General features: G+C 33.0%; 5 protein-coding genes across 6 annotated transcripts; 3 read left to right on the top strand and 2 right to left on the bottom strand.

The window, feature by feature from the left end:
* Window positions 1-9,303: 9,303 nt before the first annotated feature.
* Window positions 9,304-41,123, bottom strand: LOC143051609 (uncharacterized). The gene is made up of 17 exons (XM_076224505.1): window positions 41,078-41,123; window positions 38,773-38,837; window positions 37,312-37,388; window positions 33,021-33,092; window positions 31,748-31,847; window positions 30,349-30,452; window positions 28,509-28,580; window positions 27,172-27,355; window positions 26,522-26,607; window positions 20,846-20,917; window positions 19,127-19,223; window positions 16,093-16,187; window positions 15,481-15,552; window positions 13,451-13,628; window positions 11,372-11,445; window positions 10,146-10,217; window positions 9,304-9,402 (listed from the first exon to the last, which is right to left on the bottom strand). The coding sequence occupies exons 1-17, from the start codon at window positions 41,080-41,082 to the stop codon at window positions 9,319-9,321; spliced, it is 1,509 nt and encodes a 502-aa protein (XP_076080620.1). The 5' UTR covers window positions 41,083-41,123; the 3' UTR covers window positions 9,304-9,318.
* Window positions 41,124-45,124: 4,001 nt separating this feature from the next.
* Window positions 45,125-106,338, top strand: LOC143051585 (histone-lysine N-methyltransferase PRDM9-like). The gene is made up of 11 exons (XM_076224469.1): window positions 45,125-45,222; window positions 55,652-55,700; window positions 69,883-70,057; window positions 74,350-74,466; window positions 76,024-76,137; window positions 78,833-78,903; window positions 97,776-97,893; window positions 101,539-101,612; window positions 102,530-102,724; window positions 103,709-103,979; window positions 104,745-106,338. Exons 2-11 carry the CDS (start codon window positions 55,686-55,688, stop codon window positions 106,253-106,255), a joined length of 2,661 nt encoding a protein of 886 aa, XP_076080584.1. The 5' UTR covers window positions 45,125-45,222; window positions 55,652-55,685; the 3' UTR covers window positions 106,256-106,338.
* On the top strand, window positions 60,300-63,658 carry LOC143051582 (uncharacterized). Its single transcript, XM_076224465.1, has 2 exons — window positions 60,300-60,989; window positions 61,451-63,658. The coding sequence occupies exons 1-2, from the start codon at window positions 60,418-60,420 to the stop codon at window positions 62,652-62,654; spliced, it is 1,776 nt and encodes a 591-aa protein (XP_076080580.1). The 5' UTR covers window positions 60,300-60,417; the 3' UTR covers window positions 62,655-63,658.
* LOC143051583 (uncharacterized) lies at window positions 64,424-66,658 on the bottom strand. The gene is made up of 2 exons (XM_076224466.1): window positions 66,172-66,658; window positions 64,424-65,527 (listed from the first exon to the last, which is right to left on the bottom strand). Exons 1-2 carry the CDS (start codon window positions 66,570-66,572, stop codon window positions 64,468-64,470), a joined length of 1,461 nt encoding a protein of 486 aa, XP_076080581.1. The 5' UTR covers window positions 66,573-66,658; the 3' UTR covers window positions 64,424-64,467.
* On the top strand, window positions 81,065-92,817 carry LOC143051584 (uncharacterized). Of its 2 annotated transcripts, XM_076224468.1 has the most exons (8): window positions 81,065-81,750; window positions 83,242-83,330; window positions 84,404-84,585; window positions 84,995-87,678; window positions 88,126-88,162; window positions 88,395-89,697; window positions 90,619-90,784; window positions 91,379-92,817. In XM_076224468.1, exons 1-7 carry the CDS (start codon window positions 81,745-81,747, stop codon window positions 90,716-90,718), a joined length of 4,401 nt encoding a protein of 1,466 aa, XP_076080583.1. In that variant the 5' UTR covers window positions 81,065-81,744; the 3' UTR covers window positions 90,719-90,784; window positions 91,379-92,817. The 2 variants fall into 2 exon arrangements, with proteins under 2 accessions (XP_076080583.1, XP_076080582.1); XM_076224467.1 differs by lacking the exon at window positions 81,065-81,750 and having other exon boundaries at window positions 82,910-83,330.
* Window positions 106,339-106,720: the final 382 nt, after the last annotated feature.

The following is a 106,720-nucleotide window of genomic DNA, read 5'->3' as shown; positions in this document are numbered from 1 at the left end:
CAAAATATAGGAGTTTTACAAAATTGAAAATGTAATCTTTAAGCTATGTTTGGAAAGTAAAATGCTTCTGCTACATAAATATGAACTGTTTTTGACAATACAATGCACAAATATCGCGTACTAGCATCATAAAGTCATGCTAAATTACTGAAATCTTCAAAACTTTAGCATTTTGGTTAATTTTTAGATGGTTTCCGTCTAAAATGAAAGTGGCCGCATTCGTGTTCATTCACAATATTGAAATGTAAGTTGTATTTGATTATAATACAAAACATATATAAAGGTTGAGGATGAACACGGATGCGGCCACTTTCATTTTGGACAAAAACCATCTGAAAAGTGACTTTTTTGGCATATTTGATAGATTTTTCATATTTAAGCTTGAATCAGAGCGTTTTTAATGACTAAACCAGTTAAAATCTTTCACATTAACTAATCGAATCAATTCAAATAGACACTTACGTGTTTAAAAAGTGTCCAAAATCTTTTGTTAGATGAACCTGAAATTTGAGGCCAAAATCGGCCCTTACTGGACCGGACCTACTCCTTTCTATTGCTGCAAAACATGAGAAAAGTTGGGTCTGTCTTGGTTTTTTTTCATCCTGTTTCTATACAAAGAAAGTACATTGTATATTTATATCAATGTAAAGCTATACTTTATTTTTGACAGCTTAACCATGTCATAAGGAAGAAAATAACACTCATAATGCAAGATTTCGACTAGTAATATATATTATATTAAACTGAAAAAAATACTCTTCCATGTACATAGATTAAGGGAATATTTTTCAGAGTTAATTCCCCTAGTATCACTATTAAGATGAATCATATTGTTATAATGTGACATTGATATTGTAAGTATCTTTTATAACACAATTTGTCAACTCACTGTGTGGGTTTATGGTAAATTTATAATTTTTTGTGATTTTTTTTATTGGTTACTGCAAAGTGACTTAGTCAGATGTTTTGTAAAAATATAAGAAAAATTGTCATAGTATTATTTGAAAGCAGCATTTTCTGACATCTAAATAACTGGTCTCACATTTTTTGTTCATTGTTCAACACTATCATAGATGAATGCACACATACATTCATTTACTTACAGTATTTTTTATGGTAGCCATTTTGTTTACACAACATATTTATATATGTGCTGTGCATGTTTTTTATCATTATTTGTTTTATTGTCATATCATTTTATGTCGAAACTAATTAAAATTATCAAAAATTGTCTCAAACTTTTTTTAACTACAACTTCAACTGTTAATGAACATAAAGGGTGGGGGATGTGGGTGGCAGAGTGGTCTTAGAATTTCAACTACGGAATCACTAGCCTATTCGTCATGAGATTATGAGTTGGAGCTTGGCATATGCCAAGTATGTTTGTCACCAATCTTGATTGACTAGAATATTGTCAGTGTTCCTGCCACATAAAGGCATTAGTAGTATACCCCTGTTTAAAAGTCATTAATCGATTGAGAGAAAACAAATCTGTGTTACAAATTTAAACTGAGGAAAAAACATCAACTATAAGAGATTTACAAGGAAAGTGGTTCCCTCTGGGTACTCCTACTTTCTCAACCATTAAAAATTGACAGCTTTAATAAATTTTCATTTAAATTTTTTTTGTCAACAGAAATATGTTAAATGTACAATAACAGTTTATCAATGTTCACATTCTGTATTGATTATCTTCAAATACAAAAAAAAACAGACAAAAGAGTTATCTCCTCCTATGCATTCATCACTAGCAATGCAAATCCAGAGAGAGTTAACATGTGTCATACATGTAATAGGGTAAAGTTTATTCATTTGTCATCCATATTTTTAATTTGATATGCTTTCATTGTTGAAGTATTACATGCTAAATTTAATTTTATTCCTTTTAAAGTTACATTACTGAGTACACATATTTAAAAAGATCAGAGCGTTGCAACATACTAAGTTTGGTAACATTTATTTCAAAGATATTTAAAAAGGATAGAGTAATTTTTATCATTGAGAAGCTTAATAATAACTTTTAAAAATAGAATGTGATTAAAACATTCAACTGATTTTCACAGTTATCTCGCTGTAGTATTATTCAATATATTTAAAAAGGCTTTAATTATTACTTATGAATGCTTGAATAAAAAAAAATCATATTTCTAAAACTTTTTTATCTGCTATAAAATTCTACTTGTTATTGACACTTAAGGTGGTACCCAACACTTTCACTAAAATTAATTTGGGTTGTTTAATTTTCATAAAATTTTGACAAAGTATTTACTTTGACCCTTTAACAAAAATATAAAAATTTCAAATATTTTGAACCAACCATTTTATCAGAAAAATTACACTGGTTATATAGCAGTTTGACAAACACCAATTTTGATCATTGAGAAGCTTAATATTCCCTTTACAACACGACGTAATTAAAACGTTTAGCTGATTTTACAGAGTTATCTCCCTGTAGTGTTAGGTACCAGCTTAATAAAAAAAAATCATTTAAATTTTAAAAAGAATATTAGCTATTAAGAATGAATTATTTTCAGTCTTAATCAGGTCAAATTTATTATGTAATATCCTGTTATGTTTGATGTTTTGTGCATATTTGTTATTTATTTATTGTTATTTATTATGATATTATAGGTTACAAGAGTGCAATTATTTGTTTACATTTTACGGGCAAGTTTTTTACCACAAGATGGTAATATAATCCTATACGGCTTCTCATTGGATGATGCAGGATTGGAATTACCTTTAATCGAAAGCTTATCCAATTAGGTTTAAAAAATGCAGAAAAAATCATATTCACATTTTACAAAGAATAGAAAATATCTTCCACTTCTGCACGTTGGAACAATTAAAAATATGCCTTTTTCATGAAGCAAAAAAAAATAGACGATCTTTTTCAACTGCATTTTAAGTCAATTTCTGCTGCATGACCCATTATTTATTTTGGGTTGTAATACAACACTGGCATTTCTAGTAATAGGAACTGCTACCCGTTTTTTCCCTAGTTTGTGTAGTCTTTGAGAAAAAGATACGGAACACCAGTTGTACCCTATGGAAAATGCATTACGAATAATTGCGCTCTGGTAACCATAAATTATTATGTGCCTTGCTGTTTTGAAGGGATAAGGTGCATGGCTTCAAGCAGTTACAATGCTTTTCAGCTTGAATAATAAGGATACTTACAATTGTAGCATGTCCAGCTTCTTATTAGCAATTTATTAAATTTATATTGCCCAGCAACTTTACCAGCCCCTTAGTATATTCATTTTGATGTTTTTAAAATATGCTTTAAAAGACTTATTAAAAAATTACTTTTTTTGTGTTTTTGAATAATTATTCTGCATATAAAAATCCCAAGACATGTTATAGATATGTATTGAGATGGTTAGGAAATAACCATTTTACTTAAAAGAGTTTCGTCTTTAAAAAACATTCTGATCCCAAATTTGATGAAAAATTTTTATTGTGGTCAAGCAAATAGCAAAACAGTTATTCTAAAATCCAGATTCCCCCAATACCTTATAGTATTAAATTGGGTTGGGGGGAATGGATTGATAGCTTTGAATAACAAAAGAATAGTTATGGGGAAATCTGGATTCAAAACTTTTTTATTCATTTGCTTCACCACATCATTTTTTTTCAAATTTGGGATCAAATTTTCCTTTTAGGAAAATATATACCCCTTGAAGCTGAATACATGAAGTTGTTCACTTGGTGATTTTGATATTGACAGTTAACATTAAAAAGAGAGGTGAAAATAGACTCATCATAGATACCAGGATTAAAATTTAATATCTATGACAGACGCTCGTTTTATCTAGAAAAGACTCATCAGTGATGGTTGAAATGTTTAAAAAGGCAAAACCAACCACAAAGTTGAAAAGCATTGAGGACCGAAAATTGCTAAAAGTTTTGCCAAATACATCTAAGGTTATCATCCTGAGGTAGAAAAGCCTTAGTTTTTAAAAACTTCAAAGATACCAGAGGGAAATTTAATCTCATAAGTGACTAAAATGACAATACCATCATCCACGGCTGAAAAAGAATAAAAATCCAACACAGAAAAATAGTACAAAACACAACATGGAAAACTGAGAACAGTCAGAGCAATACAAATCGCTCCAAATAACTGGGGATGATCCCACGTCTTCTGGAAGGGTAAGCAGATTCTGAATAAGACTATTTACCGGATTTGTAATCACATAAGCAACACGACGGGTGCCACATGTGGAGCAGGATCTGCTTACCCTTCCGGAGCACCTGAGATCACCCCTAGTTTTTGGTGGGGTTCGTGTTGTTTATTCTTTAGTTTTCTATGTTGTGTCATGTGTACTATTGTTTTTCTGTTTGTCTTTTTCATTTTTAGCCATGGCGTTGTCAGTTTGTTTTAGATTTATGAGTTTGACTGTCCCTTTGGTATCTTTCGTCCCTCTTTTTTATACCTATACCAAACCTATTGCAACTAACATTTTCAATTACAAACACGTTTTGCAGGATATCAATATTGACGACTTTAAGTCTAAAACTCCCGATTGCACTTGTGTATATAATCCGGCTGGCCACGTTATTAACGCTGACCTCAACATTGTAGATAAAACGTCAAATATAGTGAGCCTTAATCCATCAATTGGAAATACAACTTTAAAAAATTTAGATGAATTTCAGTCGAGAATTATTCTAGGCAATGGGCTAAGCACGAGCAGGAAGACGTAGACACTCTCCTAATCGATTAAGGCGGTGAGGTCGTTGATACAAATATGAAAACTGAATGGGTCTATATATGCCTATGGTACGTCTATCTTTAAAGAACCAAATGTTGCAAACCGCTTATCCTACCTCCATGACAAATATGTTGTTGTCCCCGCAGATAAAGCCCCAAACAACATCGTTTTTGTGTGTAAAACTCATAACATTAACAGCTGAATAAACCAATAAGGTATTGACACTTTGAAACTAATTATATACCCTCACGACACTTACCAAAGAGGAAATCCAGGATAATCATAGGTCTGTTCTATGTTCCTTTGGAATTTCAACCAAAGATGAAGAACTGGATCTTCCATCACTGTATTGGATACCTAAACTACATAAGTGTCATTACAAACAATGGTATATTGCTGGGTCTTTCAAGTGCTCCACGAAACCTCTTTGTATATTATTAACATCTTTTTTTATCAGCAATCAGAGACGGGCTTTAAAGTTATTGTGAAACTGCTTATTCTAGAGGTGGCGTGAATCAGATGTGGATACTTACAATTTCCAAAGATCTTTTAGAGTGCATACAATCTAAATCTCTTTCATCTTGCAATAGAATAAAAACATTTGACTTCTATACACTTTACACAAGTATTCCACATTCCAATCTAAAAGACAAATTGAAAGAGTTGGTATTGCTTATTTTCATTAAAAAAGAATGGCCAACGTAGATACAAGTATCTTGTCTTAGGGAGGGACAAGGATAAAGGATAACTCTGATTCAAACAAAAAATTCTCTGAAACTGACAATATCAATATGCTTGATTTCTTGTTTGACAACATATTTGTAACGTTCGGAGGAGGTGTTTTTCAACAGAGCGTCGGCATTCCAATGGGAACCAATTGCGTCCCTCTTCTTGCCGACTTGTTTCTTTATTATTATATGGCTGACTTCATACATGCAACTCTTAGGAAGAAAGATAAGAAGTTCGCAAAATCCGTTAACTCTACTTTCCGCTATATAGATGACGTTCTACACTAAATAATTAGAAAAAAGTGACTATGTTACAAGCATCTATCCCATCGAACTAGAGATAAAGGATACAGCAGATACAGTTAAGTCGGTCTCATATATTGACTTACATCTATAAATTGACAATGAGGGTCGGTTGAAAACAAAGCTTTACGACAAAAGATATGATTTCAGCTTTCGAATTAACTTTCTATTTCTAAGTAGCAACATTCCAGCAGCACCTGCATACGGGGTATATATCTCCCAATTGATACGATATATGCATTTCCTGTCATGATTTTTCTCACAAGGAAGCTATTAAACCAAGAGTTCCAAAGTTGAAATCATCCATTCGTAAATTTTACAGACGTCATCACGAGTTGGTTGACCGTTATGGAATAACCGTTTCACAAATGATATCGGATATTCCTTACTATAATACCCTTCCCTTTCATGAATGTTACCTACCGAATTATACTATTTACCGGATTTGTTATATCATAAGCAACACGACGGATGCCACCTGAGGAGCTTGATCTGCTTATCCTCCTGAGATAACCCATAGTTTTTGGTTGGGTTCGTGTTGCTTATTCTTTAGTTTTCTATGTTGTGTCATGTGTTCTATTGTTTGAATGTCTGTTTACTTGTCCATTTTCATTTTTTTTGGCGTTGTCAGTTTATTTTCGATTTATGAGTTTGACCTCTGGTATTTGTCGTCCCTCTTTTATACATTTCTCCAGTTTTATGGTTCAGACATCAACAACTTCCCGAAATCTTCATGCGATTAAGTATAACATGGAGACGATATTTTTTCAAATTTTTCTTATTTTTCGTTGCTGTTAATATTTATTTTAAGTCTGGTTTCAATTTTTAAGACGTCCGGATCTTTTTTTACACCTGCATATAATTTGAGGATCATTGACAAAGCTTTATTTATGATTAAGAGCAGGGTTTCCCCTGGGTCAATTTTTTTTTTCGCCACCACTTTATATTTTTTTATCGCCAAGTAACATAATATATTTTTCGTTAAACATTTACCTTTTTTCTACCCCCTCCCTCCCTTAAATAAGATGATTTTGTCCCATTATGTCTATGATTATTCTCTCAAACTTATTTAAGAGTCTACATTTTAATGAATAAACACTAAACATTTACTTTAAAACATCAGATTTTTTTTAACTTATAAGGGGAAAATATTCATTGTTTTTTAAACAACTTTTCTAAATGAGGGGCTGTATACTTTTAATAATAAAGAAGTCCTTGAATATACCAAATTAATGTTTTTTATCATATAATACCAGTATAGTTCGTAGGAAAAGTTTCTTTAAAAGAAAAACACTGATATGCCCTTTTGTACTAAGAAGTGGTTTTTACAACAAAACAAAAGTTTTTATCGCATGAAATTGATCCCTCATTTCATGTGTAGTCATTAAATTAAAGAGTTACTCTCATTCGAGGGGTTGTTCCCAACCTTTTGGATATATTTCGTCATAACGACAGTTTTCTTTTCTTGACCAGCGTAAACAATGGTAAATGAAAAATTTGAGACGTAAAACTATGCTTGAAACACGTGTGTCACTCAAACGACTTTAAAGTAGTCTCCCTAATCAATTATCTTTTATTAAAGTCAAAGGATAATTAAAAAATTAAAAGTTTTTAATCCGAGATTTTTCTTGCTTTTGAACATTTTTCGCCACAACAATAGCTTTCTTTTCTAAACTGTCTTTAAAAGGAGAGGAGACGTACACACTTTGTTTCAAACACGTGCGTCGCAAAGTGGTAAATAATTTCTGTATGTGACATTTAGCGGAAGCCATTTAACCATATCATTTTGTCAACCATATCAATCAACACCTTTATTAATTAGTCCTTTGTTGTCGATAGCTTTAAAATGCAATCACAGCTGATTATTGATTTTCTGAGCTCAATGTGAATTCCGAGTATTGTCTGATCGGGTAAAGACCGAGAAACTCGAAAAAAGTAAATAAACAAGATGGAGGAAAATAAATCGTTATATATATATTTCTTTCCCTAAATTCTTTCGCAGATGTCGAATTTTTATAGCCACAATTATGATTTTTTCGCAAATTGCAAAAATGGCGACCGCCAGCGGAAACCCTGATTAAGAGATAAGTTGACAACTCGTCTCAATTTTGCCGATTCCGTACCTTCTACCCTCACCACATACCGTATTATAACCGAGAGATAGAATGAGAGTAGCGGATTCTACGGAGGATTGCCAATTAGATCGTCGACAAAGCTTTATTTATGATTAAGAGATAATGTCTCATTAAAATTTTGAAGATACAGTTCTCATTTTCCCTTCTAACTTATAATTGCACAGTTTTATTAGAGGTTTGCATTTTCACAAAGTATGAGAATCATAGCTTATATATCAATGTACTGATTCCCTGTCCTTTATCTGTTTGGCTCTGACAGAACAAATGTATCTGATATACCCATATGTTGGAAGGGAGAGGACCAGCCTAAGATATCAAAAAACATGTTTCTCCATGAACTTTGAAACTTGGAAATAACCTTCTTTCAGATCTAGGATATATTTTTGGAATTCGTATAATACTGACATGACTGACAAATGGACTTGTTCTTTGCATTTGTACAGCTAGCTACAATCACAGGCCAGTTTCTGTGAAATATTTTACCAACAATGATATTGGCCTTTCCTTGATTTTTTTTTACAGAATCATTGATAAAATCTTGATGTAAGAAAGATATTAAATGGTCACAAACTCTAAAATCAAATGATAGTACATGATTTAGAAGAATTTAAGAAATGGTCAACAAAAACAATGAAGTTAATTAAGCTTATCCAATATACCCTCGTTTTCCAATGAAAATCTAAATTTGCATATCCTTGACGGCCTCTATTACATGATATATGGGTAACAAACTAAAATTTAAGGAATACACCAAATAGCCATTTTCCTGACTTGGTATAAGACATTAAAACATGGTGGGTTGAACCTGGTTATGTTGCTAGCCGAACCTCTCGCTTTTATGGCAATGTTATATACAACATTTAAATGACAACACTGATTGATAAAACTACAATATGGAAGAACACACAGGACAGATAAATACACAAATGAACAATACCCTAGAACATTACGACAAGCTGATATTAATTAAATGTGCAGACAATGTAAACGTTTTTTCCAGTCAAGGTTATAAAAATGTACGCAGCAGTGGGAATCAACAATAGTTATAAAATTCAAGGCTGAAATAGTAAAATTAACTGAGTGAATGGGAATTGTATGTAAGGTCAAATAAAATAGTATGTTTGGTTCCAGTTTCATTTAAAAATGTTAGGGTAGGTACGTTTTTTACGGGTTTTTGTCTTAACATTGAGTCTCTGACTTCTACAGTGCTTAACAAAAATGACAAAAACATCTTCAGGGCAAAATTGAGAATGAAAATGGGGAATGTGTCAAAGCGACAACATCCCGATCACACAGCAGTAAACAGACGAAGGCGAGAAATAGACTGTTATCAAGACTAAAAAGTAGGGTAGGAAGGGTAAATGGAACCACACATATATTTTAATTTGCCTTACAGGAAAAAACTATAAAGAATTGAAACAAATTTAACCGAATTTAATGTAAAATATCTGCATTAATATTGCATCCTTCAGATTTGCAACACCCAGCTCGTGCATGTGGTCCTGCCTGCCAACATGTCTGTAATAAAATTACATATAAATAGCTTTTATTGAATTTTAAAAAGATGAAACTCTAGATCTATCATCAAACTCATATGAAAGCTAATGCTAAAATTCTGAAGCGAAATCGATTATAAACATGTGTCTTTCTATAAAATCTGTCTAAGTTGTAATGGTACACTATTGTTTCATGTTAGGGTGATGGTTGGTGCCTGTTCACTATAAATTGGTACACATTAACAAGTTCTCGTTCTGAATCTATGCATATCAATTTAAAGTCATAAGAAACGAGTGACCGGTACACATTAACAAGTTCTCGTTCTGAATCTATGCATATCAATTTAAAGTCATAAGAAACGAGTGACCGGTGAAAAATAATGTTATTTCAATTCTTGAACCAGTGCATACAAACATCATAAACTTAGTCTTCTGTGCACGATTTTATCATTTTTTGCGCATAAATTTCGTATAATCGTCAATTTTTTTTTCAATCGGTCAGTGTTGTGAAAAATGGCAGGTGATTAAAGTTCGTGTTTTGAAGCCGAAGTTTAACGATTGTCACCTGTTTGTCAATAATCAACAAAAAAAGCATGATATTGAGCACGTGTCACACTGAGGTCACGGTGCATACGGAAAATATGTCGGGAAATTGCTTCCTGGAAGAAAGCAATTAAAATAAAGTAAACTTGCTTTTTAGCAGATCTATTGTCAGCCCAGTAATATACAATAAACATCAGAGTAAGACAATGGCCTGTACGTTACCTTTTCGTTAGCACATTGCATTCGATATGCCACCAAACTATTAGAACCTGTAAATTCCTTTAGCTGACAAGTCTGCAAGGAAGATAAAATATCATCATATTTTATTTTTTATGTAACGCGGCTTCTGATTGGCTGACGTTGTTAAGTTTATCAGCCCATATGCATAATTTAGTTATGTGACCGTGACAACATTAACTTTTTTCATGGTTTTCGCCGGTTTAAATGGAGATTAGAATTAAATTATAAGAAATAACTATAATATATTATCTGTCTATGAAGAAATATCATTAAAAAATTGGTGCACACAGAATAACACGCGTAATCCTAATAAATAATCATTAAAATATAAAACTGTGCTGACCCCTGAGGTTTGGATTGACCTCTATATATTTTGCACAGAGTTTTTAAATTTTTGATTTTTCAATGAACAGTTTTGATTTGAGCTCGACTTGTGAATTTTAATATGTAGATTTACCTTAGCACGTGTGGTATACAGAGTTTTAAGTCGTATTCTAGATTTATATAGATTAGAACGTTGGGTTTTCCTCATTTGAATGGTTTTACACTAGTCATTTTATCAGCCCTTTGTAGCTTGCTGTTCTGTTTGAGCCAAAGATCCATGTTGAATACCGTACTTTGACCTATAATAGTTTACTTTTACATATTGCGATTTGGATGGAGAGTTGTCTCATTGGCATTCACAACTCTTATGTCTATATATTAGCAATACCAGTATGTTGTTTTTTGTTTTGTTTCTTTTTATTTTATTTCATACCAATCTTAGAAACCACCGACGTCTTAATTTCGTTTGAAATGTCATACAGATATTTAGTATTATAAAAAAATATTTTTTACCACCATCAAAGACTACCTTTGCAAGATTTTAAACACATTTGCGGAATTTTGGGGTTTTGATGCTCTTACTCTTAACTAATTTTGTGTTGATTCTATCGTCTTATTGAGTCTGGTGCAGATGATTGTCGTTTTGGTATAGTGATATAAAGCCTGAAATTTTTATGACTTTTCTATCGGTGAGAAAAAATGCTCAAAAACTTATAATCTTCCTTCTTGTATTAATGATAGGTCATATACAAACTTTATCATATTTTTCTTATTAAGCTGTCTGATTCTATTTTTTTTATCTACTGCTTTTCATAGTTAAAAGTGATTAGCCCTATTATATATTTTTTGATTTATTCTTTTATTCTTTCATATTAATGACTTACCTCACCTGGACTGCAGTTAACCAAAGTTTGACACTCACTCAATCGAATAACGAATTCGCAGGAATAGCATCTTACTAAAAAAGGAAACACCTTTTAAAATATCAACCAATATTTAAGGTCCATGTGGACCCTTTGGGTAAAATCGTTACATTTTCACCTAAAAAAAATACCTGTGTATCTGAAAAAGTTTTAAGGCATAGCATGCTCTAGATATATATAATTCAAATGCATTGTATGATTTAAAAACATTATTAATTAACTGGATTTTTTGCACTTTTTTTCGTCACAGCAGATGATAAAATTTACTAACAGTTGAGTTTTGCTTGATATCACGGGTGTCATTTTGTTTAACGAGAGATATGATCGTGAAAAAATATCCAATGGTGGTCAAGTATTGCGAGACGATCGTGAAAGCTCTGGTACCGGATCGTGAAAAATATTTAATCGAGAAGACATATGAAAAGTCAGTAAATATTCGAATTTAATCAATTACACACACAAATTTACAACAAAATAAAATTGTCTGTCCAAATGGTTCAACATTATGATCAGTATTTGAGTAAATCCAGTTTAAAAGTACAGATTGCTTCTCGACATTTCAATGACATAAAAAATGTAAACAAACATGTTTTTTCACGAATTTGAGTAAGATATAACTTCTTTTATCCGAATAAGGGCATTCTTTTCTAATGAATCAAATGTATCTCATAGTTATTTTGTACAAACATTATCTGAAACTTGGTAAAAACAAATAAATATTTAAACAAAATTGTCGCGATCTGATAAATTATTGCATATTTTCTTATATCTTATTACACAGTATTGTTGACGAAAGGAAGTTGAACCATTTTGACAGACATATTTTTTGTTCGGATTTGTTCCGTGTTTTGAAAATTAAGCGATTTTTCACAGATTCTGAACTAGAATTTATATCAAATATTTTTCACGATCCGGTACCAGAATTTTCACGATTGTCTCGCAATACTTGAACACCTTTAGATATTCTTTCACGATCATTTCTCTCGTTAAACCGAATGACACCCGTGGATATGGTCCACTCAGGTAGACAGTTTAAATCACCAATTATTGTCAGGTTTCTATTGTCCGTTTATTGTCCATGTCAATCAATACAGTTCACTTCAATTACTACCTGTGAGGAAGTTCTCAAACCTCTTTTCCAACTTTATTTTGGTACCTTCTGGAGAAATGAAAAAAAGTGTACTGCAAAATCCTGTTAAGTTTTTTTTTTCTAAAACATTAACAATATTTAAATTTTATTTATCTAGGGCATGCTATGCCTTAAAACTTTTCCAGATGCACAAGTTTGTCTGTACTCAGAGTAAATAATGAGGTGAAAATACAACCATTTTTGCCAAAGGGTCCACATGAACCTTAAACGTCACATTAAACTTTCGTTAGTAAATATATATTCATACAGTATAACAAAGAAAATTTGATATACTTTTTAATTGATAGCAATCATGTTAATAGTAAATACCTTGTTCCGCCATAATGTATGTCAACTTGTGAAGTTGCCTTTTAAACTAACCAAAATCATCTGGCTGTAGCTTATTGAAACTACGTAAGTTTCACAGTCACAATCACGGATTCGCTAATCGATAAAAAGTTTTCGCGGTCGACGATCGTTTGGTAACGGAATAGCCCTCGACTTATCAGAAATATTCTTATGTATTAAAATGGGTCTATTCTAATTGATATTTAATAGTGTGTCTTTCTATGTTGTGATGTTACCCTAATGTTTCAGATAAGGGAGAGGTCTGGTATTATTAAACTAGAATTTAAAATTGTTTACACCTTTCCTAAGTCAGGAATCTCATGTTTAGTAGTTGTCGTTTGTTTATGCAGTTCATAAGTGTTTCTTGTTTCTCGTTTTTATATAGATTAGACCGTTTTGAAAGGTTAAACACTAGTAATTTTTTGGGGTTTTTCATTGTGAGCCAATGCTTCGTGTTAAAGACCGTACTTTGACCGATAATGGTTTAGAAATTATGACTTGGATGGAGAGTTGTCTCATGAGCACTCGTACCACATCTTCCTATATCTATTTATATTACTTACCAGAAGATTGCACTTGTGTTGTTTTCTGTGCTGGGAGTGGTGTTTGCGTCAGGATACTTGTTGGTGAGTAAGTAAATAATTGCTGACTACGATGTTGGTTAAATATTTGACAATTTGTATTGCAGTATGCCCCAATGCAACAGCCGCTACATGGTGTTGAAGGTATACTACTACAAATCTTCAAAACACATAAAATACTGTAAATTCCTAATTATTCGTTGGATACCAATGTTTGTGGATTCTGTGGGTACAGAGGAACCACGAGATCAAATGATCAACTAATTACGAATTTTGTATTTTCACGAAATTGAATATCCACGAAACTGCAACTTTTTCTTTAACCACGAAAATTGGTACCCATGAAAAGTAATCCACATTAATGACATTACATGTATGTTTCATAAGAATACTTAATTTTGATTTTCCTACGACTATCTGACGCTCTCGGTGTCATAGAATGAAATTCAAAACAGTGTGGCTGTGGCCATTGATTGACACATTAAATTCATCCATTGACTGGGACAATTTAGGTGAACGTTTGTATGTAACGACCACTACTCACTATGTACTTTTTAAAGACACTTAACTTATGGGTTCCCAAAGGTTCTCAACACCTTAATAAAGTAATTCGAAAAATTAATCAGAAATAACACGATGTTTTGATTTATATCAATTATATAAATCAAAACATAAAGGTTATTCCTGATTATTTTTTCGAATTATTTTCTAATTAAGAAACCTTTGGTAACCCCACAGTTTTAATGTCTATCGTAGGTACGTCGTGAACAGTGGTCGTTATAGACAAACGTTCACGTAAATTGTCCCAGTCAATGGATGAATTTAATGTGTCAATCAATGGCCACAGCCACACTGTTTTGAATTTCATTCTATTTTAATTCTGTATCAAATACAAAAGCTATAATTGCACGTTCTATCCATACTTACGTAAAAATTCAATGTATCGAAAAACAAACGAAAATCTATTAAATACTCTCGATGTAAATGATTGAAGCATAAACATAAGAACGTCATGCTGTATTTGGTTGTAAAAGCGTTGATCGTGGGCATATTCTTTAAATGAAGTACATTTTTATATTTCTAACACTGTACTAGTCCTGCTACTGCGAGAGACATGCTTTAAAGTGGTCTTATATAACACCAATGTAGATTGAGTCTCTACTGATGGACGAATCATGTACTTTAATCTTCAGTATATATTAAAGTGATATGCACATGATGACTAAATGGCGATGCCGGTTTCTTTTTTTTATGATTTCATTTGTATAACATATGGAATATTTGAATATCAGTGCACTACTGATTCTTCTAATTCATAAAAAACATGAATGTGTCCATAGTACACGGATGCTCCACTTTCTATGTTTAGTGGACCCTAAAATGGGGTAAAAAAAACCTCTTATTTAGCATTTAAATTAGAAAGATCATACCATGGGGAACATGTATACCAAGTTTTAAGTTGATTGGACTTCAACTTCATCAAAAATTACCTTGACCAAAAACGTTAACCTGAAATTTGCACTGTCATTTTCAATGTTCAGTGAACCGTGACATTGAGGTAAAAAAAACTAATTTGGCATTATAATTAAGAAGATCATGCCATAGGGCACATGTGTACTGAGTTTCAAGTTGATTGGTCTTCAAATTCATCAAAAACTACCTTGACCAACAACGTTAACCTTAAATTTGCACTATCATTTCTATGTTCAGTGAACCGTGAAGTTGATTGGACTTCAAAATCATCAAAAACTGCCTTAGCCAAAAACTTTAACATGACGCGGGACGAACGGACAGAAGGACTGACGGACGGAAGGTCGGACGAACGGACGGAAGGTCGGACGAACGGACGCACAGACCAGAAAACATAATGCCTCTCTACCATGGTAGGTTGGGCATAAAATCTGGAAGACTCGTAATTTTTCAGAACAGACCTCGCAAGTAGATACAGAACATCACAATACACATCATACGACACTTGCAGATAAACCAACGATTAATATTTATCAACTTACATCTTTTCTGACACATCCCATATTCAGTGTTATTTGACCATTCAAATCGTGACTCTGTTCAATCATGCATATCTATAAATACATAATGTAATGAAGTAGACATTGAAGTCACTTCCTTTTTTTAAAGCAAATTAAAAGAAAATTGTTAAAAAAACATAGTTCTTGGAAAAAACATGTTGAATAGATTGTATGCATAAATCAAGACAAGCTATTAGATCTAAAACAATTTAGAAAGCTAAGAACATACTTATTACATTTAACGATGTTAGGTTTATGATATGGTACATCAGACGCGATTTACGTCTAATATAAACGCATGCATCAGTGACGCTTGAATCAAAAACGTTAAAAGACGAAAAATTGTACGGAGTTTACGCGTATTTAGCGAAACACTTCAAAGTTTTAATGGACCTTCTCAGGGTAACTATATTTTTAAAGACTTTAAGGAAATTTGAGTCAATTTAGGACCGTGCAACCTTTATATACTGAACTGTACGGTACTTAAAGATTTGTTCTGTTTTGGTTCGGTTAAAACACATTCACAACGCATTTTATTTGATATGACTGAACTAACACTTTGAAATAGTATTCAATGTATACGAATTTGAGTACCTGATCAGTTGTACATCTTGATACTTTCTTACAGTCTTCTGGTCTTTTAACTCCCTGGCATGTTGCACAAAAATGAGATTCGTCAGATAAAGACACTAAAATAATTAAATATTGTGAGAGAAAAAAGTTCCAGGCATGGACATATATACGTGGATATAAAATTGAGAATGGAAATAGGGAATGTGTCAAGGACACAACAACCCGACCATAGGACAGACAACAGCCGAAGGTCACCAATTGGTCTTCAATGCAGCGAGAAATTCCTGCCCCTGTAGGAGTCCTTCAGCTTGCCTCTAAACAAATATATACTAGTTTAGAGATAATGGACTTCATACTAAACTCCGAAATATACACAAGAAACTAAAATTAAAAATCATACAAGGCTAACAAAGACCAGAGGCTCCTGACTTGGAACAGGCGCAAAAATGCGTCGGGTTTAACATGTTTTTTGAAATCGCAACCCTCCCCGTATACCTCAGGTCAATACAGTCATAATAGGTAACAATAGAAACTAAACAAAATGACTAGCATACTTATGAGTGCGTTAAGTTTTTATTGTTTCCACTAATATATTAGGGTTAGTGCAAAAGGAAAGATTCAATCAATAAAGTAGAGTTGTTTCGGCAATTTAATCTTATTTTGGTACCATTAAAACGTTTAATCCCGCTGCAAAGTTTTGCACCTGCCTTTAGTCATGAATCTCATGTACAATAGTTGTCATCTGTTTATGTGGTTCATAAGAGTTTCTCGTTTCTCGTTTTTATATAGATTAGAGCGTTGGTTTTCCCGTTTTTATTTATTTACAAAATTATTAATTTTTGGGGCCCTTTATAGCTTGTTGTTTGGTGTAAGCCAAGACTCCGTGTTAAAGGCTGTATCTTGACCTATAATGGTTTACTTTTATAAATTGTGACTTGGATAGAGAGTTGTCTCATTGGAACTCATACCACATCTTCCTATATCTCGTGGTGTCACTCATATATAGGATGCCTCCATGTCTTATTTGAGATTTAAATTGTTGTATATAGTTTGCATATAAATAAAGACAACAGAAATATAGTGCTGTTCAAAAGTCATCAATCTATTGAGAGAAAAAAAAAGGTTTACAAACTAAAATCAAGTGAAGCACATTAGTATTAAGAGGAAAACAACGAAACAACAGAAACACTTAAGTGCAACGAAAACCCAAAAGGACAATGTAACACCCACAAAAACGAACTATAAGAAGTTAGGTCTTAATAATAACATTAACGGTAACATTTTTTCTGCACCAGATGCGCATTTCGACAATACATTTCTCTTCAACATCGTGGCCAAAAAATGTAAAATCCAAAGCTTATTTAAAAGATGAAGAGCTATAATCCAAAAGTTCCAAAAAGTATAGCCAAATCCGTGATAGGAATCAGAACTTTGCATGAGGGAGAAACATTCCTTAATTTATAATAATTTCTAATATTTTGTAACAGCAAATTTAATAACACAAAAAATCCGTATTTTCATGCCAGTACTGGAGTACTGGCTACTGGGCTGGTGATACACTCGGGGACTAACAGTCCACCAGCAGAGGCATCGACCCAATGGTAGTAATAACAATAACGGTACCATTAACTATTCACTATTCGTTACTATTCTTTACAATGAAGCCTTCAACAGTTGTTCGTAATGATATCATTTATATAAAATATTATGTCTATATATTCTGCCTTATCTCGATGTATAAATTGTCCTTCAAAACTTGTATAAATGACAAGTCTTGCAAGGACAGTTAATATACACGTGACACATTAAAATATACGACAACACAGTAAAGTAAACAATTAAATACCAAAAATACCAAACTTTCAGTAAGATTCAAAACAAAAAGTTCCGAAATGGCAAAATCAAATGCGCAAACACAATAAATAAATGGATAACAACTGTCATACTCCTGACTTTGTATAGGCAAGTTCCTACATAGAAATGGTGAATAGAACCTGGTTTCAAGCTAACTAAAACACTCACTTATATGACACTGCATAAAATTCCGTTATATTGAAAATTATTTGTGAACAAAACAATAGGTAAAAATATCAAAATTGGGGAACAACAGGGAACATTGCGTTATAATCTTAATCACTATAAAAGCAAACAAATATCTAACAAAGAAACACAAAACACATATAGACAAAGTTACACGAAAAATTTGTAATTGCCTGAAAAGAACTAAGAATTGGCAAGATTATTTTTTTTAATTTTTGAAACAACTTTTACACCCCGTATAACCCCGATACAAATGAATCAGGACGTTGACGCGTTCGAAGCGATAATCAGGACATCATTTGGTATGACAACAATTTCGAATGACTCTCTAGAACTTATTTGAGTATATATAAATATGTCAATGTGCATGTTAGTTTATTTATTCAATTATACAGTTGTTGTAAGTTTTAGATATTGCATAGAACGTTTGATAAAACTGCTAGATGCAAAACGCACAGACATGGTGCAATTTCATACGTTTTATGAGGTAAACAAATCGTTCAAGTTACACGAAAAATTTGTAATTGCCTGAAAAGGTCTGAAACATTAAATATTCAAACTAAGAATTGGCAAGATTATTTTTTTTAATTTTTTAGTTTTCTTGAATCTGAAATACATGGATATCATTGATAGAATTTTAATTGCAATCACAAAAGTGTGTATACACAAGAAAGGGCTTTTGTGCATTGCTGAAGGCCGTACAGTGACCAATAGTTGGTAACCTCTATGACACTTGGTATTTGGTAAAGAGTTGTCTTATTGACAATCATGCCACATCTTCTTACTTTATCACTGTAAAATATTAACAAGATTGGGATGGAATATTCAGATATTCAGAGCATTAAGCAAGATGGTATCTACAAAAAAAGATGTGGTATGATTTCCAATGAGATAACTCTTCAAACGAGATCCAATGACACAGAAATTAACAACTATAGGTAACCATATTGCTTTTTATAATGATCAAAGTGCATACTGCATAGTCAGCTACTAGTAATTGTATAAATTTTATTACCTGTATGGCCGCATCCATTCACATTACAAAAATCAGTTTTACAGCATTCATGGCAAATGACTGTGTTGAGTTGATTGGAATTACTTGAGTAGCACGACTGTAACATATAAATGAAAAATTGATGGATTTTCCCCCTTATTACCGACTTTTGTTTCCGGAGTTTATAATTTTTCTACAGGTTACTTTTTCTGTGGTTGGATATCCTGGTACTCGGTCAAGTAAAACCAAGATAAAGAAGTAAATCAAGCTTGCAATCGGATCAATTTCGGGGTGAATTTACTGTTATATGTTTTCTTTACACGACAAAATCATCGGAAAACAGTAAACGTTTCCTCCAAATTGCAACAATTATATTTTTGATATTAATTGTTTTGGTAGCTCTTACTTGAGCCAGTACTAAAATTTCCTACAACAGATTAAGTAACCTGTCGAAATTTAATAATATTTTCCGGAGACAAAAATCGGTTATATAAAAAATGTCTATTATCTGCCGCAATATTCTGTAAAGACACACAATACAATAATGGCATATTTATACAGTTATTCTATCAACCAGATTTTTTGGTGAGTTTCGTTTAAATATAGTCATTCTTTGTTTTCTATGTTGTGTTTTGTTTATCTGTTGTTCTTCTTTTTTGGTGTTATCAGTTTAGGGAGCTACCATTTGATTTTTATGGGGGGGCTAGGATGAAAAATTTTGTCCTGCATTTTTTTTAGCTGTAATCTCTGTCCTGCCTTTTTATTTTTCACTCTGTTCGGTCCTGCCTTTTTTTTTATAGTTTATCCTGACTTTTTTTTACCTAAATTTTCGTCCTGACTTTTACTATCTTTGGTCTCTATTTTACCCTTTCTTTTGATCGTGCATATTACAAGACCTACAGTTAATAATCAAAAAGAATGTGTCCAAAGTACACGGATACCCCACTCGCACTATCCTTTTCCATGTTCCATGGACCGTGAAAATGGGTAATAATCTAATTTGGCATTAAAATTAGAAAGATTATACTATAGAAAACATATGTACTAAGTTTCAAGTTGATTGGACTTCAATTTCATCAAAAACTACATTGACCAAAAACCTTAACCTGAAACTCCCACTTTCATTTTCTATGTTCAGTGAACCGTGAAATTGGGGTCAAAAGTCTAATTTAACTGTTTAATTAGAAAGATCATATTATAAGCAACAAGTGTACTAAGTTTCAAATTGATTGGATTTCAGCTTCATCAAAAACTACCTTGACCAAAAACTTTAACCTGAACGGACGCACAGACGAACGGACGGACAAACGAACGGAGGCATAGACCAGAAAACATAATGCCCCTCTTCTATTGAAGGTGGGGCATAAAAACAAACTAATGCCTGCTATCATGTTTAAACCCGTCACATTCTGTTGTATGTGTCTGTCCCAAGGCAGGAGCCTTTAATTTCACATTGTTGCTGTGTTACATATTTTTGTCCATTTTTGGTTTTTTTTTTATTTTGAACAACCGTTATTTTTCACGTTTGAATTATTTTACAGTTGTCATTTCGGGGCAGACAATTTATTGCTGACTATACGGCATGGTATTTGCTCACCGTTGAAGGCGTCCGGTGATCTATATTCTGTTTTATTTGATCTTTTAGAGAGAGTTATATCATTAGCAATTATGCCACATCTTCTTTTTTTATAGAATCATATAGAATGATATAACCTTCCGAGATTTAAAGAATTCACTTACTGTTTTCGGTGAACAATCACCAGAGAAAATAACATTACCATCAGATGTTACTGACTTTTTAATGTAGCATTGCTGAAATAAACAAAAGTTACTTTCCTTTAGCTGAATTGGAAAAAAACGTAGTATGGACCAGACAACTTCAGTCAACTTTATTATAAAACGTTAAGATGTTACTGACTTCTGGATGTAGCATTGCTGATATAGACAAAAGTTACTTTCCTTTAGCTGATTTGAAGAAAAAAAATCACGTTAGTTGTAAAAACAAGACAACTTCAATTGACCTCAATTTAAAAACGTTAGAGGACCAAATGTAAAGCAAAACCCTAGTTCAAGACAGACAATACCACTAACGAAAAGTCTAACAGCAGTTTGTAAAGCACATTTTTGAAAACTTAAGACTTTGTAAAATGATGCCCTTCCAGATCTGAAATGATATACTTATCTTGCACCACAAGTGTGATCTGTCATGGCAAGCAACTATTTGTCGAATTTGAGGAAAATACGACGTGATTTTCACTACAGCAAGTGGATCATGTTCATTGTCATAAATTTTATGCCATTCAACCAACTGATAGTTTTAGTTCAAACTTTCCCAGGGATAACTTCAACTTAACAACCCAAAACCAGTTGTTTTCTGTAATAAGCTATTCGTTAAAGAATCATGATAGAAGTTATGATGGTACCTAACACTACAGGGAGATAACTCTGTAATATCAGCTAAACGTTTTAATTACGTTGCGTTGTGAAGGCAATATAAAGCTTCTCAATGATGAAAATTAGTGTTTGTCAAACTGCTATATAGCCAGTGTTATTTTTCTGACAAAACGTTTGGTTCAAAAAATTTTAATTTTTTATATTTTTGTTAAAGTGTCAAAGTAAATACTAAGACAAAATTTTATGAAAATTAAACGAGCCAAATTAATTTTAGTGAAAGTGTTGGGTACCACCTTAAGCTCTGGAATATCAGCACGTAGGTATTGACACTTTATGGAGTAAATTGAATATGGAAAGGGGGAATATATCAAAGAGACAACAACCAAACTAAACAGCAGATAACAGCCACAGGCCAGAAATGTGTCTTCAACGCAGCAAGAAATTCCCGCAGCCATAGTATTGCCTCGGCTGGACCTTAAATAAAAATGTGTACTATAGTTTGGTTAAATGTACGTCCTACTATACTCCAAAAAAAATATATTGTTATGCGTTTACTTTTCTACATTGGTTAGAGGTATAGGGGGAGGATTGAGATCTCACAAACATGTTTAACATGTCCCAAGTCAGGAGCCTCTGGCCTTTGTTAGTCTTGTATTATTTTAATTTTAGTTTCTTGTGTACAATTTGGAAATTAGTATGGCGTTCATTATCACTGGACTAGTATATATTTGTTTAGGGGCCAGCTGAAGGAAGACTCCGGGTACGGGAATTTCACGCTACATTGAAGACCTGTTGGTGATCCTCTGCTGTTGTTTTTTATTTGGTCGGGTTGTTGTCTCTTTGACACATTCCCCATTTCCATTCTCAATTTTAACTGATATTACTACATAAACAATAATTCAAGAATTAGATCTTTTGTATGGAATGTGAACGTTAGACGAAAGAAACCAGAGGTACGCATGAGCTCATTAGTCACTAATAAACAAATAATACCATGGCAAAAAAACAAAATACGATACTTATATGACTAAGACAAACAACTCACATAAAACAAAACATGTGAAAACTCAAATAAGTCTGGGGAAGCGTATGCCTGTTACAAATTTGCTGTGATCGATTGATTGGTGTATAAAGCCACTTTAAACGCTGTTGCGTTATTTCGTGGCGGTTAAGTTTTTATTGATGGCGGCAGCAGGAGTGACTTGAGAGATGCAAAGAACTTTGGTTGGACAACTGACAATTCTAGTCATTTAAAGTCATAAGAAACCTCAAATCAAAAAAATAATGCATATGTTTAGTTTGGATAGTTTTCATTATAAAACTTATGTACATATAATGTTTTTGGAAAAAAAGCTTGAATTTATTCATATTTAGAAGAAGTTTACTTTATCTTAATTGTTTTCTTCCAGGAAGCAATTCCCCAGACATATTTTCCGTATGCAAAGTGACCTCAGTGTGACCCATCTCGTAAAAAATCCGGTGATCACAATACGCATGGATGTCCTTAAAATAAACTATTATCTGAATTTACATGTTAAACACGTGCTCAATATCATGCTTTTTTGTTGTTTTTTTTTATCGATTGTTTACAAACAGGTGACAATCTTTAAACGTCGGCTTCAAAACACGAACTTTAATTACCTGCCATATTTTCATAACAACACTTACATCCCAGCTCCTTTGTTCTAACAGGGGTGATCTGAGCCGGATCGTACCAACCAGATCACCCCAGTTTGAGTTTCTTTGTTGTGCATGCTTTCCTTTGTTCTGTATCATTTTGGCGGGAATGTCAAATCCACTATAAAACTTATAATCAATTATACGGAATAGACTATCTACCAAAATTCACGTAGAAAAAATCCAGTGGATATGCTGAGATTCGAACACAAAACCTATAGCATATCAAGCCAAGAAACATACCACTACACCAGGACGACTGGATATGAATTTACAGTAATTTAACATACTTAAAGGAAGCAAGATCTTTTTATAAGTGGGGAGAGTTGGCAGACCTTTATTCGTTGGGGTTTTAACCCTTTTCGTTAATAAGTGAGTTGTCAGACTGATTGTTCAATTTGATTTTACACTTTTTTTTAAAGTGGGCGATTCGGTAAACAAGAGTGGGGAGATTTTTTTATAAAGTGGCGATATAGTGTGGGGCGAGTTGACATTGTTTGATATCTACTCATCGGGTTCGGGGGTCATAAAGGGTATACATCATATAGTAATATATAAAGTATATTATAATGGTTGTGTGGCGTTCTAAACTAGATTTTATGAATTGTAAATGTTTTTTCATCTAATCTAAAAGAGCTGGGATGTAAAATAGTTATCCCACTCGGACTTGGTGTGTCAGTGTTAGATCACCCTCTGGCCTCCGGCCATCGGGGTGATCTTACACTGACACACCGCGTCCTTATGGGATAACTATTAATGACTGATTGAAAAAAAAATTGACGATTAAACGAAATTTACACGAAAAAAAATGATAAATACGTGCGCAGAAGACTAAGTTAATGATGTTTGTATGCATTGGTTCAAGAATTGGAAGAACATTATTTTTCACCGGTCACACGTTTCTTATGACTTTAAGATTAGAGTCAAATGCACCTGCCCTATGCGGGGTTCGAACTCTGTATTTATAAGCTAGGTTTTTCATGACAGTTAAAATAAATATGTATCTGATTGCTTTAAAGATGTACTTTGGTGAGGTTTTGGAACTTGTGTCCGATGTTCGGACTCCTTGGTGTATTTCCCGTCGATATAAGGAAAAATATAATAGCTCATAAAAGGTCCAAAATTAAGTGGATTCTTTATTTTTTTTTCTTTTGATTTGAAACCCAAATAACACCAATGCAAATACATTGTACAAGATACAAGTCCGAGTCAGCCTTTTCCCACCATATTTTAAAAACCAAATATCCTGTAAAGGAGCTCCATGAACTATCAATATTTTTAGCTTATTTTGATCCTTTAGAGACCGGTCAAATTTTTTAGGGGGTTGGGACCGGTGCAATTCATATTTCTTCCTTAACAAGACCTATGTCCTACCCTCTGAATATACTGAAAAAGTCTCTGCCCTATATGATATACTCTACAATAGTTAATGAACAATTTGTATAATCTTTTTTTTCTGTCTTTTGACTGTTTTGTTTTTCTTAATTTCTAGTCGAAATATTTTTTGTTAAATAATTTTCTTTATTTTTAAAGATGTATATTTTGTTTAATTCTACGTTTTGTACCTTTATTTAATGATTTGCATTTTGTTAATTTGTACCACACTGATGGCAGTATATCATATCACTTATTAAAAGCTTCAGCAATGTTCTCTTTGCATTTGTTTATTGTTGTTTGTTTTGTTTTTATTAATTTTATAGTGTTTTTTTTTTATTATTCATTTTTTATACATGTATATTTTTTTCTTAATGTCTAGACTTGAAATTGTATTTCCATTGTTGTTTCTTGTTAGTTCCTCGAATAATCTTGTTTAAATTGTTGTAATTAAATTTGTATAGCCTGTTTTCTACATTCATACATATGCTATAAAAATATTGCTGTCCTATCTGTGCTGAAAACTAAAAAAGTAGAAGTTCTATCAAAATTAAATAAAAAAGATATGTGTTCTACTGCGTTTTGCACCGGTACCAACTTCCCAATAAATATTGACAGGTCCATTGCATATGCCATTCCAGCTTATAGTATAAATTTAAATTCTTTGGTTATTTAATTTCACCTTAAATACATCCTTAAATACAATCCAAATGATATGTAAATTTTGTATGCAGGTTTCTCTCAAAGGAATTGTAAACGAAGCATGGTCATATGAAAAGATTCTGTATTTTTAATCAATCCTACCAAATATCTACAACGGCGTTTATCATTCCATTTCTCTTACATATTATTTATAAAGGTAAATAAAAAGCTTTTGGATGTCTCTTATCACTTATCTTACATTAAGGCATGTCCAATTATTCACCAATCGGAACACATTAATTCTCTGATCCCAAGAAGATGTTTACAATGATTTTTCTTTTCAATTTCGGTTGACCTACGATATTTGTCTATTCTTATTAAATATTTGTACCAATTAACAATTCATGTAACTTATCTTTTTCCTGTTATCAAAAATGAATACTTTTCTTAGTATATGTTTCTGTATAATTTTTGATTTCTTGTTCTATTCATGGTATACTGGCAACCTAGTGTATTTCTACCGAATTCACATTTTTTAACTGTGTCATAAAGCAGGAGTTTTAGCTAGCCATTAAACCTGGTTCAACCCCCATCTTTCTTAAACTTTCCTGTAGTTACGAATATGACAACTGTTATGAAACAGTTCGTAGACGAAACGAGTGTCTGGCGTTAATACAAAATTCTAATACTGGTTTCTATGATCATGATTTATGAGTTTTGAGTTTTGATGTTATATTTGTTATTCTCATCGGATTTTGTCTAATGCTTAGTCCGTTTCTGTGTATGTTACATTTTAATGTTGTGTCGTTGTTCTCCTCTTATATTTAATGCGTTTCCCTCAGTTTTAGTTTGTTACCCCAATTTTGTTTTTTTTTTGTCCATAGATTGACGAGTTTTGAACAGCGGTATACTACTGTTGCCTTTATTTGAACATCGGTATACTACTGTTGCCTTTATTCTATAACGAGTTTATTCTATGTTTGTTTCCGTTTAATTTAGTTGCACTACAGTGTTCCTGTTGTTCCTGAGTTTTTCCTCTTATAGATGATGTGTTTCCCTCGGCTTTAATTTGTAACCCGGGTTTGTTTTCTTTCAATCGATTTATGACCTTTGAACATCGATATACCACTGTTGTGTTTATTATACAGTAAAACCTGACTAAACCAAATCCTGCTTAAACCGAAAACCTGTATAAACCAAACATGTACTTAAACACCGTCATATCAAATTGTATGGATTGTGAGCCTGATAAAATCCAACATCGGCCAAAACCGAACAAAATCTTAAGTCCCGAAGAGGTTCGGTTTAGCCCGGGTTTACTGTACTTACCTCGTGTTCACCACAGTGTGTAAATTCTGTGCAGTCAGCTGGAGAGGATATATCCTTACATGAGAAACAGGATGTAATATTTTTACCTGAAAATTATAATCAATAATAAATGGTATGTACTCCAAATATTTTATTGCAAACCTTGGTGCCATTTCAGGAACACACTTGTTTATAGTTTGTTTCGTGAAGAAACTGGGAACAAATGCATTATAAGACTAATAAACATGTCCCTTGTTGTTTAGTAAACTGTCTTAAGACATTGAAACTTTCAAATTCAAAACGCAAGTGTTGCCGAGCGTTTTGAAAATATTTAAAATTTAACGATCGACAGTGGAATAATACCGTAGTGCACGATAATTGGTGGTGAAACCTGTTTCTCTAATGATTTTTTGATGATATACAGACAATTATTGTCCTTCTTTTAGAATGATCTATCAAATGATGTGGTCTTTCTATGTGGCGTTATCTGTCATGGTCACCTTTTTCATAACGTCACAATAGGAATTTCAGATAAAAACAAGAAAATTTGCTGTCGCCATTGAATATTGACTAATGATATAAAACGAACCATAAGTCTATTAAATAAAAATAATCACAAAATCAGCAAAAGGATAAATTAGTTAAGAATTAGAGAAACCTAAATTACGTACTATACGCCGGTTGTAAGTATGTAGGAGTCGTTTTCGGCATGACTGGTACCACATTCCATCCCTGTGTTGTACTCGGTGTTTGTAGTGAGCCAATACTAGAACTTCCTGATGAACATTTATAGTTACAGAAGGGACCAGTACAGCACTTGTTACAAATATTAGGGTTCTGTATAGATGCGCATTCCTAAAAACATACAAACAAAAAACGAGCGGGAATTTCAAATGACATAATTATATAATAATGAAATTAAACAATAGTTAATTGAAATCTTTTGATGATCAATCTTAAAACAACTTATTTTTGCGGATACTTCATTTCGAATTCTCATTGAGCCTTATCCACTGCAGCTATTTGTTTACGGGATTTCTCTAGTTACCGTCGTAAAAAACTAAATCCTCTTCAGTAGATTTACTGTATTTCATTCCATACCTGCAGGCAACATTCAATGGAAAAGAAATGTCATCTGTCTTTTTCAGTGTATTTCAACTGATTTAAATGTTATAAAGGTAACGTTGCTGTCATCAACAAAATAACATTTCAAAAGTAAGACTTAAAATGTGTCTGTACAGTTTTCTCCAAACTTTATGAAAAAAAAATATAGAAATACACCCTTTTAAACACACCAATCTTGGTGTCGGTAATACCTGTTTGTCACTTTTTAATACAAATTATATCATGCAGTTAAATCGTGTAGTCCCCCCCCCCCCCCATAAGGGTGACTAGGGGATATAAATATGGTCACTTCAAACCGCAGTAAAACGCTTGCCAAAGTGGGGGCGTCTGTTTGGCTAAGTTTGCAGCCACGTACGGTCAGACGTTAAATTCGATGCCTCGTGTAAAACGAGTGCCACGCTCATTGCACGTTAAAATAGTTATCAAAGGTACCAGGATTATAATTTAGTACGCCAGACGCGCGTTTCGTATTCATAAGACTCATCAGAGACGCTCATATCAAAATATTTATAAAGCCAAATAAGTACAAAGTTGAAGAGCATTGAGGATCCAAAATTCCAAAAAAGTTGTGCCAAATACGGCTAAGGTAATCTTTAAAACCATTGCAACAACTCTTTGACGGTGCATATGTGGCCTGGTGCAAGGCAAAAAAAAAATCCCTATTCACATCCTCATTTTCCAGTGGCAGTCCAAATTTCCCCGACCGTCATCCGGGATGGCCTCTTTTAAAAGACCTACAAATTGTATTTATTGTTAACTTGTTCTCGTTCTGAACATGCATAAAATATTTTCCATTGAACCTTACAACCAACCATCAATGAAAAAATCGCAAAGTTACACCTACAGATTTCTAATATTGTAAATTCAAAAAAAAACTACTCACTGATTCAGATTTACATCCAAATTGGAACACTTGTTTTCCGTTAAAATCTCTTTTTTCTACTACACTGCATTTCTGTGAAAATGATAACATCATATTGCTATTAATATTCATTCACGTAATGTTTACAAGTAAAAATACTTCAGGATGAATTGATGTTTTTCAAAAAAAAAATACACGCAAAGTAAAAAATCCGCATAAAATAACCTTCAATTGTCATTTTTTCCCTACATTACTAATTAAGAAACTTATTTTTAATTCAAAAGAACTATTTTGTTTACATGGTTATAACAAAAAAATAAAATCACAAAAATACTGAACTTAGAGGGAGGTCAATTGGGAAAGTCCATATAATCACATGGCAAAATCAAATAACAAAACGCATCAAAAACAAATGGACAAAAACTGTCATATTCCTGACTTGGTACAGGCATTTTCAAATGTAGAAAATGGTGGATTAAACCTGGTTCTATAGCGCTAACCCTCTCACTTTAATGACAGTCTCATCAATTTCCGATATTTTTACATTGATGTGTTAAATAAACAGACACAATAAATATAATAGTCAAAATATGGGTACATCAGTCATCATCGTTTAACAATTTTAAAAGGAACAATTTAACAGAACACAAAAACATCTACTATCTACGAACACATTTATTGAGTGTCTGACGTCAGATAATTTTATACGTCACATAAATTTGTCGTTCAATGTGCGTACAAACAATTTTAAAATTTTCATGGGAATGTTAGCATACAGCGTTAAAAAATCAAAAGTATGTAAGAATAAATTTAAGAAATAGACCGAGATTTAAACTAGTCGAAAAGTTATATCTAGAATTTATAAGAATCCAAAAATAGTTAATTCCACTACGCGATTGAATGATTTTGACGTTTGTGGTTCAACGTATATTGTAATTCATAATAGAAATATCATAATGACATATAATAGAACAATATCATACTGACGGGATCTTTTAAAGTACAGAGTCACGTTATAAGAACAAAAGAAATACAAAAAGTCGCAAATACAAAACAAACCACAAAAAAATGAACAAACACGTTATTCATTTTTAAAGCTAAATTATAAACTAGATAAAAACTTTGTTCGTCATTATACTTGGAATAGTCATAGGTCAGCACAGCCTTATTTTTACATTTTGCAGTTTAAAAAAAATGCTGTTAATACGTTTGTATCACTGACATACTTGTACCGATCAGTGTGAGTTCTTACCGTAGCCGAAATATGACATTTAATCTTTTACTTTTTACTTTTGGCACATACATTCATATTTTGACTATGCTTACAAATTGCAGAATAATGATGATATCCTGAACATTTCATCAACTCCTAAATTGATCTTTGGTGTCATTTATTGTCCCATTTGACCCGAAAGTAAACCTTTTCAACATGTAGTTAACACCTCTGTCCATAATGACAAAAACATTACTATAAATCGGTCGTTTCCTTTACCATTGGATTATAAATCCCCGAGGGTATTATCAGCTCAATAGTCAGCAATGTCATGATTTATAACAAACCTTTCTAAAACTGTCCGTTTATCAATTTTGAAATTGTAGAGAAAGTAATGTTTGAAATCTCTCAGACAACGTTCACCTTAGATTGATTCGGCTATATTTCAGCTTATTTATTGTTATAACTCAACTGTCGCGGTTCTTACACATCATGGGCTTTCTAATATTCAACTTTGAGTGTTCCTCATGAAGGCAAACTAGAAAAGCGCATCGGACGCATAAAATTTAAAACATATTTCCTTTTTTATTTTTACTGTTTGAGGGAATTATCTAACATGGACTGACACATGCCAGCGGTAGGATTTACCTGTCCTACTGCACATAAGCCAACTTTATGGCACAAATTATCAGCGGTAAACTTGCTGTCCCCACAACTTAAACATAGATGATTATAGTGGTCAGCGTTTATTCCTGCAATAAAAAAAGTTTTATCAAGATTCAAAATTCAAGGTTTTACACATAACCTTAGACACATACAGGTGAACAAGAGGACAATAGAATTACAAACATAAGATATTAAATAACTTATATTTATCAAAGGTACCAGCGTTATAATAGAATACGCCAGACTACTAAATATTGTGTCAAATATACAGCTAAGGTAATCTATGCTTGGGATAAGAAAATCCTTAGTTTTAAACAGGAAATTTATTCAAATGACCATATAATTGACACTCATGTCAACACCGAAGTGCTGCAGGCGTACAATATAATTACAAACATAAGATAATAAATAACTAATACTAGTATTCATCAAAGGCACAAGGCTTATAATTTAATACGCAAACGCGCGTTTCTTCTACATAAGACTCGTCACTGACACTTCAAAATAGTCAAATAGAAAGCCAAACAAGTAAAAAAATGTATAAAGTTAAACAGCATTCAGGACCCAAAATTCCAACGCGTTTTGCCAAATATTGCTAATCTTATCTATTTCTGGGGTAAGAAAATTCTGAGTTAATCGAAAAATTCATACGTTATAAAAATTACCATACTATTGATACTCATGTCAACATCGAAGTGCTGACAACTGGGCTGCGGTGATAACAGCAGTGGAATCGATCCAGTGATGTGCGTTCCTATCCCTTGTTTATTCTCAAGTCGAGATCGGAAACATGTATCTCATGATAAAGGACAGTATTACTCTTCAATTCTTAATCAGTTTTTGCTTACCCTGTTCATAACAAACTTTTGAAATTGCAAAAGTCGGAATCGTAAACTTGATCATATAGTACGGTACACAGTATTATTACTTGATTTATTTCACTTGTTGACTGGGCGGGGTTTAACTGGTTTGATTATCATATACTAGACCATCTAAAAGGTGTTTTGGGGTAAACTCACCAATGAAGTGTCCAGTGATTCTATCGTAAATTCTTTTGATGACACTGATAGGTGATTAGAAATCAATTATAATTATTACGACACTCATTCGTATCATGGACATCTTCAGATAGATTGTCCTTATTCAAATCAAAATGTAAGATCGATCAGTTAATATGAGTAAACGTGAAATTTTAGTCAGCTTGAACTTACTCTGTTCTGTACAACCTTTAGAATAACAAAAGTCTTAGTTGCAACATTGATTACACAATACGGTTAACAGTATTACACTTACATTTTAGTCAGTTTTTACATACCCTGTTTATTACAACCTTTGTAATTTTACTTACCATGTTGATTACAACCTTTGAAATTTTACTTACCCTGTTCATTACAACCTCTATAATTACAAAAGTCTGAATCACAACATTGATTACACGATACAGTATCACTTCTTCTACCCAGCGGTGTTGTGTGACATACCTATATCAATTAGAATTTACGACATAATTGAATATTCTAATGCAACATCGGTTGTAACGTTCATTTTGATTGGATAATGTCATCAATTTTTACGCATCACTAAAAACGTACTTTGTGACCATCAAATCACAAATTGATGCCGTTTGAGCCTTAAATACGATACAGTTATCTCCTAAATAACACATCCCATTATTGTGTGATTGTGCTATGATCATTTATCAATAATTGTGTTTCTGAAGTTTTGCTAATTATGTACTTTGTCTATAAAGTGTATGCCATTTTGTTTTTCTGTGTTTAGATAGTTGTTTGTTTACATAGTGATCATACCAAAATGTTGACTGTTGTATCCCTCTGTTAAACATTTTTACCGATGTGTTTGAGTTATTGATTTTGATATTTAAGAAAGGGATTTCCGTTTTTTAACTGCAAGACCTCCCATGGAAATGAAACCATATGTGCGGACAGAGAACGCATTTCTTGCTTCAAACCAACGATAAAAATTGACTTATCGAGTAATAAACTTAAAAAGTATAACCTCAGGACAAAAAAAATCTTTAAAAATCTTCTCTTCATTTTTTGAAACTTGTATATACCAATATATTGTGTCCAGTTTGAAACAAAGTTAGTTCTGCATAATTTATTGAAAGTGCCAATTTAACCAAGTCTAATAGTGGAAACAAGGGTGGTTTTACTTTTACTATTTAGACTTATTTTCGCAATTTTCACATCAGTTAATTACAGTTGCCACTCGATTGTCATATATGATATTTTTTTTTTTTACTACTGATCGAGTCTATCCATCTTGTTGATAGAACATATTGTTAAGGTTGTTCGCTACTCTATAAAAAAAACCCTGTTTTTTATTGATAGTATGTAAATAAGGGAGATAAAGAAGCGAGAGAGAAAATGAAGGATTCATTTGCTTGTTTTCGAGATATATAAGCCATTGAAAATTTGGCGGGAAAAAATTCACTCTTTTCATACATTTAAAATTGGTACCTTTTTTCATAAGGATTTTATAAGATTTCAAATAAGGTTTCTTAAACTTAAAAATAAAATTATAAAAAGAGATGTAGTGTTTTTTTTACGTCACTACATAGATAAAACCAGAGAATTCAGAATATCTTGCAAAAAATCAAAACCAATAGAAGTAAAATCCTTAAGATACGATACCTGTCTGTCTCTACATCCTTGGTTAAAATATGGAACTCCGTCATCAGCTATAATTTTCTCTATATAGCACTCCTAAAAAAAGACAAATCAGCCTAATTATCCGATAATCTCTCTATGCAATATTTATCAAAGATAATACATGTCATTGGTTGAATTTTCTTAGTTTGAGAATGATTTTAACCAGTCAAAATGTTTTGGTTTACGTTTATTCAAATACAAAATGTTGCTTCATTCTAAAATAGCATCTTGGTAGTGACGGCATACCTACGGTGAATATAATTCAATTCTAGATTTCCATATTTTTAAAAGAAGTAATTTATGAAAAAAACGTTCATGACGTCATAGTCATATGACACTTTGAAAATTATGTCTATGAGCTGATATATTAACACTTTCTGTTAATCAGAAGTCGTGTTACATCCAACATTAAACTTGACAGGACTCGTGATTTGACCTTGTTGCTCAGTCTTAAGTTTTCTATGTTTTATTTTATACATTGCTGTTTTTATTTTGCTGGGTTTCTTCCTATGGTGCTGTCAGTTTCATCGACTTGTGAGTTTGAATATCCCTTTGGTTACTGTCGCCTCTATTTAATAAAAGTGGTAGGTTATACACCAATAGATATCAGTTATTTTATGTGTTATATTAAATATAGGGGTCTGGATGGGGTCCTTCAATATCGTTTTTAATTTTCATGTTGTTTTTTCTCTATTCTCTATATGTTTTGCCCATTTTTAGTTCACCGGGACCCGAAGGGGCCATGTGAGCTTATGCCATCACTTGGTCCGTCGTCGTCCGTCGTCTGTAGTTGTCTGTCGTCGTAAATAAAGGCAACAATGGTATACCGTTGTTCGAAATTCATAAATCGATTGAGGAAAAAACAAATCCGGGTTACAAACCATAACCGAGGGAAACACATAAAATAAAAGAGGAGGCCCACGACACAACAGAAAAACAACGCTAGAATGTTACGCACACAGAAATGAACTATTCCTGGTATCTATGACGAGTTTATCTATAATATAACAATGGCTTGGTACAGAAGATTTTCAGAAAAAAAAAGATGGGTTAAACCTGTTTTTTGGGGCTAGCCAAACCTCAACCTTTTATAGCAATGTTATATATAACATTAAAATGACAACATTATATGACAGTATTACGATACAAATAAATGGAAGAACATATAGGACAGAGAAACACATAAATAATAGCTATCAAAAGGTACCAGGTTTATAACCTAATACGCCAGACGTGCGTTTCGTCTACACAAGTCTAACCAGTGACGCTCAGATCTTAAAAGTTCGAAACCAAAACAAGTACAAAGTTGAAGAGCATTATTGATCAAAAGTTTCAAAAAATTGTGCCTTATACGGCTAAGGTTTTTTGCCTTGGATAAGAACATCCTCATTATTTAGAATAATTCATACTTTTGGAAACAGTAAATTTATAAAAAAAAAATACTATATATTAGATATAAATGATATCACCGAAGTGGTGACTAACTTACTACAGAAAAAAAAAGAATAAATAAAACAACATAAACCAGCACATAAAAGTCACAGCCGAGTTAGCCGAAGAGATCGACAACGATGAAAATTACAATACTAATTAATATAAATTGTGGTAGTTATTAGATAATTAATTGTATTATCTAGATATGTTGGTGTTTCTTCTAAATTAAATCGTAAACCAAACATATCGTATAAATTTATTTGACCCAAACTTAAATCTAACAAATGAACTAGGTGATTAACTATATTTACCATAACTCACGAATACAACAGAAAAAATCAGATTTACAACTCCAACCGATAAGACATTTGACAAAAATCGATGAGAATAACAAATATACGTTCATTATCACTGAAGTAGTATATATTTGTTTAGGGGCCAGCTGAAGGACGCCTCCGGGTGCGGGAATGTCTCGCTACATTGAAGACCTGTTAGTGACCTTCTGCTGTTGTTTTTTCTATGGTCGGGTTGTTGTCTCTTTGACACATTCCCCATTTCCATTCTCAATTTTATAACATAAAAACTATAAAATACATGAATTTGGGATAGAAAAGTAGCATGACACGTTTTATAACAATGCGAAATCACACTCAGCAAAACAGTCACAATCGGGAATAATGTCACATTCGAATAAAAAGATCAGACGACGTAATGACACACCACAGTCTAACACATTGTAAAAATGTCCTAATTTAGTTTGGACAAAGACACCTTGTATGGATCAACCAATTCGTGGTGGTGTCCGTAAAATTTACGGTTTGTCATTTTTAATCTGTCCTCATAACTTTGTTGGAGCAGTTTCTGCGTTAGAAGCACACTCCTGTATATGAAGTCCGTATAGTGTGAACATGCAGGAGCATAACGTATCAACTGAGATATGTAAACACCATACGAAGGGGCAGAGGATGTGTTACTGCTGAGAAATGGGAAGTTGATAATTGGGAAGTTGAAATCATCCCGTTTATCACAGATCTTCGTGTGAAGTCGTCCATCTGTGTCAATATTGAGGAAAAGATCAAGGTATGAAGCAGTCCTTCTAGTATCAGTAGTATCCTTAATTTCAAGATCAATGGGATATATGAGATGCAAGTATTGGCTGAAATATGGGTTATTCAGTAATAGAACATCATCGATATATCGGAAAGTGAAATTAGAGAATGTCGCAAGGTGCTTTTTCTGTTTGTCTTTAAGAAGGGTTTGAATGAATTCTGCTTCATACGAGTACAAAAACAAATCGACTAGTAGGGGTGCACAATTAGTACCATTTAAATAACGGTTGTCTGTAGTATCAGTAAACGATTCCAAATATGTTCTCCTCTGAAACTTCTGGGTCAAATACCTTCAAACTTTTAGTAAATGTTCCTTAGGGTATTTAGCTTAATCATAAATTGAATCCGCAGTTTTGATCCATTGACAAACATAGTTGCCATGGCTAATAATAGAACATATGGTTAAATGAAGTTTTTCGCTTATATCTAAAAAACACTAAAGCTTTTAGAGCAAATCTGACATTGAGTAAGTTTGTTTAATTGATCAAGATCTATCAACCCTGACATTTTCATTTGAAAGGAAAAACCCATTGTTGGGTTGATGTCACTATAAATTGGTACTTTTAAGGGAATTTTGTGTAAACGATTTCAAAAATCTTCTCCTCTGAAACTACTGGGCCAAAAACCTACAAACTTAACTTAATGTCCCTTAGGGTATTCAGTTTATAAATGTATCTGAAGTTTTGTTCCAATTACAAACATGGTCGCCATGGCTAAAAATAGAACATAGGAGTCAAATACAGGTTTTGTCTTAAATCTCAAAAACTATATCTTTTAGGGCAAATCTGGAGTAAAATTGTTCAATTAGTCAAAATCTATCAGCCTTGAAATTTTCAGACGAATCGAACAATCCATTGTTGGGTTGCTGCCATTAAATTGGTAGTTTTAAGGAAATTTCGCAATGTTTTGTTATCATCTTGATTATCATTATAGATAGATATAAACTATAAACAGCAATAATGTTCAGCAAAGTAAGATCTACACACACGTTAATATGACCAAAATTGTCACTTGATCCCTTAAAAGGATTTATTGTCCTTTAAGGACAATTTTACACGAGTTTTTCTGTTTTTTCCTCAAATGAATCTAGTATAAATGTTGTATTTCATTTCCTTTTACGTTAAGAAACATAGACACTATGGCTAAAATGGAACATATAGGTAAAATGCACTTATTTGGTTTTGAAGAAAATATGACAGATACAATAAACATTTAAATGGAAATTTTAAGCCACTCATTAGTATATATTGAAAGGCAAAAATAAGCAAGATGTAAGATTTCAAGATGTAAGCAAAAAAATAACAGGTGTAATTAATATGAATGTATAACTTATGTATGGAAAAAATATAAAATAGATTGTTTATATAATAGAGTCCACCGTTTATCCCTGGACGTTGGATCATTGTAAACACAGGGCCCCTTGTGTATACTTCCCTGGGTTATACAAGGTAAATTATACTCAGGTGATTTTCAATAAATGTATTTCAAGTGTAAAAAAAAAATAAAAAAAAAAAAAAAAAAAAAAAACAGTCACTTTAAAGCCTCTTTTTCGCTATTCTTTATATGTTTTGCCCATTTTTTCTTTTCTTTATAATTAAGTTTTCCACAATTTTGTATTCGTTATCTTTTCACCTATTTTTTAAAAAAAAATGCCTTTATTCTGAACTTTTCCCCAGTATTGAATATTTTTCAAAAACCCTAACCAGACCTTCTTAATTGCGTGAACCTACCTCGTGTGTACCACAAGTTATCACTCTGGTACAAGAAGCTAAATTAGAGTTGTCCTGGCAATTAAAACAATATCTGTCTTGAAAAAACAAAGTGAGGCTAGTTTTACAAATTATTACATTAAGTTCACCTTAATAGTTACATACAAGAAGAAGGTATCGGTTGTATACAGGGATTTGATTGGTGAGGGTACCAGTTGTAGGGATGGGTGGTGTTTTTTTGTTACAAGGGTCAATTAAAATTAACATAAATTTAAATGAAAAATTAAATCATTAACGGTTAAAGGTACATTTTATTATAGATATGTCGGGACCTTTATAACCGACCATTTGGTATGTTTTTTTCTCATTGTTGGAGGATGCACGAAAGCCTATCATTGCTTATAAATTGCAAGGACTCTTCATATATTTGAGTTTTTTTTCTGCTTTTATATTTCTTGTACTTGAAAAAGGAATCAGTCATAACTACTTTATAATGCATAAATTTTCTTCTTTCTGGAAAACTGGACACAGATATATTAGTTCTACCTAGCTAACTGCCAAGTTTGAGAAGACTGCAAATGAGTGCTTTGAAGGAAATACGTATACCGTGTCTTCTGCCTATTCACATGTGTTTAAACTACATATCCCATCTCTTGCCACTTGCAAATAACAAGTGGTTTGGGTGACAAGGGTTAACAAAAACATAAGGTAAATCTATAATGAAATCATTTGTGGTAAAGTGTACATGTTATAAAGTGGTTATTATAGATATGTTATATCTATTTATAGTCAATCGTATGGTATGGGTTTTTCTCATTGGGGAAGGCCGTACGGTTGCCTATAATTGCTTACATCCACTTCATGTAAACTTTGGTAAACAGTTTCTATAACGACCTAATTACTTTTTGACCGCCTGTGTTTTAACTGTGAATGACATAAAGTTCAAAATGTTCTTATCAGGTATCACAGATCAAATTGTATTCGTTCATTGTGTTTTAATTTGCATTTTTTGATTGAGTTAAGCCTTCCAATTAATATTTTATAGTGTGTCTTTCTATGTTGTGATGTTATACTATTGTTTCAGAAAAGGGAGAAGGTTTGGTACCATTAAAACCGGTTTAATCCCGCTGCAAATATTTGCACCTGTCCTAAGTCTGGAATCTGATAAACAGTGGTTGTCGTCTGTTTATGTAGTTAATACGTGTTTCTCGTTTCTCGTTTTTATATAGATTAGACCGTTGGTTTTCCCGTTTGAATGGTTTTACACCAGTAATTTCTGGGTCCCTTTATATCTTGCTGTTCGATGTGAGCCAAGGATCCATGTTGAAGGCCGTACATTGACCTATAATGGTTTACTTTTATAAATTGTGACCTGGATGGAGGAGAGTTGTCTCATTGGCATTCGTACCACATCTTCCTATATATATATTGTACCATAATTAAGGTAATAATAGTTATACTGATTTCAACGGAATATCTCACCCGAATATGCATACGAAAAGAAAACAATGTTCATGAACAAAATCCGTGAGACTTCACTATTCTTCCTGCAAAAAATCAAGTATGATTTGAAAAAAAAAATTGGAAAGAAATGAGTAATGATTACCATTAAGTTTTTGTAAAAAAAAGTTCCTTGATTTAAACTTTGTAGTCTGTTGTTATTTATGTATTATTGTCATTTTGTTTATTTTCTTTTGTAACATCTTCTGACATCGGACTCGGACTCCTCTGCAACTGAATTTTAATGTGCGTATTGTTATGCGTTTACTTTTCTACATTGATTAGAGGGTTGAGTTCTCAAAAACATGTTTAAACCGTTGATTTTCCCGTTTGAATGGTTTTACACTAGTAATTTTAGGCCCCTTTATAGATTGTTGTTTGGTGTGAGCCAAGGCTCCGTGTTGAAGGCCGTACATTGACCTATAATGGTTTACTTTTATAAATTATTATTTGGATGGAGAGTTGTCTCATTGGTACACTCATACCACATCTTCCTATATCTATCAATCCCGCCGCATTTTTGCGCCTGTCACAAGCCAGGAGCCTCTGGCCTTTGTTAGTCTTGTATTATTTTTAATTCTAGTTTCTTGTGTATAATTTGGAGTTTAGTATGACGTCCAATATCCTGAACTAGTATATAATAGGGGCCAGCTGAAGGACTCCGGATGCGGGAATTTCTCGCTGCATTGAAGACCTATTGGTGACCTTCTGCTGTTGTCTGTTCTATGGTCGGGTTGTTGTCTCTTTGACACATTCCCCATTTCCATTCTCAATTTTATTGACATACAGATTGTGTCAAAGCTTTCATTTAAGGCGTACAGAGTGCCCGCCTTCCTTTTTTATAGGAAAAAATTGGTTGATCATATAGGCAATCACTGAGGCATGCCCTTTAGGCAGTCAGTGTGCTCCCTTGTGAAAATTTCTGAATCCGCCTTTGTTTCTCACAAGGCAAGTCGTGAGCAGATGTTCATAAGTTAATAAATTTGACCGCCGAGTGCCGGTTTGATTTTTGTGTTATGGCATTGGCGGGCCCAGGGGCAGGGTTCCGTTGGTTGGAATCCCCCCCCACACACACACACACTGACACTCTTAGAATCCACCTCTTTTTGTCCTGTTTTAGGAACCCCCTTTTTTAAAAATGGCTAGACCCGCCCCTGTATGGGTTGCTGTCTCATTGACGAGTATCAAATTCACCCGTTTTATTTGTGCAGAGACATATAATATACGTCTCTGATAGGTGCTATTGAAAAAAATAAGTAGTGACTGTAGAAACCTCGTAGGTCTCGCAATGAATAAAATAAATATACTCTGAACAAGGAATAAAATTTAAAATGTACTGTTTACCCTCTGTCGAATCAATGATAACCGTACGAATTTTAGTATTCATGCATGTATCCAATTCCTCGGAATGCATTGCAAATAATTTCTCTTAAAATAATACATACGCAATATGAAACACGCTTAGTATACTGAGAAGTAAAAAATATTTTTTGAGGAAAATAAATTTTTGCGCCTGTCCCAAGTCAGGAGCCTCTGGCCTTTGTTAGTCTTGTATTTTTTTGATTTTAGTTTCTTGTGTACAATTCGGAAATTAGTATGGCGTTCATTATCACTGAACTAGTATATATTTGTTTAGGGGCCAGCTAAAGGACGCCTCCGGGTGCGGGAATGTCTAGCTACATTGAAGACCTGTTAGTGACCTTCTGCTGTTGTTTTTTCTATGGTCGGGTTGTTGTCTCTTTGACACATTCCCCATTTCCATTCTCAATTTTATATATAAGTAAATCAGTAAAAAACAAGAATGTGTCCATAGTACACGGATGCCCCACTCGCACTATCATTTTCTATGTTCAGTGGACCGTGAAATTGGGTAAAAACTTTAATTTGGAATAAAAATTAGAAATATCATATCATAGGGAACATGTGTACTAAGTTTCAGGTTGATGTAACTTTAACTTCATCAAAAACTATCTTGACCAAAAACTTTAACCTGAATTTCGCACTATCATTTTCTATGTTCAGTGGACCATGAAATTGGGGTCAAAACTATAATTTGGCATTAAAATTAGAAAGATCATATCATGGGGAACATGTGTACTAAGTTTGGAGTTGATTGGACTTCAACTTCATCAAAAACTACCTTGACCAAAAACTTTAACCTGAAGCGAAAGGACGCACAGACGGACGAACGAACGGACGCACAGACCAGAAAACATAATGCCCCTCTACTATCGTAGGTGGGGCATAAAAAAACTTATTATTATTATTAATGTAAGTTAAGACCTACCACATTATGTACGTCTATTATGTATTCCAAGTTGATAAGAAAGGGTCATTTAGAACATTAGGTCATAAGCCACTATAGGAAATAAAAGTACAGTTTGAGTTTATGAGGGTCTGAATGAGAGGGTTTTCATGTCAGTAATCTTTATCTATTTTTATCATTTTCTTTATTATTTATCTATTTTTACCATGTTTCTTTAACTTTTATTAGTTTATTCTATTATTCTCTATTCTTTATATTTCAGCACCAAATTGTTCAATTTTGTTTATATTTTAGGTAATTTTCTCTTTTCTTCATATTTTCAACTTTTATTCCGGACTTTTTGCCTTGTGTTCTCTCTACTGTAAAACCTATCCGGACTCCACCACCGTGTATCATCGTACAGCGGATATAGGTACTAACCAAGCGGACGTGAGCGATTTTGATCTTACACCGTCACGAAAAATCTTCGTTTTGTTCACATAATATCAATGTGTACTTCAATCTAAACATAATTGCTGTTTTAAGAAATGATTTGTTCGTAGGTTGATTTGAGATGTCTCATTATTTTCCCAAAACAAGAGGGATTACTAAAAGCATGTGCAAATACTTGTAAAAGAAGTTGGCTCTCGTCTCATCCTATATAATTCTATATTCATGGCAACTCTCTTTCTGATAGAAGGTCAATGTGTGTGTGTGTAATAAGTATAGCTGTTTCAATAATTGGCATTGAAATCTTTCATACATATGTTATTATTCGATATTTTATCCCTAAAGAAGCGTTGTGTACGGTGTTAAGATGACCACATATATCCTTATGTACGGTGCATAGTTAAGTTGTTGTACACCGTACACAAAAAGTTTATTTTCATACTCGTTTATTACCCAAACAGGTTTCAAGGAATGAGTAATCACAGGTAGGTTTATGATTGGTAACTATTACTGTTGCCCTGTATTAGGTTTCTGTCATATAAAACATGTAAATGTCTCAACAACTGTTTCGAAATTGAAAGTGGGTGTTGACTTTCACAACTATTTGCGCATGAACAAGTTAATTGTTCTTATTTAAATATCAAAGTTGTTTTATGAATAAAAAAAATCGATGCAAAAATTATTTGGGAGCAGGAATTTCAAATGTTGAGAAATGTACATTGAATATTGATACAGCAAAACAAAGATTTTCGTTACCTTGTAAGGTAAAAATCGATCATGCCCGCTTGATTAGTACCTATATCCGGTGTACTGATGATACACGGTGTCCACACATCTTCTAACAAACGTCTGTACAATATATGAGGTTCTGAATGGTCTAGATTACTTTTGCTGCTAGTCGCAGGCTCAACAAAAATGTAGAAAAATGATTTAAAATGTTCCTATAAATACTAACATTTGATGAGGGGAGGAAGGACTTTTTTCGGGACGTGGACATCGGGTGTTTTTAAGCTCGGGATTTCGGGATCTGGGCTTTTTCTTGAACATCGGGATGTCGGGATTTTTTTTTTAATTTCGGGACCTCCGTGTTTCATGTTTTTAAGCCAGGGACTTCGGGATCAGCTAGGACCCCTCCGACCCCACTCTTTTGATAGTAAGAAGCTTCTGTCAAAATTGGTAAAAATCCAGGATGGTTTATGAACCTAATAAATCACAGTTTTAAAATCTTGAATTAAAAAACAACTGCAGACTGTATGTCATGATAACTGGGAAAAAACTTAATGTCAAAGAGACAACTCTCCACAAGAGACCAAAATGACACAGATATAATTAACAACTATAGGTTACCGTACGGCCTTCAACAATTAGCAAAGCCCATATCGCATAGTCACCTATAAAAGGCCCCGGAAAGACAATGTAAAACAATTCAAACGAGAAAACTAACGGCCTTATATATATATTTATATAAAAAAATGAACGAAAAACATATATGTAACACATAAACAAACGACAACCACTGAATTACAGGTCTATTTATAAATAATACTAGTATACAGACAGGAAATAATTGTTTAACAAGTTTACTTGTAGATACCAGCTTTTAATCATATCAACCAAGATTCTGTCTAAGTATGTTACAAATTTAGGATACGGTTCAACAAAGTTATATAAATTTTAAAACCACAGAGTGAATGTTATGTTATCTGACAGTAAAATTAAGTCCATTTAAGTAAAATATTTGAAACAGGATTTTTTATTTTTTTTTAATTTACTTCTTGATACTAGCTTTTGATCATGAAAAAGCTTTTGTCCAGTCTGGTAGAAATCCAGAGAGATTTAAGACAGTTATCAAAAATTTAAAAAAAAATTAACCACAGAGTACATATTTGTAAACGCCGCCGACGAGATGTTGGATCGTTATGTCTCGATTTTGCGACAAAAGTCGCAAGCTCGACAAAAATGTAGTAAAAGGAAATTGATAACCAAAACTAAGTTATTTTATTTGCTCTCTTTCTGGTACACATTAATATTGATGATCGACGTACTTTGAAAAAAACATGTGAATTTTCAGTAATTTCTTTATCCGAAACTTTATTACTTACTGACACTAGCTTACATCGTGGCAGAACAAAACTAAAATAATTTGCATTTACCGATTTATCATCAAAAGACATCATGCTACATGCTGATCCATTTCGCCGTTTCAGAATCTAATGCATCCTGGGTAATATTTTCAAAAGTGTACACCAAAACGTCGTGATTGATTAAAAATGGCATAAACAATGGAAATTCAACCAATGTTGTCACGTTATTTTAATTTTGGGGTACGAACAATGAAATTACCCATGATTCTTTAGATTTTGAAACGACCAAACTTGAAAGTCATAAACACTGAGCATTAACACCGAAATGGACTCTGCATGGTTGTCGTTTGTTTGAGTGTTTCACATTTGTTTTTCGTTCATTTTTGTATAAAAATTAAGTCGTTAGTTTTCTCTTTTGAATTGTTTTACATTGTCATTTCAGGACCTTTTCAGTATAGTATATATTGTTAGCAAAATTGGAAGTAGTGTATGGTCAATCAATTTCAATAGCAAATTGGCTATCACGGAATTATTGATAGACTGTCAAAGCTTTGTTGAAAGGAATATTCTCCCGAATGACAAACTGATACTAAGAACAATAGAAATGAAATCAAGGGACTACTGCCACCTAATCCACATGAAAAGAATGAACATTACCAATGCCTAGCTAGTGCGTGGAGTTAGGGGTATAATATCTCTGTGTAAGGTCAAGCCAGTGTCATTTAAAAAAAAACCTTAAAAGTAGTACGCCATACGAACATTATTAAACTAATCAAAATAATACTTCTATAACATCAAAGTCATGATTTCAGTTTATATAAATTTTCATCTTATAAGAAAACTTAGATACTTTATTCTTACACTAAAAGTACATGATAATTATACTATATCTTGGCAGTTTAAATTAACGTTAAGCCTAATTAAATAATGTAACTCAACATCCAAATTAGTCATGCTTAAGTTTTATATTGCATTGAAAAGCACCTGACTGTTTAAATTTATGAGTCTGCGAACATGTAATTTATTTAGTATATCTCTTGCCAATTTTAATAATACTACATTACTTTAAAAGTCCCTATAATTAATGCTTATATATAAATTCACGACTTGTTGTAAATACACTGGTTTTTTATGGTGGAGGATGCTGTTCTTTCATATTTTACAGAGGATTTATTGTGTGTTTTAATGTACATATACTGTTAACATTTATCGGGCTCATCCGAGTGCTCCTAAACAGGAGGGAATTACGAAAGAAGAAGAAGCTGACCGTATATATATGCGGTATGGACTTTGCTCATTAGATGCACGGTGACCTATAGTTATCAATGTATGTGTCATTTAGTCTCTTGTGGAGAGTCTCATTGGCAATCATACCACATCTTCATTTTTAAATCTATATAGTTGTTATCGTCATATCAGCTAAAATTAGAGCGGGTTTTAATGACATTCTTTTAGCAATATCGAAATGTTTCGCGGGAAATTGATTCCCGCTAATACTGGTTCCTTGTAATATAACTTATGTCTTAGCTGATTGTAATTAAAAATAAAGGTACCAGTATATCTACTGTCGTCTGCTGCTGATGAAGATAGCTGTTCAAATGTTTTGATCTAATCACTGCCAGTTTGCGACGAAAATAACAGTTGAGTATTAATGTATGACATCCAAAAAATTATGTTTTCTGTATCTAACAGGTTACAGGGGGAAAACAGATATAGATATAGATCAAACTCGGCAACTGCACATCCGGACATCGCATCATTTTTGTAACTTTTAAAATCATTAGCTTTGCACAATTTGATTTGTAGGGCCTTGGTTTACTATGGGAAGATCGTTTATTGTTGATAACTAAAGTATAATCTTTATTGGTCAAGTTGCTATATAGGTTAATAAAAACGGGTAAAACTTGTAATTAAGGCACCAACGGCAAGAGCCAGAGGTGACATAGACCCCCCACCCCCACGTTTTGTTGAAAAAAAATTGTTGATTATTTAGAGAATCATTGAATTATGACTGGAGCTGGAAAACATATGTAGTCCCAAGATATCTCTATGGTCTGGAAGTACAAATCTGCACAAAAGCTGATATATACGAGCTGGAAAAACTACAGAGGAAAATATTTAGACAATTCCTTAGTCTACCCGAAAGGACTGCATCCTCTGCACTATATATTCTCCTAGGAGCTGAACCAGTTGAAACTATATTAGACAGAAATATGCTTTCATTATTCCTCACAATCTCTTGGCTAGATAATGCCATAGAAAAGAAAATCCTACAATGGGAACTTGAAATCGGAAAAGACTTCACAGAATCCTTCACAAACAGAATAGAAAAAATTTTGAATAAATACAGTCTACCAAATCCAAAAGAAATTTTAGAAAACCCGCCATCAAAATACAAATGGAAAAACATGCTGAAAAAAGCCATAAATATATACTGGTCAAATATCTGGAAAGAGGAATGCTTGATAAAAACAACGATTAAGTACTTGACAATCCAAGAAAATCCTACTGAAAACCCACATAATATCTGGAAAGCTGCCAGAAACAATCAGAATGACATTCGAAAAGCAGAATTCAAAAGTAGATTAATAACTGGAACCTACATGCTACAAACAACTAAAGCAAAATTTAGCAAAAATCAAATTTCAGGAATATGTGAGCTATGTACCAGAGCTGAGGAGGACATTAAGCACTTTCTGCTGGACTGTGAGTCTCTGGAGAGTGTTCGACTTAAACAGATGAACAAACTTCTATCTTTAACCGAGCTGAAAGGGGGAGGTGATAAAGCTAATTATAAAGAGGAGGATGTGCTTCAAATTATAATGGACTGCTCGAAGCTATCAACAACTAGCCTATCCCACCTAAAAGCAAATGACCTGATAGAAATAGAAAAACAATCGCAAAATTTCTGTCACCAAATGCATAAGGAGCGCACAAAAATGCAAACACGATGATACATGAAGTAGAGTCTGAAGTGAAACTGCTGAACCACCCAAGTACTTCTCTTCAAGACCCTCAGCAAAGTGAATTTACATTTAAACAACAACGCTGTTATTATATCCAACTATATAAACTGCATATATACAAAAAGGAAAGATGGACCAAGCAGTATGCATGGAATGCCAAGCTAACTGCCTCCATCTACGACTAGATTAGTTGCTTACATCTAATTATATGCTAAGACCTTCGGCTTGGCAGGAGTTCACCTTTTACTCAAATTTTACGATATATGAAAGATTTTCTCTTTTTTTATTAGTTAATGATAATTTTTTATTTTTAATTGGTTACATTATCTCTTAAAAGCTATTACCATACTGCCATATATTTAATCCCATTCTTATTGTTTTGTTTGATCTACCGTACTTATTTTTACCTTTTACCCTTTGATTTTATCATTTTTCTTTCACATTTAAATCCTTTTTTTTTTAAATCTATAAACATATGATAGTAACGTCTCATAAAAAGGGATCAAAACTGTTTTAAAATCATAAACTCCAACCTAGGTAAAATCAATTCATAAATGATGTAAATAGCACATAATTTTAAACAATTGTTCTCAAAATTCACAGTTTTACCTGTATATAAGGTTTTTTAAACTTGAGCACCACACCACACTGTAAATATCTGTAAATATTTTAAAACCATATATCCCCAAGTGGGAGTGCTCCGATATATAACGGAGGAATCTACCTGAACAGAACAGAACAGAACAGCTGGCTACCACTTACAAAAGACAGTTGGTGAATCTCTCACCCCTTGTTTCATTAAAAAAATTTGGATCTTCTGCAGTACTGCATATAGTACTCACCGCCACCAGGGCCTGATCTAGATCTGGGCATGATCCTGAGTTTAGTTTGACAGCTGGTCCTTGAACTTTCTTGTTTCTATCTGAGACTACAATAACACAATTGATATGACTTTGTCTTTGTGTTAAAGTAGTCTCCGTTTCTACTTGGTACTGGTCAAGTTAATAGGTAATTTCACATTGAATATCTGGGGATTCTGTTACCGGTTTCTGTTTTGTTAGATTCCTGTATCCCGTGTGCACTATGTTCGTAAGCAATTCTCATTTTCTTGTAAATTCCTGTGTCACATGCTAAGACTTTATTTCCCATTTTCACAGCGCAATAATTTGACTTTCACGTTACACGCTTAACAAAAAAAATCTGCAATCCCTTGTCACGCTTAGACCACAATGAGACCCGCTATACCTTGGTTAAATACACCTTATCGCTATTTGTCCGCCATTACTGGACATCACACAGGTTCCTGGAAAATTTTGAAGTCATAATAAAAAATATCTGACGCCACAATGGAAAAGTGATTGTTGTATGACGTCAATAGTTCAAGTGCCTGAAGTGGCACCGATTCTCAGGTCAGCCGATCCCCCATATTTTTATTTGATCCCCCCCAGTCAGTCAGGGGTACTACTTGTACAAGTGTATTTTATTTACTTGAAGAAGTAAAAAAAAATATACACATATAAGTAAATTTGTAGGATACCTATACAAGTGAATTTTATTTACTTGTATAGGTAAAAAAAAAATTGGCTTAGTTATGTCCCTTAGGCATTCAGAATTTTTTACTTGTATAAGTAAAAAAATCATCCTTTCTTCTTTTCTTGAATTCTTAAGATTTCTTTGCTCTAATAGAATTTTAAATTGTGTACCCTTTACAGATGTCTTTACTAATCATTTAAGTATAATTTCATGGACAATGAAAATCCCATTTGTCTGTTATCTTCATAACACTGCTCATTTACAAGCCCCAAAGGAGCAATTTTTGAAGGCCTTGCGCAAATATACAAGATCTTTGCTCAATCAGTTTCTTTGATGAATTAATGAGATGAAACATTGAACTTTAATGAAAAAATTTGAGCAAACCTGGGAAAAATCATAAAAGGCTCAAAACTTGAGGATTTTTGTGGGATTGTAAGAAAAATTTACTTATACAAGTAAATTTTTTAGAAAATTAAGGGGAGATTATTCAAACATTATTTATTTACTTATATGTGTATATTTTTTTTTACTTCTTCAAGTAAATAAAATACACTTGTACAAGTAGTACCCCTAACTGCCAGTAAAAACATTTAAAAAAAAATTATCCCCCCTCTTTTAAACATGCCAATATTTTAACATGCAAAACACTTGTGTTATTTCACGAAAATATTGAAAATAAAATATTCTCAGTCAGTCAGTGGATTGTGGATTGAGTCCAAAAATATATTATAGAGTAATAGGGCTCTTCCATGAGGCCTCTTCCATGAATATAAGTAGGTAGGGCAAGCCAGGGCTTTAAGTAGTTTTTTCTGTCTTTTTTTCTTAATTTCTTATATCATGTATATTGTGCTATTAGAAAACTTGATCCTCATAAATTAACTCTAAAGAATAACCTTTTGAAACAATAACAACACAGTATGGTATTTGCTAAGATAAATCAATTATATGTCCCTCTCCTGAATGCTGTTTAAACTTAAGTTTTACGTAAGGCCTTACTGAAACCTCAATTGAGTCGCTAAATTTTATATGGATAGTTCATGCTTTCAACTTGAACAATTCAATTACTCATTGATTGTCAAATTTAATTCATAAATGTGTGATAGTTACCTTAAAATTGATTTATTAACCTAAAAAGTACAAATTTTGAGGGAGTGAGAGGTATAAAAGGACGAAAGGGCGCAAATGAAAAAATGAAATCAGCGCAAATGAAAGAATGAAAATTTCAAAAATCAGCACAAATATCATACACCCCTCTTGTCTATATTCTTTCATGATGCAGCATGATTTGTATTTTTGGACAAAAGTTTGCACAAATCGCTGCAGATTTCATTTTGATTTTTACTTAATTTTTTTCATACAATTCAGCTGATTAAAACAAAACTTGGCAGTAATGCTAAATTGTTAATTTAGTGATCAAAGTGAGTGAAATACATGTATAGCGACTGAATTATTTGGATTATGAAAAACCTATGCAGCTTCCTACATCACCAAAGTCTTGTTAGTGTATATCAAAGGTGTTAAATATATTTCGATTTGCCTTGTAATGATCTTCACTTTTTGTCTCTTGGGCCAGGATTTTTTAATTTGTTGGTTTACGGATCCGCCGACCCGATTTTGCCGATTCATAGAATAAAAATAAAATTGACTTTTCATGCTTTTTTATTCCCGCCGACCCAAACAAATACATTATCCCTGAAAAATAATTAAATGATTCTTTTTTTATGAAATGAAATGCATGAATCACTAACAAAATTGATTAACACTCTCTGTTGTGAAAAAATAAAACTTCCAGTTTACGTTTCTAAAAATAGACAAATCAATTATAACTGACCTTGAAATGTCGTTTACGCAAATAATTTTGCGGAACGAAATCTGTGTTTAAGGATGTTTGCTCCTCCATTTTTTGATTTTCTGCCAGATTTTCGGAATCCTCTGGTGTTATCCATGTATTGTCATTAAAAAAAAATTGCCCACTAACCCCTACTTTTCTTTTCATAATTTTATTACATAAAGCTTGAAAAGCCATATTTTAAAATTTTATAAAATTCTTGCTATTTTTTCACAGTTTTTGAAACAGATAAGGTGCCAATGTTAAATATATGAAAAGTCTAGAGAGATTTATTTCCCGCCAAATTTTCAATGGCTTATATCTCGGAAACAAGCACACGAACCCTCCATTTTTTTCTTCTTTTTTAGTTTCTTTATTTCTATACTATCAATTCATAACAGTCTTTTAAAAAGCTTGTTATTTTTTAACAGAGTAGCCAACATCCTTAAAACCCATTACACAATAAGTTCGTTTCCCTTATTTGTCATCAGTCTGTAAGATGCATAATCTCATAGAAATAGACTTGTCCAAATGTGGACAGGTGGAAAGCACCTTGGAAGTAAAAGTTCTGAATATCAACAAGTCATTTAGAATTTTCTTGTTTCATGGATAATAAAAAAAAAAAATATCGTCCATTTGGATAAAAAACGGGAATGCATGACACTAGATTATAAACCTGATATTCTCGTTTTTTCCGTGGACGAGTCTATTACGTTTTTGACACGTGTGTTGAAACTTATTTTCGTACGACGTTTTTTACATTTTTTTCTTTATCAGTTTTCGTTTTTGAAGATCATTACTCACCAAGTTTTCTGGAATTGATTAAGAGCTACGCGAATTTGTTTTTCTTGTTTGTGAAAAGACGATTTAATTTCGTCTTTGTCTGGGAACACCCCCCTTTTTTACGGCAAATCATTATACAATTATGAAGAGGTGAATATCCAAAATTGTCAACACGAGAAGGTTATTTCAATGAGGGCGCAGCCCGAAGTGAAATAACTTTCAAGGGTTGACAATTTTGGATATTCATCGATTCTAAGGGGCCACAATTGATTTATTATACCGAACTAACAGTGGAAAGGCCTTTCGAACACTTTCTATATGTTTTACATAACAAAGTCAAAGACAAGTTGACGTCAGATGAAAATACATTTGTGTTCTAGAATTTCTAGATTGTACAACAAAAGTAGAATCTTTTTTTAAAATATTGATGGCCCTGAAGAGGACCGTTACTCTATAAGAGCTATCATCAGCTGCTGTCACTCTATTCATGTCTAATGCCTTATTTCCTTTTTCTTCTTCGTCTCTCGGTGAGCTTCAACTGTAACGTGAACGCTGCCATTTTGTTTATTTACGTCTGTGACGTCATAATCATGGGAGATAACTCAAGTACAAATCAACAATCTCAAAAGGTTATTCGCCGGTGAATAGAATAATAGGGTTATTCACCGCTGGTGGAAATTTTTAGAGTTTTTCGTCCTTCCTTGCAATTGAATGAAAAACAACTGAATTATTCTATGTCACGTGACAACGTTTCACCCAATAGAATTGTTTAAAATATATGTAAGGTATAATAATAGACAATGTCATGCGATATTTATGACAGCTGAGCAAGAATATTTCATCGAACTAAAATTTGAAATGATGACAAAATAGCATAAAAAACATTTTGTTAGAATGGTGAAATGTATATTTATTTTGCATTTTTTTTTCTGTCTTGAAAGATATTTTTTTTTCTTTTTTTTCCCGACCGACCGACCCGACTTTTTCATGGGGAAAATCCGTAAACCAACAAATTAAAAAAACGTGGCCTTGAAGTATGTGAATACTTATTTCCATGTAAAATATATTTCTCCCCCCCCCTTTGAATTTATAAAAAAAATTGAACCCCCCTTTTCCACATACAGAAAAAACTTGATCCCCCTGTATTTTGACCAGCCCCCCACCTCCCAGATAAAAAATGACAAGTCCTAAAAGGAAATGTGAGCTTTTCTCGTCACTTGGCGTCCCTCGTCGTCGTCTGTCGTCGTTAACAATTCTTCAAACATCTTCTCCTCTGAAACTACTGAATGGATTTGGATGAAACTTAGAATGATTGTTCCTTAGATTATCCTGCACAAAGTTTGTGCTTCAATTTTTGATCCGTCAAAAAACATGGCCACCGTTACTTAAAATAGAACATAGGGGTCAAATGCAGTTTTTGGCTTATATCTCAAAAACTAAAGTATTTAACCCTTTCAACGTTATACACGGCATATGCTGCGATGACATACGCCGTCAGCCACTGCTATTCGCGGCATATGCCGCGATGACAACGGATTTTTCATAAGGACTCTTAAACCATTCGGTTTTCATTCGGGTCCTCTCTAATTTTTCCTTGTATGAATCGAGGATATGCAAGGTCTCATTTGTGCTTGAAATCCCGGCAATTTTTATTGTAAAATCATGCAGTAGAAGGAAAATTGAAGGAAAATATAAACAAATATTTTGACAAATGCAAATGGCGGAAATCGGAAACGAAGCTGTAAATATGGAAATATTTCAGCATTTCTATGGCGAAACTGATGACGAGGATTAGTTAAAAGGTTTCTTGTTATCTCAATGTGTTTATTACATTCAATTCGTGTGGGAAATATGATTTGATCGATTATTACGAGACGTAGAAAAAGAGGGGAAAACGGAGGTTGACTGAAAATTTGAGGACGGAGCCACTGATTTGTGCCATGATTACATAATACGTTGTGTATGGTGCAATACGCTACGGAATCGAGCAATTGGTGTCTTCTTTATTATATGGCAGATGAAAAAACAAAATAGATGAAGACGAAAAGTAGTTTTTATTCAAATTCAACACAAATGTAACAAATTACACCTTTTACCTGTTAATTACCTAAAAATGCAGGTAACCTGATAAAAATTTTACTGAATTAACTGCCTTACATTACAGTTCATACTCTCCTGAGCATTTTTCATGCAATAACTTTTTCTGTATCTCTTATAATAAAAAAGATACAGCAGTCCGAAAAGGAATATACTGTTCTAATGAATGGACACAAAAAAAATGCAGCAGCAGCAGCCATTTTTCTATTTTTTTGTGTAGCGTTGAAAGGGTTAAAGCAAATCTGACATGGGGTATCAATGTTCATTAGGTCAAGATCTATCAGCCCTGAAATTTTCAGATGAATCAAACAACCCATTGTTGGGTTGCTGCCACTTAATTGGTAATTTTAAGGAAATTTTGCAGTTTTTGGTCATTATCTTGAATTATTTTAGATAAAGATAAACTGTTAACAGCAAAAATGATCAGCAAAGTAAATTCTACAAATAAGTTAATATGACCAAAATTGTCAATTGACCCCTTAAGGGGTTATTGTCCTTTAATGACAATTTTTCACAATTTGTTCATCATATTTGCTAACTTTAAAATATCTTCTCCTCTAAAACTACTCAACCAAGTTCAACTAAACTTCATTTGAATGATCAGTAGGGTGTATAAAATAAAGTTTGTGTTTTATTTTCTATTTCGTCAAAAAACATGGCAGAAGGCATTGTTTACCAGGTGAGCGATTCAGGCTCTTGAGAGCCTCTTGTTATATTATGCATCATTTATGGGCCTTATGTTTTATGGTCTGTGCCTCTGTTTGTTCATTTGCCTGTTGGTTTGTTTGTCTGTCTGTCTCACGTCAGGTTTTTGGTCAAGGTAGTAACTAATTTTTGATGAAGTAAGTTCCATCAACTTGAAAATTAGTACACATGTTGTTCCCTATGATATGATCTTTTATTTTTAATGCCAAATTAGAGATTTTACCCCAATTTCACAGTCCCCTGAACATAGAAAATGATAGTGTGGATAGGGCATCCGTGTACAATGGACACATTCTTGTTTTGTGTATCGCTAAAAGGGGTAATGTAAAGAAGTACTTTAGTGAATGTCTTGTTTACCTGTTCCATTTCACATATTGTCTTACTTTTTCTTCTGTAGGACAGTGATCTGGAAGGTTTTTTTCACTATGGGCCCAGGGCCCCTAAAAAATAAATTCAATGGGCCATTTTAAAAAATAATGGGCCATGTTGTCAAAAGAGTGGGCCATTTGAATTGACTTCTGTAAAAAAAAGTATCAGTATATTTTTTGGCAAAGAGGTGTTGATACTTACCTTTATGATTTTAAATAAAATCATGGATATTGTTCCTGTGATTTTGTAATTTCAATTTCAATGAATATACAATAACTTCTTCCAACACTAACAATATTTTAGTCAACCTTTATTTACTACAATGTTTAAACTGGTACTGATGCCCTTGTTCATGTTCATGTTTTTTTTGTAAATTAAATTTGGGTCTTCGTCGATACCATACTTATTCCAGACGTTCCGTATCAGAGGACATTTCAGGCATTTCCTCTGCATTTCTTGTATTATTATAACTTCATTACAGTGACAAGAATAACAGTATAGAGTACCATTAATTCATAGAACAAAACAATAAATCGCTGAAGTCAAGTTTGCAAAATGTCAAAACGAGCCAAAGAACAAAAAATGACAAGGACAGTGAAGCGTCTTTTATGGAGACAAAAACTATATTCATAAAAAGTCTTTGGGGTTCTTCAATCGAAATAATAGCAAACTAAACTAAATGAGATTATTATTAGAGTTAAATCTCGTCTGTACTAGCCAAATTTCACAAATTTAAAGTTGTTTATAAATAAAAATTGTCATGAATGATGGTTAATTACCTTTTTCGGGTTATCAGTTAGACCGCATGGTTCTATTATTACAATAGGAATTTAAGGAAAACACTGAGACGTTAAATCGCATGGTTCTATTATGATAGGGAAACATCCGTGACGTCCCAAAAAGATATAGGTGCTCCTATTACTGGAGGAACATTACACAGTTGTGTACACACACATGGCGGCAGGGAACACGATCGGAAATTCATTTGACAATATCTAAACGTTTTGAAACGATGTGAAAAATATCATGCGCCACATGGGCGCTTACATTTGTCACTGTATGCGCCATTTCTTGTCAATATGCGCTATAGGCGCAGGGCGCACGTCCTTCCCAATCACTGGTAGGATAGCAAGTGTTTCAACAATGTTAAAAAAAAATCACAAATTTAAAATTGCTGGAAAATATAACATCTTAATGTAAGGCCCCTTTCATTGGAAAACCACAATATTTAGACCGGCTCATAAAAATTTTACTTTTGAATAATTGTGATAAATCTGATACATCAGATGAGTATTCTATTGCTTTAACCCTTTCCTCCATGGATTTTTTTTTGTAATATACTTGATTCGCATAGGATTTTTTTCAGTTAAAAACAACATCAGTTTTAAAGTGTTAATACATTGTGAAAACCAATATTTCATCAATGAAATTTAAGTCAGATAATTTTCATGAATATCCTTTTCATATTGGATACAATTTTTTTAAGTCTGATGCAGACATTTTGTAGTCAAAGCATTTCAACTGAGGTACAACACTGGCGTCAAAAAGCGTCATTATGGAGTAAAGGGGGTGGCGTCAAAAGGCGTCATTATGGAGGAAAGGGTTAAATACATAATATATTATATACTGAGACATTGAACATGTTGAAGAAGTACAAATGTTATGTTTTTTAATTTTTTAATGTTGATAGTTGAAAATTTTCAATTTTAATATAAAAATTTAACATGCAAATTTGACTATTTATAAATAAAGTGTTGTTTAAACTATATTCTGTATATTTTGTCTTTATTTCATATCAAAGATTTATTGAGGAAAGAGGAGAAAACTTGTGAATTATGAAGAAAAACTTTGTGAGTACCAGTATTTAACATGTTTAAAAAAAACCATATGTGAAATATGTAAATTTGCAATCAATTTATAAACAAACCACTTTACATCTTCATGCTTTTAGACATGTTAGGTATGTTTGAGTAGCCAGACCATAATCATTTAAGTATCCATACTTTGATCAACTGTTAGGTTAGAAAATTAACTATCATGACTATAGCATGTAGCGTCCATGCAGTTTATAGGTAAACTACAGACTGAAGTACATGTATTTATGAAAAAAATGATACCTATTAATACATGTATAACAATTTTAAAATCTCATATCTCCTTATCATAAAAATTATTAATTTACACAATAGATATAGGAAGATGTGGTGTGAGTGCCAATGAGACAACTCTCCATCCAAATAACAATTTTTAAAAGTAAACCATTATAGGTCAATGTACGGCCTTCAACACGGAGCCTTGGCTCACACCGAACAGCAAGCTATAAAGGGCCCCAAAATTACTAATGTAAAACCATTCAAACGGGAAAGCTAACAGTCTAATATATATAAAAAAACGAGAAAGTTAAAAAAAGAAAAAAGAAACACATGCCAATTCCCTGAGGCCAACCTTAAAAATATGTTTGTTTGCAGTTTTCCGACTGTACCTTCAGACTGAAGGGTCGGTAGGTAGGAAAAATATTTTATTTTATCAGCCAAAATACAGTTTAAACAAGCAGTTACACTAAACCAAGTTTCTTGTGAAGAAAAAAACCCATTTTAAAACAACAAACACTGGACATGCTGAAAACCAACATCAAATGAACAGGCATTTTCTGATAAAAAACTTTTTAACCAAAACTGAAACTTAACCCTTTCATGCCGAATGTATCCTTTTGGCACACCGGCGCGCATGCCGAATGTATCCTTTTGGCACCCCCGTGTAGATGCCGAATGTATCCTTAAGGATACATAGATTTCTATTTTTAGACGGTCACAGTGCAAACAGTAAAAATAACGTTTAAACATGTTTCTTGGCCCCGTTGCTCCATGGATGATATGATAAACACCAAATGCATTCGATATTATAGTATCGGGCGTAAAAACACTGTTAAAATATGTTTTTTCAAAGATTGTTGAGAAAAAAAAACCTCGTGAAAAACAAAATGGCGGAATCATAAACAATCGTGGTCAGGAGTTTCATTTCGAGTTGAAACATTGAGAAAACTTAACCTGCGGTCATGAAAGTCGTTTAACTTGAACAAAAGTAGTGATTGTACGTATATTTTGGAGTTGTGAGAAGGATATTTGTAAAACAACCTGAAATCGAGACTTTGATTGTCGCCATCAGGTGCACGATTGTAAATAATTATTTCTCGTTGCCGTTTGACAGTCAACCTTTCATTACCGATTGAGTCAAAGTCTTTTATCATCGTTTTAGACACTCTCAGGAGTCTGTAGTGCTACGGGTTTTATTTCTTTTCATTGAAAGGCTGTACTGCAGTATGTAGGTCGACAAAACGAAGTCCATTTTCATTTAAAATAGAACCGGATATTGACAAAATTGACAGCTGATTCTATAAATAGTGCGGTTCATAAAAACATGTGTTGTTACATCTCATAGCTTTATTATTTTACATAAAAGTGGTTTCGAAAGATGAGACAATATTCTGCAATCTTATTCATATTTTAATCGAGTGTAAATTATTTTCCATGATGTATCTCGTCTTGTGACAGAGGTTTTTAAAAGTCTTGTTAAGCATACAAAAATTTTAAAAGTTGTTTTGAAAAACAAATAATGTTGACAGAGAGTAAACAAATCCTGAAAGATGCCAAGATGATTATTTTTATGTAACAAATTGTTTTCTTTCTCATTTAAAAAAAAAAAACATTGTCAAAGAAGGGAAGTGAAAAAAATTATATTTGTTTTAGAAGGGAAGGGAAAATTATTTTTTTCAGAATTGCTGAAGGGAAGTGATTTTTTCCCCCAAAGTGAAATAACATATTTAAAGGTGTTGTCTGTTGCTTCTGATTGATCTTGAGATGGCATCATTTAGGCCAACTAAAATTAATTAGTAGATTTTCATCCAAATTTTTGAAAAAAATGGGGCGGGTGGGAGGATTTTATTTTTTGAATTTTATTTCATATGAAACCTTCTGGTCACGTGTTATTCATATATGCAAGTGTAATAATAAGCTTATATCATGTAAATACATCCATAAGGTGTCTTGTACATGTATAAGACAATAACAATCAAAACCAAGGAGTAACCAAAGACTCATAAAACCAAAAGACATTTACATCAACAGTTACAAATAATAAGTAGGAAACAACATGAACTCCACTAAAAACCAGGAGTAAAATCAGGTGCTCCAGGAGGGTAAGCATTTCCTGTACCGTATACGGCACCCGTCATGTTATTTCTTTGTTCAGTTCGGTAATGATGGAAGGTTATTATGACTGAGGAAGAATATCACTGAGATATGATTTCTGACACACTTTTGTCATAATGGCCAATCAGCTCATGATGGCGACCATAAAATTTCTTGAGTGATGACCTTAATTTGATTGATTCATAGCCCTGTCTTAGCATATTATGAGAAAGCAGTATTCCTCGTTCAACAAAATCAATGTACTTTGCGCTTTTTCAAATTCGTAAATATATATCTCTAATTGGCAATCACTTTTATTCATGTTATTGCCGCTTTAGAAACCTATTTTATAGTAAACAGCAGAAATGTGGAGAAATGCTCTCTTCAGTTGGATTACCTACATCAAATGTATTTTGCTTTCTAAGCAATGTTTTGTAGTCCTAATAAAATGAAGCAAATGCAACACGAGTACGATAAGTACAGAATAAAATGAAAACTCACAGTGTTGAAATATTAGGGTTGGTCCTTAGTATGCAAGATGCAAATATAATTACAATGTAAAACATAAAGTTGTTTAATGACTCTATCGTAGGTATTGTGACAGAGGATGTTTGCTGTTTTTCTACAAAAAACGAAAGGCATGGCTAAATCTAAATCTAAGAGCTTGCTATAAATTAATAAATTAAAAATGTGTATGTTTGTCGATTTTCTGAACTCAATATACGGTCACCAATCTAAAAAGTTCATGCTTGTGTCAATTTCTTTATTCCAGTCAAATCTTACGCTTTTGGGTTTCATTCACAGTCCAAATTTCTTGACACAAAGTCATTGTATAAATAAAATAAATCCAAGGTGTTTTATTTTTATTCACAAACATTTGCGTCATTTGTGACATACGGCGATTTGCGTTCTTGGACACAGCGTATTACTCGTAACCCGAATATTTCATGCCCTTCTCGTAATCAATCTCTATTCTCGGTAAATGATGTTGTCATCATAGATCAGAATATATCGACTTAATGATTTCAGTAAGAATACTCTGAGAAATCACCCTGAGAAATACGAAAACCGTATTTTGAAACAGGAAGTTTTACATGAAGCGAAATTATCAACAGAAATGAACAAAATCCGGAAATCATAATTTTTTCAAAAATAAAAAAAATCGGGGCGGAAAGATTTCAGAGGGGCGGGCGGGGATGAAAATCTATCAATTAATTTTAATTGGCCTTATTATTGTAAAATAATACTGTTCCTGTATGTTTCTGAAAACAATATAGGGGTTCAATTTTTTGTTTTGGAAATTATGAGGAAGAACTCCCCCCTCATGTTGCACACTAACACAAAAGATGAATGACCAGTGCGGCAGTGCCTAAAGTTTATTACAATTTGTAATGCCAATATAAGCAACCATTTTTAACACTAGGAAACATCTTTTTTGTGTTCAAAAAGGGACTTCAAATGGTATATAAATTGCTTCTTCTCTCAGATGCCAAGTCATATACATGTAGTAGTAAGGAGTAAGAGAAAAAACTGATCACATTGGAAATGGGATAATGGGACCACATTAGGGTCTTGTAGCTGTCACCTTGTAAGTCAGCTTCTTAAATTAACACTGTTTATGGACTAGTACACATAATCAGGTATCTTCATACCACATTAATATATAGGCTTATATGTAAGTAACACTTGCTGCTGGATGTAAAAGATTAATAGACTGGTAACAATGGTTATAGTATATTTACAACCTCACTCAAGTAATTTTTATTCACTTTTTGACAAACCATTCCATTAAATAATCCAACAATATAAACAGAAAATAAAAAAAATAGTTTCCATTGTCCTCACTCAATTTTAAAATCAAAATTTATGATATGAATCCTCCTATTCAATGAGTATGCAGCATTATAAACAAATTTCTTAGCTTCCAAATGTTATTACAAACTATATCATGCACCTCCCTGGTGTAGCTTTCCATCAATGAATTTTAAAACTGCATTTTGCAGTAAAACATGTACATGATGTATTTTAATCCCTTTTTGGCAATAGTTTTCAATGACTTGCATCTGTGTGTACATATCATGAGTTTAAATAAAACAGTACCCAGTAGTTGTCTGCATATATTATCTTCTTTACCTCTACTGCATGTGATTAATAAATTTAACTATGATGAAAATAAATTTATAAAATATTAATTGCCAGCTTTTGGTATTTATTTGTGCTGCTTTAACAAACATCAGTTGATGTATTTGTCAATTTTATGTTATCTTATTCCGGACTTTCGATATACAGAGTTATCGGTCGTTATCGGAGTTGTCTTTCTTGCGTGAAGGTGACGGCACTTCCTTTTCTTCCGTAACGAGTGTAAACAATCAGTAAACTAATGAAAATAGAAGACATAAATGATAAAACTACTGTCGAGGACTTTTTAACTTTGAAGAAAAGTGATTTAGTTTTATTCCTGCGATCAAGCAGTGCAAAGATATCTGGGAATAAAGACGAACTTGCACGAAGAGCCTTTGAAACTAATCAAATAAACAATGGTGTGACTGCGTCACTGTCGACAGTTCTTGTTTCTCAACACTCTTACACTAATGACAATGTTGATATTCCCCCTTATAATGAACTAAACTCTGGGTGGACTAGTGATCTATCTTTGCTGCCACTTGTTTCCCATCAGGATGTGGAATCCTTTCTCATTCACAGCAGTCACAGAACTGGGGACAATGAGAAAATGTTATGCTATCGCCAGTTCATCCGTGGATATAACTTTTTTAAAGAGAACTATGTTCATGACTTAATGATAAACAGTATTGATGATGATTGTGAAAGTTGTTACATCAGGTCAAAGTGTTACCCTTCCATGAAACAACAGGGACCATATCAACAATGGATTTTAATTTCAAAGAAAACACCTGTTGTAGTTTTCAAAGCCAACTGTAGTTGTCCAGCTGGGTATGTATGTTTTTTTTATTTAACACTTTCATTATAAGTTGGGCCTTATAAGTTTTCAACACAAGACTTTCTTTTATTTAAAACCATCCCTGTCTCCATAATTCAAATTTGCTTTAAAAAAAAATATATAGTAAGGGAGCTACTATTTGATTTGTTTGGGGGGCTAGCTAGAATGAAATTTAAACCAAAAAGGCAGGATAGTAATTTTGAGTAAAATATAAGGCAGGATGAGCAACTGTGCAAAAAACCTCAGGATAAACTTTAAAAAAAAAGGCAGGACCAAATATAGTAAAAATTAAAAGGCAGGGCCGAGATACATGTAACAACTAAAAAAAGCAAGATAAATTTTTCATCATTAAACCATTAATGTTCAACTTCAAACCAGTTTGTGATTTTACTGACTCTTAACTGCCCTTGTCATTTCTTTTAAAATGAACAATAACTCTGATTTCTATTTTCAGCCTAGGTGAAGGATGTACCCATATCGCCGGTCTTCTCTTCAAGCTTGAGGCATGTGCACAGGAAAAAGAAAATACTGCATGTACTTCAAAACCATGTAATTGGAATAAGGGAGGTAAAAGGAAAAAAGACCCTCAAGAAGTCCTAAACATATCTTTCAAAAAGTTGAAATATGGTGGAAATGAACCATGTGCAAATGAAAAGAAAAATAAATTTATTGTAAAAAATTCCATTACTGACCAAGGTCAGGATTTTTTATCACTTTTAACAGCTAAATTAGGAAATTTGAATTATTCTCCAGCAATTTTTGATTTAGTTGCCCCAAGTTGTGAAGTTTATGACATTAATAGTGACATAAATGTAGTTAATTTTGAAGAAGTTGAGACCTCTGAATATTTACACTTTGAATCTGACAACTACATAGACATTATGTCAATTGTTCAAAAAGAACCACCAATAAATGAGACCATACTGCTCGACAAATTTGTGAATATTCCCCAGACAGTAATTGATGAGATAGAAAAAAGAACATTAGGTCAATCTGAAAATCAACTTTGGTTTGATACAAGAAAATTTAGAATAACAAGTTCAAATTTTCACTCTATTGTTTCACGCAAAAAGGCAGATGTCGATAAATTAGTGCAATCTTTTTCTAAGCCGGGTAAGGTAATCAATGCGGCACCATTAATTTGGGGACGAAAGCATGAACCGATAGCAAGAAAAAAATATATTGCTCACAGAAGATTAAAATATGGTGAAAAAATTTTTGTAAAAGAATGTGGTATATTCTTATGTGACAAATTTGGATTTCTTGGTGCTAGTCCTGATGGACTTGTTAAAAAGTGCACAAAGCTTGGTGAGGAAAAGTGTGTACTAGAGATAAAATGTCCATGGAAATGGAGAATGAAAACAATCAGAGAGGCATGTGCAAGCAAAGATTTTTTCCTTGAAACTGATGAACAAAACAATATGCAATTGAAAAAATCCCACAAGTATTTTTCTCAAATACAAGGACAAATGGGAATTTGTAAATATGAGAATTGTGATTTGGTAATTTACCTTTTGAATGATTTTCTCACAGTTGAAGTGAAATTTGACAAATTGTATTGGGAGAATATGGAACAAAAGCTTATTGAATTCTATAAAGAGAATATGGTTCCACATATTGTATCATGTAGCCAAAGTCTTCAGTCTGTTGATGATTGATTTGAGTGACAATTCTTAGTATAACAAATGTATAACAAGTAAAATGTAGTAAGGCTTAATAAAATTGAAGTTCTAAATCCTCATTCCCTTCCCCTCCTGTTTTCTCAGTGCCAAAATGATAATTTGAAACAATAAATGTGTATTATAAATACATAATAAAGTTCTAGTGGTAAGCAAATGACAGTCTAAATAAAATTTTATTTGGCTTTATTTTCATTAGAGTCATGACAGTCTATCCATTTTGAGTTATTGCAGAATATCAAAATGACATACATTCTTATAGAAATAATTTCTGATAAAAATAAAAAAAATATTAATAAATATTTTTTGATAAAATGAAGGTTAAGCCTGGAAGATACATTTCTTGTCAAAACCATACCAATTTGTAAACTCTATTTCATTCCTACATGTAACTAGTCATGTTTATGATCTCAGCTTAAGTAATGTTCAGGTGCTTTTTGTTATTTTGTTTACATATATATATATATATAAATTTGTTGATACAAGTGTGAATAAGCAGTTCTTCATTTTTTTCCTTGTTATTAATATATATATTCATATTATTTTTGTTGTTTGTCATGTTCGTTGAAATTTTATTTGTTGAGATTATATTTCTACATTTTTTTTACATTGAATTAAATCAAAGTATGTTTTGTCGGTAAATGACATAAAATTATTTCTGACATTTGTTTGCCTTTATTATTATTTGCATTGTATATTCCCATTCCAATGCAGTGTTGGTATACTTGCAAAGTTATAAAAACTGTGATGTGAATGAATTTCCATGAGACCCCACAATTATCTGTCACAACACAACAAAATACACAATATCATTCAAAGTACACCTAGCAGTCTTCACCAATGAACAATGATGTTACTTCTGGTCAATCCTGTACATGTGAAATATTGTGATACATGTATCGCAGAATAAATGTCTACAATTCAACAAAACCTATATATATAGAGAAGGCCAGACACTAAAAGTCACCTTGAACTTGCTATGAGGTGTGCATTATTTTCTAATTGAGAAAGTCTTACTTAATATATGACTTATTCTTCATTGTAATGTTTTTGGTTTACATTTGTGTCCATTATGTACACTCCTGGCTAAGTCAAGGGAGGTTGTTTAATACTTAGAAATATTAAACCCTGCTGCATTTTGTTCTTGTTCTTATTCCATGTAGTCGAAGCCTGTTGTTCAGTTGCAGTTGTATTTTTACCTAAATTAGGCAGTCGTGGCAGTTAATTTTCCAATTTTAATCGTTTCATATAAAAATATAAAAAAAGATTTGGTGTGATTGCCAATGAGACAACTCTTCACAAGAGACCAAATAACAGAAATTAACCACTATTGGTCACTGTACCACCTTCAACAATGAGCAAAGCCCATACTGCATAATCACACTGGTAATTTTATAGCTTACTGTTAGGTGAGCCAATGTTTGCGTTGAAGACTGAACTATGACCTACATTAACAACATTGTATAAATTCGATAGATAGTTTATTCATTAGCACTCATACCACATCTTGAATAATTGTTATATTAAGATGATGAACAACAATAAGAATTGCAATCCTTTGCTTTTATCTATGATTACTATGATGGATTGTTTGGGACTCTGTTTCATATACCATATATACATTTACCATAGGCTTCATTTTATTTAAATATATTTCCATGAGACAATGGACCAAAAGCACTTAAATACAAAATTTCATTGAGAGAATGCCTTCAACAATGAATAAAGGCATTATAAAAAGCAAGTGCTTGTAAAAATTGGCATAACATTTTTTAATTCCTATTGCATGCAATCATTTCACAAGGGGAGGCAATAAATTAGTTAAAGCAGAACACACAAAAAATATGGCGTCAGCCTTTGAACTCAAACTGATGGGTAATATTCCTTGTAAGATGCGAAAGTTCTTGATCTGCTCCATTTTTCTCTCCACATGAATTCTGGCAGACGCTATCCTCCTTGTACATTCAACTTCAGATTTCGAAAACTGATTCCTTTTAGCGGACATGAATGGTGGACAATACAATTTAACTCCTTTCTTTTTTAAATCTGACTGTATGTGAATGAAACCCTTGTCCACCATTACAGCATCACCTTCTTCTAAAAGTTCAAGAAGGCCACAGTTTCTTGTAATATGCACATCAGATGCTGAGCCGCCCCATAAATTTGATAAGAAAACAACAGCTCCTGTCATGCTTACACCAACTAGTGATTTAAAAGTATTATGGGATTTGTAGCTGGAATAAGTCAGTGATTTATTTTCTAATGCTGATGGAGTTTCTATAAATATTTCTGTACAGTCGAGAACAATTCTTGTATCACTAAAGTTTTTAAAGCAATCAGGTACTTTCTGTTGAAGTGTTTGAAGAGGTGGCAAGAACACGATTGATTTAAGGCATGTTGCCATTAGGCTTATCCAGGAATTAAAAATTCTGGAAACTCTTCCTGTTGAAATCTTAAATCTATATTGCAAGTCATTTAACAATAAACCTAAACGCAGTCTCATCATTACCATAAAAAACTCGTCAATCAACCGTAACTTCCTATACGATTTTTCTTGCATCATTATCTCGTCATCCACATTCATTCGATCAGCCCCTGCAGCAATGAGAGTATCGAACAAAGCTTTAAATGCCTGGTAGCATGGTAAACCTGTATAAAAAAGTACCTCCTCATCTGATGAAGCTATATCATCTATTATAATTTCTGGTCTTGTGACTTGAACAGATAATTCAGCAGGTGGTGTATTGGTTTGAGTGATTTTGTCATTTTTTGTACATGAAGCTGTTGATAATGGCACATTCTCACTTTCTGTTCCAGATTCACAAAGTGTCCTCATTGGAGTTTTTGAGTACCTGAAATATTCAATACAATTTATTAAATTGAATATACATGTATTAAAACAAGAATATGGATGAACCAATATTTTTTATGTGATATGTATTTTTGTTCAATTAATTTTTATCCCCAATCAGGAGAGAGGAAGATGGTGAATAGATTGACCCTTAAAGGCCTTATCTGTCTGTATGTAAAATGTACAAAATGTATAAGGTGTACATGTACATGTATGTCCCATTTTTTGTTAAAATTGTGTCTGTATGTGGATATCTCAGATACAAACAAGACCTACATTTAATGCACATTGGATAAATTGTGTGTTCAGGTGTATATTACAGTTACTAGAAAAACATTTATTGTTTTATATAATCAGTGATTTTTGTACCAGTGTCACACTCTAGTCTTGGGTAGACTAGTGCAATAATACACTATTAATCTATCATTTGTTGATAATGTCACTTTTGACATACATTATGGACAACTAGATGCATGGTTTGTTTTATGGACATATATACCATTGATTGATGCTTAATGAGTCATTGGTTAGGTTTTGTACAAAAAGGTTCAGAGTAATATATAAATTATAAATAAGAAATTGGTATGAGCTCCATACATTTAACTCTGTATAGAGAGACATTATTTTTTGTCATTTACAACTTACGAATGAGTTTGCTCAATCACATCTATAGAACAACAAGGCTTAGGCGGGTCCGACTCGGAGTGTGAAATGGATGGTTGTAATATTGACTCTGTTTCCGAAATACTTGTGGATAGACTGTTTTTTGTGTTCCTTACTTTTCCCTCTTTGACCACTTTTTGTGGGAGGTGAAGACTTGGTACTTTATGAACGGATGTACGTCCTTCTCCTCTCGGAAAATGATCTGAACAGACGGAGGTGTACGTTGATGGTTTAAAGTCTTTCCGACTAATTGCACGTAGCCATGCCGATCGTACGATTCCTTCTTTTGGTAATTTATGTAGTTTTATTGTTCTACCAAATCTCCCTTTGTCTCCGGACTTATTGTGACAGTCTTTGATGGCACAATAGTTAGGTTTCCCCATTTTCTTATTCTACCGGAAATGGTTTGACACCTTATAACAAGAAAGACAACTCCGACAACGAACGATAACTCTCGAAACCGCAAACGGAGAATACATCCTAAATTTTGACTACATAGTTCAAATTTAATTTCAACAATTTTCAAAAAAAAAAAATCACTAGGCTCTTTATCTTGAGATACAGCTGAATAGTGAATATTTGCTTATTTGTAGTACATTTATTAATGCTTAAATATTTTTTTATATTATACAACCCCCATGACCCAAATCAAATTTATTGGAAATTTCATGGATTTAGAACTTTTTGGGTTCATTTACTTTTATCTATTGGAAAGCTTTATCTCATTCACATGTGGAAGAATTAAGGCATTACTGGGGTTAAGTCATAAAGTAATGAAGTCCCATCGATTATTATTGCAGTTAACAATTATTTTTAATTAGTTCAGTAATCGCACATCAACGCTGGGGGTATTATACAACTTGTCTCGAAGAGTTATTGTCCGTTATCGAGCCCGAGTTATCTGTCTTCTTTCGAAACCGTAAACAAATGGCGGCCAAAATCTACGTGAACGACGTCTCGATTTACAAGTATTATTGCCAAGAAAACGAAAACGGAAACGGGTTTTGAAAGAAAATAATTCAGTAGCTCATAGAAATAGAATTTTGAAACACACGTGTGCTTTAGAAATGTTGCCGAATGGAAGTGAAAGTGATATACGGTAGGCAAAGACAAAAATTATCTTCCGACTCAATCAATTTACGTTTTCGACACGCGTTTTTAAGGTAAACTGCTTCTCACTCTATGAAAAGGTTACGGACGCTCAACCTATGATATTTATCTACATTTTATCAAAATTTGACCGCACAACTCGCTACGGTTCCCGAGTTTTCAATGACCAAAACTACGAGGTCGTTTTTGCTGAAGCACATGTGAAATTAATCCCGGTCAGGCAAACGGCTCGTGCAAATAAATTTCGGCCAGGGAATCCTGCGAAAAAAATAAATTCAGTAGTGAAAGTGTTAACATAGTGTCATTATCCAATTTATGACATAAAATATGGTATAATTATTAAATACTGGAACACTTATAAACAAGGAATGTCATTATGACTAGAACTGTTTTAAAGAAATATATTCAGACATGTATGCTTCTTGACTAGAATGTTTTCATGAGTAGAGTATTTTCATCAGAAAAATGTAGATATTAAAGATTTATAAGACAATCTATTAAAGATTGTATTTTTAATAAAAAAAAAAAAATAACCATTGAATCTTCCTCAATTGAAAAAAAGGCAACTTGAAAAAAAAAAGTATTAAGACATTCGACTGTTTTCATATTTTTAACAATATTTAATTATATGTGATAAGGTTAAATTTTTGCCAGGCTTTAATGAAAACCAAAGAAATCTAAAGTTTGGGGTGAAATCCATAGCACCCCATTAAAAGTAAATGGTCTGTACGGAAATGCTTTTAATGCATAAAAAAAATTGGCAGCATAGCTCCTAAGGACATGTTTTAATTGAATTCACACAGGCCACACAGTTTGGGTATATTTAATATGTCAAGAAAGAGAATGATTGCAATGAGTGGGGCAGCCCCCCTTATCCTAAAGGAGCATACTCATTGCAATCGAAGATAGATTTAATATAGAGAGAGTATATTTATTTTTCAAGCTAACCATTCATTTTCTATACATCTTTGTGTAGTTAGGGTTGCTTCTTATTGATTTCTTTGTTTTCAAAATTCCAATAGGGAACATATCTTTTATAATTGTATAAATAAACCAATTGTTCAATACGTTTCGGCCATTGGCCTTCTTCAGTTGTTTATTATTCCTCTAAACTACATGGCTGCCATTCTTTTTTAAAATATTGAAAAGATGTTATAGATAAATGTCCTTGGAAACGTCATGACGTCATAATACTTTAACGTCATAATAACATGACGTCACAATACTTTTGTATGAATGAAAGTTAAATTATATAAGTTTTGATCAATTAAAGTCATTCCTTTTTAACGTTAATTCCAAATGGTCTAATTGTTTTTAATTTTTGCATCCATTGTGCCTCAATATATCTCCTGTAATTTGCGGATTTATCGTAAATCTGTTGCAGAACCTGAACTGTGATGTCCTCTTTACAATGATCCTCTTGGTTAAAATGTTCTGCCACAGCTGTATCTCTATCATGTCTGATATCTGCAAGATGTTCTTTTATTCTTTCGTTGAGTGATCTTTCTGTTTCTCCAACATAGACATAGTGGTTACATTTTTCACAGTGAAATTTGATTTGGCATGATCTATATCCATTAGCATTTCAAATGAGCCCTTCCTCCGTACAGGCGTGTTTACAGATATCCATGAAGATTTAAGTCACGGAGGAGTGGTTTCATCTTTGTCGTCTTCACAACTATTTGTAGAAAATATGCCATACTTAAAGCTGCTGTCGATTTATTTAACCACTGAAATTGGTTTCATAAAGTCAGGCTCCACAGATTCTGTACCCGATTTGTTTGAGACAGAATGGTTATCGTGTCAGTTATGAATATCCGCTACATCATCGTCAATGATATCATCACACATCATTACATGTGCCTGAATCTGTATAAACAGTTTACTATTATAAACTTTTTGTTTGTTATTAGTCTTAAAATTGACACGAGACGACAGCCTAAAGTACTCCTCCGTGACTTCATGGATACCTGTAAACAATTTCCATGTGCATTATCATTAAATGGTCACATGAACGCTTGACGGGAAGCTAAGAAAAAACGAACTTGAAATGCGTAATTGACCCAGACTTTAAATCATTTCCGGAAAGGACACAAAGTTCCGGATCGCGTCAATAAAAGTATTAAAAAAAAATTCTTCAAATTTAAAGCAATAAAATTTTCACAGTCGGGAGGATTTTCAAGGGTCGGTCAGTAAACTGCAAACAAACAATATTTTAATTTAAGCCTGATATGAATCTGACAAGTCGACTAGACAGAAAACTTAAATTTTTTGTTGCTCAATCAAGTATGTTATTTTGTTGATTTCTGAGTGAGTATAAAATGTTCTTTTAAATATTATGACCTTAAGGCTTGCAGTCTGCACGGTTAGCCACTAGTCCGATGCCCCAGACTAGTAAAATTTCTTACAGACTAGTAAGTTTTTGCAAAACTTTGTTTGGACCAATAAGAAAAATGTCAGAATATTGGTCTTCGGAATAGTAGTTGAAAAAGTTTTGGGTGCAGACTGGCTGGGAAGTTTGAGAAAATACAATAGCCTAAAATATAATTTGAAGTATAAGTTGCATTTTTGTACTTCTTTTAGGAGATACCAAAACTTGCCAATATGGAGCAAAGCGATTTTAGGAAATTTGAAGAGGATGCAAGATCAGGGGATATTGAGCAATACTTTACCAAGACCCAGATGGCCAGTTTATCTGATTATGAGAAGTTGAGATACAGAAATATGAAAAAGAATTATGAAATGATGGTTAAAATGGGTATGCTTGATTATAACTGCAACCTAAGTGTATTTCTCATTACTCAAAAGAATTCTGTGGGGGGAGGGGGCATAGTATATTGCTTATGCTGAGACTTTTGATTAGCATTAAAAGGGGGGGGTAATACTGCATTGATATGATCAGATCATTTTGCTGGGCTAGCAGTTCTCTTCCAACATGACTAGTAAAATTGGGCCATTCCAGATAATTTCTGACAGGTGGGGATGGGTGGGGAGAATTTTTTAAAAACATATCAGAAAAAAACATTACAAATCCTACCTATGAGATCTAAAATTACAAAAATGTTACACCTATCAGATGTAGAGTTTCTGTGCATATTGGGTTGATAGGATTTTATGGGGAAAATTGACCTATCTATTTACTGCTGCAAGACCCTCAAAAGTTTTTGTGTATAATAATGATAATTGTACATGTCAGATGAAAAAAAAACAAAAAAAAACCTAAGATGTATGAATTTTACAACCCTCAGAAAGGACCATCCATCCCCCTTTAGCAGACATTAATTGGAATGGCCCATTCAGCTGGAGAACTGTACAATTTTACAACCCTTTGGTACATAAAAGAAAAACAGGATATGACATAAAATCAGAACATGCACAGACAAACAAAAATAAACAATATTTTTTTTTGCTTATGTTTTTAGCTCACCATGCCCGAAGGGCCAAGTGAGCTTTTCTCATCACTTGGCGTCCGTCGTCGTCGTCCGTCGTCGTTAACTTTTACAAAAATCTTCTCCTCTGAAACTACTGGGCCAAATCAAACCAAACTTGGCCACAATCATCATTGGGGTATCTAGTTTAAAAAATGTGTGGCGTGACCCGGTCAACCGACCAAGATGGCCGCCACGGCTAAAAATAGAACATAGGGATAAAATGCAGTTTTTGGCTTATAACTCAAAAACCAAAGCATTTAGAGCAAATCTGACATGGGGTAAAAATGTTTATCAGGTCAAGATCTATCTCCCCTGAAATTTTCAGATGAATCGGTCAATCGGTTGTTGGGTTGCTGCCCCTGAATTGGTAATTTTGAGGAAATTTTGCTGTTTTTGGTTATTATCTTGAATATTATTATAGATAGAGATAAACTGTAAACAGCAATAATGTTCAGCAAAGTAAGATCTACAAATAAGTCAACATGACCAAAATGGTCAGTTGACCCGTTTAGGAGTTATTGCCCTTTATAGTCAATTTTTAACCATTTTTCGTAAATTAAAGTAATCTTTTACAAAAATCTTCTCTGAAACTACTGGGCCAAATTAATCCAAACTTGGCCACAATCATCTTTGGGGTATCTAGTTTATAAAATGTGTGGCGTGACCTGGTCAACCAACCAAGATGGCCGCCACGGCTAAAAATAGAACAAAGGGGTAAAATGCAGTTTTTGGCTTATAACTCAAAAACCAAAGCATTTTGAGGAAATCTGACGTGGGATAAAAATGTTTATCAGGTCAAGATCTACCTGCCCTGAAATTTTCAGATGAATCGGTCAATCGGTTGTTGGGTTGCTGCCCCTGAATTGGTAATTTTGAGGAAATTTTGCTGTTTTTGGTTATTATCTTGAATATTATTATAGATAGAGATAAACTGTAAACAGCAATAATGTTCAGCAAAGTAAGATCTACAAATAAGTCAACATGACCAAAATGGTCAGTTGACCCGTTTAGGAGTTATTGCCCTTTATAGTCAATTTTTAACCATTTTTAGTAAATTAAAGTAATCTTTTACAAAAATCTTCTCCTCTGAAACTACTGGGCCAAATTAATCCAAACTTGGCCACAATCATCTTTGGGGTATCTAGTTTATAAAATGTGTGGCGTGACCTGGTCAACCAACCAAGATGGCCGCCACCGCTAAAAATAGAACATAGGGGTAAAATGCAGTTTTTGGCTTATAACTCAAAAACCAAAGCATTTTGAGGAAATCTGACATGGGATAAAAATGTTTATCAGGTCAAGATCTATCTGCCCTGAAATTTTCAGATGAATCGGTCAATCGGTTGGGTTGCTGCCCCTGAATTGGTAATTTTGAGGAAATTTTGCTGTTTTTGGTTATTATCTTGAATATTATTATAGATAGAGATGAATTGTAAACAGCAATAATGTTCAGCAAAGAAAGATCTACAAATAAGTCAACATGACCAAAATGGTCAGTTGACCCCTTTAGGAGTTATTGCCCTTTATAGTCAATCTTTAACCATTTTTCATAAATCTAAGTAATCTTTTACAAAATCTCCACTGAAACTACTAGGCCACAATCATCTTTGGGGTATCTAGTTTGAAAAATGTGTCCGATGACCTGGCCATTCAACCAAGATGGCCGCCACGGCTAAAAATAGAACATAGGGGTAAAATGCAGTTTTTGGCTTATAACTATGAAACCAAAGCATCTAGAGCAAATCTGACAAGAAGTTTAATTGTTAATCAAGTCAATATCTATCTGCCCTGAATTTTTCTGATGAATTGGACAACTGGTTGTTGGGTTGCTGCCCTCCAATTGGTAATTTTTAAAGAAATTTTGCCGTTTTTGGTTATCTTGAATACTATTATAGATAGCGATAAACTGTAAACAGCAATAATGTTCAGCAAAGTTGTAACACAATTGTGTTTCATATCATTAATTATCAAGGAGTATTAATTAGGAAATTTATTAAAAAGGAATTAAACAATTCAATGACAATCAGGTACGCTTTGGACACTTAATAACGATCTGTTCAAATATTATAGACATATATACCCTGAAGCCAATAAATGACCATGTCTACTGTGAAATAACATGTATCCTTCAGGGGTTTAATTGCATAGATTGACAATTAACCATAGACTAGAATGATTTAACATCCAGACGACTATGTAATCGGCCTACAGCTATTTGTATGGACCACTGGACTATATAAGATTCCTCAATGGACTACAAGGACGGAATTCGATTAGACCAGAATTCGAATAGGACAGATTGGTACCGGAGATTCCGCCAAGGTCTCCCCCTCGTGGGTAGGCTGGAACTAATGTGCTTAATATCCGAAGTACTCTAACATGAACGAACAGTTAAACTATACGATCACGTGCCCGTGTGAGATATATTGAACATTTGAACAATTCAACTTTAAAGACAGCTTGTGAACATTCGAACAATTGAACTTTAGAAACATTCTTGACTTTGTAATAACATAATAAAATATATTTATCTATTAATGACTTCGTCACAAAGTAAGATCTACAAATAAGTCAACATGACCTAAATGGTCAATTGACCCCTTAAGGAGTTATTGCCCTTTATAGTCAATTTTTAACAATTTTCATTAATTTGGTAAATTTATGTAAATTTTTACCAAATATAGTTCTCTGTTACTAATGGGCAAAGTTCATTATAGATATAATTGTAAGAAGCAAAATCGTTCAGTAAAGTAAGAACTTCAAACACATCACCATCACCAAAATACAATTTTGTCATGAATCCATTTGTGTCCTTTGTTTAATATGCACATAGACCAAGGTGAGCGACACAGGCTCTTTAGAGCCTCTAGTTTAAAAGATGATAAAGAATTATAAAAGACACATTTTGATCCACATAGTTTCTATCCAACGTATCAACTTTAGGTCAATGCCTCAGCTAGGAAAACTATGTCCCGGCAAGTCATGCTAGTAAGTTTTTGGCAAAAATACTAGTGGGCAAAACTGGCATACATGCATGGTGATATGGACTTTTCAATCCGTCTGTCCCATCTGTACTTTTTGTTGCATCTTTCTCAGGAACAACATAACAAGGATTTCTGAAATTTGGTTTCAGGGTTTATATATGTCAGCTTTACTGTGTGATGCGTTTTCAGATTCAGTACTCAACAACTTCCTGTTAAATGAAGATTTGCATTACTTTACATATGATATTCAAGTTTTTTTTTTTTTTTCGTTTCATTTTTCTCAGGAACTACATTAAAAAGATTTTTGAAATTTGGTTTCAACATTCATATATGTCAGCTATACCTGTGTGATGCGTTTTCAGATTCATCACTCAACAACTTAACTTGGGCTAAAATGTATGAAATTATCACTCAACAACTTAACTTGGGCTAAAATGTATGAAATTGTTAAGCTTATTCTTAGTTGTTTAACTTTGAACGAGATTTTCTAGATTGTCCATAATTCCAAAATGGATATTTTCTGTTTTTCAGTTTTAATTGGCATAGATTATCTTTGTCACATAAATCTTTTGTTATTAATAAGATTTACAAGAGAATTCTTTTTATTTTAGATGTTTTATTTATATGTTTGATAGGTCTGCCTGCACAGAAGCCAGAGTTTATGAAGAAACAAATTAAAAACCCATCAACCAAACATACTGACTTCGCTTCCGAAGAAGAATGGAAACCAAGCTCATTTAAAAAGAATATAGGTTTGTCTACAAATAGACAATAATAGTGCATTGACTTGACATATCAACGATATAAGGATGAGGCTTAGAAACGGGGAAATGCGAGGCTGTGCCGAGCTATTTCCCCGTTTCGGGCCGAATCCTTATATGGTTGATATGTCAAGTCAATGCACTATTATTGTCTTTATACTGCAATCTTAAAAAAAACATTTTCAATTGTTGTTTAATGCGTTAAGGTTATTTATTTGATTTAAATATTGGGGGAAATACCCTTTAAAAAGGCCTCACATCATGCTTGCGGAGAAATATACAACACAATAAAATTTACATTTACCTGTTGAAACCAACACTCGATGGTGAACGAAATCGTTGGGAGTATGGACTTAAACATCAACCATAAGCATAAAAAATAATAATTTATAGGTTGCAAACAAAAAATAACAATTAAATATGTTTTTCCAATAATTGCAAAAGAAACAATGTTGAGTCGTTCCACGCATCGTTGTATGCATTTGAAACAAGAACAGGTTGAAGAGGTCGTATGAATAATTCAATATTATTTCAGCAATTTCTATTTAAATATTCATGAGGCAAAGTGATATCTGGTCAGTGACTGTATATGACATAGAAATATACAGTCAACGCATTTTGACTGCTCAAATAGAACGAGTGCAGTATAAGTGTAAATAACTATACATTGGTTTTAACCATCACAGTTGTGGTTAATTTGAGTACTTTGTGACACTACTGTTATGTCAATAATCAAAACTTATTTTTAAACATTTAAAAATTTTTATATAAATTAACCCTTTCACTGATTGCTGCCCAGACACTCTGAAGCTACTCTGAGACGATGGCTTAACTGGCTACTATTACTCAAGTGGGAGATCTTCATAATAAATGTCAATAAAAACTTGTTTGTAGTTATTTGTGTCTTTATTTCATAATGTTTATTCGCTAACACCATGTTCACAGTTTTGTTCATGTTTTGATAATTTTTTCTTCATTAAATATTCAAATTTTCGATCAGCATTATCTGGGTAAAATTCTCAAAATTCTGCCTTTTGACCCAAAAACGTAATTTTTTAACCTAAAACGGCAAAATTTAGAAAAATTTAATGAGACTTCAATTCTTCCAATCCTTTCAAAAAAAAAAATGTTCCCTCATTTCAAAGTCTCGTAAATGCCTTAAATTTCCTCTGATTTTGACTTGGTTTTCAACAAAAGGAAGTGCCATGTTTACACTTTCATCCGGGTATTCAACAAAGAAAGATAACTCGGGTTTGCACTGTTTTGAGCGGGAAATATAAAAGAGGTTTTCCAATCCCGGTAAAATGGGACTCATCATCAGCTGTCTGAAGCGTGAATCCTGGTAAACCGGGACTCATCCGCGAAAGGGTTAAACAGGATTTTTCTCAATTTCGCATAAATTAAAATCACATTTTTGTCTAAAATGAAAAAATTCCATTAATAAATGCACTCAATAGTTTCTGAATTTACAGTATTATACTGTGTTGAGAAAGGAAAATATTGGAAAAAAACAATAATCAGTCTTATTTTATATGAATTATATTGTAGCCCAGAAACCAACATTTATGCAGAGGTCAAAGAAGAAACGGAGAGTCAAACATACAGATGATTCAGGTTCAGATGAAGAATGGAGACCAAGTTCAGAAAAAGCAAAGAAATCGGGTTTGTTTATTAGACTAAATAAAGATACATATGTTGGTCCTGTTTTCCAACCAACTTAGACTGAATATCATGTCTTTCAACAATCAAAAATTAGTCCCTGTTTGTTATAATTAATCAAATAAATCAACTAAATCACGATACCATTATCCTAAATATTAAATGTTTACAACCTCCCTTTCAAGAGATAAAATTTCATCTACAAAATATATTTTATCAATATACACTACAAATAACATTGGATAACCTTTTAATGAGACAAAACTGCAAATTATATTTGTCTTTATTGTCTGTATGTGGATAAATATCTAAGGAAATTTCTCTTGCATATTATTTCATAGATGGGGATAAGATTCCATGAAACAAAGTCGTGAAATATTGTCTTGTATTTTCTTATTTAACCCTTTCAACGCTATACACGGCATATGCCATGATGACATACGCCGTCCGCCACTGCTATTCGCGGCATATGCCGCGATGACAACAGATTTTCCTAAGGACTCTTAAACCATTCGGTTTTCATTTGAGTCCTCTCTAATTTTTCCTTGTATGAATCGAGGATATGCAAGGTCTCATTTGCGCTTGAAATCCCGGCAATTTTTATTGTAAAATCATGCAGTAGAAGGAAAATAAAAACAAATATTTTGACAAATGCAAATGGTGGAAATCGGAAACGAAGCTAAATATGGAAATATTTCAGCATTTCTATGGCGAAAATGACAACGAGGATTAGTTAAAAGGTTTCTTGTTATCTCAATGTGTTTATTTCATTCAATTCGTGTGGGAAATAAGATTTGATCGATCATTACAAGACGTAGAAAAAGGGGGGAAAACAGAGGTTGACTGAACATTTTGAGGACGGAGCCACTGATTTGTGCCACGATTACATAATACGTTGTGTATGGTGCAATACGCTACGGAATCGAGAAATTGGTATCTTCTTTATTATATGGCAGATAAAACAACAAAATAGATGAAGACTAAAAGTAGTTTTTATTAGCTCACCTGGCCTAAAAGGCCATGTGAGCTTTTCTCATCACTTGGCGTCCGTCGTCGTCGTCTTTAACAATTTTTCAAACATCTTCTCCTCTGAAACTACTGAATGGATTTGGATGAAACTTAGCATGATTGTTCCTTAGATTATCCTGCACAAAGTGTGTGCTTCGATTTTTGATCCGTCAAAAAACATGGCCACCGTTACTTAAAATAGAACATAGGGGTCAAATGCAGTTTTTGGCTTATATCTCAAAAACGAAAGCATTTAGAGCAAATCTGACATGGGGTAAAAATGTTCATTAGGTCAAGATCTATCAGCCCTGAAATTTTCAGATGAATCAAACAAACCATTGTTGGGTTGCTGCCACTTAATTGGTAATTTTAAGGAAATTTTGCAGTTTTTGGTCTTAATCTTGAATATTATTATAGATAAAGATAAACGGTAAACAGCAAAAATGATCAGCAAAGTAAGATCTACAAATAAGTTAATATGACCAAAATTGTCAATTGACCCCTTAAGGGGTTATTGTCCTTTAATGACAATTTTTCACAATTTGTTCATCATATTTGCTAACTTTAAAAAATCTTCTCCTCTAAAACTACTTAACCAAATTCAACCAAACTTCCACTGTATGATCAGTAGGGTGTATAAAATAAAGTTTGTGCTTTATTTTTTATTTCGTCAAAAAACATGGCCGTCATTGCTAAAAATAGAACACAGGGTAAAATGCAGTTTTTGGCTTATATCTCAAAAACTCCAGCATTTAGAGCAAATAAGACAGAAGTTAAAGTATTTATAAGGTCAAGGTCTACCTGTCCTGAAATTTTCAGCCGAATTGGGTAACTGGTTTTTCAGGTATAATGCCCCTGAATTGATGATTTTAAAGAAATTTTGCAGTTTTTGGTTATTATCTTGAATATTATTATAGATACAGATAAACTGTTAATAGCAAAAATGTTAAGCAAAGTAAGATCTACAAATAAGTCAATTTGACCAAAATTGTCAATTGACCCCTTAAGGAGTTATTGCCCTTTAAAGACTTCTTTCAAAATTTGTTCATCATGTTGACTTACTTTAAAAAATCTTCTCCTTTGAAACTGCTGTATCAAGTTCAGCCAAACTTAGGCTAAATGAGTTTCAGAGTATCTAGTATAAATTTTATATTTCATTTCCTTGTATGTCAGAAACATAGCTCCTATGGCTAAAATAGAACATAGGAGAAAATGATTTTTTTTTGTTGCTTTTGAAGAAAATAGGACGATTCAAAGAACATTTAAATAAATTGAAAAGCCAAAATAATCATTGATGAGAGATTTAACCAAAAAAATTAAGGTGAGCGATTCAGGCTCTTGAGAGCCTCTTGTTCAAAATTCAACACAAATGTAATAAATTACACCTTTTACCTGTTTATTACCTGAAAATGCAGGTAATCTGATAAAAATTTTACTGAAATAACTGCCTAACATTACAGTTCATACTTTCCTGAGCATTTTTCATACAATAACTTTCTTTGTATCTCTTATAATAAAAAAGATACAGCAGTCTGAAAAGGAATATACTGTTCTAATGAACAACACAAAAAAAAAAATGCAGCAGCAGCAGCCATTTTTCTATTTTTTTATGTAGCGTTGAAAGGGTTAATGATGATTGACAAGATTTGGCTGTATATTGTAAAGTGAAAATTACATATTTTTTTTTCAGCAAATCCACCAGTATTTAAAATGAAGAAAACTAGGAAGGCAAAGTCTGAAAAGATAGAACAGACATGTGCAGTATGTATAATGGATTGCTGTGACCGTCTTTGCACATATTATATTATCAAAAATAGGTTTGGCCTTAATGCATAATACAAATAGGTTACCATGTATATTTTTGATCTTACCGCAGGTTTTATATGTGCTTTGTAATATTTGATCTATCAACGCTATACACGGCATATGCCGCAACGACATATGCCATCCGCCACTGCTATTCGCGGCATATGCCAAAGGATTTTTAATCAGAACTCTTAAACCATTCGGTTTTCATTCGGGTCCTCTCTAATTATACCCCCGCTTTGAAAAAAAGGGGGGTATACTGTTTTACCTCTGTCTGTCCTTCCATCAGTCCATCAGTCTGTCAGTCAGTCAGTCCGTCCGTCCAATGAATATTTTTCGTCACATTTTTACCTCACCTGGCCTAAAAGGCCATGTGAGCTTTTCTCATCACTTGGCGTCCGTCGTCGTTAACAATTTTTCAAACATCTTCTCCTCTGAAACTACTGAATGGATTTGAATGAAACTTAGCATGATTGTTCCTTAGATTATCCTGCACAAAGTGTGTGCTTCGATTTTTGATCGGTCAAAAAACATGGCCGCCGTTACTTAAAATAGAACATAGGGGTCAAATGCAGTTTTTGGCTTATATCTCAAAAACGAAAGCATTTAGAGCAACTCTGACATGGGGTAAAAATGTTCATTAGGTCAAGATCTATCAGCCCTGAAATTTTCAGATGAATCAAACAAATCATTGTTGGGTTGCTGCCACTTAATTGGTAATTTTAAGGAAATTTTGCAGTTTTTGGTCATTATCTTGAATATTATTATAGATAAAGATAAACTGTAAACAGCAAAAATGATCAGCAAAGTAAGATCTACAAATAAGTTAATATGACCAAAATTGTCAATTGACCCCTTAAGGGGTTATTGTCCTTTAATGACAATTTTTCACAATTGGTTCATCATATTTGCTTACTTTAAAAAATCTTCTCCTCTAAAACTACTAAACCAAATTCAACCAAACTTCAACTGAATGATCAGTAGGGTGTATAAAATAAAGTTTGTGCTTTATTTTTTATTTCGTCGAAAAACATGGCCATCATGGCTAAAAATAGAACACAGGTAAAATGCAGTTTTTGGCTTATATCTCAAAAACTCCAGCATTTAGAGCAAATAAGACAAGAAAGTTAAAGTATTTATTAGGTCAAGGTCTACCTGTCCTGAAATTTTCAGCCGAATTGGGTAACTGGTTTTTCAGGTATAATGCCCCTGAATTGATGATTTCAAAGAAATTTTGCAGTTTTTGGTTAATATCTTGAATATTATTATAGATACAGATAAACTGTTAATAGCAAAAATGTTAACCCTTTCAACGCTATACACGGCATATGCCGCGATGACATACGCCGTCCGCCACTGCTATTCGCGGCATATGCCGCGATGACAATGGATTTTTCATAAGGACTCTTAAACCATTCGGTTTTCATTCGGGTCCTCTCTAATTTTTCCTTGTATGAATCGAGGATATGCAAGGTCTCATTTGCGCTTGAAATCCCGGCAATTTTTATTGTAAAATCATGCAGTAGAAGGAAAATTGAAGGAAAATAAAAACAAATATTTTGACAAATGCAAATGGCGGAAATCGGAAACGAAGCTGTAAATATAGAAATATTTCAGCATTTCTATGGCGAAACTGATGACGAGGATTAGTTAAAAGGTTTCTTGTTATCTCAATGTGTTTATTACATTCAATTCGTGTGGGAATTATGATTTGATCGATCATTACGAGACGTAGAAAAAGGGGGGAAAAACGGAGGTTGACTGAAAATTTTGAGGACGGAGCCACTGATTTGTGCCATGATTACATAATACGTTGTGTATGGTGCAATACGCTACGGAATCGAGCAATTGGTGTCTTCTTTATTATATGGCAGATAAAAAAACAAAATAGATGAAGACGAAAAGTAGTTTTTATTCAAAATTCAACACAAATGTACCAAATCACACCTTTTACCTGTTAATTACCTGAAAATGCAGGTAACCTGATAAAAATTTTACTGAAATAACTGCCTAAAATTACAGTTCATACTCTCCTGAGCATTTTTCATGCAATAACTTTTATGTATCTCTTGTGGGTCATTCTCAGTTAATCAGCAATTCAGTACCATTGGACTTTGATGATAATTTGTGAAGAAAATAAAGGAGATATTGGCAAATCTGATGTGTTATTCTTTTCTACTAATGTTGAATAGATAGTAAAGATAATTTAAGGATGATATGTGGAGAAGAAAGAAATTTACAAGAGTTTTAAAAATAAAAAAGGGTGTTTTGATGACGTCCATTTTGGGACATTTTTCCATGGTCATATTTAATCATATTTTTATGTAATTTTTGTATGCACAACCAGGACAAGTTAAGGAATAATAAAAACTATATACTCAGATTTACTTGTTCATGTATAAAATATAATAAACAGGGCATTATTAATATATATTTTAGTTATTAAAATTAGTGTATGGATGTTACTGCATCGGTCAAACCTGACCTAATTTTGCGGCAAATATTTACACAGAATAGAATATGGACAACACTATTCGCAAAGTAAACAGGGGTTTTGTTGTTCTTTAGATGTATTTTGTAAAATGATATGACATGCAGGGCTTCATGATAAAAAGAAATCGTCAATCTTTTACAGACGTGGTAATATCGGTCAATAATTAACATCCAAAACGAATCCTCGTTTACTTCCAATATTGCAATCGTCCGATATCCAACCCCCCTAAATGAAAGTTTGGACTCGTCCAAAAAGACGTCATCGATCTTTGTGTACACAAAGCAGCTGTGGGACTTTCGAAAATGGAGGTAAGTGTCATCGGTCATGCGAAAGCAAGTTGTAACATCCAAAACTTAATTTAAATTCATTGATATTGTAATAAATACGCAACTTAATGGTAAGTTTTCATTGCGTGATCAGTTATTTACGTGGTTCAATATATTGGTAAATATAATATGACGGAAATTGCCAATTTGACGATAAACAACACAGATGCATATGGACGGTGACATTTTGACCTGTCAACCTTTTGTGGATGTTATATTTTGACGTGATAAGCACGTGGTTGCGTAATGTCCGTACGATTTTAGTTAAAAATAAGTTATATATCAAAATTGTGTATCTGCACGATTTAAATATCGTAGCACTGGATGATGAAAAATAAAACAACATCCAAAGTTCTAATCTGTTTTATTATACAATGATCAAATCAATGATCAATGTTTTGGACATTACTGTTTGATGCACAAACACTTGTTTTGGATGTTATTGTGACCCAAGTTTTACTCGAACAAGTAACATCCAAAACAGGGAGTACAAACTAACCCCATTTAATTTTAATTGAGGGAATATAAACAAGGTACTATTATTTTATAATAAACTAAAATTAGTTTAACATGTGTATGGTTTAACCATTGCTCTGGAATATACTTATAATTCTGTGACATGTTTTGGACATTACTGTTTGATGCACAAACACTTGTTTTGGATGTTATTGTGACCTAAGTTTTGCTTGAACAAGTAACATCCAAACAGAGAGTTCAAACTAACCCCATTAAATTATAATTGAGGGAATATAAACAAGGTACTATTATATTATAATAAACTAAAATTAGTTTAACATGTGTATGGTTTAACAATTGCTCTGGAATATACTTCTAATTCTGTGACATGTTTTGGACATTACTGTTTGATACACAAACACTTGTTTTGGATGTTTTTGTGACCTAAATTTTACTCGAACAAGTAACATCCAAAACAGAAAGTACAAACTAACCCCATTAAATTTTAATTGAGGGAATATGAACAAGGTACTATTATATTATATAAACTAAAATTAGTTTAACATGTGTATGGTTTAACCATTGCACTGGAATATACTTCTAATTCTGTGACATGTTTTGGACATTACTGTTTGATGCACAAACACTTGTTTTGGATGTTTTTGTGACCTAAATTTTACTCGAACAAGTAACATCCAAAACAGTTAGTACAAACTAATCCCATTATATTATTATTCAGGTTATATTAATAAAGTACTTCTATTATATAATGAATGAATATAAGTTTTATTTGTGTAGGGTTCTAGCATGGCTCTGAAATATATGTCAAATCCTTTGCCGTGTTTTGGATATTACTGTTTGACGCAGAAAAACTTGAGTGGCCCTCTGTGATGATTTTACCACATTTTTTCTTGGTTTTATGCATCAATTAAATCTAGTTCTTAAAAATATTAAACTTTTAGCATGTGTTTAGATAATCATGATAATGTATTGATATATTTTTTTAAATATTTTCAGTCAGAATTTTTTAAAAGGAAGCTTCGTCCATTGGCTGCAATAAAAAAAATCAAAAACACAGTGCTCTCAGCAGCTGAACGGTCTCAAAGGTATTTATAACCATAATTAACTGATAATGTCTTCAGTTCTCTTTCATTCATTTATTTGTCCATACATCATGTACATCTTTTCTGTTCAAGGTTGAAGTTTTTGGTAAAGGTAGTTTTTGATGAAGCTTAATTCCAATCAACTTAAGACTGTACATGTGTTTCCTATGTTTATGACCTTTCATGAATAAATTCTAAATAAGGGTTTATACCCCAATTTTATGGTCAACTGAACATGGAAAAAATGTTGTGTGAGCAAGACAACAGTGTACCATGGATACTTTTTCATATTAGGCTAAGAGACGGGCTCAATTGTCTGTTGACCTGGGTACAATGTACATATAAAATTAAAATACAAGTATATTTTTTATATATATATATATATGAACATGGTTATTCTTTAATTTACTGCAACTCTAAAAAGGCAATAACAATCAAAACCAAGGTCATAAAACTTTCGAGTCAGTTTTTTGTACTGTCATACTAAAAAATTGACCAAATTGATCAAAATGATTGGTTTCATGTTTTAAGCACGTTTTTTGTGCTCTGAGCACTGAGCAAAGTTTTATGACTTATTGTAATATGAGCCTCTCAGTCTGGAAGGGTAAGCATTTCATGCACCATATATATACTATACTGCACCTGTCATGTTATTTCTTTGTTCAGTCCGGTAACGATGGAAGGTTATTATGACTGAGGAAGAATATCATGTTTTTGTCAAAATGGACAATCAGCTGTAACATTTCTTTAGTATTACTTAAATTTGATTGATTCATAGCCCTGTCCTAGCAACTTTTGAGAAAGTAGTACTTAGTGAAATACATGTGGAAAAACATAATTTTTTTAAATTTTGAACCAGCTGGCAAAATAAAAATTCCAAAAACCTGTATTCAGTGTTGATATGTCCTTTATAAGCAAAACTTTTTCAACATTGTAAACAAGTAGTTATAAAATGTACATGTATGGTCAGTGACTATATACATGTATCAAAGTGCTCAAATAGCAGTTGCTGTATATACGGCAGAAGGCTATTCATATCATTTATTTGAAAAAAAATTCTTGTATTGTACTTTTAGATGGAGAGATAATCTGAAATTTTCAGATAAAAACTATGCAGAATTTAAAAAAAATGATGCTTTAAGGAAAAGACTATCCAGAAAAAAACCTCTTAATGAGGAGCAGAAAGAAAGGATGAGAAGAAGTAATGCTGAAAGGCAAAGAAAATTCAGGGAAAAAAGAAAAAATCTCCCCTCTCTAGGTAATAATATTAAAAAGGTTTTATTAAGAAATTTTCTTTAGATAATAACCTCCATTCTATTGGTCTTTTTATACCCCCACAAATTTTTTTTGGGGGGTGGTGTGGGATATAGGAATAACCCTGTCTGTCTGTTCATATTTCTTGTAAGTGCAACTCCTTCTAAACAAATTAACAGATGCTGATGAACCTTGACACAGTTGCAGTACACAACCTGTTGTATTAATTTGACCTATGAGTTTGAATGTCAATTTGGTATGTTTGCACCTTTTTTTGGCAAATGCTCATTTATTAGGCTTTATTGCAGACCTCATATATAATTTAAGCTTAACCATTTTGTCTAAACACTATCTACAGCCTATTGTCTTTGATATGCAATATGACTGAAATAAATTTTCCTGTTTTATTGTAGCTCAAGAAAACCTGAAAAAGACACCTAGAAAAATTTTGACAAGAAAGGCACAAGACCGACAGAGAACATATTGGAGAATAAAGCAACAAGAAAGTAGATCAAAAAGATCATCTCAAAAAATCAGAAGAAAAAAAGAGAAAGACAGAATTTATCTCAATAATAAAAAAACAGATGAAGAACAAACTGAATGTGAAGAAAAACCTCAAAATGAAGAAGTGACAACTCCTGGCTGTATGTCTCACAGTGCAGTGAGAAAAGCTGCACAAAGAACAAAACTGCCAAAACTACCAGCAAAATTTGCTGACACATTACAGTACATAATGAAAGCATCACCAAATAAGAGACGAGCTCTAGAGGAAAAGGGATTAATTGCAACGAAAAACGATAAATGCAATAGAAAAATTATTGAAATAATGAAGGAGAAACTTCAGAATACAAAGATAAAAAAATCACTTCTTCCTGGATTAAAGGTAATGAAAAAGTATCAGCTATTGAAAACAACAGCTTTAAACCTTGGGGTTAGCCAGTCTAGTCTGAGTAGAATCACTGACGAACCAAGAAAGTCTAGAATTAATCCAAATACAGAGATGCATGTGAGTAATTTCTTTCAGGATATAAGTACTCCTGTCCCAGACAGGAAATCTGTCAAAAGGAAGGAACCGGAGGGAAGCATAAAAATTCTCGACAGGCCGTTGAAATCAGTTTATTCCGATTATAAAGAGGCGGGAGGTAGTTTAGGATTTTCTACATTTGCCAGAAAAGTACCTCCAAACATTAAAACCTGTACAAAACAGCCATGGTATAGTTGCCTTTGTGAATATTGCACAAATGTGGATTTAAAAATTAGAGCTTTAAATGACTTTGCAAATAAAGTAGATATTACTGATTGCAAAATTAATGATAGATATCATGCAGTTAAAATTACACTCTGTGACAAAGAAGGCAGTCAATTCCACAAAAGGAAATGCATTGAAAGAAAATGTAATATTTGTAACGCAGATCATCTTGTTGCTTATCTTGAACCTCTTTTAACAAACCATGGACATGAGATGATACAATATACTATTTGGGAGAAGCAAGATGGGGATTTAAACAAAAAGGGCAACAAAACAGTCCGTGTAATGATGGTCAAGAAAAAAGAGCCCTTGAACTCCATGGTCATCAAGTTGGCAACTCATATTGAAACGCTGGCCAATCATTTGTTTATTGCAAGATGGCAACAATTGAAATTTACGGAACTTATCAACAACATACCTCAAAAATGGGTTGTATTGAATCTTGATTTTGCCGAAAATTATTCATGCATATCTCAAATGGAGATCCAGACAGCACACTGGGGACACAACCAAGCCACTTTGCACCCAATTATAAGCTATTATAATTGCATCATAGAGGGATGTGAACTCAAGGACCATGTCCAAGAAACATTAATATTCATTTCAAATGATCTGAAACATGACAATCATGCAGTTAACTGCTTCATCAAAAAAGCAAATATGCATCTTAAAGAAACCAGATCCCTTGATATCATAAAACAAGTTCAATTTTGTGATGGATGTGCTGGACAGTACAAGTCGTGTCTTCCTTTTTGCGATATTTCTTATTCTATGCAAGACTTTGGATTTGTGACAGAGAGGAATTTCTATGGTTCTCGACATGGGAAGGGTCCAAGTGATGGAGCAGGAGCAGTAGTAAAAAGTGCTGCAAGGAGAGCTGTCAACTCAAGAATGGAAGTGATAAATAATGCCGAACAGTTGGCTTCCTTTGCAAAAGAAACACTGACAAGGGATGATGGGGCTGATGGACACACACATAGAAAAAGGACAATATTTTATGTCCCGTCCAGTGACATAGAACGAAATCGTCCAAACAGGATTTCCAGCACAATTACTGGAACAAGAAGTCTTCACTGTGTCAGATCTCAAGAACAACCACGGCAAATTCTAGCCCGACACCTGAGCTGCTTCTGTGCACAATGCAAATCCATTGATCCTGGTGAATGTGAAAATGCTGAGTATATTGATGCCTTCAGTGAAATACAAATTCAAAATCCAAACGAAAGAATAAGAAGAGTAAGAGGTGGTGGAAGGGGAGCCAGAGGCAATGGCAATGGCAGAGCACATGGTGTGAGAACTAGAGGTGGTGGAAGGGGAGCTAGAGGCACCAACAGAGCACACCATATGAGGACAAGAGGTGGTGGAAGGGGAGCTAGAGGCACAGACAGAGCAGCACATGGTGTGAGAACTAGGGGTGGTGGAAGGGGAGCTAGAGGCACAGATAGAGCAGCACTTGGTGTGAGAACTAGGGGTCGTGGAAGGGGAGCTAGAGGCACAGATAGAGGGCATCATGGTGTGAGAACTAGGGGTGGTGGAAGGGGAGCTAGAGGCACAAATAGAGGGCATCATGTAAGGACAAGAGGTGGTAGAAAGGAAATAAACAATACATCCAGTTCATCAGAAGATGGGGACTCAGAAATGGAAAATTTATATGAGGAAAGTAACAGTGAAGAATCAGAAATGGAAAATTTATATGAGAAAAGTAACAGTGAAGAATCAGAAATGGAAAATTTATATGAGAAAAGTAACAGTGAAGAATCAGAAATGGAAAATTTATATGAGAAAAGTAACAGTGAAGAATCAGAAATGAATATTTCAGGATTGAGCAACATAATTGAGACTTTAGAGGTAAATTAAGTGAACCAACTAATATTTGTTAGCTAATTTAAGGAATAAAGAGCCAGATGTAAAAAAGTCACAACTGCAAAAAAAACACATCTATAGATATAAAATAGAAGATGTGATATGAGTACTAATGAGACAACTCTCCATTTAAGTCACAATGTATTGAAAGTAAACACTTATAGATCAAGTACAGCCTTCAACAAAGAGCCTTAGCTTACACCTACATGACCTAACAGCAAGCTATAAAGGGCCCAAAAATGACCAGTGTAACACAATTCAAACAGGAAAAACAATGGTCTTATCTATTTACAAAACAAGAAACTTCTATGAAACATCAACAAACGATAACTATGAACAACAGGTTAGATTTAAGTATTAAATATCATTATTATACATAAAATGTTTTGTAAGTTTACAATGAATGGTTATATATCATATATTTTTTTTCAGGTAGAGGGTATGGCCAAATCGCCTGTTTATGCATACAGTAAGTTCACAAAACCTTAAGTTATCATTAAAATAATGAATTATACATGTACATAACAACTTATTGACAAAACAAACATTAAAGCTACTTGTAACAAATTTGACTTGCTGTTTAAATATCAAAAGGAAAAGGCAGCGACAAAAGCATTTTATCTGAATTGCCACAATTAAATTGCATGCTTTTCTGAAAACAACAAAATTAGGATCAATAAGATTTTCTTTGTTTGTTATAGACTTTGGTTCAGTTCTCTTTGGATTAACCATAAATGAGAGCACAGGGCAGATGATGACAAGACAGACAGATGAAATGTTGACCACAGATGAGATGTTGACCACAGATGAGATGTTGACCACAGATGAGATGTTGACCACAGATGAGATGTTGACCACAGATGAGATGTTGACCACAGATGATATGACAAGTCAGACATATGAGATGACAAGTCAGACAGATGAGATGACAAGTCACACAGATGAGTTAACAAGTCACACAGATGAGATGTTGACCACAGATGGGATGATGACCACAGATGAGTTGGCAAGTCAGACAGATGAGATGACAAGTCACACAGATGAGTTGACAAGACAGACAGATGAGATGACAAGTCAAACAGATGAGATGACAAGACAGACAGATGAGATGACAAGTCACACAGATGAGTTGACAAGACAGACAGATGAGATGACAAGTCACACAGATGAGTTGACAAGACAGACAGATGAGATGACAAGTCAAACAGATGAGATGACAAGACAGACAGATGAGATGACAAGTCACACAGATGAGTTGACAAGACAGACAGATGAGATGACAAGTCACACAGATGAGATGACAAGTCACACAGATGAGTTGACAAGACAGACAGATGAGATGACAAGTCACACAGATGAGTTAGCAAGTCACACAGATGAGTTGGCAAGTCAGACAGATGATATGATGACCACAGATGAGTTGACAAGTCATACAGATGAGATGACAAGTCACACAGATGAGATGACAAGACAGACAGATGAGATGACAAGTCACACAGATGAGATGACAAGTCACACAGATGAGTTGGCAAGTCAAACAGATGAGTTGGCAAGTCACACAGATGAGTTGGCAAGTCAGACAGATGAGATGATGACCAAAGATGAGTTGACAAGTCACACAGATGAGATGACAAGTCACACAGATGAGTTGACAAGACAGACAGATGAGATGAAAAGTCACACAGATGAGATGACAAGTCACACAGATGAGATGACAAGTCACACAGATGAGTTAGCAAGTCACACAGATGAGTTAGCAAGTCAGACAGATGAGATGATGACCACAGATGAGTTGACAAGACAGGCAGATGAGATGACAAGACAGGCAGATGAGTTGACAAGACAGACAGATGAGATGACAAGACATGCAGATGAGCTGACGACAACAGATGAGATGACAAGACAGGCAGATGAGATGACACGACAGACAGATGAGATGACAAGACAGGCAGATGAGTTGACAAGACAGGCAGATGACATGACATCAGAAAAAAAGATATTGAAGTAAGTTTATATGACAGCTTAGCTGAGTTGATGTACAGTAATTTAAAACTAAGTAGGTTTTTTACTGACAATCTTTAATTTTTATTTGAGTGAAAGCTAATTAGACAAGCTATAATATATGCTAAGTTGAACAAATGTAAGCAGTTTTTGTTATTTTATATATCAAGCCTCATCAGTGATGCTCGAATTAAGGAATAATATTAAAGTACAAGGTTATGTCTTTTAAACAAGTTTTCATTGATTCATTCTTTTTCAATTTAATAATAGTATATATGTATGTGTTTCAAGGTATAACAATGGGGTCCATGTTCTGATGCAACATGGATCAAAACAATTTCCTGCTGTTGTAAGTGTATTGGTTGAATTTTGTTAATATTTGCATGGTTTAGTTTTTTAATTTTCAAATCCTTTAAAAGATAATCTACAGAAATAAATTCTGACTGAGTAAGTGTTATCTCCATAGAGAATATAATACCTACAGTTAAAATGTTTATAGCAAAACTGATGGAAATCTCAAGTCAAGGCCCTCAAATCATTAAGTCATTGATTAGTCCATACCTCTCTAATTACAAGTTATATTTTTTTCAATTTCTTTCAAAAATTAACTTTTTCCACAAGAGAGAGTTTTTTTAGCTTCTTGTTGATTTTGATTTATTGTGTTGTTGCTTTTTTATTTACAGAATTGATTTTTTTTAAATTATTATCATGAAAATTATTTCTTGATTGGTTAAGATGTTTCATTACACTTAAACATACAAGCAGCCATACTTCCAATATTCCCATTTTATACAAAAAAAAAATAACTCAATGAATTGAAAACTTCATGCTAATGATATATAAAAGAGTAGCGAAAAACCAAAGGGACGTTCAAATAATTTATTGTTATAAACAAATATTCAGAAATACATTCTTTTTGTCTAGGTACATCAGTGGCCATATATTTCATATTATCATCATGTTCCTGGCAAAAATAATTGGTGTCTGCAGGAAACACAGCATACCTGTATTGCAGATGATGTGATAAGAATAATCTCTGCACCAGATTTGGCCATGTGTGGCCGTCAGAGATTTTTTTATGTATTTAAAGGTAAGGATATTCTAGTTACAGTACCCTGTTGCTCAAATAACAAGATAATGTTTAATATGCTTAATAAACAATTAACTAATCAGAAAACAAGTAACTGTCAAAATTATATAGGTCTTGAATTATTAGTGTGAGAGAATTAGTAACCTACGTTTTATATGGTTTTTTTTTTATCGTTTGTGTTTTCTTTCAATACAACAAATACACAAACTGACTAAACATTGACAAAAGGGCACCTTTTAAACTCACAAGACCAACAAACCATAATAGCCCAGGACAGAAAAAAGTTAGTGAACACTTTGTAAAAGAACACAGCCTATATATATATATAGATGTTAACTCAACAATAAGCGAGAAAACAGGAAATTGTCACAAGTTCAGGTCTGTCTTTTGGGATGTGGTAACAAGTTTTGTTTTTAATCACTGAAGTTTTCCATACCATGCAATTTTACAAACAATAAAAATGAGAATGTAGACATTCAATAATATGGAACTTATTCAAAATGCTGTTTTCAACAAGAACACTATTAAACATTTTCATTACTTCAATTCTAAATGATGTATAACATTAATTTAACTTTAATTGTTTCTTTTCAGATATTTGAGATAAATACAACAGTGGAGGAAAAAACAGCAGACAGCAGAATAAATTGTTTAATAAATAATTATAATTTGAATAACTGTGGCTTAATTACAAATTGGTGTTGTGGCATATATTTTTTTTTTACATTCAGTTCATCTCTTGTGTTTGGAAGTGTAGAGTTGTGTCCATTTTCTTGATCTAGTATACATTAGGATTTCAGGGCTTACTGAAGACCCCCTCTGGGTGCAGAATTTCTTGATGTCGAAGACCCATTGGTGGCCTTGAGTTGTTTTGTACGTCTTGGTCAGGTTGTTGTCTCATATTCCCCATTTCCATTCTTATTCAATTTAAGATCTTTTAAAAGTTTACTGTTAAATGTGTTGATCTAATAAGCTCTTTAAAAAAAACTGTAGAAGAAAAGAGTTGGTGTCAATACAGTCACAAGATTAACAAACTGTACATATTGGGAAACTTTTGACCAAACTACTGACACAATTACATCTGCTTCATATTTAGACCTTTTTCTCGAAATGACTTCTGATGGTAGGTTAAATACCAAAATTTATGACAAACACGATGATTTTTAATGTTCCTATAGTCAATTTTCTTAATCATGTTAATAACATTAGTAACCAATATCTTCCACCTTGCAACAAATGCGTGGAGTTTTGGCATACTTGGATTTCTGTCCATTTTTCTGTAAATTGCATTCTTTGACCCAAAAAATCTATCGATTTCAAGTCACAACAGCCAATAGAATCTGTAGTTTAATAATTTTTTTGAATGCAAGATGCATCTATATGATCTGTCTATTAATTAGAACAATAAAACAATTGTAAAACAATACAAAATGTTAGTAGTGGTGATATTTTTTTATGTTTTGGATGTTATACAAATTCCATTTTGTCAATTGTCAAAATGTAACATCCATAATAATTCCGTAAAAAAATATATGCAATAATGAGTATTTATTTGAAAATTCCAATGTATCTGTTTAATGAATAACCACAACAGAATCTTATGAATTCTCCTTTAAAAATAATTGACACACAAATTGTTGAACTAAACTTTTAATGTATGAATTTTGAGTCACATCCACAACAACAAATTATACATAATTACTCCCTTTCTATTGTAATATCAGTTGATTAATGATTTTAATTTTAAAGATATTAACTTCTTTATCTAAAATATATGAATTATTCTATTGAAATTGTACATTTAATGCATATATGATACTGTCAATGAAAAATATATAACATCCAAAACACAGAGGGTACTGTTATAAAAATTCAATTAAAATATATTTCCACATACTGAACTATCTTTTTATTATTAGAACCATAAAGATCAATGTTTTAGTCTCAATTTGAGACCAAAAAATGGACCAAAAGCCAACATTTATATTTTTCACCAAGGTATATAAAAAAATGCTGAATAACTGAGAATGACCCTTATAATAAAAAAGATACAGCAGTCTGAAAAGGAATATACTGTTCTAATGAATGAACACAAAAAAAATGCAGCAGCAGCAGCCATTTTTCAATTTTTTTCTGTAGCGTTGAAAGGGTTAAGCAAAGTAAGATCTACAAATAAGTCAATTTGACCAAAATTGTCAATTGACCCCTAAAGGAGTTATTGCCCTTTAAAGACTTTTTTCACAATTTGTTCATCATGTTGACTTACTTTAAAAAATCTTCTCCTTTGAAACTGCTGTATCAATTTCAGCCAAACTTAGGCTAAATGAGTTTCAGAGTATCTAGTATAAATTTTATATTTCATTTCCTTGTATGTCAGAAACATAGCTCCTATGGCTACAGGGATGATTCCAGGTGTTTTCAAATGGGTCCCTTGACTGCATCAAATTGGGAATTTTTACCCCAATTGGGATTTTTTTATGCATACAATCTAAAACGAAATAATATCATTTTCCTGGCCTATAAAAACGGAAAATGTATTTTAAGTTTCACCTGTACACTGATTGAAGAAGTTATTGGATTCAGACCAGGGAAGTTGCAAACAAAAAGTTCTCTGAAACCGATATTATCAAGATGCTTGATTTCTTGATTGACAACATATTTGTAATGTTCGGAGGACGTGTTTTTCAACAGACTGTCGGCATCCCAATGGGAACAAACTGTGCCCCTCTAATTGCCGACTTGTTTCTTTATTATTATGAGGCTGACTTCATGCAGGAACTTCTTAGGAAAACAGAAAAAGGAGTTAGCAATATCCTTTAACTCTACTTTCCGCTATATAGATGACGTTCTTTCACTAAACAATTCAAAATTTGGTGACTATGTGGAACGCATCTATCCCATCGAATTGGAGATAAAGGATACTACAGATACAGTTAAGTCGGCTTCATATCTTGACTTACATCTAGAAATTGACAATGAGGGTCGGTTGAAAACAAAACTTTACGACAAAAGACATGATTTCAGCTTTCCAATTGTGAACTTTCCATTTCTAAGTAGCAACATTCCAGCAGCACTTGCATACGGGGTATATATCTCCCAATTGATACGATATTCCCGTGCTTGCATTTCCTATCATGATTTTCTTGATAGAGGGTTACTGCTCACAAGGAAGCTATTAAACCAAGAGTTCCAAATGGTGAAGTTGAAATCATCCCTTCGTAAATTTTACGGACGCCATCACGAGTTGGTTGACCGTTATGGAATAACCGTTTCACAAATGATATCGGATATGTTCCTTACGTCGTAACTACAATCCCCTTCCTTTTCATGAATGTGAACTACCGAATTAGACTATTTACCAGATTTGTAATCACATAAGCAACACGAAGGGTGCCACATGTGGAGCAGGATCTGCTTACCCTTCCGGAGCACCTGAGATCACTCCTGGTTTTTGGTGGGGTTCGTGTTTATTCTTTAGTTTTCTATGTTGTGTCATTTTTGCTATTGTGTTTCTGTTTGTCTTTTTCATTTTTAGCCATAGCGTTGTCAGTTTGTTTTAGATTTATGAGTTTGACTGTCCCTTTGGTATCTTTCGTCCCTCTTGTAATACATGAATACCATTATGCACTATCATCTTAACTTTGGTAAACAAGGCATATATACCAGCTAACATAAACCTATGGCAAGCAGTTTAGCTATTTATTCGAATTTCAAATTATCTCAAATTATTTCATAATATATGAGATATCTTATATAACATATAAGATTTTTATAAGATATCTAATTTGATATATGAGATATCTTATATGATTTAATTTTTTAAAGCTTTCTTATATTATATGAGATATCTTATATATTTAATAAGATATCTTATAAAGTTTAAAAACTATAAGATATCTTATTAAATATATAATATATCTTATTAAATATATAATATATCTTATATACTTATAAGATATCTTATATACTTTATAAGATATCTTCTAAAGTTTATAAGATATCTCATTAAGTATATGAAATATCTTATCAAATTTTTTTATACAAGATATCTTATATAGTTTATTGGATATCATCTTAAGAAAATTATATAAGATATATTATATGAATTATCTTATAATTTCTATGCGATGTCTCTAATAATATATCTAATATGATATATAAGATATCTTAAATAATCTTTTTTATAAGATATCTTATATAAATATATATCTTATATAATAAAGAAGATATCTAATATCGATTATAATATAATATACTTTATATAAGATATCTTATAATATACTTTATATAAGATATCTTATATATAGTTCATAATATATATCATATAGTTTATAAGATATATGATAAAGAAAACTATATGAGATATCTTATAAACTATAAAAGATATCTCATAAACTATGTAAGATATCTTATAAACTTTATAAGATATCTTATAAACTTTATAAGATATCTTACAAACTATATAAGATATCTTACAAACTATATAAGATATCTAATGAACTATTATATAAGATATCTTATAACGTTTATGAGATATCTTGAAGTTAGATTGAATAGCAAAATGGCATGCCGTATTAACCACTGAAAAAACCGCTGGGTCTCATTTCATGAATGGTCTATCATCAACATTATTTTCAAAAACGCGCAAACTTTTGTCTTTTGAGGAAATAGAGCAAAATATAAAATAATTTCTTTTTCAAAACAAGTTTTAATCAGGTTACATAACCGGCTCTGCTGGGCGATCTGCTTTTATAAGATCGGCACCCATTAAAATTTATTCATCAATGTTGTACATGTATCAAAATTTGAATTTGTTCTTTGCCGAGGTCTGCTTTGACACCAATTTTGACAAAAAGCATGTTTGCAATGCTGAGCGATCCACTTTTGCGAATTCAAATACTCCCATAACATTTTATTCAATTGAATCCGGCTGCTAAAATTGTTTACCTCAAGTTCAATGTTGACATAATTAAATTGTTGTTAATAAAATGGGATCATAGACAGCATTCTTATCCGGATTTTACTACGTTTTGACGACAAACTATGACAAATTATAGTTGCCGTAATCGGTGACTGAAACTTTTCCGGAAATACCGATTTTTATTTTATTTTCCTGAATTGGGAATTTATATTCACAAACATTTTTTGGGGCCGCTGGCAGATTTAAGGGCCGCTAAGCGGCCCTAAACTATATAGTGGAATCATCCCTGGGCTAAAATAGAACATAGGAGAAAATGATTTTTTTTTTGCTTTTGAAGAAAATAGGACGATTCAAGGAACATTTAAATAAATTGAAAAGCCAAAATAATCATTTATGAGAGATTTAACCCAAAAAATTAAGGTGAGCGATTCAGGCTCTTGAGAGCCTCTTGTTCTCAGGAACTACACTACCAGGATTTCTGAAATTTGGTTTCAGGCTTGATATAAGTCAGCTATACCGTGTGATGCGTTTTCAGATTCATCACTCAACAACTTCCTGTTTACCGAACACTTGTTTGATTTTACACATGATAGCCAAGTTGAAAATTTTTCGTCACATTTTTCTCAGGAACTACAATACAAGGATGTCTGAAATTTTGTTTAAGGGTTAATATAAGTCAGCTATACCGTGTGATGCATTTTCAGATTCATCACTTGACAACTTCCTGTTTACCGAACACTTGCATATTTTTACACAATTAATATTATCTACTTGCGGCGGGGGTATCATCAGTGAGCAGTAGCTCGCAGTTTCACTTGTTTTTCCTTGTATGAATCGAGGATATACAAGGTCTCATTTGCGCTTTAAATCCCAGCAATTTTTATTGTAAAATCATACAGTAGAAGGAAAATTGAAAGTAAATAAAAACAAATATTTTGACAAATGCAAATAGCGGAAATCTGAAACGAAGCTGTAAATATGCAAATATTTCAGCATTTCTATGGCGAAACTGACAATGAGGATTAGTTAAAAGGTTGCTTGTTATCTCAATGTGTTTATTACATTTAATTAGTGTTGGAAATATGATTTGATCGATCATTTCGAAACGTAGAAAAAGGGGGGAAAACGGAGGTTGACTGAACATTTTGAGGACGGTGCCACGATTACATAATACATTGTGTATGGTGCAATACGCCACCGAATCAAGCAATTGGTGTCTTCTTTATTATATGGCAGATAAAACAACAAAATAGATGAAGACTAAAAGTAGTTTTTATTCAAAATTCAACACAAGTGTAATAAATTACACCTTTTACCTGTTTATTACCTGAAAATGCAGGTAACCTGATAAAAATTTTACTGAAATAACTGCCTAACATTACAGTTCATACTCTCCTGCGCATAACTTTCTCTGTATCTCTTATAATAAAAAAGATACAGAAGTCTGAAAAGGAATATACTGTTCTAATGAATGAACACAAAAAAATGCAGCAGCAGCCATTTTTCTATTTTTTTGTGTAGCGTTGAAAGGGTTTATAGACTATATATTTATACCTAGATACTGTGGATTCGTTATAAATATTTGTCGGATACTGGCAAACCACAAATTTTAAGGATCGATGAAATTCAAATTTTCTATAGGATTGCATGCATGTGTATATTAGATTTTGCAGTTTTGCCGAAGACTACATACAGGCCCGAAAAATTTCTTGAACTTTTAAATCCATGGATAACCTATACTCATCAAAACCACTAAAATTGGCTTATTACTGTGATGGGCCAACTTTGCTTTGTAACATATGGTCAATAGCTGTCCGAGTTGATAAACTCAGTTTGTTTTTCTAAAGTCCTAGATTATTGAGGACCGTGTCAAAAGGATGGATAACGAAATACATAAAGATATAGGAAGATGTGGTATGAGTGCCAATGAAACAATGCTCCATCCATACAATTTGCATTCATGAAACATGTAGAGCCATTGGATGGTTGTATCCAGAAGACGGAAAAAATATGTCTGCTCATTTAGTAATTTAGATTCTCTAAACCACTAAAATGAGTTTTCTCTTTTAGGAAGAAAAGTCCAGGAAAAAAGATGAAGAAAACAAAGAAGTACACCGATATCCACAGAGACAGCTACCCCGAACTAATTACATGTATCTAGAAGTACCTGATGATGATGAATTCATTTGTAAGTAAACTTCAATTGGTCAATTTTTTGAGGGCCTCTACAGCCCAGTGGTCTAGGTAGTTACTACTGTAATCACTAGCCAGTCTACACTGAGGTTGTGAGATCAACTCCAATCTTAATTGACTAGGTTTGTCAGTTTTCCTATTGAAGGTCTGTGGTTTCCTCTCTGCACTTAATTAGCCTCCCTCCACCAATAAAAACTAGCCGCCACAAAATAGCCTAAAAGCTGTGCTTAAAAGTGGCTTTAAAACAGTCAGTATTTCAAGTACTATTAATGGTTTTGATTGTACATTTGGTTTTTTTTCAATTTTAATCCTCTTCCCAAAATGAAATGTATTTTGGCATAGGAGTCCCTATTTGAGACCCAATACATGTGAACTTTCTTTCACCATATGTACTGCAGTTAAAGAGTTCACAGTGTAGTCTAATGTATAAAAGGTCTTATTGATGCATTTTTTACCACTTTAATTTTCTTACTTTCACTTTTGTTGAAAAAAAAACCATAATATTGAATAAAATTGAGAATGGAAATGGGGAATGTGTCAAAGAGACAACAACTCGACCACAGAAAAAACAACAGCAGAAGGTCACCAACAGGTCTTCAATGTATCAAGAAATTCCTGCACCTGGAGGCGTCCTTCAGCTGGCACCTAAACAAATATATACTAGTTCAGTGACAATGAACGCCATACCTATTTCCAAATTGCATGTTTAACAAGTGCTTTCTGGTGACTTTATGCAACTCTTGCATAGATTTTACCCCTTAGTGTAGTGTAGTAAAGTTAGCTTGTACTTCTTAGTTCAAAGATCTGTGCTTTAGTTCCATTCCATTTCAAACCAGAAAGAGAATCTTCCCAATTATTCTTTCAACTGATATTATTCAAATAGACCTGCTTCCAGGTTACTGTAAAACTTGATCGATATATTACATTCAGAAGGAAATTTGAAGAAAAAAAACCTAAAGTTTTACAACAGATGGTTACATTTAGGAAAGAAAATGTTGAAAGTTAGATCAGGTGTGAGCGAAGGCTTAATGTTGAAGACCTTACTTTGACCTATAATGGTTTACTTTTATAAATTGTGACTTGGATGGATAGTTGTCTCATTGGCACTCATACCAAGATAGTAAAATTCTGATCTAATGTTCCAACTGCTGGACAAAATTGCCCACATGTATGGAAACCACACATAATATGAAATTGTTTTCTTTCTTAACCCTTTCGTCGATGAGTCCCTGTTTACCGGGATTCACGCTTCAGGCAGATTCCAAAAAGAAATGAAAAATTCCGTCAAAAAGAACAAATTAAGAAAAATAATACTAACTGTTATTTGAATGATAATGTGTGAATGTTATATTGAATAAGAATGTTATATAAAGCAAGAAAACCAATTATTGGATATGATTGTTTCCATTAAAAGTAGAAATGATCAAAACAAGATGAAAAATGTGAACTGTTTGAGGGAAATTACTTCCCATTTTTTGACACAAGGTTCATGTTTTACGATGCTTTAAGTTGACACTGGTATAATGGTTTTTATTAGTGTAGTTTGATTATTCAAACATCCCTGTTTCTAAATCTTTTGCTTTTCTTTTGTTAAAAACATCTGTGATATTTATTTTTTTCAATTTCAAATAACTTACTTATTAGATGCTCGTCTGTCAATAAATTTTATGATAGCAACAGGTTCATAAAATCTTGCCACATCATTGTAGGTACTTATATAAGCCTGTTAAAATTGTATTTCATAATGTACATTAAACATACACATTTTGGATCTTTCAATTTACTTTATTTAATCAATAGTTTATCAATTCTGTTGCTAACATAATTTCTGTCAAACTTGACATTTTATGTTAGCAACATTTGGATGTGCTACAAATTAGAGTTATCTGTCCTGGGTTGAAATCTTTTTAAATTTCAGACAGCGGTATTTTGCAGGAGTTCTTAATATGACTTTCAACTAGGATAAAATCTCCAATGTTGGTTAAAAATGTCAAATATATATTGTCTATTTATGTTAGCAACAAGTCCGTCAATATCTTATGTTAGCAACACATTTTAGTCCGTCAAATTTTATGTTAGCAACAATAATGTCCGTCAAATCTTATGTTAGCAACAAAAAAGTCTGTCAAATATTATGTTAGCAACAAAAAAGTCTGTCAAATGTTATGTTAGCAACAAAAAAGTCTGTCAAATGTTATGTTAGCAACAAAAAAGTCCGTCAATTTTTATGTTAGCAACAACTTAATTTCTGTCAAATTTTATGTTAGGGCTATTCCAGAAAAAAATGTATGGGGGGGTTGGAAGGCAGTTTTTGTCAGCACCCGCCACCCAGACAATTGTAATTGAGAATTATAGTGCGTTATAGTGTGAAAAGTTGCTCTGATACCCATCACCCATGTATTATTAATACAATGTGCCTTCCAACCCCCCCATACATTTTTTTCTGGAATAGCCCTTAGCAGCATTGTTCATGTCTGTCAAATCTTATGTTAGCAACTCAAAGATAATCCTTTTTTAAAGTTATTACAATTCCTTTTTTATTGGTGCAGATGTTCAGAAATGTTTTATTCCAATTTGCCTTTCATATAAAATCAAGATATACATCCAAACCTTGATACATTTGTAATACTGAAAATATCAGGATTTTTTGTGTTGCTAACATAAAAAATTTCCGTCAAAATGTCTGTCAATTTTGTTATGATAGCAACATTTTTTTAAGGTGTTCTTTATTTAAAAAATATAATGCAAATTGATCTATTTTTTGTCAAAAAGTGTTTACTTATATAAGTATAACATGTATTCCTAAACAGAACTTCATTGAAGTTGATTTTGTTAAATATATTTTTGGGAACTTTTCAACTGTCTTATTTGGAATCTGCCTTCAGACAGCTGACGATGAGTCCCGTTTTACTGGGATCGGAATACCTCTTTTATGTTTCCCACTTAAAACAGTGCAAACATGAGTTATCTTTCTTTGATGAATACCCGGATGAAAGTGTAAACATGGCGCTTCCGTTTGTTGAAAACCATGTCAAAATCAGAGGAAATTTACGGAACTTACGAGAATTTGAAATGAGGGAACATTTTTTTTTAAAGAATATGGAAGAATTGAAGACGAGCTAGTATACTTTTTTTACATAAAATGTCGTTTTATGTACAAAACACTTGGAATGGACATCGTTCAGTGTGAGGAATTTGTACAGCCTCATTAATTTTTTCAAAATTTTGCCGTTTTGGGTTCAAATATTACGATTTTGGGTCAAAGAGCAGAATTTTGAGAATTTCACCAAAATAATGCCGAAAATTTGAATATTTTATGAAGAAAAAATTATCAAAACATGAATAAAACTGTGAACATGATGTTAGTGAATGAAATAAATACACAAATAACTACAAACAAGTTTTTATTGGAATTTATTATGAAGATCTCCCATTTGAATAATAGTAGCCAGGGAAGCCATCGTCTCAGAGTAGCTTCTGTCTGGGCAGCAATCGTTGAAAGGGTTAATGCTTAGGCAAATGAAACCACACACAATAAATTTAATTAAATGCCTCCCATCCCATCAATTTGGGACCAACCATAGTACACTTACACAGTAATTTCAATACTCTATTACTATGATATCAATTCTTGTTGCAGATTGTGAAGATTGTGAGAGAGAATATGAAGGAGACTGTCCTGTTCACCCATGTATTCATATATATGATTCTAAGGTAGTATAATGTTTAAAATTTTCAAACTATGATGATTTTTGGAATAAAATTTTGCTATTTTGGGTCTAAAAGTTGAATTTTAAGAATTTCATCTAATTTAATATATGAAACTAGCAAATTTTATTCTTTTTCTGACAAAAAAATATATCAAAACATCAACAAAACTGCATTCATGGTGTTAGTGAATAAAATAAAGTCAAAACTATCTAAAGACACGTTTTGAATATGAAGATCTTCCACTTATGTCACAATAGCTAGGAGGCCATCCTCTCAAGGGTATCTTCTGTCAGGGTGGCTATTGATGAAAGTCTAATGAATTTAAATAATTTTTCTAAATACAAAAATATTTTTTCTTTGTCTTATGTAGGTATGATGTTTGAAACAATAGACCACTTTCGAGTTCATCCGTCACCGGAAAAAACTCGTCAATTATACGCGCCTTTATGACGTCATTTACCAGATAGAGGGGGTCGCCTGTATCCCTGCACTATTTACGTTCATCAAGCGTCTTGGTGATCGTCATTGTGCAGGATAAACTAGAAATAATGGTTGTTCTGTAGGTACTTAATGACAATTCCCTAATGACATCAATGCTGATTGTCAATTTTGAGAATTCAATTTGTCGTATAATTCGTACAATATAGAATTAAAGTTTTCCAACCACTCGCTCAACATTGGAATGGAAATGACGACGCCCCTAAACGCACAAATGACGTTCACTAAAACCAGAGTTTTTGACGGAAATGCATCGAACTCGAAAGTTGTCTATTTTAACAGTCAAACGCATAACCATTCTTAAATAATATAACTCAAAGCTCTTGACAAATTGTTTCATGTTTCAAGCAAGGATACATAAAAGAGCAAGAAAAAAATTCAAGAATAATTTTCAATGACAAAATTTTCTCTGAATTATTAAGAGCACAACTAAAAGTGAAGAAAGGGCAATTGAAACAATACCAGAGGGACTGTCAGTCAGAGAATCTAGAATACCCAACGCTGGACTTGGTGTGTTTGCAGACCAAACTTTTCAACAGAGAAGTAGATTTGGACCATATGAAGGAGAAGTAACTACTGATCCAGATAAGGCCCACTCCACAGGTTATGCTTGGCAGGTTTGTTACGTTTTCCAATAGAGATTATTTTAACCCTTACTATGCAGGGGCTGTATTAATAAGGCCACACCAAGAGCACCTTTTTTGGCATAATGCAAACCTGCAAATAACAACTGATAGTGTTTATTCTCAATATATGTCAAGGAAACAACAACTTCCGGTTGCAAGTCCAGCTAAAGTTCAAAATCGGAAAAAAGTAGGATTTAAAAAAAAAATTTGATGGGAATTACCTTCTTTAGAATGTACCAAGTTCAGTTTCACTCTGACCTAACAACTGTTGTGATAAATGTGTTCTATGGGTTCCACTCTACATGTAAACTACAGTTGGATGCATCTATTAGTATCCCTCAGACTTCCAGGTAGAGAAAAAGAATGAAAAAACATCAAAATTGACACTTTTTGCAGATGACGACCAAATTTGTGACAAATTCCCGCACTCCTTTCCCAGCCTCCCCACTCTGACCACCCACCCCTGTGATCCCCTATCTTAAATTTAATGCAATCAATATGCATCAGCATCAAGGTACAGCTCATTTACATATAATTTGCATATATTTGAAATTACTTGAAATTTACACAATTTATTAAACATTAAATTCAGCATGGTAAGGGTTTAGTTTATCTGTCTTTATGCCCGCCTAGGACATTTCCCCATATGTATGTCTAGTCATTATCAATTAGTCAGTCTGTACTGTATCCTGTTGAAGTTTGAAGTTTCAGTTAGGTGGTTTTATAGAGTAATGGTTTTTGGTTGTGTGAAGTTTGCAGTCATATCAACTTTAAACTTCATACACATTTTAGTTATGAACTTATACAATTAAAATAAATGCCAAAAATGGGTTTTTCCAAGATTCCAAAGAGTAATCACGAAATACCTCGTTTAATTCTGTGGAAATATTTTGGTAGACCACAAACAAATAGAATTAATTGTGTTTTAAGGCCTATAGTAATGGTGGCCATTTTGAATTTCAATATTTATTTCAGATCTATACTGATGGAACCACCAGTCATTATATAGATGCTAATAACAAGACAAAGTCAAACTGGATGAGATTTGTTAACTGTGCCAGAAACGAAGATGAACAGAACCTGATAGCATACCAATATAAAGGACAAATATTTTATAGAAGTTTTAAAGATATAGCACAAGGGACAGAATTACTGGTTTGGTATGGTCAAGACTATGGGAAGGATCTTGGCATTGATAGAGTGGATATAAAATCATTACTGAAGCCAAGATATGTCAATGGAGAAGGTAGGCATTGTACATTGAGTAGTAGAGTTATGATATAGCTTAACTGGTCAGGACTATAGGAGGAACCTTTGCAATTTGACAGAGTTCATGTGCAATCATTAGAGCTATTCCATTAAAATGTATGTGGAAGGGAAGTTTAATTATTAAATGTTGGACTTGGGTCTTTTTTCAGTTATACAACTTATTACCATTATATGCAAAATTATCTAAAAAAAAAGTTCTTATGGTTGTAGGGATATTTTGAACGTGCCTTCCTACCCTTCCAAACAAATATATAAACTTTTATGGAGTAGCCTTGACGTTTTTCTTCCAGTTATCATTACATACAACCTGCAATTAAAAGTTTTTAAACATTTATTTGATTCATAAACCATCATGGATTTTTACCAAACTTAGATAAAAGCTACAAACAAAAGATAGTATGTAGAGGCTGGGAAATTTTCAATGTTTTTTTTTAAATTTTGGTTTGCAACTAACAGCAAAAGTAGGCAAGACCCTTACAAATTTTTGAATGTGTACGTTCTCAAACTTAAGCTTTCCTCAACCACATTTTATGAAACTTATACACCTGTGCTTATTATCTCATGAATCCTGCATCTGTGGGCCAATGGACACATTTTCCACTATTTATACTGTGAACATTTTCATTTTTCTTTCTAAAGTCAGTATATTTCTGAGAGCAATGAATTTATAAGAAATGTATTGTATATTTGCCTCTAAATGCTATAAAAAAAAATCTATTTACTTCTATTTTTTTCTTTTTAGTTATATATGGATGTCCTCTGTGTAAAATGTGCTTCAATAGTGATCGTTTTATGTCGAACCATCTGAAGTATCGTCATGGTACTAAACTGGAATGGATGCTAAATGATGAATTGAAGGGAGAAAAGTCTAGACTACATCATACAATTTCACATAGAAAAGAGGAAAATATTAGAAAAACATTAATATCTTCTAAAGAACCTGACACATTGTTAAAAGAAGAATTCCCACATCTCTCAGGACATCCATTGAACTGTTGTCATAAATGTAGTAAAGTCTGTTCATCTAGGCAAGACTTGGAGATGCATATGAAATGTCACACAAAAGCTGTAACATGTAAATTGTGTTCGCAACAGTTCAGTAGTGATATACAACTAAATATACACGTGAGAATACACACTGGAGATAAACCTTATAAATGTGATGTATGTGGTAAAGGGTTTAGTCAGAGAAGTAACTTACAGATACACATGAGAACACACACTGGAGATAAACCTTATAAATGTGATGCATGTGGGAAAGGGTTAAGTGACACTGGTAACTTACAGAAGCACATGAGAACACACACTGGAGATAAACCTTATAAATGTGATGTATGTGGTAAAGGGTTTAGTCAGAGAAGTAACTTACAGATACACATGAGAACACACACTGGAGATAAACCTTATAAATGTGATGCATGTGGGAAAGGGTTTAGTGACACTGGTAACTTACAGAAGCACATGAGAACACACACTGGAGATAAACCTTATAAATGTGATGTATGTGGTAAAGGGTTTAGTCGGCGTGATAACTTACAGACACACATAAGAACACACACTGGAGATAAACCTTATAAATGTGATGTATGTGGTAAAGGGTTTAGTCATGGTCCTCACTTACAGATACACATGAGAACACACACTGGAGATAAACCTTATAAATGTGATATATGTGGTAAAGGGTTTTGTGTGAGTCATCATTTACAGGGACACATGAGAACACACACTGGAGATAAACCTTATAAATGTGATGTATGTGGTAAAGGGTTTAGTGTGAGTAGTAGCTTACAGACACACAGGAGAACACACACTGGAGATAAAACTTATAAATGTGATGTATGTGGTAAAGGGTTTAGTCAGAGTAGTAACTTACAGATACACATGAGAACACACACTGGAGATAAACCTTATAAATGTGATGCATGTGGGAAACGGTTTAGTGACACTGGTAACTTACAGAAGCACATGAGAACACACACTGGAGATAAACCTTATAAATGTGATGTATGTGGTAAAAGGTTTAGTCGGCGTGACAACTTACAGACACACATAAGAACACACACTGGAGATAAACCTTATAAATGTGATGTATGTGGTAAAGGGTTTAGTCATGGTCCTCACTTACAGATACACATGAGAACACACACTGGAGATAAACCTTATAAATGTGATGTATGTGGTAAAGGGTTTAGTGTGAGTAGTAGCTTACAGACACACAGGAGAACACACACTGGAGATAAACCTTATATATAAATGTGATGTATGTGGTAAAGGGTTTAGTGTGAGAAGTAGCTTACAGACACACACGAGAACACACACAGGAGATAAACCTCTGACTAAACCCGTTACCACATACTGTGAATTCATTGATTTTCGTGGGTACCAATTTTCGTGGTTTGAGGAAAACTTGCATATTCGTGGATATTTAATTTCGAGGTTTTTGCATATAATACATACATTCCCTTATAAAATTTGTAATTCGTTGAGTATTGAAATTCGTGGTTCCCCAGTACCCACGAAAGCCACGAAAATTGGTATCCAACGAATATTAATGAATTCACAGTATGTGGTAACGGGTTTAGTCAGAGTAGTGCCTATATAAGACACAAAAGAACACATGTACACATTGGAGATAAACCTTGTTTATAAATGTGATGTATGTGGTAAAGGGTTTAGCCAGATCAGTAGTAGCATACAGGGACACATACTGGTGATAAA

The sequence above is a fragment of the Mytilus galloprovincialis genome, chromosome 11 (genome assembly GCF_965363235.1).
Source record: "Mytilus galloprovincialis chromosome 11, xbMytGall1.hap1.1, whole genome shotgun sequence".
NCBI lineage: Eukaryota > Metazoa > Mollusca > Bivalvia > Mytilida > Mytilidae > Mytilus > Mytilus galloprovincialis.
The sequence above is the reverse complement of the archived record's forward strand: the minus strand, read 5'-3'. Positions and strand labels throughout refer to the sequence as shown.

What these genes read in the sequence shown, in the direction of transcription:
- LOC143051609 (XM_076224505.1), bottom strand. An exon ending in TAACTTGTGGTACACACGAG is followed by an intron (nt 33,093 to 37,311) that starts GTAGGTTCACGC and finishes GTCTTTTTTTAG; the next exon opens with GAGTGCTATATAGAGAAAAT. An exon ending in TGGGATGTGTCAGAAAAGAT is followed by an intron (nt 13,629 to 15,480) that starts GTAAGTTGATAA and finishes TGTGTTTTGAAG; the next exon opens with ATTTGTAGTAGTATACCTTC.
- LOC143051585 (XM_076224469.1), top strand. An exon ending in TGATGATGATGAATTCATTT is followed by an intron (nt 97,894 to 101,538) that starts GTAAGTAAACTT and finishes TTCTTGTTGCAG; the next exon opens with ATTGTGAAGATTGTGAGAGA. An exon ending in AAGATATGTCAATGGAGAAG is followed by an intron (nt 103,980 to 104,744) that starts GTAGGCATTGTA and finishes TTTTCTTTTTAG; the next exon opens with TTATATATGGATGTCCTCTG.
- LOC143051582 (XM_076224465.1), top strand. Translation starts at nt 60,418, where the DNA reads ATGAAAATAGAAGACATAAATGATAAAACTACTGTCGAGGACTTTTTA. An exon ending in AACTGTAGTTGTCCAGCTGG is followed by an intron (nt 60,990 to 61,450) that starts GTATGTATGTTT and finishes TTCTATTTTCAG; the next exon opens with CCTAGGTGAAGGATGTACCC.
- LOC143051583 (XM_076224466.1), bottom strand. Translation starts at nt 66,572, where the DNA reads ATGGGGAAACCTAACTATTGTGCCATCAAAGACTGTCACAATAAGTCC. An exon ending in GTGATTGAGCAAACTCATTC is followed by an intron (nt 65,528 to 66,171) that starts GTAAGTTGTAAA and finishes TGAATATTTCAG; the next exon opens with GTACTCAAAAACTCCAATGA.
- LOC143051584 (XM_076224467.1), top strand. Translation starts at nt 83,188, where the DNA reads ATGTGTTTAGATAATCATGATAATGTATTGATATATTTTTTTAAATAT. An exon ending in GCAGCTGAACGGTCTCAAAG is followed by an intron (nt 83,331 to 84,403) that starts GTATTTATAACC and finishes TTGTACTTTTAG; the next exon opens with ATGGAGAGATAATCTGAAAT. An exon ending in TCAGAAAAAAAGATATTGAA is followed by an intron (nt 89,698 to 90,618) that starts GTAAGTTTATAT and finishes CTTTTTGTCTAG; the next exon opens with GTACATCAGTGGCCATATAT.